The sequence below is a fragment of the Mustela lutreola genome, chromosome 9 (assembly GCF_030435805.1).
Source record: "Mustela lutreola isolate mMusLut2 chromosome 9, mMusLut2.pri, whole genome shotgun sequence".
Lineage (NCBI taxonomy): Eukaryota > Metazoa > Chordata > Mammalia > Carnivora > Mustelidae > Mustela > Mustela lutreola.
Genome location: NC_081298.1, coordinates 27,600,593 through 27,742,707, shown reverse-complemented (window position 1 = coordinate 27,742,707; position 142,115 = coordinate 27,600,593). Strand labels below are relative to the sequence as shown.

The window sequence follows — 142,115 nt, the reverse complement described above, 5'->3', positions numbered from 1 at the left end:
TGCATAAGACTCACAGCTCAGACATAAAAGAAATTTAGAAGTTTTCCCAAATTTGACAATATTCTGAAAACTTTACATGGCATTAAGCTTTACAACTTAAAGAAAATTGCTTAAACTAGCCACAAAAAATTTAATCTCGTAAAGGCCTAATTATCTTCCTTTTCTAGAAAGACAACAAAATCATTGTTTTATGACTAAATAATCAAAGAATACACAGCAAAAAATGCAGAGAAAAATTATTATAGAACTATACGATGGAGCTGATTATTAAAAATAATATTCAATGTCTCTAAAATGTATGATGTTTGTGATAGTGGTCAATTTTATAAGCTGTAATTTGTTATTTCTTCTTTTAAATATTCCCTTTCTAGCCTAGTTCTGTATTTAGGACTTGTATTCTGTTTCTTTAAGAAAAGAATACCCTAGATTTTAAAAGCTTCAGGCCTCCACAAAACCTGGTCCTGTCCCTGTTCAACATGCTTCCCCTTGCTTCCTGTCCTTGGCCATATTGGATTCCCTCTGCGCCCACCGCTTAGAAAAGTGTCTGACACATAGTAATATCAGAAAAATATCTGTAGATGAATGAATGACTCAGAAACTGGAATGCTAGAATGTTAAGTACGTGAAAATGTACATTTTGTCTGTTTGATTCATTACTACATTCCCACATCCAGAATATTGCCTGGCTTACAGCAAGTGCACAATTCAAATTTTAAAAACTGAATCCAGTCCTATTCAACTGCAGATAACGCTTATTTCCATTGCCTCCAATTATTCCCACTTTACAAAGCACTTTCTCAAGATCCTCTCCACAGCTTGGAGAGGTGTCATTTTCATTTTAGAGTTAAGGTTAAATGGGGGATCAGAGGAGAGATTACTTGCCCATGGTCACTCAGTCCGTGGCAGAGCTGAAATTCAAACCCAGAGCTCGAGGACCAGAAAACTTTATCCTCCGTGGTGCTACCAGTAAGATGTCCCACACCAGGAAAGCAAGTATTGAAGAAACCAGTCCTACACCCCAGACAGGCAGGTTCTGGAGGAATTACTCTGTATGGACAGCAGGTGGCGCCCGTGCACAGAGTAGTTACCCCAGTCTGCCAGTCTGGGAAGGAGTGCAAAACGTGTCAAAAATCAAACTTTGAACCGCTGGTTTAATTTGCTCTCGACTGTCCTGCATTTGCTTCCTTGGTTATTGCTCTTTGGTCCTTGGTAGAAAAACCTGATATTTTCCTCCTGAGTGGGGGAAACCTCAGTTCTCCACACCTCCTATATGTTTCTCCTTTATTTATACATAGAACACTTCTGGCATTTATGGTCACGAAAGCTGTGGTTCTCCGCCCACCCCTCTCCCTCCAGCTCCCAGCGATTCTCTGTGATACCAGTTGGATGCCCTAGAATTTAACTCAGTTTTGACACTATCTACCTGGAGATCCCACCGCTGAAGGGCTCAGACCCACAGACTTCTCCTCCCCATTTCAGATATCCTTAGAACTTCTGTCTGGTTTGGTTACAGATTGGAGAATCTCATGATCCCCTCCCTGGTTCAGTTAATTTCAAAGAATGGCTCACAGAAGTCAGGAAATGCTCACTTACCTTTACCAGCTAATTAAAGGATGCAGATGATGAGCCAGAGGAAGAGATACATAGGATGAGGTCTGGGAGGGTCCCCAGCACAGAAGCTTCTGTTCCTGTGGCACCGGAGTATGTCACACTCTGGTGCATGGATGTGTTCACCAATCTCGAAGTTCCCTCAACCCCCTAATATTGGGATTTCATGGAGGCTTCCTTACATAGGCACTATCAATTATAAGCTCCATTTCCAGTCCCCGTCCCCTCTGGAGGATGGGAGTGGGGCACTGAAAATTCCAAGCTTTGTATTCATGGCTTTGTCTTTTTGGTGACTGGCCCCCATCCAGGAGCCAGTCACCCAGGAGCCGACCAGAGTCGCCTCATTAGAGCCAAAGATGCCTCTAGTGCTCTTATCACATTGGAATTTATAAGGGATTTTAGATGCTCTGTGTCAGGGATGGGGTCAAAGACAAATATTGGAATAAGATGCTCCTAGAGCTCTTATCCCTTAAGAGATTACAAGGGACTGAGAAGCTCTCTACCAGGAACCAGGGGCACAGATCAATAAATATTTTCCATTATCTCACAGAGCCTCCGTTTTCTCCTCTGTCAAATGGGAATATTAATATGCGGTCCCTAGCCAGGTGATATGTTTTGGTGTCTGTGCATAGTAGATAGTAAGCATGTGTCCTCCTTCTGACAGGGCCCAAGGTACTCCCCAGCCATACAGAGTTCTTCTTAGCCCTACATATTGGCCAGAACATGATTTCCAGAAGGGATAGGAGGGAAATTCACTTTCGTTGATCACCTACAGTGGTAGCTGAAAAGTGACCCTCACACCTTCGTCCCTGGCATTTGTGAATGTTACTTTACATGGGTAAAAGAAGCGGGGAGTGGGAGACATATGTCTTCAGAGATGTGATAGAGTTAAGGATCTTGAGATAAGATTATCCTGGATTATTCTGGTGGGCTCTAGAGGCACTCATATATCCTCCTGTCAGAGGAAGGCAGAGGGAGAGTTCTCACACAGAGGAGAGGACCACGGGAAGACAGAGCAGAGATGGGAGTGATGTGGCTTCAAGCAGGTCACCAGGAGGGCTGGTGGCCACCAGAAGCTAAGAGGGGCCAGGAACACACTCTTTTCTAGGGTGTCTGGAGGGAATAGAGGTCTGGTTGACACCTTGATTCTGGCCCACTGACACTGAAGGGCTCAGTGACACAGGAGCAGCACTGGGGCCTGCGAGTCTGAGGCAGGACAGGCAGGGGAAGGGCAGGACTCCACCTAAGATCTGGGGCTCAAGAGATGCTGGGGACACAGAGCAGGTACCTGGCTGAGGACACCAGATTCTGGGTCAGCTTCCTAACTATGGTGATTCCACAGGGGTTGTCCTAGGTGTCTGAGTTCCCCTCCCACACACAGTCCCTCTTGTCCAAGGGCAGGAAGATGGAGTACCTGAGCCTGATGTTTCTGTCTCCTCTCTCCTAGGGCAGCCCTCCCTCAACTGTTGATCAGAAGAGCCCGTCACCCCATGCATAAAAGCTCTGCTCGGGCAAGAGATACATCCACCTAGACATGCTGACCTTGACTCATTGTGTTGTCCTGGTCAACTTAGCTCCACTAAACCTCAGTTCCTTCATCCATAAAATGGAGATGTAATATCACTCTTGCCAAGCCATCGAGTGGGTTGAGTGCAATAAGTTCTTTATAGTATTTCAGTATTAGGGGGAGTGAATACCAATGAAAATGAGTAGCTTACGTGGCATGTACACAGCCCTTATTAGATAGCAGGCACCATGGTAAAAGTTCGATTTTATCAACTCATTTGTTCCTCACTACAACCTCAGGAAGTAGGAAATACTATTATTCCCATTCTACAGATGGTGAAACTGAGGTACAGAGAGTCTAACAACTTGCCCAAGGGCACATAATTAGTGACTGGGATTTGAACAGAAGCAGTGAGGCTCCAGGCTCCAGACTCATTTAAAAATGGTAGCTGTTATTTTTTTTAAGGTTTATTTAATTATGAAAGAGAGTGTGTGTGTACATGGGGCAGGGAGAGAGGCCTAGGGAGAGAGAGAAATCTCAAGCAGGCTTCATGCCCAGCACAGAGCTTGAGGTGGGGCTTAATCTCACGACCCAGAGATCATGACCTGAGCTGAAATGAAGAGTTGAACGCTTAACTGATGGAGCCACCCGGCTGCTCCAAATGGTAGCTGTTATTAATTATAATAGCTGAAATTTATGTGCCAAGGTCATGTTAATGCATTTCATTTGCTCAGTAGCCCATCAGGTAAATGTTATTATCCCCACTTGATCGAGGAGTAAACTGAGGCAAGAAAAGTGATTTGCTTAAAGTCACAGACCTAGTAAGTAGCAGACCTGGGATTCAAAGCCAGGCAGCCTGGTATCAAAGCCCTCGCTCTTAATCCCTACATCATATCACTGTGTACAGATGATGAATGAGAAAGGTGGGTAGGGAAGAATAAACCTACCCTACACTAACAAACTACAATATGTCCAGGTGTCAAAATTTGAGCAGATCCATCAGATTCCCTCTGTAAGGACTTTGATGTAGAGATGTAGCAGGAGGGCAAATCTTTTTGCCGTCACAGTGGAGACTGAAATGATGCAGAAGGAAGACCAGAAAGTAAATCCCAGGAGGCATAGTCACGGGAAGCGGAAGGCACAGGGTAAAACCAGGATATAGCCTTGGTTCTCAGACTTGCGCTGGGTGGTGGAGCAGTAGGTAGGGGCATGCAGACTCCGTCCCCAGACCCCCACTCAGCAGCTCAGACTCAGCAGGCCAGGACGGCACCCAGGTGTCAACATTTCGAACCCATGCCCAAGGAGCTTCTGATGAGAGACCAATGAGGACTGGCTCTGACAGGGTGGACAGCTGATCTGTGGAGAGAGAATGGACGTGCGTCTGGGGTGGAGGGGTGAGGGGGCGATCCCCATCCACTCCCTACCAGTCCCAGCCTTTTGCTGGGACAGACCACATGACCAAGTCTAGCCACTGGGCTGTGGGCAGAAGGGACATCTATCCCTTCTTGGCTGATGCGTCAAAGAGCCAGTGACTGACTCTCTAGGTGTATCTCACCTGCTGTGACATCCCGTGACATCCTGGATGGTGGCTGGATCCCTGAGCCAGAGCACATTCCCCAACCCACCTGCACACGTGGTGTGAGCAAGAAGTGGACACTGAGATGCCAGGGTCTGTCATAGCAGCAGAGCTGAGCCCACCTGTCAATACCACGTTGTGGCACTGGAAAGCTGGGGACAACAGAGTGAACTCTTGTAGACCCAGGCATATCCTCCACTGCCAAGAGTTTCTGCTCCTGGACGGTAAGGACGTTCTCCCTCTCCTATCATGCTGCCTGTCTTTACCGCAAGCCCCGCCTCAGTTAGTGCCTGGTGCTTGCAGTCCGTGCCCCCCTAGCAAGATCTCTGGCCCTTCTGGTGTGCTGGTTTTAAATCATGACTGCCAACTCCTTTTGCCCTCCGCTCAAGAGGCGGAGTTGAATTCTCTTCCTCTTGAATATGAGCTAGTCTTAGTGTCTGACTTCTGCAAGGAAGGCAGAGTGGTGACACACGGTGTGACTTCTGAAGCTGTGTCATAAAGGCCATAGAGCTACCTCCTGACTGCTTGGATGCTTGCTCCTGGCACCAGCCACCACTCTGTGAGGCCACGTGGAGGCGGCCCATGTAGATGTTCCAGCTGACAGCCGCATGTGAGGTCCCCGGCAACAGCCAGTAGCCACTGCCAGGCACACGAATAAGGGACAGCCACCATCTGACTGTATCCACCTGGGGGACCTGCGGCAAGGGCCACCAGCCAAGCCCCGCCAATCCCCAGAAATGTGGGCAATATGATCTACTATAATAAGGACGGGTTTTTGCAATAGTAAAATGATTGTCATTGTTTTAAGCTTGGGGACAGTCTGTGGCCCACGAGAACACAGGGCCCTGCATGGTGTCACACCAAGCCCAGGACTGGAAGCTGGCACTACACAAAAAGTGAGCCTCTGATCATTTCTCCTCAGTCATGGTGGAAGTCCTGAGCCGTCTGTCCTAACCTGCCCTGGCTATCACATCCTGAATGGTTCTTCCTTTTGCTCCTCATTTTTTAGCTTCCAACCTTGTCTTTTTTTTTTTTTTTTTCCACATCTCTGTCCCATCCTCTCCTCACTCTTGGTGTATAGTCTTGTTCTGCTGCTTTAGCAGAGAAAATACTGGATTTCCCTTTCTGAAACCATGGCCCCAAGCTCCCTCTGGTGCTTACCGTCTGTTCTGAACATACGTGATTTCCAGCCCAGCCCTCTAAGAACCCATGCTGAAGGTGCCACTTCCACTCCAAGCCTCCATGCCCCACTAAGCTTGGGCTGAGTTTGCTCTGACTGAGCATCAGGAGCTGAACCTTGGTTCCAGATATGGGTTCTTGGAGAACAACAAATACCCTAGCAGAGGAGACAGGCTCAGGGGTCCCAGGTCTATCTTCCTAGATTGGTAGAGGGACACTTGGCAGGGGCTTTTGGTCTGGGGGCCCAGCTGTGGGAAGCTGGGAGGGGTGGTGGGTGCTGGTAGCTGACATTGGGCTTGGGCATGGCAGACCAGTATCCTTTGCTTTACATGGCCGGGCAGATATCTCACTCCACGATGGCTGCTAACAAGCTTGTCTGTCTGTAATAGTCACAGTTTTGCAAATCAGTACATAATCACACAACAGTAAGGACAAGTTACCATTTATTAGCCTTTCCAATGCCAAGTGCTGGGTCAAGTGATTTCTATGCATTTTTCATTTAATTTGTACAATCATCTCAGGAGGCAGATATTAGCTTCCCCCCCCCCCCAAAATGAGATAACTGAGGCTCAGAGAGTTTGAGGGACTAATTGAAAAAAATAAATCGGGATGCCTTGGTGGCTCAATCAGTGAAGCGTCTGCCTTTTGCTCAGGTTATGATCTTGGGGTTCTGGGATCAAGTCTTTAATGGGACTCCTTGCTCAATGGGGAGCCTCTTCCTCTGCCTGCCACTCCCCCTGCTTGTGCTCACTCTCTGTTGCTCTCTCAAAAATAAATCAATAAAATCTTAACAAAAATAAGGTAAATAAATGGTGGAGCTGGAATGAGAATTCAGGGTGACAACCACGTTTATAATCAGAAGCATGCACGTTAAGATCACACTGTGATACCATTTTACACCCACTCTCTTGGCAACAATGAAGATTGATAACGCCAAGTGTTGGTGAGAATGTGGAGCAACAGGGACTCTGAGACACTGCTTTTGAGAGTGGGAGTGTCCCACTCTGGACAACAGGTTTCTTGTAAACTTGAGCGTTCAACTACCTCCAGTTCAACCCTCCGTTACATGCCCTAGAGAAACTCGTGTTCCTGTGCACCAAGGGACATAGACATTAGTGATTCCAAAAACACTGGTAGGACTAGCCAGAGCTGTGTCAGTCAGAAACAGGCAGGAGACAGAAGCCACTTCAGTTATTTAAGGGAGAAAATTTAACGTAAAGAATTGTTGGGGCGCCTAGGTGGCTCAGTCGGTTAAGCATCCAACTCTTGGTTTTGGCTCAGGTCACGATCTCAGGGTGATGAGGTTGAGTCCTGTGTCGAGCTCCACACTCAGAGGGGTCTGCTTGAGATTGTCTGCATTCCCCCCAACCCCACCACACACAGCTCCGCTCTTGCTCATATGTGCGCTCACTCTCAATAAAATAAAATAAAATAAAATAAAATAAAATAAAAATTTAAAAAAATTGCTAACTAGGTATAAAGTTGTTAACTAGGTGACTGAAGGGTTATAAAAAGAACTCGAAGATAGAATGAAGGTAGCGCCAGGGCTGAGGAGAAAACGACTGAAGCTATTAACATTTAGAAACAGTGGAGGAGCCCTGGGAAGTAAACTTCAGATATCTGAGAAGGGCACTCTCCTCAGCTGGGGCTCATGTCTCACCCACCCGAGAAGGTCCAGATGTGGCAAAAACCAGGCTTTAAGGATGGAGGCTCAGGCCATATGGAGCTGGTGTCTCTGGCTTTGGAAGAAGGGCCCTTCGGGGCTGGGACCTAGAACCCTGAGAAGGGAAGAGCTGCTGTGAGAAGAAGACCTCCTGGCTGGTGCTCCCAGGACCTGGGGCCCGCGGCAGCAGCCAAGAACTGAGATGAAAAAGCAAGTTCTTTCTCTCTGCTCTAGCCCTGCGGTGTCCCTCTAGCCTCACCCTGCTTGTTGGCAAAGACTCACAAAGTCTAACCCAGAGCAGCTGGTTAACACAGAAATGTGGTTTTTGGGGTCCCAGTCCCAGCATCACAGAACAGGTATTTTTTTTTTAAGTATTTATTTTTAGCTGTGATAAAACATAGCATAAGGTCAATGTTACCTTTAGACACCAACTCCCCCATTGTCCCCTCCCTGAGCTCCTGGCCACCATGCTTCTACTCTCTGTTTCTATGGATTTGACTACTCCAGGTGCCTCATATAAATGGAATCGTACAATGTCCTTCCGTGACTGGCTCCTGGCACTTAGCATCATGTCTTCAAGGGTCACCCATGTTGTAGCACATGTCAGAATTTCCTTCCTTTTCAACAACAGACATTCCATTTCATGTATATACCATATTCTGTCTATCCACTCAGCTATTGATGGACAAATATTTTTTATATTATCAAATATTGTATTAAAATCCCAGGTTAATCTGACTATAAACATTGTACAGATAACACTCCTCCCCCCTCTTTGCCCCTGTATACAATGGGTTTACTTTTTCAAAGCCATAAAAATGATATTCTAACAACGTGCAAGTGGATTTTCCAAAAACAAAAGTCCTACCAATAACTGGACCATCTTAACATGAGGCTTTTTAAATTTTCGGCTGTCTTACTTAAAGTCTCTCTTAGGCAGATAGAGTCTGTCAAAGTGATGAGGCCAGCATCTCACACAACTGAGAACAGACTGGGTCTGCGGTCGCAGAGCTGTTGCTGTCAATCCTGAGTGAGCAAAATGCCCTTTTCTTCAGCATTTCTCTTTGCATCTTTGAACATCCGGATTGTGTTCCTCCCGGTTCTTTCGGTTGCACAGGAGGGAAACCCCTCTCAAGTCGGCTTAAGCAAAACCTAATGTGTGTGTGGCGGAGGACGGCGGTCGTGGGACTTACTGGTTTCTGTCACTGGAAAGAATACAGAAGTAACTCACAGAACTAGGGCCTGAAACCAGCACCTTCCTCTCTGCCCAGCTCTCCACAGCCCTCCCTCCACCTCTCTTTCCTTGCTACTGCGCTCAGGTCTTCTTCACCCAGCAAGTGCGTGTGGCCCTTGCAACTCCAGTGGCAAGAACATACAGAGCGGGATCCCAGAGAAGGATCCCAGAGAAGGGCTGTGATTGTCTCTGTTGAGTCGCATGGTCCCTGGTTGGGCCAATCATGTTGTTAGGGTGATCGCGAGTTATTATTGGCCAGGCCTGGTCACATGCCCATCTGTAGGGCCAGATTGGTAATGGGGTCTGTGGCTTTCAGACAGAGGAAAGGGGAGGCCTCTTGGGAAGACAGAAAGCAATTGCGGAGTCACTCTAATGAGGCGGGGGTCTGTTTTTCACCATAGTAACAGGAAACATCCTGGGCACATACTGAGTTCTTTCTTTGTTCTAATGATCACCTTGAGGGGATCGCTGTCCCGGTGCTGGCCAGAGGCCAGTGTTTGAGAAGCAAGTCAACATCTGATACCTTATTTGTGCCTCACCAAAAACCCGGAGGAGCAACAGAAGAGTTGAGTGACAGGTTTAGGAATACACCGTGGATTACCGCAGAGAAGAACCCAGAGCCCTGGCTCCCTGACTCCCACTGCAGTGCTCTCCCCCAGCAACATCACGAAGTTTGGACAAGTGGTGGGAAGGTTCAAGCCGGGGGGGTCAGGCCCGGCCAGTTAAGGGAGGGAGCTTCGTCTGCTCTCCACCCCTTGGAGGAGCTGGGCGAGCCTCTTGGTGGGGATGGGAGGATGACCCCTGGCTTCAGAGCCTGCTCGAGCTCTGACGGGGGACGTCCCTCCACTGGACCTGGAGTCCTCCCAGTGGGCACTCTCAGTGCGCAGCTCCTCCAGGACACTGTGAAGATGCCTCAGTGTGAGCAGGAGTCTCTGGTCTTGAACTTGCATCTCGGCCTAGGAGAGAGAATCAGCGTGAGGGGGCTGGGCGTTTCCCAGAAAGCTTATTCCCATCACTGTCTCATTGGAGACAGACCCACAGCCTCACAGAAGGCGTGTCCACCCAAGCCTCAGTTTCTTTATCTGCAAAGTGGAAAGCAAACTACTTACCTTTCAAGGCTCTTAGGAGGACTGAATGAGCCAGTCTATGTTTTAAAATATGAGATGCTCCAGGCGCCTGGGTGGCTCAGTACGCTGGGACTCAGACTCTTGATTTGGGTTCAGGTCATGATCTCAGGGTCATGGGATTGAGCCCTGTATCCTGCTCTATGCTCAGCATGCAGTCTGCTTGAGATTCTCTCTCTCCTTCCCTCTCCCTCTGCCCCCATACTCACACACTCTCTCTCAAATAAATAAATCTTTAAAATATGAGATGCTCAACTACAAGCCCTGTGATCATTTTCAGCATCATCAGCATCATCAAATGTTATTCTTATTTACACCCTCACTGTATGCTTTAATTCTCACTGCAACAGACAAATCGCTTTATAGGAATAAGGTGAAAGTGACTTCATATTAAAATAAAGTGGAGTGCACCCTACTGGCAGGCAGGAGCCCTTTGTAAATTATTAACGTATGTTAACATGTTATGTGAGCCTCAACATAAGGCCCAGGGAACCCTTGGATCCCAGAAAGATTTAGGGGTCCAGGGAGGTCAAAACGACTTTCATTACAATACTAAGATATTCTCTGCCCTTTTATACTTTTACGAGCCCTCAGTGGAATTTTCCAGAAGCTACATGATGTGTAATGTGGTATCTGATGGCATGCAGAAGCAGGTAGGAGAATCCAGCAGTTTTCTATCATAAAGAGTTTACCATTGTTCTTTTTAAGTGCATTAAGTAAACACTAAAAATGTGTCCTTCTGTCCACACTGGTCGATATAACTCACATCATATGATGTTAAATCTTTTTTTAAATTTTTTTCCAACTAAGTAATTCTCACACATGATCCAATATTGAGAAGCTACAAAAGGGCCTGTGAGGAAGTTTCCCCCACCTCATCCCACTCCCTCCAGCAACTCAGTCTGCTTCTCAGGGGCTCCTCTGGGAACAGTGTCCCTTCTGTCTGCCCGTCTTTCCAGAGGTAATTATTAACATTATTTTCCCACTAGAATAGCGTTTTATTTTCATGACAAACTAATTACTTCACAGGTGTGAAGATAAAGGCCATTTCCTACACGCCAGCAGAAGCTGGCCATCCAACAGAGTAGATGGAAGGAGGGAGAACCACCTCCCGAGAATGCTGGGGGCTCCCCAGGCTGCAATGAGTGTGGTAGCAGGGCCACCCCTTCCCAAATTCTTGGGAAAACATTAAGTCTGTGTTTTCTCACTTCTAGGGTTTTCCTCCCACACATTTTTATCTTTCAACCTTTAATGCCAGCTCTGGGTCCAGGCTCGTGAGAATGCACCCAGCAGGGAAGCAGTGGTAAGGGACGTGGGAGACTCCATGCCCTTGGAGTTGAAGGCCGTGAACCCTGAGCAAACTGGCTTCCCCAGGAGGCACGGTGTCCCATCTCACGGGGCGAGAGGGCTCTGGCTCAGTTTGCTCAAGTTCTGTACTGAAAGTTCTTTCCTTGCCTCTGAATGAGTGCCACTGAGTCCATCAGACTGGTTTGTCTTGTCACAAGATGGTGGCAGTTCTCTCCCCTCTTTTAGATCCCACCAGGTCTTTGGGCTTCTATGTTCCCCATCTTATAAGGGAGGGGAGAACATTGGATTTTGGTCCATGGTAGTTCAGTGTTACCGATTTGTCCCTTCTCCTGCATAAAGTCACTGCCCAATATTGATCCTTCCCTGTTATTCAAATGGAGCCTCTTGGCTGGGCTTAGGTGCCCTTATGGAGTCAAGTAAATCCCATGTGATCGAGGATAAAACAGGCTCTTCTGGGCAGTGTACAAGCTGGCATCCGTAAGTGGAAACTCAAGACTCCCATCTCTTGGCATCATGTGGAGGGAGGTGCTTGAGCCTGGGAGCCTATGCCCTATGTGGGCTTCCCCCAGCACTGCCTTGTTTTCCCTCTTCACGTGGTGAAAGAGAGAGAGACCTTATCAGGTGGATATTGGCCCTTTGGGTTCAGGCACCAAGCAGACTCAGCGTGGGAGCCCATTGTTTAGGGGAGCATGAGGGACACCCCTGTCCAGCCTCTGAATCCCTGTGGACTGTGAGAAGCTGTCCCACCTGCTGCGGGAGTCCCCTGGTCCCATGAGAAGCCCTACTGGGTCAGCCCTACCCACTAGGTTGAGGATAGGACTGGGTCCCAGCTGGGTCACCTGGCAACCGAGAAAGGTTGTCTTTGGATAATCCCATGGGTCTCTCCCCTGACTGAGAGGCTGGCCTATTGGGATCCAAACCCTGGGTGTTTTTTGAGGTTCCCTGAACCACTTCTTTCTCTCTTTTGGCTGCTATCCCCATGCACTTTGGGGGGCATCCCTCTATATTTGGACTTGGAGAAAATGGTACAAAGAGGGGCTTAAGGCTAGGCTTCTTGAGCTGAGCAGTCCCCAAGGGACCAAGTAGCATAACCCAGAAATTCAGGAAAGTTAAGGCCTATGGGGTGGGTCTCTACCACAGGGAACAGAAGACAGGAGTGATCTGGGCAGGCAGAGTTCCTCTTCTTCCCTCTCCCCAGGGTACAGCTCCCCTTCCATCCCTGCAGAGAAGCCTGTGGCCAGGAAAACCAGCTGCTGAAAGAGCGCCGGGTCTCTCGAGGCCCCTTGCAAAGTGGTGGCCTGCTTAGTGGCATGGTACGTGGCCTCACATGGCACCACCTTTTGCTGTCACTCCCTGTTTCCTCCCCTCTCACCATCTGGGCTGCCCCTCCAAATAAATCATTAGTACTCCAATCCTTGTGTGGGCATCTGCTTTCTAGAGGGTCTGGGCTAGGACAGTGGGTGTGCTCCATGTTGTCCTGGGCAATGGTGGTGATACCCCAAGTGGAAACGAACACGAAGTGAATTACACCTGCCTCCTTCCCATACTAGTAAAATAATGTCTGCAGTGTTGGTCCTGTTGTCATCCCCATTGTATGGTAAGGAAACTGAGGCTCACAGAGGTAAGATCACTGGCAGAGGCCACACAGCAGCAGAGCTGGGCGCACTCCCAGGACGTGGTGTGATTCCAAGGCCAGTCTGGCTGCTACAGCACCCAGAGCCGCCTCCTATGTAGGCCACGACCTACTTATCCCAGCCCCCAAGACAGCCATTGTGCGCCTTATGGCTGGTATCCCCGGGGTGGCAGGGTGGGGGCCGCAGGACCTACACCCTCGCTGCAGCCTCTGCCCCAGCGGGGGGGTCCGAAAAGGGAGGGTCCCAAGGAACCTGGGAAGATACGGGGTGGAGCGATCAGGTAAAAAGAAATGCAAAGCCTTACCAGCTCCTTTCTCAGCCACTCCAGGGTCTGCCCAAGACTTGCGGTTGGCTCTTCTGTTTTCATCTCAGTGTCCTTGGAGGAACTGTTGACGTTGACCTGCTGATGGGCCCGAGGGACCTTTGATTTATACAGTCTCCTACCTGCTTCCAGGAGGGAGCGGGGTCTGGCTAAGTCACTGAGGATGGAGTTAATGAGAGCAGGATGTGGCTTACGGTGGAAAAATGTGGGTTTTGTTTTTTTTTTTTTTTAAAGGGCTTCAGTGCTTTGAACAGAATAAGGAGAGAGGGAGGGAGACCATTGGGGTATGGGCACCTCAGTGCCCAGCGGCTCCAGAGTCCAAAGTCTGCTGCCAACAGGATCATAGTGATTGCAAAGCTTTCAGTGTTAATATTATTAATAAAATTAGTATATTAATAATAAAATTAATATAGTAATAATATAAATATTAATGGTGAATTAACAATTACAAGAATAGGTGTCCCTTTCTGAAGGCTTAGTTTTCTTCCAGTGCTTTACCTATACGGGACCCCAATTGGGGCAGATTCCACATCTGTGTCCCTAATCCCCTCCCTCCTCCTCACCTCACCATAGAGTCACTTTCCAGGTCCCCTAATTTCTGGGGTGTCCTTGCGACCCATTTCTAGACAAGGAGATCAAAGCAGAAATTAGTTGTTAGACTTCAGGGAAACCCACCTTCCTGAGAAAAGGAAAAACGTCAATGAAGCTCTTCCTAAACTCTAACTTCCTTCTCCTTCCCTCATCCTGGAATGTGAACATGATGCCTGGAGCTACAGTAATCATCTTGCAACCCTAAGACAAGGGCCAAAAAAACCCTGCAGAGACATTAGAACAACTGAGTCACAGAATCAAGAGCATCTGCCTGTTTTGTGAGACAATAAAACCTCATTTTTAATTGGGCAAACACAGGCCGACAGACACACCATTTATTCTTCATAACATACTATGAAGCGGGTATTATTTTAGTTGTCTCTTTCAATAAACCGTTATAGAGTATCTATTAGGTGCTAAGTTCTGCTCTAGGCACGGATATGGCCCCAAATCGGAGAGACACAGGTCCCGTTTTCCTGGAGGACATTGGAGTGGATGGAAACAAACAAACAATAATCAAATTAATATTATGATGGAAATAAATAGGATCTATTCCCACATAGGCTTTAAGATAATTTATTCTATCTACATGAGCTAGGAACTCCAAACTAAGAATTAACACGGTAATCCCAGACAGAGAGCTGAGGGGACCAGTAAAACCAACTCAACCCATTTTGGAGGGACCTGCCCTCAACCTAGGCTGCACAAGTGGTCCAGAGACAAAGCTCGTCTACAGAAGCATTCAGAATTCAGAATTACAAGGGAATCATGTACCATAAGTGAGAGTCAGCAGACACCATCAACAGCAGGGTTAGGCCCCTCTTTTCCCAACAACTTCAGCTGAAGATAACAACAAAGTGTTTTGGAAAGAATTTAGTTCATAAAAGAAAGAATTAAAAAACAGAAGAGAAAAGTTTACTAAAAAGGCAGATTCAAAAAAGAACTAAACAGAATTCACAGAAGTAAAAATGAAAACAAATGTTTATAAATTAAAGAAAAAAAGAGCGTACCTTTAGAGTAGTCCCAGAGCTAGGGCAGTGGGTACAGGACCTAGGGAGGCAGACTAGTACTCGGTGGGAGGAAAGTGCTGTACAGAATTCTACCCAGCAAGCACTCAGTGGAATGAGGAGGCACAGCCACCAGCTTGGAGACGGGAGCTGGGGCTCTTGGCAAGTCTGTGATCCACCAAGCAGGAAAAGGGGTCCTTACAGGAAGCCAGGACACCTGGGATCTAACTCCAGCTCTACCAACCTTTCTATGTGAACTTGGGCCTCATCCTTTCCATCTTAGGTAGGATGAGACTCAAAATAGTTACCAAACTGAGTTGTAAGAAATGTCACATTTCTTGAGCCCCTGGGGGGTTTACAGCCAGGGACGGATTCTGCCACATGCAGAGAAAATTTTGTGTGCAATTTCTCCTGGTTCCAAGGTCACTCTTTAGAATCAGAGAGGGTCCAAGAAACTCTCATCTGCCACCTGCATATGCCTCCTAACCAGAGGGGCCAGAAACCATTCCTTGCAGTCAAGTCACCAGGCTGTGTGTCACATGACCCTGTAATTATAGGACAATTGTCTGGGTCAGAGGTGGTGTCCCAGCCTGAGGCAACCATCTGACAGGACAGTTTGTGGGTATGAAACAGTGTGAAAGGACCTGTGTCCTGGGTGGTGACCAAATGACTCAATCAGATCTCCTCTCAGAGAAGGGGAATTTGCCAACAGATGAGGAGGTCAGACTGTCACAGAACACTGTGTGACAAAGCTCTCCAAAACTCCATACCTTCAAACAGCAAGTACTTCTTTTTGTGCTTGACTGAGATGGTCTGCAGATCAGCAGCTCTGAGCCTTCTCTGTGGGCCTCTGCTCCCCCTGGAATCACTGACCATGCTTTTCTCTTGGCAGTGACAAAGGATAAGAGAGCAGGTGGAATCATGCAACACTTAAGGCCTAGACTTAAGATGCCACACTGTCGCTTTGGTGTGCACCTCTGGACAGAGAATCACATGGCGCAGCCCAAAGTGAAAGGGCAGGGACCCACACTCCACCTGCAAAGAGATCCTGCCAAGCATGTGGAGTCAGGGAGGAGTGGAGAAGTGGGAGCCCCAATTCTAGACCAGGAAGGAAGGTAGGTAAGGAGGGGCCCTGGGCATGGAGGGACCCGGGGGAAGGTGGCAAGCAGAAATGAGGAGATGGCAGGAGCCCGAGGCAGAAAAAAATTGCTATGGCATTGCTGGGAGACAGAGAAAGAACAAGAGAGATGGTCATTTCAGAATGACAGTTGAAGGATGATTTAGGACCACCAGCATTCTTTGATCTACTCTAGACCAGGCATCAGGCTAAGCCCCTGATATGCATAACTCTGTTTTGTCCTCAAAACCGTATGGCTGCAGTTCCCAAACCATGTGCCCCAGCACCCTGAGACACTGCAGAAAACTCACAGAGACACCGCAAGATATTTTACAGTTCTGAGGGAGATACAATGACATCTGCCAGTTACTGGCTGAACTACTATTAATTAAGTTGTTTGAACCTAGCTGCTTAATAAACAAGCCTCTGGTATTTCTTTGAGCTTGGCACGCTGTGAAAAAATTATGGAGATGCTAAGGGTGCTGTGAGGTAGGTACCCTTGTTTTCCATGCTTGATAGTTGATAATAGGTAGCTTCTACTATTAACCTTTGAGGGGACTGAGGCTCAAAACATTGTGGATTTTCCTAGGATCCACCCAGCAGGTGAGCAGCAGGGCTGGAACTCGAACCTGTTCTCCCTGACCTGTCCCTGACGGGGACAGTCTTGCTCCATGTCTCCCAGGAGTGGAGGGTCATGGAAGGTCTCAAGCCGGGCCCAGTGGGTTCTCTGCCTGACACAGTAGTGGTGTTGATAAGACCATTTGGCAGTTAGAGTCTGACACTCTGTCCTTCGCCTCTAGCACTGATGCCCAATTACCCTGGAAAGCCATTTCTTGTGGTTAACTTGTTTTGATGCACTTTCATTTATTTTTAATCCCACTTTCAAGATCCTGGCTCACAGCACAGTTTACTTCGCAGGCTCAGCAAGGGTTGACACACAGGGACAAAGGGTGCTGGATCCAGGAGGCCTATAAAGGGAAAAACTTAAACCCTTGAGTGAGGAGAAATGTCCTCACCAAATACAAAAGCCAGAATGGCCACCCATTCATCATCCATGGGCTGCTAATAATACGGCTTCTGTGTCCTAGACTTTGCCCTGGATGCTGCAGGTACCTAATGGTGAGCAAGACAGACCTCACACCAGACCTCTGGGGTCAGTGGTCCAGCTAGTGAGAGGATCCATTAGCGATCAAGTGGTTCAAAAATCATTCTTCACACTACAAGTATGACACATATATGCAATATAATATATAATTGATATATATTATGTAATTGATTATATATTATATAATATACAATAGATATTTGATACATAATACACATGATATATAATATACATAATAGATCATATTATATAATATATATGCCAAAATATATTATATGATACATATAAAATAATACACAAAACAATATTATATTGTATTATGTTATGAATGAATTTGCAAACAAGGAAACTATGGCTCCACTGGACATGTAAATTGCCCCCACAAGTCAGCAACTATAGTAAAAATTGCAGGTGTCCCTCAATATCCCTTCTCCCTTTCACACATGGCAAAAGACTACATTTGCAGGCTCCCTCGCAGGTAGGTGTGGCCATGCAATTCCTGGCCAATGGGATATGAATGGAAGTGAGGTGTGCAATTTCTGGTTTGTGCCTTTAAAAGGAAGGAGGAGGCTTCCTGCCCCCTCCTCTTGTCCTCCTTCTGTTGACTGGAACGTAGACTGAAGGGCTGGAGGTGGGGCAGCCATCTTGGAACATAAGTGGTAAGAAGGCAGAGCAACAAGATAGAAGGAACCTGGGTCTCCTGAGATTGGTGAAGCCACATGCCAAGTATACATTAACATGAAGGAGAAATAAGTTGTTTTTTGAAAACACTATTGTTATGGGTCTTTACTACAGGGTTCCAGCTCCTAAAAAAATAGCAGCAGAGCCAGCTGCAGAAGCTGGGCTCCTTGATTTTCCCTGCTCAGGCCCTTTCCATAATCCACCCCCTTCCCCATATATTTTATTTTCTTTCACATGTTTTCTTGTTCATGACCTGATCTGTTCCTCACAGCAGTTCTGTAAAGTCCATAGCAGGGACAGGATGTCTGTGATGCTCACCCAAGAGGCAAGAATGGTAGGTGACCTGCCCTGAGGCACATGGATGGGGCAAGTGGGGTCAGAGATGTTATCTCATTTTGCCTCCATGTCTGACTCCTAGTCTAGGGTCCTACTCAGCCTTTGGTGATATCCCTCCTTGTACCCTGGGCACCTTTTGCCCTCACCCCCACTTCTCAAAATATGAACAAGATGGAAGGTGGGCAGAGAGATGTCTCTGCATTCTGAGAGCCTTGAGCCCTCCCAGTCTCCCACCAAGAAAGCACATGCTAACACACCAACAGGGGTGGGGGGTGGGGGCTAAGGATGGAGTCCAGCCAGCGTGGGGAGCCCAACACCACCTCTCTTCCTGTGGCTACTTATCCCTTCCAGCAGCCCCCACTTCAGCCCAGACCTACAAGGCCAGTAATCCAATCACTTGTCTGCTCCCCTGCCCTGTATCTATGTCTGTACCTGTAGGTCCTGAGCCAATGTCCCTCCCCTATCCATAGCCCCTCAACACCTACCTTCGCCATATACATCCAGGCCTCCTCCTGCAAAGCACATCTGACTCTCTACTTAGGAAACATGCTCAACCCATGCAAAGGACAGGCTGGGGGCACAGGAGCATCCCTCACCAATGACAAACAGGGGTCTATGGGTGAATACCTCCCTTCCCTCAGCTCTCAGGAATCCTTCAGGATGGGGCCCAGGTGCCTGTAGCAGTCACATGCCCACTGATGCACCGGCAGTGTATGGGAGGCCTTCCCTTCTCAGTCTCATTTTCCCACTTCTCTACTGTGCTTTCCGGGTCCACCTTCCAGAAAAGCCACTTGCCCTCACATTCTTGTCTCATGTCTACTTCTCGGGGGGAACCGAACCTACAACACGTCCTTCTCCTCATGTGCACCATACACAGGAATCCCAGGCACCTCTTTCTGAGCCCATCTGTGCTGTGTGTGAGTGTCCTTTATACAGCACACTAGCCCCGTGGTATGCAGGTGTCCTACGCACACTGTCCCACGGCCAGTATCCAGTACACAGTCCTACATCCTAGGACATGATGAGCATAGCCCCTGCCCCCAGTGAGGCGGTGGAGACTCTAGTGAAGCAGAAAGGGGCAGTGGGAAGAATATCCTGGACCCAGCTGACCTTGGGTGTGACTCTGAGGTGAGATGCCTGCCTGATCCGAGCTCCTGTTTCCTCCCCTAGTGGATGAGCTCCAAGTGACGAAGCTGTCATTGATGCAGGGGAGACAAGCCCTGTGAAGTACAACACGGGGACAGGGGGCACACAGGAGATGCTCCAGCAAGCCTCCTCCTTTCTTCCTGCACCCACAATCTCCCAGGGGGTGCTTTAAATCCAGGGAACCCCATGCCTCCAGAGCACTGACCCTGGGCTGGCCTGGGAAGAAGGCACGGGGATAAGAGGAGACAAGGACCCTGTCCTCATGGAGCTGCCAGGGAGAGGTGCTTGCTTTTGCAAAGCCTGGGGATGTAAGTCTTGATTCCCCTTCTTTCTCTCTCCAGGTTAGGGAGAAATCACAGCATCCAGGTTTTTCATTCTCCAAAGCTGGGAGCTTCTGACAGACTGTGTGGAGAGGAAGGAAATGGAGGCTGAGCTGGCTGAAGATGTGTGTGCATGGGGGCGGGGGTGTGGACACTCCCTCCAGGGCCTGAAGAATGCATGGCCACCAGTTCATTTCCTCTAAACCCCGAACCATGCCGCGTTATTGGGATATCAGAGGCACTCCATAAGAGCATCAGAGCACCAGGAAAACCAGATGAGCTGGGCAGGATGGGACCATAGATAGATAGATAGATAGATAGATACCACCAGCACTCAGCAGGATGCCCAGAGACAGATGAAAGTGAATGGGGTAGGGGACACTAGGCATGTGGCCAATCAGCGCTGGAACTTTAGGTCTGACATCCCTGAATCAACCTGGAAGTCAGAGCCCTTGGTTCTGCTTACACTTCTACTGACCTTCAGTGTGGCCAGAGATCAATCTCTTTTCTCTTTGGCACTCAAATTTTCCAAATGCAAAAAAAAAAAAAAATATGGGAATAATGTCAACAACTTGGAAGTTTTACATGTGCTTTGAAAATTATGATGGGACCTAGCATAGTGGTTATGGGCACCAAGTTGAGGTTTGGATTTTTTTTTTTAAAGAAAGAAAGAATGAATCAATGAATGAATTTATGTATGTATGTATGTATGAGAGGAGAGTGCACGCTTGTTCCAGAGTGGGAGTGGAGGGGCAAGAAGGGTAGGCAGGGAGAGAGAAGAGAATCTCAAGCAGATTCTGTGCTGAGCCTTGAGCCTGACACAGAATTTAATCTCAAGACCTTAAGATCATGACCCTGAGATCATGACCTGAGCCAAAACCAAGAGTTGGACACTTAACCAACTGAGCCACCCAGGCATTCCTGAGGTTTGGATTTGAGTCTGAGGTCTGTGGTATATTGATTGTGAGCAAGTAATTAACTTCTCTGTGCCCAGTTGCCTCAGCTTAAAATGAGGAGAATAGCACCTGTATGATAAGGTTGTTAAGGTGATTAAGTGGGCTAATATTTGTAAAGCACTTAGGATAGTGTTTGGTGGGATGCCTGGGTGGTTTAGTTGGTTGAGCATCTTCCTTCGGCTCAGGTTATGATCCCAGGGTCCTGGGATCGGGTCCTGCATTGGGCTTCTTGCTTGGCGGGGAGCCTGCTTCTCCCTCTGCCTGCTGCTCCCCCTGCATGTGTACTCACTTGCTCTTGCTCTTGCTCTCTCATAAATAAATAGATAAATATACATAAATAGAATCTTTTTTAAAAAAGGAAGAGTGTCTGGCATATGGGGAGGTTTATATAAATGTTTGTCAAATAAACACACAAGTAATTCGCTACTATCACTTCACCTCTGTTTAAGTGTTATTACCTCTTCCAGGAACACTCTTCTTTTCTTCCTTCTCCTTCATGCAGCAAAACCTCAATCTTACCTGGGTTATTCTTTCCTATCACCCTCCTGGACACACTGTTTCCTGATTTTTCTCACTTGGAACACAGGGGGGCTGACTGGATCTGTATTTTTCAAACTTCAGCCACTTTTGTACTACTTTCTCGGTTTTTGCCTACCCACTTCTACTTTGATTTACTTATATTTGTCTTTAAACTGACAAATATAGATTGGAATAGATCCTCTGAGTAACAGAAAATCCCAAGTAATAGTAGTTTATAGAACATAGGAGTTTATTTCTCTCACAAATAAAAGTATGGAAATTATCCTAAGTTGGTAGTCGCATTGGTCATCTGGTATCCAGATTCCTTCAATTTTGTTGCTCTTCCATCCTTACATGCTTCCATCTCATGGACCAAGATGGCTACACAAGTTCCAGCCATCAGGTCTGCATCCTGGCAGCTGGAACAACAAAAGAAGAAGGAAATCATGTCCCCTTCCTTTAAGAACACTCAATATATTTTGCCTACACACCACCTCCTCTGACAGTCTAAGGGCTTACCATTACACTTAGTCACACCTAAGTGCAAGGGAGGCTGGGAAATGGGATCCTTATTTAAAGGGCACTGTGCCAGGTACTACCCCAGTAGGAGAAAGGGAGAGTAAATATTAGAGGAAACCAGCAGATTATGTTACCCCAATTTTATAGACATTCATATTTTTTTCTCTCTCACTCTTAGCAATAGTATCCATAATATCTCTGGTTTCACGGGCTAGTTATATATTTTTCTAAAACATATTAAAATACATACCTAGCCATTAAAATGAATAGATATATACATATAGGGGTACATGTATAGGTACAGATATAGACATACTCTAGAGGGTGGGACACTGTTACCTTCCCCAGTGACCCAGGCCTCTCGGTACCTATGTAACACCTAAAATCACGTTATGCATCATTATTCTTTGAAAAACTCTAGATTAAGTGATGCTCTAATATTCTAGAAAAGTGTGCGCTCGCTCTCTCTCTCTCTCTCTCTCTCTCACACACACACACACACACAGAGAGAGAGAGAGACTCAGACATCACCAGATAGATACACAAGGAGGAAACTGATTGAAGACTTGTGGCACGCCAACATAACCACAATAACCTCCCCAAGGGTCTCTGTTTTTGATCTTTTCCCCTTTGCACATGGGAGCAGCCAAAGAGAGAATGTTTGCAAAATGGAAATCTGATCATATCATCCCCCTGCATATCACCTACTGCAGTGTGCATGAGGGGGTCTCCTCGGGTTCAACCATATACACTCAACAGATGACCATAAGCCACACTTGGTGTTGACCTACTCTGAAGGCTATAGGACAGGAACCTTAGCTTGCTAGCAGAGCACTCAATGAATGCTAGCAACAGGAGCTTCTCTCATTGGGGGTTCTTCCTGTCTGCCAGCACAGTAAAGCACAGGTACAAGGAAACGAGATCCCATCAGCGGGTGCTGGTGGACCTGCCTTGTTACATGAGTCACCATGTTCAGGAAGCCCAAAGTAGGATTTTCCACCAGGTATTTACTGTTCGTTCCAGTCCAAATGTAGTTACCAATCTCTTGATCCTTGTTTTTAAAAAAATTATATAGAACAATTTTAGATTTAAAGAAAAAATTGGGAAGGTAGTACAGGGTTCCCCTAGACCCAGTTTCCCCTATTATTAATTCTTAGGTTGGTACAGGACATTTGTTACAATTAATGAACCAAAATGGATACATTATTATTAGCTAAAGTCCACACTTACTCAGAGTTCCTTAGTATTTACCTAATGTCCTTTTTCTGTCCAGGATCCCACTGGGGATACCACGCTACATTTAGTTGTCACGTCCCTTCAGGCTCCTCTTGGCTGTGACAGTTTTTCAGACTTGCCCTCTTTTTGATGACCTTGACCATCCTGAGAACTGGTCAGGCATTTTGCATAATGTCCCTCAATTGGGATTTGTCTCATGTTTATCTCATAATTAGGCTGGAGGTTGTGTGTTTTGGGAGGAAGACCTCAGAGGTAAAGTGCCATTCTCAGGATAGCACATCAAGGGTACATACTATCAACATAAACTGACTGTTGATGTTGACCTTGATCATGTGGCTGAGGTAGGCAGGTTTGTCATGTATCTCTCTTATAAAGTTACCGCCTCCTCACAGTGTCCTCCCTGAAGGGCACTATGCTCAGCCCACCCTTAAGAACTGGGGAGTTATGTTCCCCCTCCTTGGGAATGGAGTATCTACATATTTGGAATTCTGTGTGGAAGATTTATCTTTTCTCCCCCTTCTTTTTCATTTGTCATACTTTAGGCTACAATCCATTATTATTTATTTGATCAAAATTGTCCAGCTTTGGAATGCTCTCAATGCCCTCCCAATGCCCTCTGAAACACCCCCATCATTGTGTGTGTATGTGTGTGTGCTGTGTGTGTACTGAAGGACCACCTCACTTCCCGCACTCTAACTTGTTCCACACTCATCTCCTATATGTCCTGCTCCAGTCCCACAATCAGCCCGTTTCTTCCTGGTTCCTTGTGTTGGTGGATGGTATTAGAAACCAAGTTTGGGCACCACGTGTGCTCTCTGCAATGTAGTATCATTGTCTAGGCTCTCTGAGCTGACAGAGGAAGGAAATGTACATGTGTATACTAACTAACCTGTGTGCACACACATAAGCCATGAATATTTCTGTATGTAATCTTCTGCAGCTAAATTAAGCTAAAGATGAGTTCATACTGATAGCTCCAGTTGTTGTTGGTTTTTTTTGAAGATTTCATTTATTTATTTCTGAGAGAGAAAGAGAGAGCGCAAGCAGGGGGAGGAGCCGAAGGGGAGGGAGAGGGACAAGCAGACTCCTTGCTGAGCAGGGAGCCCAGCGGAGGGCTAGATCCCTGGACCCTGAGATCTAGACCTGAGCTGAAGTCAGACACTTACCCACTTAACCATCTGAACCATCCAAGCACCCCTGATGTCTCCAATTCGAATCAATTACCACATGGCTCATTCCAGCCTCTTCCTCAGGGGTCATTTTTATCATAGCAATGTTGCCTAGTAACATAGTGGACATATGTTTATCTGTTTCCAAGGAAACAGAGCTAGATAGTTAACCAAAGGTCAAATTCTCCTGCAAAAGCAGAAGAGGTTTTGTTAACCCTTTACTCACGGGCATCAGTGGTTCCCACTGCTCTGTGGGTAAGAACAAACTCCGTGGCCTAGGAGTTCTGCAACCACCTGGCTTGCCGACGACAGTCCAGCCTCATCTCCTTCCATGTTTCTCCTTGGCAACCACCTCTGCCAAGCCTCAAGCCATCCTACTTCTCTCTCAGGGCCTTTGCGCATGCCAGACCCTCTGCTAGGCAGGCCTCTTTTCCCTGCCCTCTTTATCTGGCTGGCCCTCTTCATCCTTTGGACCTCAGCCCAATCCTTGCTTCTGCAGGGGATCCATCCCCATCTCTGGGACTAGGTCGGCACCCTGCCCCAGGCTTGGCACAGCACTGCCTGCTTTTGCTTTATGACATTTACGACGGAAGAGGTGTTACATTTTCTTGCCCTTTTCTCCCAGTAGAATATGAGCTTCTTGAGGGTACGGCTGAAGTTTCCTTAGTTAACCAGTATATAACAGGCACTCTAAGTAAATATGGGCTCACTTGCTTCATTCCTCATTTAATAAGTATTTATCAGGGACCTTCTATGAGTTGGCCTCTTTTCGAGTCTGCAGGATACAGGAGAGCGGGAAACAGGCAAAGCTTCTGCCTCCGGTACTTACTTTTTAGCGGAGGTGACAAAAAACAAACAAATAAGCTCTTGGCAGGCGTTGATCAATGCTACGGAGAAAAATTCAGACTTAAGGAGTAAGGGATGCTGGGGCAGTGCTGGTTTTAAAAGGATGGTCTGAGAGGGAGTCTCTGAGACGGGGGCATCCGACCAAGGACTTAAAGGGAGTTGGGGAGCAAGCTCTGGGGCTATCAGGCCATAGAATGTTCTGGGAACAGGCAACAGCAAAGATAAAAGCTCTGGGGCAGGACTGCGCATGACTATGGGAGGGGCCTGGGAGCGCTTTACGCTGAGGTCTCAACCAATCAGCAGAGTCCTTACTCCGTCCATTCCACAGATGAGACCACCCAGGGTTGTGGCAGTGCTGGGAGACACGCGGGAGTCTGGCCACACACCTAGCTTCCCCGCAGAGTCCGGAACAGGAGGCCAGACCTCCGAAGGCAGGGAGAGACTGAAGCCTCCCCATTCCCGAGGTCCCTCCCAAGTCTCCACCACCCCGGCCTCAAAGGCGCAGGCCCTCAGTCTCCAGGAAGGCCTCTGGCATCCTGCTTGGCAGGGACCGCACAGGCCTTCGGAGCAGGACGTGTCAGGCTCTCCCATGAGGTGGCTAAGGAGTCAGGACAGGACATCCTCTTCTGCCTTTCTTTCCAGGTGTCCGAACCCGTCCGATCTTCTGAAAGCCCCCCAAGCCCGCATTTTCATGATCCCACTGACAGAGGTGAGCCCCGAGGCTCACAGAGGTGAGATGACCTCGCTGAGGACATGCAGGTGAGCTGGCCTCCAAGTGTTCGTGGAAACTCCATGATCTCCGGACCAAACTTCCCTCGGGGCTTGTCCTGGGCCTTCAGAGGCGGAGTGTCACCTTCACTTTCGTGCTCTGGGTCCCTCTCTTCATGCCGCCTTAATCTAGGCCCTGTAGAGGAAAGAAACAGCTAGCGCCTACCCACCTTTCATCCACGCATACAGGTTCTAGGGGATCAGACAGGGGCCCTGTGCTCCAGGAGTGGCCAGTCGGATGAGGGAGGCTGACCCGCAGAGAAAATAACTTTCAGAGATCAGAGCGATAGTGCAGGCAAAGGACCGGCGCAGCCGACTCCCCTGAAGTCGGCTTCCCAGGGGAGAAGGCACTGCAGTTAGGCCCTGGAGGGCTACGGTGTGTGTAGCCATGGGCAGTTCCCCAAGAGAACGCCCACCTTGGACTGTGCACCTCACTGTCCCACAAAGAGCAAGGAAAGGGAGGGGGGTTCGTCAGAAGCTTCCTTTCAGCCTTCAGGTGGCGCCGTTGAGCCACGGAGCCGCACGCGCCTGGGAAGACTGTCCCGACCTCAGGACCTGGGAGAGGACCCAGGTCTCACCTGGGGGCTGTGCGCGTAGGAGCGAGTCGGGGCGGAGGGAGCGTCGCGACTTTGCACGGCGGGGGCGGCTTAACCGGGTTGCTGGGGGGGTGGGGAGGCAGACGGCGGGGGAGGGGTCTCCCTCAGCACCCACCCCCGCGCCCCGCCCCTGCACCCGGCCCCGCGGGCTCAGAGCTTCAATTCCCAGAGCCTGGGCGCGGGCGAAACAGATAAGCCCTCGGGGGACAGGGAGGGGCTGGAGCCCGATCCCCCGCGGGCCCGACACCCAGCCTGCTACCCGCCTCCCGGTCCCTCCCCGCGCTAACTCTCCCGGCGCCCTCGCCAGCCGCGGGCGGAGCTCGATCGGCGGCGCTCGGAGCTCCCGGGCCCCCGCCCCTGCCCCTCCTTCCCCGGAGCCCCCAGCGGCCGCCGCCGTAAAGCCCCGCGCGGCGCGAGCAGGTACGTGCGCCTTGGTGGCGGCTCCGGGCCGGGTCGGACCGGGTCGGGGAGGGGGCGGGAGCCGGGGAGGATGAGGCAGTGGCGGCCGGGCCCGCGCGCGCCCGGGCTGCGACGCAGCGGAGACACCGGCGGCCGGGCGCCAGTGCTGGGAGGCGGGCGGGCACCCGGGGAGGACTCGCCCCTGCCCTGGCCCGCGGGCCGCCGGTGCCCGCGTCTCCCGCGCGCGGAGAAGGGGAGGGAGGCCCGGCACAGGTACGCACGCAGACCGGGAACGGCGGGGGCCAGCAGGAGGCCGAGGGCCCCAGGCGTGGATGGCCGGCAGGGGAGAGCTAGCCTGACCTCGCGGCCCGGCCGAAGGACACGCGGCGAGGGGACCCGGGCGCACGCCGGTCCCCGAGGAGCCGGGCCTCCCCGGGCCGCCTGGCCGCTCTGCTACTGGCGCCGCCCGGCCCGGTCCGGCCTGGCCCAACCCCGCCGCGTTTGTGGTCAAGGGCAGGAGCAGGGGGTGTGAGCTGCGGGCAGGCGGGCGCGTGGTGCGGCTGGCAGCCGGGGTGCGGGGGTTTTCAGCGTGGAACTTTGGGTATAACAGCGTGGACCTGCGTGTGCGTATGTGAGCGCCCCGAGGCTTTGTGTACAACTCGTGCGTGTGTGTATCGATTGGGTTTTGTGAAGCTTCACCCACGGCCGCTGTGCGTCTGTCTCCCCGCGTGTTAGTGCGTGTGCGGTGAGGGGGTGGGGTGCTGGGCTCCCGGAGGGGCTCGGTGGGTGCCCTCTGGGGGGGGGTAGTTAACTGTGTGTGCGTAACAAGCTCTACCCCTTCCCTGGGTGTGAGTCCCAGTGTGGTCTGCGGATCTGTGGGTTGCACTGCGTGGCTTCCCAAGTCTCTGGGTGTTGCCTGTAGAAAAGGTCTTTGGGGGTGTGAATGTGGATCCGGGGTGTGTCTTTCGGTTCTGTTGGGCTGCAGATGAAATTGGAGTGATTGGAGTGGTACTGGTACTGTTGGCGGAAGGAGGGGTGTGCGGTGAGCAGTGGACACCAGCATCTTTGTCAATTTCTGCTTGTGTGTGTATGGGGGGGTGGTAATTGGGCATTCCCATGTATGACTGGTGGGGACTGGTTGGGATCTCTGAATCTCTGTGGGAGACATCACAACTCCGGGTGACAGGGAGCCTTTTTTTTTTTTTTTTTTTTCTCTGCCCTTTTCCTACCTCTGGCATCCTGAGAAAAAGTTTTGGATTCCTGCTAGCTGAAAGCCCTGCTCCCAGAATGTGGGTGCCCTTAGTTTCCTTGGGATACGGAGGTATTAGCATGGGTGCTGAATATCTGGGTGGAGGGGGGCACATCTGGACACCTAGTGGACAGGAATGGTCACAGCCCCTCCCTGTTTGTGGTGGCACTCAGGAAAATGATTTTGGTGCTAAGACTGGGGAAAAAAAAAAAAAAAAAAGGCCAGCCAGCACACCACACCACACCATACCTCTCCTCTCCGTTTACTGGAAAGTGGGGACAGCCTGGGCAGAGCCTGGCTCTGAGTAGATACCCTGCTTCCCTGGGGTGGGGGAGGGATTGTCTTCCCTGGGGCCACTTGCCAAGCCATTCCTGAGGGCTGGCTGTGTTCCAAGCCAGGGGGCTGGGACCTGGACAGGATTCAGACACATCCCTGCCCTCAAGCTGCTCTCTGTGGCCTTAAACAGTGGGACCAAGTAGAGTCTACGGGTGGGGGCTGGAAGAGCCAGTGAGGGAGGAATGATGCCACGGGTGCAGAGAATGCAGGTCTGCAGGTTTGTAAGAACTGTTCTTAGGGAAACCATGTTCATCTTCTGACCCCCGGGGGCATGCCAGGGGAGCTTGCTCCGGTTTGTAAAGTGGAGGTAGTAATTCCTGCTCGTGGGGCTGGTAAAGGTTACAGGAGAGACTCTGAGCTGAAGTGCCTACTGTCAGGCGGGCGCTCAGTAAACGTTTATTAAATTGGAACTCAGGCAAGAGGGCCGTGGTGCTAGGAATGGGTTGTAAGTGGAAACAGGCTTTGTACTCACATGAAAGGCCCCGTGTGTGCTAAGAGGAGGTGTCTGCTGCAAAGTCCACGTTGGAAGCAAGATCAGAAGGATTGAAAAACGTGCCTTCTTGCACTGAGGTTCCATGAGTTTCATTCATTCATTCGTTCCGTTCATTTGCACTTCATTTGCTCATATTCTCTCTCACACTCACACACACACGCATGCACGCATGCACGCACACACACAGAACCACAGGGCACAGGATAGTAGTCAGGTTTGGAAATGCAGAGAAATGTCTTGACTTGTGTGTATGTGTGTATAGACATACCATGGCATGTGAGCTGCTCTGTACCTGGGGGTCTTTGTATGTAGGGCACTGGGACTTGGGTCTGTGTGCCTGGGGCCCTGGGTGTGTATGCCCCAGGATGTCGGTGTGTGCAGGGAAGGCTAAGGTGGGGAAGGGGCCTGAGGTGGGAGCTGGGAGCTGGGGCAGCACTGGCTGTCCACTCCAGTGGAGGGCGGCTGTGAGGGAATGAGAGCCTACGTGGGCCAGAGTCTTCCATTTTACGAGAGAAGCCAGGAATCCAAAGTTTAAAATGTAAAATCTTTTGCTTTTTATATATTGGCAACCACTTCAAAAACAAGTGAACAGACCAGAAACAACAAAAAAGCAAAACTTCTGCCAGCCAAATATGGTCCGTTGGCTGAAGCTGGCATTCTCTGACAGGAATGGACATGTGCTGTCTGTGTGTGTGGGTGTGTGTTCGGATCCTTGGGTGGGGTGTCTCCTCTTTGAGCGGACACTGCCCCCTCCTACCCTCCCCCTCAGCTCCCTTCTTTGATCCCCATCCAGGCCCCTGCCAGCTTCTACATCCATAAAGGCATTGGGCTTTGACCTCAGTTATGGCTCTCAAATGGGCTCCTTCCTCTTCACCTTCTCAGCCACCACCTGTGCCGCCCCCGACCACAGAAGATTCCTTCCAGGACTCCTGATCTCCGCTCTTCTCCTGTCCTGTCTTCCACGTAGGAAGGAGCCAGAGGGAGCTTCCTGAAAACTAGGCAGATATCAGCACTCTCTGCCCACACCTCAACTCCCTGGCTCCTTGGTCTGGCCTCCAGAGTCCTTTGAGGGCTGGTGCCAGCTGCCCTCTGAGGCACCCCTCTTTAGAATGCCTTCACCACGCCCCCGAGCTGGGGGATTTCCACTCATCCTCTGAGGTCCAGTTCAAATGCGATCAACTTCTAGAAACTTCCCTGGCTTTCTTCTCTTTGTCCGCATACCATCGTCCTCATCTCTGCCCCTCTCCTCACCCGTAGTCACACTTGTTTCATTAATTGAACTGGCTGGGGCCTTACATTATTTTATGAACTCCCCACATCAACCCTAAGAGGGAGGCATTTCACTTATTCCCATTTAACAGATGAGAACATTGAGTCTGGAGGGGTCACATCACTTGCCCAAGTTGGAATGGTGAAGCTGGGCTTTGAACCTGAGACTCACTGTGTGAATGATAGCTTACTGAGCACCTACTGTTCTGAGTCCTTTGAATGGATGATGTCAATTGCTACGCCGGTCCCATTAAGTAGGAAGGAGTAGTGTTACTATCACTTAATAGTCCGGGAAACTGAGGCCAGAGAGGGTAAGTAGATTGTCCAAAGCCATGTGCCAGCCAGTGATGAAGCAGGGTCCTGGCCTGGATTGGATGACTCTGTCATTGTCTGAGTCCCCATCTCCACGTCTATCTGGCAGGCTTTCGCAGGTGGGAACTGTGCCCGGCCATCCTCACATCGCTCCCAGCCGAGCCTGAGGCCCGGCGCCAGCAGGCTCCTGGTAGAGGTTTGTTAAATTTGCCTTTCTCTCTTCTCTTCTAGCTGCCAAGGGCCAAGGGATGAGTGGGGGCCCACCTTCCCAATGGCATCTCCCCCCGGTCTGGAACTGAAGACACTGAGTAATGGCCCCCAGATCCCAAGGAGACCAGCTCCTCTGGGCCCAGCGGCTGCGTCCAGGGAGGGTGTGGAGAACATCTGTTTTTCCTCAGAGGAGCACGAGACCCATTTCCAGAACCCAAGGGACACCAGACTGGGTAGATCCCCCAGTCCCCCAGCGGGGGGCTCCTCACGGCCCCGATCCCAGCGATCCCAGCGGGACGATCTATCCCTGCGTTCTGAAGAGGGGCCGGGCCTGGAGCCTGTGAGCCGCCCAGTGGATTACGGCTTTGTTTCTGCTCTGGTTTTTCTGGTGAGTGGGATCCTCCTGGTGGTGACAGCGTACGCCATCCCCCGTGAGGCCCGCGTCAACCCTGACACAGTGACGGCGCGGGAGATGGAGCGACTAGAGATGTACTATGCCCGCTTGGGCTCCCACCTAGACAAGTGCATCATCGCGGGCCTGGGGCTGCTCACTGTGGGCGGCATGCTTTTGTCAGTGCTGCTGATGGTCTCCCTGTGCAAGGGGGAGCTGTACCGCCGGCCCACCTTCGTCCCTGGCAGGGGCTCCCGGAAGACCTATGGCTCCATTAACCTGCGCATGAGACAGCTCAATGGGGAAGGGGGCCAGGCGCTGGTGGAGAATGAGGTTGTCCAGGTCTCAGAAACCAGCCACACCCTCCAGGGCTCTTAAGTAAGAGCCCACCCTATCTGGCTGCTTTGGCTTCAGGGCTGCAAGGCCCCCTGAGAGCCTGGGGTTGCAGACTTAGCTCCACAGAGGGCCCTGCAGGAGGGGCCTTGAGTGCTGGAGGGGGAGTCCTGGGGCCAGATCCAGGTGGCAGGTGGGAGAGCGCCCCCCCATCTGTTGGCAGCTTGAGGTTTTGCATTATTTGGAGGATGGCTTCTGCTGCTAAAAATACAAAAGTTTGGAAACCACTGCCCATGGAGGATGAGGTTTCTTGGCGTTTCCAAGGATTGAGAGCCATCTGAAAGGCTGCCCCTCCTGTTCCCCATGCCTTGGGGAATTTCGGAATCTCTGTGGTCCTCATCAGCCAAGTGTGGGTTGTTGGGTGACCTTGGAGGGACCCCCTTTTAGCCCTGTCTCTTGGGAGGTGGCTTACCGACGAGAGGAGAAATCAGTACTGAGGTGACCGTCCTCTCTCCAGGTCTCAATCCCCAACCTGTGAAGTGAGAGGGCTGGGCTTAATGATCCCCAGGGCCCCTCCAGTTCTGCCCAAGGAATGGGAGCCCAGTAGATCTCTGCCTCTGGCCACCTCTACAGGAAAGAGGGTGTTCAGCAGCCACTCACCATTCTTTGTGCCATTTTCTGGTCTGGCTCCAGTGACCACCACTGTCACACATGCAGCAGCTCACATGATCCTGCCGGGGAGCCTCTTAAGTCCCCTGGTTAGGCAGGGTTCAAGTCCAAAATTGGCTACAGCCTGATTTGGATCTTGGGATTGAATTACCTACAGTGACCAGATCTTAGCACACGTCTAGCAAGGTCAAGTGCATAGTTTTCACCAACCCCCGCGATAGGAGGGCTTTGTTGTATTTCCGTGGACATGATGTGGGCTTCCAGGATCTCCCCCTTCTTAATATTATGTCTCCATGCCTCGCCTTCTCAATATTATGTCTCCATGCCTCACCTTATTCTGGTAGCAGAAAAAAAAAATTTTTTTTTAATGCCAAATTTGTAACCTCCCGATACTCCCCTTTAGCAGTAAAGTGAGTCCCAGTGTATGTAGGAGAAATCAGGTATGTTCTGGTGGCTTAGAAGCTCCCAATGACCACTGTGTGTCCCGTTTTTCCTGTGGCATGTTTACAGGCTCTGTCCAGACTCTTTAAACTACTGACCAGGAAAGAAGTGGGCCATGGTGGGGGGGAGCTCAAGGTGCTTGAGGACTGGAGGAGGCATTGCCCCATATGAACAACCCTAGGGGGCTTCGAGAGTACATGCCTTCTAGGCCCCCCTGGTGCGAAGACTCTGAAGCAGTCATTTCTGTGAGTCCCCTGACCCCACACAGATCATACTCCGTCTCTATTGGCCGTGTGAGTCCTGGATCCTGACTGTCTCTTGGGAGTGGGAGAGGCGGGGTGGGAATGGGGTCTGTGGGCTAGAGTAGCCCCGATTAGCTGTAACCTGAGCCTTCACTCTGGTGAGCTGAACATCTGGGCAATGTAACATCACAGCTTCTAGGACAGATCAGATATCTGCTCCTGCTGGCGGGTTTTGCCAGGAGCAGAGGGTTGGGGGAGGCCTGGAGGGGACAAGGGCTCTTCAGTGTGGCCTGCCGGGTTCCCTTCCTGGCGCTGAAGGGCTGTGGTTTGAAAAGAACAAAGCCTCAAGTGGGTAGAAGATGCCCAAGTCAGGGCTTCCCTGTTGTGTCGCTTCCCCCACCCGCACTACAGGGGAGGAGTGCAAGCAACAAAGCGGCAGGAGCCGTTCTAGGTAAACTACAGTTTGAGCTGAACATTCCAAATGATGGGCTGAGGCCTTTCCAGTCCCTACAGTGATGATAATACAAATACTGGTCCAAACCATGTGGATTACCATGGCGGCAGCAGGGGGCGCGGGGGGGGGGGGCTTGTTTCACTCAAACCTGTTGAGTGGATGCATCTGGGACCATTAGTGCCTACCAGTTTAAAGGCAGTGAATTGTATTTAGAGGCTAAGTGTGTTGGAAGATGGAATCCCGGGAATCTCAGGTTCTCTCCAAGTCAGAGAAGCCTGCTTTGCATCCTAATGCAGAACCTCCTTTAGAAAATGTGTATAATGGATCGAGGCAGTCATTACCTTGTCAGTAAATTAAGAAAACTTGAGAGATGCCAAAAACATTTCCTCAAGACTGCAGCTGAGCTCTCCCAGTCAGTGGGGCAGAAGTAGGTTTAGGAAAGAATCAGAGAAGAGCACAGCACAGGGTGCCGAGAACTTTCTTTTTAGGTTTTCTTGGGGGTAGGTGTGACGTCTCAGGGGACCTTCTGGTCACTGGAACGTGCTTTGCTTGCAGGAACTGCCTCTCCTACCTGACATGCTACTGGGGTCCCCCCCCCCCAAACTTGTTTCCCGTGTTAGATATCTGCTTGAGTTGGTAAACCTGGCTTTAATCCAGGCTCTGCCATTTCCTGGCTGTGTGACCTTGGGCAAGCTACTCAACCTCTCTGAGTGTTGTGTTCTTTATCCCACTTTATGAAGTGGGAGATTTATGAGGTCCAGTCACTAAGGTCACTCCTTTCCCTCTTCAGTTTGGGATAACTGTCTTAGGCCTAAAATCTGCCTTTTCTCCTACATCTCCTTCCTACCCAGGAGCACATCTGCTTGGTTCTACATTAGGAATCTGCCCCCTGACCACCCATCAGCCACAATTACCGGCTCCACGCTGCACATCACTATTCTAATTTCGCTCCTGTCCATGCTCTGGGCCCAGTTCATCTTTGCTCTGCAGCCAGACAGATTTAATTGGGTCAGGTCCCTCCTCTGCTCAAAACCCTCCTCTAGCTCCCTATCACTCTGGGCAAAGGCCAAAATTCTCCCGCTGACCAGAGGTGGATGTACTGTTCAGGCCCCTCACTTGCCCCAGGCACCCTGAGTCCAAATTTTATTTGTAATTTTGATCTTTTAAAAGGATGGTCTCTTAAATTGCATATATTCAGGTCCCCCTAGATGTGGGTCCATCCCCCACGGCGGCCCATGAAACCCTACACGATCCGGTCCCTGTGGCTCTCTGACCTTATTTCTCACCCCTTGCCTTCTTGCTCAGCCCAGCCACACTTTCCTTGCTGTTCCTCAGCCCTGCCAGGCACACTCCCACCTCAGGGCCTTTACATATGCTACCAGGGAGGCATTTCCCCTTGATAGGTGCAAGGCCCACTTGCTCACCTCCTCAGGGGCTTTATTCAAATATTACCTTTTTCAATGAGTCCTCTGCTGACTGCTTAATTAAAATAGCACCCTCCCCCCCAACTCAACCTCATTCTCTCTTTTCATTCCCTGCTTTAATTTTCTTTAGAGCACTAATCGCCACTCCGCCAGCTGTGTTTTATGCTTCTTGTTTCTCTAACCCACCAGCTCCCCCATTGGATTGCAAGCAGAATGAGGGCCCAGGGCTAGAACAGTGCCAGATACCTGGTGGATGCTCAGTGTTGAATGAGTGAATGAATGAATGAATGAATGAAACCCATGTTTCCTCCACCTGCTGTGTGGCAGCCAGGCCCTGGGCAGGGCCCCAGAGACCCACAGGCCCTACCTCACTCCCTGGAACTCCCTTTAGGGCAGAATATCCTGTGGCTGGAAGGAGGGACAGTTTGTCCCTGGGACCTGAAGTTGGAGCTTCGGAACCCATTTGCCTTCCTCTCTCAGGCCCTTGGTACTGCTTTATGTGGGAGAGGTAGAGGGCTTTCTCCTCTGATGGAACAAGACTGTTCTTCCCCAGCCTTATTGGAGATGGGTTCCAACTAGTCTTGGGGGACATTTACTGGCTACCTAGGAGCCTGTGAGATTCACCAGCCTGATTATCTCTTACTCAAGAAACTTGAATGCCCAGGCCTGGGCCTTTGAAACAGTAATCCGTCTTCACCTCTGCTCACTGACACCAGGCATCCTGAGTCTTCAGGCTGAAAACATCTGCTGTCTGAGATCCCACCGTTATTGCTCCCTTCCTTGAGAATAAGCTTTACCTTCTCTGGGATGCTCTTCAAAATGCCTCCCTAGGTACATGCACACACCCACACGTGTGCAGGACACATACTTGTGCATGCACCTGTGTGTGTGTGCATGCACAGGTACCCCCGACTTTCTCTTATTTCACCTAGCTCAGAAGCCAGGACACATACTCTTCTGAAACAGCTCCAAGCCAAAGCAACCTCTGGATTACTGAGAACGTATTCTTTCTCCAGAAGCCACAGGCCTTGCGGTTCCCAGGCTGCTAACCTCATAGCAACAGTCAAGTTTCCCCTGTCCGGGTAATGCTGGTGTCTCTATCCTTCCTGCTTCCCTGTGGGGCACAGGGGAAGAGATGTCCACAGAATGTTTCCACCAGGCATTTGGGGAGGGGACTGTATGGTCTTGGCTGGGAACCAGAGGAGCCGGGTCCTGCAAGTCACCCTTCCCTGGGGACCTCTGGGCCAATCACCTCCTCTTTGGTCCTCCAGAATGAAATTGGAAACCTTTCCACTCTGCCTTGTCTGGGGACTGAGGAGATAGGGAAACACAAGCAAAGGCATTGCAAAGTTAAGAGCATGTGACCCCATGTCTGGAGAGCTTTGTAGGGGCAGGAGGAGGGAGGGGGAAGGGAGGCATTATGAAGCCATACGAGCTGGAACTCTGTCTTCGAGGGAAATAGGGTGTTGGTGGCACTGATGAAGTCGGGCCTGTTGGTTTCCCTGGGAGAGAGTAGACTCCCCTTGATGTCCCCAGGGAGGTAGATATTGGCTAAGGGAGGGAAAAGCTTGCTGAGACCTTGCCCTGGTTGGAGTGGCCAGGAGCTCCTTGTTAGTGCAGTTATGTTAGATTACTGGTCAGGTATTGAGTATCTTTAGGGATGGAACATAGTAGAGTTGGAGAGGATTTAATCAAGAGGCTCCCCCTGCTTCCAACCCCTATTCTTTAAGATGAGCCAATGTCCCAGTGGCCCTCTGTATATTCTCTTTGGCCTGAATACCCTCTTCCCCAGATCATTCCTCTTCCTGGGTTAGGTCATCCAGGAGCCAATGAGAAGTAGGCCTAGGATATCTGAATTGTGATGCAGGTGGCGGGATTATTGCCATCTTTCTCCCAGGAGGCCTTGCACTTCTGAGCTTTGTCCCTACTCAAATTTCAGAGGTTTGGGGGCATGGCCCCTCATGGAGTAGGTCCACTGAGATGGCCCAACTCCGGATATGGGAACTGGCTCTGGATTCTGATCACCTGGATGCTTGGTGGATGTCTAATGTCCCCAAGCCTTTGTTTTCTCATCCTATAATGGGCTGCTAATAACAGCACCTTTCCTAGAAGGCATGGGGAGCAGTAAATGAGTAAAGTCAATACAATTAGCTATTCACATTCATTCATTCGCATCTAACCAGCATTCTTCCCTGGGCAAGGCACTGTGGGGACACACTGCCCCTGCCCCTAAGTTAATCACAGACTGCCTGGGGAAACCGGACAGTGCACACCAGGCTGTGTGTGTGCATGCGTGCACACCCAGAGGAAGTATCTGATTAAGTTGGGGTCAGAAAAGGCTTTCCTGGAAGGGATAATGAATAATAGGAATCTTAAATAGGGAGGCAGTGTCTGATATGAAGAGAGTGTCTGATAGTGGGGAACAGGAAGGGTGTACTGGGCAGGGAAACAGCATGAGCAGAGGCTCGGCGGCACACAAAGCCTGGGGTTTACCGGGGAGGGAGGTCTATAGGTTCTGTGCTGGAATGCAGTGAGGCATGCTGAAGGGCAGGCATGTCATCATGGGGTGACCATAGCCCTCTCCTCACAGAGGTGTTATGAGGACTGTGTTTGCACAGGTGCAGGGCAGGGCATGGGGCCTGGTACATGGTGAGAGCTCACTGCTGACCATCATGACTGCCTGCAGATGCATGTGGCAGGAAGACACTTATGATGGCAGATGTACTGTGGGGTGACACTGGCACTGGGGAGGCCAGTCGGTGGGACTGTGGTCTCCAGCTGCAGCCAGAGGACATGACCTGAATCTCCAGGCTCCGTCTTGGGAACCCATTCCTTCTGTGCCTTCAGACTGCCCAGGTTGAGGTGCTGGCTCACCTGGGCCTAGGGGGAAGTTAGTGAGTGGAAGCATCTTCTGACAGGGAAGCTGGCCCCAGGGGAGTAGGGAGGGCAGGGGAAGAAGGTGCTGCCAGCAGACCTCTTCCCAGGGGGTGGGGCACCTGGGCCAATACTGACTTAGCATCAAGGGCATTCAGCAAAGGCCACGTCCCTCCCTCTCCCAACTCTACTTCTCCAGTCTCCCTAACCTCCTCCTCTTTGGGTCCTTTCTTTGTGTCCCCATAGGTGACACATATGTGGCTCATAGGTGAGTTGTCACTATCTGCTGACTCCCTTTTATCCCCCTGACTCCCCTCCTAAGAGTCCCCACCCTCTCCCATCACAGAGGAAAGCAGAGCCCACATGCCCTTGCCTGCAGGGCTCAGCAGGTGACATTCACGAATGTTGCAGGTGGCCCTGGACAGTGGGGTCAGGATTAAAGGGGTGCTCCCTTCAGTTCTGGCTGGCTGGTGCCCTGTGGTGGATGGGCTTGGGCTTCCCAGAGCTCTGGATCAGTCAAGAGCAACTTGGGCATCTGGACATTGTGGGTAAAAGGAACCTCATAGGGATTATCCCATGGCCTGAGAATTGTAAGGCAAAACTGAGGACACAGGAGTGTCTGATGAGATGCTGCCTGCTGGGCTCAAATATTCACCCCCTGTCCCCTGTCCAGGGCTTACTAAGTCACTCTGAAAGATAGGTACACCCTCATCAAGTGGACTGACCTCTGTCTCTTGTCTGGAGGCTGGAAGTACAAGGCCTGCAGACCACCCGAGTGCTGGCCATCCGAGGATCCTTCTTCGTTCATTCTTTTAACAAAGACTTGAGCATCAATTCTTTGCTAGGTTTGGAGATTAAAGTACTGAACAGATGAAAAACGTAGAGAGTACTCTGGAGAGGGTTGGAGATATATCTTTTGCAACTCAGGAGGTGTTCGTGAACAAGGAGATGAGGTCTGTCTTTGCCCTGGAGAACTTCGGACGTGAGAGTCCATAGAAATGGCCAGTGCTGGCTTTGAGGGAGAGTGTGTTGGGAAGGAAGGGCAAGCCTGCCTTCCCTCCTGGTGTTCTGAGGTCCAGAAAGGTAGGCAAATGGAGGACCCTGTGACTGGAAGGGACCCAACTGTTGGTGCAAGGAGGGGAGGGGAGGCTCGAGCTGTGGAGGGCACGGTGCCTGTGCAGCTGGCACATGAATTCAAGAAGCAGATGGGCTGTGAGCCTCTGGTGGACTGGACAGAAGCCCCCATCCTCTCTGAGGGTCCAGGACAAAGCTCTCATCAGCCCCCCCTCAAAATTATGCCTGCTGTTTACTAGGGACCCAGCATCAAAAAACCCACCCAAATCACCCTGTATGAACTAGAGCAAGAGCATCTCCCCCTACCCCCACATCATGCCAGGGAAGAGATACTTTGCTTTTGTTTTCCTTCTCCTCACCCTACCACAGAGGAAAAGCTAAGGTCTAAAAGGTCAGGGGAGACCTCTTGCAACTCCAGTTTTAACAGGACGAGACCGAGTCTGTGAGTCAAAAGAGATCAGTTTGTTATTGCCTGAGCTGTAGATGTGGAGATGAGAAAGGGGGCACTGGCAGAGGTCAGCTGGATGAAAGAAAACTTTGTGTTTCATTTCATTGAACTGGCTATGCATTACACGACGTCAGTTATCCCATTCTTAAGTGAAATACCATGTTCTCTTTCTGCGAGGCCCTCTTCTAAGCATTTGCCTCTAACAGCTCATTTAAACTTCACAACCATCTTGCAGAGTAGGCGCTGTCATTCCTTCCATTGTGCAGATGAAGAAGCTGAGGTTAAGTGACTTGCCCAGGGTCGCACAGGGTGGTACCCTTCAGAGTCAAGACTCAAATTTAATAATATGCTATCATGCCTCTTACTACATTTAATAACATGCAGGCAAGGGCATGTTGGTAGGTGGATCTGGGCTGTGGGCTGCCACCTTGAGGCCTGTAATTTCAATGTGTTGGGAGCTCTGTGGGGGAGAGGATGAGGGAGTACTGGAGTACTGGCATGCACGGGAGTACTAAATTGGGCCAGGCCCGTGGCCCACTTGGAATCGTGGATTCTCACAGATGGGCAGGATCTTAGAGACAGTCAGGTTGACTTTTAATTCCATTTTACCTATGGGGAAAGACATAGAGGGGCAGAACTTGTCCAGGATCACCATGGCTCAGGCCCTTTACCTGTCCCTCTCTTCATAGGCTTCTTATTGAATTTATGTCCTGGGAACCAAGAAGGCTACAGGATGAAACTGCGATCCCATGATTTTAGTCTGAAGGAGGGGAGGGCAGGACTGTCTAGAAGGGAGAACACCTAGCTCCAGGTCCCTTTCTCCTAGGGATGTCTGCCTGCCTGCCCCAGGAGTCTGCCATCCCAGGTTGGAGAGCCGCTGCCAGACTGGCTTACCCTGGCCCAAAGGCAGCTGTGCAGGATGGTGCTGACCAGGGTGCTGAAGCTGGATAGGCCCCTTCCTCAAACACTCAGTCTAGCTAAGGGGAGAGGGAGGTTGAAGGTAAGAGACTTATTCTTTTTCCCTCAAGGATAAAAATTACTGCTTTGGGCAGTTTAGTGGAGCTACAGTTTCTGTAGGTCTGAGGCTGTGGGAAGGGCACTCAACTGCTCTGGACATGCTTTTTCATCCGTTCAATGGGGAGAGCAGCTCCTATCCTACTAAACTTAGAAGGCAGAGGTGATCATCTCTTGGGGACAGGTGACAGAGCCCTGCACAAACCCCAAGCCTATCTCTGGGGCCTGGTGACGGCTCTCAGGAGCTCACCCTCACAGAGGGGCTTCATAGGCCAGTTTCTTCTTCTGAAATGGGGGTTGTGCTGGGTAACTTCAGATGCTTCCAGTCTGGGTGCTCTGGGTGCTGTGACTGTAGGTGGAAGTGGTCAGGAGCATGATACACATCGCAGACCTGGGAGTCTTAGCCCATCCCGGGGCTTATGTTGCATTGTTCCCTTTTCACACAAGTCCCTGACAATTTTCCAGCTTCAGGAGTGAGTTTTGCACAGGGATCCATGCTCCTCCCCTGGAGAGGTTGGGGGGCTCTGAGTATAGCAGTTCTTCAAAAAGAGCACTGGCTTTAGAACCAGGCTGACCCAGGTTCCCATCTTGGTTCCACCATCCCTAGTGGGGAAGCCGAGCACATCAGCCACTGCTGCTAACAGTTTTCACCCTGCAGGGCTAGAGTCCTACATGAGGCTAGGAAAAACCAAGTACCCCGTGGGCACCAGATAAATATTGTTTCTTGCATTGGAGGGCAGCCTTATCCTAAGCCCTCAGCCTGATCCATCCATATGGCCTCAGTAATAACTACTGGTCCCCACTGAGCTCCAGGTATCTGTTTATAAGACACAAAGTTTGGTAGGACCCTGCAACAATCCTGAAGATAGAAATACAACTGACTTTGCATAAAGCCATGTACCAGCGAAGGGAAGTCTGTGAGTCATACCCACGCTTGCCTGATTTCTCAGACTCCTGCTTGGCTTTGAGCATGGTGAGCCTATTAGACCTTTTCAAACCCTCTTTTTCTCATCTAGAGAGTGAGGACACTACCTCATTATGGTTGTTATGTTCTGAAGATATAGTGTATGCTATTTTAAAAGGGTACATGCATATTTAGATGCATACATGAAACACATATGAGTGACCCATAGAGGCAAGGGAATGGAGTGGGTACAGGGAGCAAAACTTGAAAAACAAAATGAGGGAGTTCTTGCGTGCATGAGTCATTGTGTGTCATGAACCAAGAAGACTGGCTGAATTCTTTGCACCTGACAGCCAGGTGAAAGGAAGCAATGCAGGTATTACACCAGTGCATCTCAAACTTTGCATGTGCATGTGCATCACCTAGTGAACTTGATTCTCATTTATTATGTCTGGGGTGGACCCTGGAATTCTGCATTTCTACCAAGTTCCCAGGTGAAGCTGCTGGGTGCAGCCAGTTTGAGCAGCAAGGATATAGAGGGTCTTCCCTTTCCTTCTTGGGAATTCTTAAACTTGTCTGATCATACACATCTGAGGAACTCATAAAACAAAACAAAACAAAAAACAGATTTAAAAGCCTGACTGAAGAGATCTGGATCCATGTGTTGGTTGGGGCAGGATGTACTGTGTACTTGGAGCAAGCACCACAGGAGACTGTTAAGTTCCTGTTCAGCCATGGTACTCCTCTCTACCCTGGCCCCTGGTACAGCTGGACCCAGGACACAGAGTAGACAGAAGCAAAAAGAAACATGTCCAGCTCTAGAAGTGGGAAGGAAACAAGGCAAAGGAACAGAAGATGGGGATGTGGGGGCTGCCAGAGGTAGGACAAGTGATCTATGGCATGTCACCGTTAACATAAAGATCTGGAATCAAACATTTCTTTTCCTTGTAAGCCACTGGGTAAACACAGAAAGTTCAAACCATGCAAAAGTAGTGCCGTGAACTACACTAGACCTGGAAAGGTCATGAGAATTTCCCTATAGCTCATCCTGACCAGAACCTTCCCAAATCAAACCCAACCCCTCTGTGGCATTCCAGCCACAGTACACCAAGGTGGCTACTACCAAAGCCATGCCCTGCTCCCTAGGGGTGACTGATTCTGGTCCCCATCTTGCTCAGCCTAGGTCAAATTCTTTTTTTAAAAAACAAACAGAAGACAAAACCACAATGAGATACCACTTCGCACCTACTAGGATGATTCTATGCAAGAACAACAAGTACTGGAGAGGATGTTGAAAAACTAGAACCTTCCTACCCTGATGGTGGGCATGTAAAATGGTGCAGCCAGTTTGGAAAAGTCTAATATTTCTTCAAAAAGTTAAACTGAATTGCCACACAATCGAGCAATTCCACTCCTAGGTATGTACCCAAGAGAAATGAAAATGTAGGTCTACACAAAGATCTGTACACAAATGTCCACAGCAGCATTGTTCACAAAGATGAAAAGTGGAAACAAACCAACAATTGTCCCTTAACTGCTGTGGCTAAAGAAAATGTGGTATATATTCACACAATGGAATATTATTTAGCCATCAAAAGGAATGCAGTGCGGACAACCTGCTACAGCATGGGTATGAATCTTGAAAATGCGAAGTGGAAGAAGCCAGGCACAAAACGCCACACATTGTGTGATTCTACTGAGAACTGTCCAGAACAGGCAAATCCTTAGAGAGAAAACAGACTATTGGCTGCCCGGGGCTGGAAAGCGGAGCTGTGGGGATGACCCTTAATAGGTACCAGGGGGTTTCTTTTTGAGGTGGTGAAATGTTTGGGAATTGATGTGGTGATAAATGCACAACATTGTGAATACACTAAAAACCACTGAATCGCACACTTTAAAAAGGTAAACTTTATGGGTATGTGAAGTGTATCTCAATAAAGCTGTTATATATAAAAAAAAGGAACAGGTTATTAAGTGCTGATTTTATTGTTAAGGCTCCCACCTTTCAAATTCCACAAGACATACCCGCAACCACTCCTGTTGGCTGCCTGGCGATTGCTGGCAGTTGGGAGGAGTGAAGTGGCCCAGACCACGAGCACAGACAGCATGACCTGAAAGTTCCTGAAGGCCCCGTTCACTACCCCCGGCACAACTAAGACATTGTCTGTGTTCCTCAGTGTCCTTGATACAAGGAGATCCATGCAAAAAATGGATGGCTGATTCTGCAGATGACAGTCACTGAAGTTTCTGTTTTCAGAAAAGAGAATTATGTATAAGACCATCCTTTTGACCTTTGCTACTAGAAAACCTAAGTGGCAAATTCATTGTTCCAATCTTCTTTTCCTCGAATCATGGTTCTAAAGTGATCTACTTTCCCTGCTTGTCTGATGGTTTCTAGTGTGATGTTTCTTTAGATGCTTCCTTTCATGATAAAGGATGCCTGTGTGACCAAAGTGCCCCACGTCCTTTCCACAACGGGAAAAATCCAGTTCCAAAACAAAAACGTTCCACCCATGTGCAGGCCTGAGGAAGACTATGACTGATGGCTGCATCTGTAGCTCTGCCAAACCTCTGCATCTCTCTCCAGAGTAGAAACGTTCTAAAGCTGCCGAGGTGGTCTTTTAATAACTCGGTGCTTGAGATGGGGTCTGCCAGAAATGCTCACACTAGCCTCCCCACAGGCCCCAGCTCAGTTTATCCCTGACCCACACTCGGACAGGCATTCCCCAGCTACAGCATATTAGCAGACACCTCAGGAAGTCTCTGGTAGCCTACCCTCTGCCCATAGATAAACAGTATGCCCTAATATCAGGGAAAGAACCCAAGGAGCTGAGAAGTAAAAGGACCCACCCATGGATGAAATGCTAGTTGTGGAGGGAAAGTGCCTAATGCCTTGATCTCTTGCCTATGAGCCTGGTGCTCCATGGTGTTCTTTCCACTCCAGCACAGGGGTTCATCACTGACCACGTCTGTCAGGTCTCGGGCTGAAAAGGATCCGGAGAACACCAGAGGTCAGGCGGGCCTGGACAAAGGACACCGGCTTCCAGAGGCTGGGCTCCCTGCTCTTGCCAGAGTTCAATACCATACTCAGACAGAGCCCATGCTCCTTGGCTCTTCTTGGCCGGGCCCTGAGGGGCACAGAATTACTCTGTAGGTAAGTACCACACAGAGCCTCGAAATTTCATTCCTTCCTTTGCCCCCATTCCTAGAGGTGGCCACACACAGAAGCAGACACCAGAATGTTTTAGAGTACGAAGGGTCCCCTCACATTTCATAGACAACAAGAAGGCCCCGCAAGGGGAAAGCCCTTAGGGTCAACTCAGTAAGTTAGCGGCAGAAATGAGATCAGCCTTCAGGTCTGTTTATTCTGCTTCAAGGCTTCCACTGTCTTAGGTACAGATGGACTGAGGACGCACACAGGCGGAACTAGGTCCCTTCTCGGAATGACGCAGGCTTTTTGCAATATGCCTGCCCTTGTGAAAGTCATCCTTGTGGCCCTACGGGGTTTTCAATCCCTCATTTTCGGCCTTGCAGCCACACTGGGACCCACCTGAGTGATGTCAGGAACCAGAAAGCAATTTATGAAGGGATGGGGCCTAAGAAACAAGAACAGGCCCTGGGTAGGAGAAGTCATTTAGCCCCACAAAGATTTAAACTCTAAAGTCTCAGAAATGGAAAGAGCTGGGCAGTAAAGAACAGTGGGAGACTGGCAACATGATTTTTGTATTGACATTTGGTTCTTATAATAACATCCAAAATGTGTTCTGTTCTTATAGCGCTACAGCTGGGACTGCATCGGGCTGAGGGCAGATGTTGCCGGAGTCTCTCTTGAGAAGTGTGGGGGAGCTGGTGGGGAGAGAGACGCACACATTGGTTTCTCTTTGGGACCTATATGCAGCTTGGTGGAGAGCTGCAGCAGGTGCCTTGGTTCTGACAGGGGGTGGGGAGGCAATCCCAGCCGGCCCGCAAACACATGGGCAGAGTCCCTCGCCCCCAGCCCTCAAGAACACAATTGCTGATGGGGCGGCGGTGGCAGCTCCAGGACAGTGGAGGGAAGGCTGGGATGTTACATTCTTGAGGCCTTCACAGGTACATGTCATCGAAGCCCGGCGGGGGGAGATGGTCTGGGTTGGGTCTGGAATGGAAAGAGGGGCTGGTGAGTTGGGAGTGATAGAGGGGCTGGGGCACACGGGCAGATGGGCCCTAAGAGCAGAGGGAGCCTGTCCTCCAGAATGAAGTGCTCTGTGGGCCGGAAGAGCATGTGCTCTACAGTCATGGCTTGAATCCTGACTCTCCCACCTGGGAGAAGTTAATTCATTTTTCAGGGCCTTGATTTCTACAGGATGTGAATGGAGTGTTGCTATCAGGATCCAACGAGTTCCCGACACAGACTAAACTTCAGGAAGCGTGAGGAGCTCTTCCTCCTGAGTGCTCTCTGAAGGGGGCTGGAGGCAGGGAGGCACTGAGGGATGGGGAGCTCCAGGGAAGCATCAGGCAGGGGCCTGGATGAGGCCCCACTCCCTTGGATGGAAGGGGGATGGAGCCAGGGGCACCTCTGCGCCTGCAGTCAGACCCCTCATTCCTGCAAAGCTGAGCGGAGCTGCCATCAGGCCCTGCTTCGCAGCAGGCCCGAGTACCTACCCAGATGGACTGGTCCCAATGGGTCCAAAGGGGTCAAAGCGTGCTCCTGGGGGCACAGCGCCTGGAGGAAGACGGTTTGGGAGGCCCGAGGATGGGTCAATGAGTGCTCTTGGGAAGCCAGTTCTCAGGGGATCCACAATCATGCCACCTCTCCGACACCTGAGGCAAGAAGAAAAGACAGGTGAGCAGGTGTGGCAAGAAGCTGCTGAAGAAGAGGCGAAGGAGGTGAGAGTGGACGAAGAATGCCCCGATAGCTCCTCTGGACAGCTCAAGCAGACAGAGGTGGCTGGTTACCTGAGTGCCAGCAGGAAGCGGGCAAGAACAAGAGCACACCAAGAGCACACTTTTCCTGGAGCATGCGGCCTGTCCTTTGAGATCTCCAGGCTCCCTGAACCCACAAAACAGAGATTGCTGCCACATCTTACATCTAAGGGGGACAATTTGAACAAGAACAGGTGCCAAAACTTGCCAAGGTCAATGCAGAACCATCTCAAGGCTCTGCAGGGCACTACTTTAGGTCTACAGACTAGTAGTAGCAGTGAGACGATTCATGACGCTGGCTTTCCTGTGGTTTCCTTAGAGGGCCTCGGGGTGATCTATGACTCCACCACTAGGGCCAGTGGGGCCAGCGGGTGACAGAAGAGCTTGCCTGCCCAGCTTGCTCGGCCCTGCCCGGCAGCAGAGATCTCCACAAAGCTCCAGGCACGGCAGAGCCGAAACAGGAGCAGGGACTTCACAGCAGCTCAGCAACAGTGGCCTCCTTCACCCCAAAGGAAGACTGACACAAAGCTCTAAGATTAGAAGATGAGCCGGGGCTGAAAAGTCACAAAAGAAGTAGGGTGTGTTGCTGCCCCCTCCCCAGCAGCACTCACCCGAAGGGGTCCAGATCCTCTCCCCCGACAGCAAACGGGCCCAGGGGATCACACCTGAAACAAACAAGGGGCAATTACCACAAGTCCCAAAGCAGTCAGGCGCCTGGGTTCCCAGGGGCTTAAAGCCAACGCCTGTGGGGTCACAACGACACTCCCAGGTATGAGGACAGGGGACACCCCTACCTGAGACCATTAAACAAGGGACACTTCAAAGTGGTCTTCCACACAGACTAACGCTGATAATGAACACAAAGCGAGGAGGATCCACTTATAAATATATTAAATAAATAAAAATATTAACCGTGGTATCCTCCAGATAAATTTTGTTTACACTTTTCTCAAGTTCCTAAACTTTATGTAAAGAACCAAGAACTTTTAGCTCAGAATATACTCGAACACTAAAACCAGAGCTCCAAGACTAAGATTTGAGAGCTTTCAGGATGGAGTGAGATGGGTGACCACAAAGCCAGAACAGGGCTCCGCAGCCTTTTTCCTTGATGGCCTCTGTGTGACACTTCAATCCCACAGACCCCGTGTGTCTGCTTATGCATTGCAGTCCATGGAGGGCCAAAAACCACTGCCCCCCCAAAGAGTTTTTCACCCCCATATCAAAAGCCCATTTTTGCTCTCACTGGGAATGCACAGGCTAGGATCATTAAGCGAGGGCGTGCTTTCTGGAGGCAATTCTATACTGGCTAACATATAAATCATAATAAGCATCTTTCAAAAGTCTTAGGTATCTTCACACTTTTTGACACAACAGTTTCATATCTAAGTCTCCATCTCAAAGAACACATCATTCAAATTAAAGTATCACCACAGACTTTAATCAAGGGAACTGGAATTGGCCTAAATAGGGACCAGTTAGGCACATTAGTTTATCGCTGAATGCAATTATGGGGACAATGTTCTTAGTTTTAAACTGATATGAAAAAAATATTTATGCTCTAGTGTTAACTGTGTGGGGGAAACGGACAGTCTAGGAGTAGCCTAGGAAATCAACCATGAGAAATGTGTGTGTGGGTGTGTATGTATAAATAAAACTAGAAAGAAGCACATAGAAAATATAAACAGCGATACTTACTCCTGGAATGATTATCTTTACTCTTTCCTGTTTTTTTCTATAAAGGATATGGATATAATAAAACAAAAAAGATTTAGAATTTGCAGAATTGTGCTTTGGAGTCTGATGGAGTCCTAGAGAGTGATATGAGCCAGGCAGTTCTGAGGTTGGTGGGGGGTAGGGGTGTTTCTGCCAGACCTTTGGAGCTAAACAGCAGCTAATATATGCTTACAGGTAAGGGACCATTATTAAAGAACTGGGGGAAAAAATCCAAAAGGAGGTGTTTCTTCAGTTGGTTTTGCCTAATACGCTGGAAGGGATACTGTGATTTAGGTAGACATGGCTAGGTTTCCAAGGGAAGTAATTCTTCCTGACCTAGATGACTGTTCCCAAGTCATGGTTCATGGAGCTGATGGTGAAGTTTCTGGTGACCTCTGTTACCTGCCACCCTGGATACACCAGGTGTGCTGGAGAGCTGTGAGCATCTTACCTACTATTCCCATGCCCTGCCCTGCTACAGAACAGCAAACAGAAGGAGCCTCTAATGACCACAAAAATGCCTGGGAGAACACAGCCATATTGTTCTCATACTTCAGACTTCTCTCTTTCTGTCTCCTGGGCCACAGAGCGTGGGGCAGGGAGAACAATGGAGGCTGGAAAGGCAGCTGCTGGGCCCAATCTGATCACTGGGTACTTGAAATTGTCACAACACTCATGCCTCACTTCAGGTCAGGTTTTGCTAAGGAACAAGGTTTGGCACCAGTCTCATGGGAAAAAAAACAAAAAAACAAAACACAACTTTGGTTTTCAGAGCTCTTTTGATATCAGAATTGTACATAAAAGATTGTAGGCCCACAGAAGTAAAAATTCTCCTTCTCATCCCTGTTCCCCAGGCTCCTAGGTCTTCTACAGATGACTAAGGTATCAGTTTCTTGTATGTTCTTCCAAAGACACTCTGCATACAGAGTGAGCAAATATGTATCTCTCCTACTTTTTTAACAAATGGATGTACTGAGCTCCTTACATACATTATCTTATTTCGTCTTTGCATCAGGCCTCTGAGTACACATATTTTTATTCTTATTTTACAGATGAGGAAACAGGCTCAGAGAAGCAAGGCTTCTTATACAAGGCCACAAAGGTAGTAAGGGCCAACACGATATTCATGCCAGGTCTGCCTAACTTCAAAACCCATGCTTTTTAAACTAATGTGTTGAGACCATTTACATTTAATGTGATTTTATGTGAGATGTTTAGATTTATATCTACCATATATTGTTTTCCAATCTTCTGTTTTTCTCTCTTTTTATTCAATTTGAGTGTTTCTGACTAGATCTCTCTGTAGACTTTTTTCCCAAATAGTTGCTCCAAGGATTGAATACACATACTTAACTTCTTCAGCCTACTTAGAAATAGTATTTTACCATTTCAAGTAGAAGGCTGAGACCATACCAGCATATATAGGTCCATTTATCCTCCTCCCTTTATGCTACAGTTGATCCATATTACACAACATACATTGAGATGCCACGATTTTTGCTTTCAACTTTAACACATTTTGGAGAATTGAAGAGGAGAGCAGTCAATTACATTTACCCAGACATTTACCATTTTTGGTAAATTGCTTTTCCTTCATTCCTGATGTTCCACGTCTCCATCTGGTATCATTTCCCTTCTATCTGAAGAACTTCCTTTGGCAATTCCTTTTGCGAAGAGTTGTTGACTATGAATTCTCTTAGTTTCCTTTCACTGAGAATATTTTAATATCCTTCAGAAATAAAGCAAAATATTTGCTGGATACAGAATTCTGGGTTAACAATTCTTTTTTCTCCACACTTTAAGAACATTGATCTACTTCTTCCTGGTGTCCATGATTTCTGATGAGAAATCGATATTCAAGTCCTTGTTCTTCTATAAGCAAGTCATTGTTTTTCCTTAGATACTTTCATTTTTTCTTGGTTTTTAGTTTTCAGGAGTTTGATTACATTTCCATGCATGGAATTCCTTGGGTTTATCCTATTTAGGGTTTGCAGAGTTTTTTGAATTTGTGGGCTTGTGTCTTTTGCCAAATCTGGGAAGTGTTCAGGCATCATTTTCTTCAAGTAATTTTTCTCTACTGTACTCTTTCTCTTTTTCTTAGACTCAAATCACCCCAATGTTAGACCTTTCATAATTCACTCACAAATCCCTGAAACCTCATTTTTAAATCTTTTTTTTTTCCCCTCTGTGTTCAGACGGGATAATTTCTAGTGCTCTGTTTTCAAGTTCACTCTTTCTTCTATTATTTAACCATTCATTCAGTGAGGTTATTTTGATTATTTTATTTTTCAATTCTAAAACTTCCATTTGGTTCTTCATCGTATCTTATTTCTTCGCTGAGACCAATTATTCCACTTATTTCGAGATTGTTTGCCCTCACTTGGAACATTTTTATAATAGCTGCTTTGTATCTTTGCCAAATAATCCCAACATCTGTGTCATTTCAGAGCTGGCATCTGTTGTCTTTTTGGGAGTTGAAGTTTTCTTGGTTCTCTGTATGCCCAATAATTCAGGATTGTATCCTGCATAGTCTGAACATTTGTTATGAGGCTCTGGAGGCATCCTGCTATTTTTATTTTAGCAGGCAACCAACATAGCTGGGTTCAGGATCCAAATTCTCATTTTAATGTCAGTTGTTTTCAGAGCCTTTTGCTGTGCCCTTTAGTTCTATAACACGTATGTGCTACACTGTCTGAACCACCTTGGCAGTTCTACTCGAACTTTAATGTGCAGATGAATCAGTGTGGGATCTTGCTAAAGTGCAGGTTTTAATGCAGAAGACCAAGAATGGGACTTGAGATTCTGCATTTTTCACAAGTTCTCAAGTGACCCGATTTTGTTACTCTGGGGAACACAAATGTCTAGGCCCATCGGGGTACAAGTTCAGCTAGGAAATTTTGGTGTGTTATATGTATTCTGTTCTGCTAAGTGTGGAAACCTAGGACTGGGGACATGGGGATGCTGAGAAGTGTAGACAAAAGTGCATATACATGCTCATGTGGAGCACAGTTAGAGCACTCTAAGCAAATGGGACACTAACCCTTTCCTTTTCCCCACCTTGAGGAAATCCTGTGAGTTTAAGGGTGAACTGGGAACTGATACTGCATTTAGGCTAGGTGAACAAAGATTTAAAAAAAAAAAAAAATGCACAAATTATACTAACAAACTGTTAGAAAAATGTTACCATAATCTAACGCAATGATTCTTACTGCTGTTTTTCTAGTCTTCTTCCATAAATATGCTTTTATGAAATTATAATTTTAGACCCTACTGTTTTCCTCCACTTAGGTCCTGTATTTCCCAAGTTGTCTGTCTTTGCTATTGACATTTTATTGACCAAGTAATAATCATTCAAGTGAAGCAAATTTTTAAAAATTTATGCTTCTACTGTAGGTACTGGTATTGCTTCTGGTCTGTGTAACTATAAATAATGGTGTGAGTAATAATTTTCCTGTACATGTTTTTTTCCTGTCAGAAATCAGTAACTGTTATCCTCTGCCTGTCCCACCACTGTGTGGTGGGGGCAAATCTGTTTCTCTGCTCAAAAGATAGAGGAGCTGTATTTAGGAGCCTCAGCTGCATCTGACTTAGACAATTTAGAAGGTGAGATTTGGGTCCTGCAAGCTGAGGAGATTCAAGTAAGATCTGACATTGAGCTGATGCAGGAATGGGGAACTCTTAAGAATCCTAGGGAAGGGAAGATGTATACTGCATTTGGGAGGCCAGAAGGTAGGCTGTGGTAGTAACATTTCTAGAAATGGCCCCTTTCAGTATTCCACACTGCCTAATCCCCAGAACCCGTGTTATGAGATGAGGAATCAATCTTGTGATTGTGTTATGTAAAATGGCACAGCTGACTTCAAAATAGGGATGATCTGAATGGGCTAATGTACTCATATGAGCCCTTAAAAAGTAGAAAACTCTCTCTAGCTGGCAGCAAAGGAGAAGTTGGAGGGGGAGAGTCAAAGCATGAGAAGGGCTTGACAAATTATTGCTGGCTTTGAAGATGGAGGAGGCCATGTGAGAAGAGATGTCGGAAGTCTTCAGGAGCTGAGAGAGAGGCTCTCAGCCAACAGCCAATGTTGGGGTTGGAATGGGGACCTCAAGTCATACAAAAACAAGGAACTGAATTTGAGTTCAGTCAGCTTACAAATGTTATTGGGATCATGCATTTCTAATTAATTTGAAAGAAAATGGAGACTAATTCCAGCAATATGGCAAGGATAGGGAAACATCAAAATATAGTGGAAATGCCAAGTAGTTACAACTGTTTAGGAGGGCAACTGGGCAACATAAAAATCTTGAAAAACAGGCTTAGTCCTTAATGGAGTAATTCTACTTACAGCAATATATGCTATGGAAATAATTCACAGATGTGCTCCAAGTCTGGAAGTATGTTCACTGAGGTATTAGCTGTGGTAACCCCAAATCAGAAGTGACTTTGGCAAAAATACCCCAGATGCATCATCCTTGATTTGTCTCCCCTTTGTTAAGCCAACCCATCAGCAAATCCTGTCAGGTGTAGCTCCAAATATACCCAAGATCATCTGCCTTGTCTGCCATTTACTACCTACCACCACAGTTTCTTGCCTGAGTGCCTGTGTCAGCTCCTGACCTCATCTTCCTGTTTCTACTCTTGACCCTTTGTGATCCATTCTCTACAAAGGAGCCAGAGAGATTAAAAAATAAAATGTAAACAGTATGAAGCCTCTCTATTGTTAAACATACCTAGGGGTTCCTACTACTTCTGATCTTGCCCCCAAGGCTCTGCATGCCCTGGTCCGTGCTTACCCCTACAGGGTCATCACCTCTCTCTCTACCCCACCAATTTACTGAGCTCCAGCCACACTATTTTCTCTTTGTTCTCAGAACAGTCTAAGACAAGACTGTTTCTTTTGAAATGACTGCCGACATGCATGTTGCAAGGAGGAAATACTAGGGCTGAATCCTGCTCCAATGTCTGTGCTGTGTTGGTTTGGGTAAGTTAATTAACCTCTCTGTGCCTCAGTTTTCTCCGTAAAATGGAGGAATTTCATTATGAGGAATTAGGAGTTTCATTAGGAAGAAGAAGACAGATTACAAATTAAACTTAATGTAACCACTTGGCACATAGTAAGGGCTTATTAAATATTAATAGTTGTCAGAACCTAACTTCTTCCTCAAAAGAAAAGTCAGTGGTTCAAGGGGTCCCAATCAGAATGCTTTCCAACCCAAATGTTCTGACAGTTCCCATTACCCAGGATCAAATCTAGCTCCTTAGCCCACAGGGGCCCTCGTAATGTGTTCCTTACATTCCCCTATTCCTTCCACATGCCATTACAGGTAAATATAATGGCCCTATTCCCTCCCTTGCTGCCCCCCAACACACACACACACACACACACACACACACACACACACACATACACACATAGCCTCATTTATACCCACTGTCCCCACAACAATGCATGCCAATTACTCCCAATACCACAAAATTTGTATTAGTCCTTAAAATTTAACCCATCAAGCATTATCTCTGTGAAACCTTTACTTCTATCTTGTACCAATCAGTCCTTCAGAATAATCACCTTTCTCTGTGCTTCAGCAGACCTCAGAAATATGTCACTGTTTTTAAAAGACTTATGATCTGGAATGAACAGGGCCATCAGCCCAGATTGACTGTGAACTCCTTGAAGGCTGGGTCCATACCTCGTCATGTAATTCCAGTGCCCGGTACAGTGCTCGACACACAAGCAACATTTAAACAGACCTACTCGGAAATGAGAAACTGTGAGGTCAAAGCAAAGGTTTTAGAGTTAGACCCAAGTTCAAATTCTGGCTTCACCACCTAACAGCTGTTTGATTTAGGGAAGGAAATGAAATTTCTAAGCCTTTAGCTTTCTCTCCTGCGAAATTTGACAACACTATTTCTCAAGGTTGTTTTAAGTATTAAATGAGAATGTTTACAAAAGTGTAACACCTGGTACATAACGAAGAGTTTAATTAAGTGGTATCCAATATTCTATTATTATATCACAACTTCTGCTTTATACTGGTTATGATCAAGTTACTTATTATACATGAACATCAGTTTCCGTACTTGTAAAATAGGGACAGCCCTTATCAATCTCTCGGGATTAAGAGGATTAAATAAGAGCATATGGATGTTTCATATGGACAAAGGCCCAGCTTATTGCTTGCAATAGCTGACACTCAACTAGTAGAGGCTGTATAATTATTATTGAGCTAACCTGACCATCCATGGGAAAAACTGAAGAGATCAAGTTTATTTGGCTCTAAGAGGAAAAGCAAAGAAGGCAAATTTTAAGAACAGGAAATAATAGCTTCATGAGTAGTGAAAAATGAAAATTTAATTATTAAGGTGGCATAGGTAGAGGATAATTCTTTTCAAAATATGGTGCTGGATCAACTGGATAGCAATACAGTAAAATATCAACCTATCTTGTTCCACACATAAAAATTAATTTCAAATGGATTATAAATCTAAATACAAAAGGTAAAACAAAGCATCCAGAAAATATGAGAAATACTTCATGACCTTAGGGTAGGGCAAAGATTTCTCAACAATAAAAAAAATTACCACCAAACTTTAAAGGAAAACATTGATAATCTAGATTACATAGAAATGAAAAACATTTTAATTTAAAAAACCACTGACAGGGTGAAAAGGCAAGCTACACAGGGAGGATATTTGTAATACATTTATCTGACAAAAGACCTAAAATCCAGAATATATAACCAATGCCTACAAATCACAGAAAGACCAAACAACAAAAGAGAAAAATGAGCAAGAGATGTGAAAGACTCCTCAGCAAAAGGGGATGGCTAAAAGAGCTTATAAACATTTTTTTAACAAGAAAAAGAAAGGATGCAAAACGTCCTCCATAGAATCCTGGGGGAGTGGTCCCTGAAACTCACTCACTTCGGGGGGTCCATGAGATCAAAGCTATTTCATCTTAGAAGCTATGTACTTTTGTCCACTGTGTTGAATCTGCACTGATGGTACAAAAGTGGTGGTGAGGAAAATCACTGAGGCCTTAGCATAAATCCCAGCAGTAGCTCCAAACTAGCTGTGAGTGTGCCCTCCCTGGTCAGCCATCAACGATGCACTATGCACATCCAGTGTCACTTTAGAATGTTCTCGATGAGGTAGTAAAAAATTACCAAGTGTTCTAAAACTGCCATCTTTGAACACACCTCTTTTTCCTATTCTATGTAATGCGATGGGAAACAGGCATAAAGCACTTCTGCGGCATAGAGAAGTGCAATTGTACTTATCAATACTTTTGCATTTAGGCTGCCAGCTCAACTGGCCATTTTTTTTCACGGAAAACCACTCTTACTTGAAAGAATGACTAACAGAAAAACCATGGCTATTCAGACTTTTTTTGTTGTTTTTTTTAATTTAAGACATTTCTCAAAACAATGTGAGACTGTTACCGCAAGGAAAGCAACTGACATTATTACTAATGATAAAACGAAGCTTTCAAGTGAAAATCAGCAATTTGGAAGTTTGTATTAAAATCTGATGGCCTCCCAGTACTGATGGTGATGAGACGGGTAATATTAATAAATGTGATTGATATTGGATAATGGTCAGCCTTTAGCAGATCTATATAACTCAGTGAACCAATATTTCCCAAATGATCAATATATCATCTTCCAATATCATACCTGGGTTAAAGATCCACTCAAAGGACACGACAGAGCAGTGGATTTAATTTTTTATTTTTTAAGATTTCATTTATTTATTTACTTATAGTGTGAGTGAGCAGGGGGAGGGGCAGAGGGAGAAACAGAGAGTGAATCTCAAGCAGTCTCTGCACTGAGCACAGAGCCTGACATGGGGCTCGATCCCATGATCCTGAGATCATAACCTTAAGCCAAAATCCAGAGTCGGATGCCCAACTGACTGAGCCACCCAGGCACCCCTGAAAACATTATTAAACCACTCTTTTATCTAATAACTATCTTGATAAGGCTTCAACAAAAACGTCACTGCCTGCAGACTAAATGCAGAAGCAGAAACGAGAATCTTGTCTTCCATGCCTGATGATAAAAAGGTCTACAACAACGTGAAAGTCATTCTCGCCAAATTTTTATGTTTGAGGAAAAAAATAGGTATTTTTGTGAAAACTTCTTAGTTGTGTTTACATGTAATGGGTTCATTATTGTTACTTTTAAGTGAATGAATAAATGTGTATTTTTAACATTTTAGCTATAATATCAAATATGTTGACTGATAGAACCCAAACAAGAACTCTTTTTTAAAAGATTTTATTTATTTGAGAGACAGCAAGAGAGAGGGAGAGAGAGAGCATGAATGGGGACGGGGTAGAAAGAGAAGGAGAAGCAGACTCCTCACTGAGCATGGAGCCCAATGTAAGACTCGATCCCCAGACCCCAGGATCATGACCTGAGCTGAAGGCAGAAGACACTAAACCAACTGAGCCACTCAGGTGCCCCAAGAACTCTTTAATAATTCAAAATTTAATAATTCTTCCTCAATAATTCAGAGTTTAAGAGGGTTTTCTGAGACCAAAAATGTTGAGATCTGCCACTATGGAAAATATAACTCAAATGAAGCAGAAGAAGAAACTATATACAGATGCATATAGCTTTACTATTTAAAATGAAAAATTGAACATGCTTAAAATATCCCATGGAAGTTAGGCAAACTATAGCATATCAGCAAAATAAAATATCAGATACTAAAAAAGATAGATTCAGCACTTTAGTAAACAGGTTATGAAATTTTAAAAAGAAAATGCAGAACACAAAATACTGGAAACATCAAAAGTATGTAAAGACAGGCTGATTGGTACTGAAAATGAATCTTGAATGACAAGAGCTCTGTATCTAAGGATTTATTTTTAGTGAAGCCTGTTAAGCGTAGGAAAAGCTGGTTTTTCAAAAGAGCGAATAGGATTTGGGGCATACAGTCTGCCTGAGGACAGATGGAGCAAAGGGAAATGGGTTAGAATCGCAAGACAACAACAAAAGTTAGGCTTAGATTAAAAAAAAAAAAACAACAACAACCAAAAAAACCTTCCCTTATAGATGGGCTGTTTTCAGTAATTCTTCCCCCTAGAGATCTCAGGAGTAGGACAGTCCTACTTTTCACTATCAACTCTCCACCACAATGGAATGTCCTCTCCACCTGTACTGCGGGCTGAGAAGCAGCCTGCGTCACGCCCAGTATCCTCTGACAAACTCCGGGTACACATCTCCACACACTTAGGGAAGCAGATCTCTTTCTGTCCCAAGACGGACACCCTATGTGTTTGCTTTTGGAGATTTCCAGGGGTGGGCTACACAAGATGGGGTGTGGAAAGCAAGCAGGGTGACATGGAACCGTGTCCTCTGTGAAGGAGGCAGAGGCTGACTATTTCCCACTCCGAGTACAAGCCTCGGCTGTTCCCGTGATGGGCTAATTAACACCCTGCCGCAGCCAGATGGGCCGGCTCCTGTGCCGCTCCTTCCCTCCTTCCTGCCCTACAGCGCCCCCCCCCCCAATCCTGCATTTGAGGAAAAAACAAAAAGGTGAAAGTGTGAGTGCTGGTTGCCCAGCAACCTGGTGGGGGGGGCTCTAATAAAGGAATCGGTGTCATCACAGACATCTGTGCCAACAGAGGAGGAAGGGGGCTGGCAAGGAGGGCGGGCGGAGGGGGGTGAGCGGCTGACAAAAAGCCTCCTAAACATTCTGCCTCTTCTCTGACCATCTCTCACGTAATGCAGTGTCCTAGTCCTGGGAGAAAGACTAGCTTGAGAAAGACCTAACTGAGGGATGGCAAGGGGATGGATTTCTCTCCACACTGTGCACTCACTATACTGGATTTGTACATAAATTGATTATCGCATAAACTAAAACTGAAGGGTACAGTGGGGAAAGCATGGGCAGAGTTAGACCCACAGAAGGCGCAGACTGGGCCCAGCCTTCCCCCTTCCAGTTAGGTAAGGCTGGGAAGCCACGCTACTTTCTTATCTACCGACCCCTCCCGTGTAGTGCACGGATGCTACGGACCTTCTCAGGGGCCTGTCTGGAAGATGAGTCACCATAAATGAAAGCACCTGGTTCGGCGGTCAACACGGCCGACAACCAAGAAATGGCAATTACCACTCTCCTTGATAAATGCAGCCAATGTTGATGATAAAGAGACCATGTCTGTTAAGGGGCTGGGCCTAAACGCAGTCATCCCACACAACCCCAGGTCCATACTCTCACAGCTTAAGTGGCTCCACAGCATCAAATCCTTTTGTGGGGGTAAGATGCTAGGTATTTGGGAGGACCGTCCACTCATTACACCTTCAGTCTGGTTTTGATCTCCACTTGCTATCTGAATGGGGTCCACTGAGTATTTAGCTAACCTTTACTATATTCTGAGCAATGAATTCAACACATGATATCCATTACATATCAATCCTAAGAGACCCTGCAGACCGGCATAACAATTCTCAAGGCGCAGATGAGGAGACCAAGGTGCTCCCAGAGGCTACATGTGCTCACCAAGGGAGAGGTCAAGCTACAAGGTCAGGGTTTGAATCTAGCTGATCGACCTCCAAAGCCTGTGCTCCAGACTGCCATATAATATTCTCTCGTTGATATGGGGGAGGTGGGTGGGGTGGCAGGAAAAAAGGGACCAAGTCCCACGTGCTAAGAGTGGCATGTGGAAACAAGGAGTCTCAGCTTTCTGTCTTACTGCTGCCCCCCTCCCCACCCCCACCATTCCATTTGGCTCTACTCACTTCTTATCTTTCCAGGGCTCTGCACAGGCCAGGCCTTCATGCTGGGACACCCTCCCTATCCCACTCTGAACTGGCTAACGCATCCTCCTCATTCTTTAGGAGCCTGCCGAGAGGTCAGCCCCTCCTTGGGGAAGCCTTCCCTGAACACCAAGTGTGGTTCAGGTTCCTCTTCTACATGCTCCCTAGTACGCTGTCCCTCCTTGATGAGAGGACAGCAGGAGCAGATGGCATCACGGGTCTTCACGAAGCACCTATGGCTGGATCTAGTGTCACACACCTAGTGAGCTCAAGAAATACTCTGGACTTAAGAACCTAAGTGGTTCCTTAGCATCTACATTTTCAAATACCTTTCATTTTAAAATAAAGAGTCATGAGAAGTTGGAAAAAGAGTGCAGAGAAATCCTGCGCACCTTCACCCAGTTTTCTCCAAGTGATACCACCGCAAAGCTCCCCTCATGCTACCTCGCCCACCTTCATAGTCGCACCTACAGCCTGCCCCCATCCCTAGCCTCCTGCAAACACGGATCTATGTAGCACATCTACTAATAGTGTCATTCTGAAAGTTTTGTGAAGGTGGAATCATACAGTTTGTAACCTTTTGGAATTGGCTTTTTCTTACTCCTTTACCTTGTGGAGTATTCCTCAGGCAGCACCACAGCGTGCGTAACCTCTCACCAACTCAGGGACATCTGAATTGCTTCCAGTTTTTGACTATTACAAATAAAGCTGCTATGAACATCTGTCTATAGGCTTCTGCGTGGGCATAATTTTTGTTTCTTGACGATAAATGCCTAGGAGTGCAATTCCTAGATCTTCATAGGAAGTGTTTGCTTAAGAAACAGCCAATGTTCTTAAGTGGCCATACCATTTTACATTCCCACCACCAACAGGTAAGAGACTGAGATTCTCTGCACTGTCTCCAGCATTTGGTATCATTTTTATTTTTAATTTTAGCCAGTCTAGTAGGTGTGAAGGATTTCACTGCTTAATTTCCATTTCCCTAATGGCTAATGGTGCTGAATACCTTTTCATGCTTCACATGCTATGTGCCATCTGTGTATCCTTTCAGTGTGCCATCTCTTCACATCCTTGTCCCATTTTCTGATTGGATTTTTTTTTTAACCCGTGGAGTTTTGAATGTTCTGTATCTTCCTAGACACAACTGCTCTGTCAGATGCGTGGTTTGCAAACATTTCTCCCAGCCTGTAGTTTATGTTCTCATTCTCTAACAGGGTCTTTCATAGAGCAAAAACATTTTTAATTTTGATGAAGTACAATTTAACCATGTCTACTACAGATTGTGCTTTTAGTGTCTTACAAATGCTTCAGCAAGCCCTATATCCAAAAGAGTTTCTCCTGTGAGTTCTAAAATGTTGTAGCATGAAGTTTCACATTTAGATCTGTGATCCTATTTGAGTTACCAGCTCAAATTCATTCTGAGCTCTGGGCTGGTAACCCTTGCTGAACTCGTGATTATTACTGTTGCTACTGCTATTATTTGGTAGATTCCCTGAGATTTTCTATGTAGACCACGGTCATCTGCAAACACGAACCGTTTTATTTCTTCCTCTCTTATTTGTATCCTTTTATTTAATTTTATTTCTCATCTTAATGTAGTAGCAAAACTTTCAGTACTATGATGAGTAAGACTGGTAAGAGTGGATACCTATGCCTTGTTTCTAAGGGGGGGAAGTATTCAGCAGTTTATTTTAAATAAATCACTTCTGCTGGTATGATGATGAACCCATAAAATACAACTTAGGTACTAACAAACTACTCTCTAGTTGAAGGTAAGACACAAAAGTCTCAATCATGAGCAATTATCAATTTTCTTGTAGTCTGAACCCAGAGACCTCATTTCTGTTGTTATATGTTCACATTTCCAATAAAGCCAAGGCAAGGCTAGGACTTTTTTTTTTTTTAACAGTTTACTGAGATAATATTTCACATATAACAAAATTCACCCAGTTATATTATACAGGGAAATGGCCTTTAGATGTTCACAGAGTGTGCAAATATTCTTATTAGGATATTTTCTTCACCTGGGCGCCTGGGTGGCTCAGTTGCTTAAGCGACTGCCTTCCGCCCAGGTCACGATCCTGGAATCCCGGGATCGAGTCCCACATTGGGCTCTCTCCTTAGCAGGGAGGCTGCTTCTCCCTCTGATCTCTGCCCTCTCATGGTCTCTCTCTCAAATAAATAAACATAATCTTTAAAAAAAAAAAAAAAAAGAATATTTTCTGCACCCAAAAGGAAACTCTGTACCAATTAGCAGTCATTCCCTATTCATGCCCACCAATCCCTCCACCTCGGTTCCTGGCAATGATTTATCTTCTTTCTGTGTGTATGGATTTGCCTATTCTGAACAATTCACATAAAATCATACAATATGTAGATCCTCTCACTCAGCAAAATGTTTTCAAGGTTCAGCAAAATGTTTTCAAGGTTCACACGGGTTGTGACATCCATCAGTAGTTCATCCTTTTTTTACTGGTGAATAACTTTCACTGTACACACTTGTCACTTTGTAGATCTGATCATCAGCTGATGGGTATTTAGGCTGTTTCCACTTTTTGGCCTATATGAATATACTATGGACATTCACATACAGAAGTCGTACATGCTATTTCACTGTGGTGTGGAGTTCCATTTCCCTGATGATTAATGATTTTGAGCATCTTTCACATGCTCATGGGTTACTTTAACTATTCTGAACCACTTTTAAACTGGGCTTTTTTATTACTGAGTTGTAAGGCTTATGTATTTTCGATACAAGCCTACAGTCAACTATGATTCATAAATGCTATCTCCCATTCTGTGGGTTATCTGTTCACTTTTATTTATTTATTTATTTATTTTCAGCATAACAGTATTCATTATTTTTTCACCACTCCCAGTGCTCCATGCAATCCGTGCCCTCTATAATACCCACCACCGGGTACCCCGACCTCCCACTCCCCCACCACTTCAAACCCCTCAGATTGTTTTTCAGAGTCCACAGTCTCTCATGGTTCACCTCCCCTTCCAATTTCCCCCAACTCCCTTCTCCTCTCTATCTCCCTATGTCCTCCATGCTATTTGTTATGCTCCACAAATAAGTGAAACCATATGATAATTGGCTCTCTCTGCTTGACTTATTTCACTCAGCAGCATAATCTCTTCCAGTCCCGTCCATGTTGCTACAAAAGTTGGGTATTCGTCCTTTCTGATGGAGACATAATACTCCATAGTGTATATGGACCAAATCTTCCTTATCCATTCGTCCGTTGAAGGGCATCTTAGTTCTTTCCACAGTTTGGCGACCGTGGCCATTGCTGCTATAAACATTGGAGTACAGATGGCCCTTCTTTTCACGACATCTGTATCTTTGGGGTAAATACCCAGGAGTGCAATGGCAGGGTCATAGGGAAGTTCTATTTTCAATTTCTTGAGGAATCTCCACACTGTTCTCCAAAGAGGCTGCACCAACTTGCGTTCCCACCAACAGTGTAAGAGGGTTCCCCTTTCTCCACATCCTCTCCAACACATGTTGTTTCCTGTCTGTTAAATGTGGCCATTCTAACTGGTGTAAGGTGATATCTCAATGTGGTTTTTATTTGAATCTCCCTGATGGCTAGTGATGATGAACATTTCTTCATGTGTCTGATAGCCATTTGTATGTCTTCATTGGAGAAGTGTCTGTCCATATCTTCTGCCCATTTTGTGATATGATTGTCTATTTTGTGTGTGTTGAGTTTGAGGAGCTCATTATAGATCCTGGATATCAACCTTTTGTCTGTACTGTGATTTGCAAATATCTTCTCCCATTCCGTGGGTTGCCTCTTTGTTTTTTTGACTCTTTCCTTTGCTGTGCAGAAGCTTTTGATTTTGATGAAGTCCCAAAAGTTTACTTTCGCTTTTGTTTCCTTTGCCTTTGGAGACATATCTTGAAAGAAGTTGCTGTGGCTGATATCAAAGAGATTACCGCCTATGTTCTCCTCTAGGATTCTGATGGATGCCTGTCTCACGTTGAGGTCTTTTATCCATTTTGAGTTTATCTTTGTGTACAGTGTTAAGAGAATGGTCGAGTTCCATTCTTCTACATACAGCTGCCCAGTTTTCCCAGCACCATTTATTGAAGAGACTGTCTTTTTTTCCACTGTATATTTTTTCCTGTTTTATCGAAGATTAATTGACCATAGAGCTGAGGGTCCATATCTGGGCTCTCTACTCTGTTGCACTGGTCTATGTGTCTGTTTTTATGCCAGTACCATGCTGTCTTGGTGATCACAGCTTTGTAATAAAGCTTGAAATCAGGTAACGTGATGCCCCCAGTTTTATTTTTGTTTTTCAACATTTCCTTAGCGATCCATACAAATTGGAACCAGCGATTCTGGTTCCAATTTGTATGGAACCAGAAGATTGCCTCTTCTGGTTCCATACAAGTTTTTGGATTATTTGCTCGAGCTCTTTGAAGAATACCGGTGGAATTTTGATCGGAATGGCATTAGAAGTATAGATTACTCTAGGCAATATAGACATTTTAACAATGTTTATTCTTCCAATCCAAGAGCATGGAATGGTCTTCCATCTTTTTGTGTCTTCTTCAATTTCTTTCATGAGTGTTCTGTAGTTCCTCGAATACAGATCCTTTACCTCTTTGGTTAGGTTTATTCCCAGGTATTTTATGGTTCTTGGTGCTATAGTAAATGGAATCAATTCTCTAATTTCCCTTTCTGTATTTTCATTGTTAGTGTATAAGAAAGCCACTGATTTCTGTACATTGACTTTGTATCCTGCCACGTTGCTGAATTGCTGTATGAGTTCTAATAGTTTGGGAGTGGAGTCTTTGGGGTTTTCCATATAAAGAATCATGTCATCTGCGAAGAGAGAGAGTTTGACTTCTTCATTGACCATTTGGACACCTTTTATTTCTCTTTGTTACTGCTGTTGCTAGGACTTCTAATACTATGTTGAACAAGAGTGGTGAAAGTGGGCATCTTTGTTTTGTTCCTGATCTCAACGGGAAGGCTGTGAGCTTTTTCCCATTGAGGATGATATTTGCTGTGGGTCTTTCATAGACAGATTTTATGAAGTTCAGGAATGTTCCCTCTATCCCTATACTCTGAAGCGTTTTAATCAGGAACGGATGCCGGATTTTGTCAAATGCTTTTTCTGCATCTGTTCACTTTCTTGACTATCCTTTGATGCACAAAAGGTTCTAATTTTGACAAAGTCCAATTTGTGCTTTTGGTGTTGTATCTAAGAAACTACTGTCGAGGTCATAAAGATTTATTCCTGCCTTCTAGGAGTATTACAGTTCTCTTATGCCTAGGTCTATGATCCATTTTAAGTCAATTTCTGTGTAAGGAAGGGGTCCAACTGCATCCTTTTGCCTGTGGACATAGAGTTGTTTCAGCACCATTTGAAAAGACTATTATTCCCTCACTAAACTGTTTTGGCGCACTTGCTGAAATCAATTGCCCATGGATATATGGGTTTATCTCTATTTTTTTAAAGATTTTATTTATTTATTTGACAGAAAGAGAGAGATCACAAGGAGGCAGAGAGGCAGGCAGTGGGGGTGGGGGGAAGCAGGCTCCCTGCTGAGCAGAGAGCCCCATACAGGCCTCCATCCCAGGACCCTGAGATCACGACCTGAGCCAAAGGCAGAGGCTCAACCCACTGAGCCATCTAGACACCCCTAGTTTATTTCTAGATCTCAATTCTATTCCTTTGGCTTTACATTTCTATCCTTATTTCAGTACCACACTGTCTTGACTACTTGTAGCTTTGTAATAAGTTTTAAAATTGGAAAGTGTGAGTCTTTTTTCTTTTTCAAAATTGCTTTGGTTATTCTGGTTCTCTTTGATTTTCCATATGAATTTTAGGATCAGCTTGACAATTTCTGAAAACAAAAACAAAAACAAAAACCCCAGAAAACAAAAAACCTACAAACAAGAAACTCTGGGATTGGGATTGCACTAAATACGTATATCAATTTGGAGAATATTGCCTATATTAATTCTTCTTATCTATGAACACAGATGTGTTTCCATTATTTAATCTTAATTTCTTTCAAAAATGCTTTGTAATTCTCAGTGTACAAGTTAATTTTTGTTAAATTTATTAAGTATTTTTTTTCTTTTGGGGGTTATTATAAATGGGATCATTTCCTTAATTTTCATATTATTCCTTACTCATGTACAGAAATACAACTGATTTTTGTTTTTTGATCATGTATCCTGTCACATTGCTGACATTGTTTATTTTAAAAGTTTATTTAGAAGATTCCTTCGGATGTCCTATATATGAGATTTCAGGTAAAAGAGTTTGTTTACATCTTCCTTTTTAATCTAGATACTTCTCCTTTTTCTCAAGTGATTGTCTTGACTAGAATCTCAAGTATGATGTTGCATAAAAGTAACAAGAGCAGACATTCTTGTCTTACTCCTGATCTTTGGGGTAAAGCATTTAGTCTTTCTTCCTTAACTAGGATATTAGCTGTGGGTTTTCTGCAGATGCTATTTATTGAGTAAGAAAACTCCTTCTATTGCTAAATGCTTTTATTCTGAAAAAGTGTTGGATTTTGTCAAACGCTTTTTCTCTACTGAAATGAACATGTGGTTTTGTCCTTTGTTCCATTAATGTGGTATGTTACACTGACTTATTTTCAGATGTTAAACCAACCATTTCTGGGATAAATTTCTTTTGGTCATGGTATATAATCCTTTTTCTACGTTGCCGGATTTATTTTGCCAGTATTTTGTTGAGGATTTTAAAATCTATATTCAAAAGGGATACTGGTTTGTAGCTTTCTTCTGAGGTCTCTGGTTTTGGTATCAGGGCCCCACAGATCCAGACAGACAAGGTCAAACACTGTATTTAGTTGATATAACTCTTTTAATAACAGCCCCGCTCTCCCTTTTTTCCTCATGCCATTCATGTGACAATGAAAACAAGGTTAATTTATCCTGTAAAAAATGTTCAGTTTTTTAAAATGTTCCAGTTTTGGCTGCAACACATGTATCCTCAGGTGTTTATTTAACTCATTCTTCTATCTCTCATGCTTCTTTTCATGTGAGAGTTAGATCTAAACCCAGGTTGCTGTGTACTTACTGCTGCATCATATCAGAAAGCACTTAATGTCTGGCTACACCATTTTTAGTGTTAAGATTGATCTATGGGCTCAGGTGCTATCAGCCTGGATCTATTCTTTATAAAGTTCTCCATCAGCCTGCTACCTAAGGGTTTCAGCAAACGCTGATGATTTGTGCCTAGGTACGTTCTTTCAGGAGATGTTGCAAAATGGTTATTTTTGATTCTTTCAATTCTTCCAAGGTTAGGAAGTTTTATCTTCACAATTAAAAACTCCAGGTCTGATTCCTAGTTAGGGTGGCAGAGCCTCGAGGTGCTGCTGTGGAAGCCCTGGGGGGATTCTTGCTTGCCTCTGTGGTTGGAGGATCCTCACAGCACTTGAGGCGGACGCCAGAGACAAGGCACATTCTACATAATGAGTTCTACATTAGAAAAATGACCCGCATCCCACACAACTTTCCAAAGTCTTGTTAGGTGTTCAGGGAGGTATAAAGCCTTCATAAAGTATCCAAGTCTAATGAGACACTCTCCATCTAATATTTTGTTTGCCATTCTCCTAAGAACTATTCATCATTTCAGAAGAGTCATGTTAGTAATAGCAATGCAGTTTATAGTATTTGAATTTGGCTTGAATACATGTGTATATGCCAGCTTTTGTTGCTGTCAAATTCTACATAATTCCATATACAAGTGCAAATGTCTGACTTTATTTTCCAGTGTAACTCTGCTTAAGCATCTACATGATCAAACAGACATTATCTTATTAATTACTCTCTATTTCTCATTTATATTATAGTTAGGACTTTATACTGATTCCTTTTGAAGTGTACATTCAGTTAGATTATCTATGAATATCATTTCAAGAAAAGTAAAGGAGATTTCACGAAGTATTTGTTTTGACATGGGCAGTGAGTCTGAGAGAGCTGAGAATTACTATCTACTTAAGGTGTAAAAATCCACCCCAACCTCTTGATTGCCATCCAGGGCTTGTTCTTAAATCTTGCCACCATATTTGGCCACATCGTAGCCACAGCACTACACTGGGATTTGACAAGTGAACTGCAGCCCTGGCCCTGTCTCTTTATTAGTGGCTGGTGACCTTAGGCAGGTCATCTTACCTGTGGTCCTATCTATAAAATAAGGAGGTTAGATTAGACAAGCTGTTCCCAATCCTTCAACTACTTTTTAGTATTCACCCTCCCCACAGGATTTCTGAAGAGTGCCAAAGAGACTTACCAATTATTATTCATTGTAATAAATTAATTTCCCATTTTTTAACTAAACAAGGATACGTTAATTGCAAAACAGGATAAAATAACAATGGCAGTGAACACTTACTGAGTGCTTATTATGGCCCCACGGTGAAGCCCCAGGCCCCCATTACTGCTACACTGGGGATTCCAAATTGGGAAAAGTGCGGTCTCAACCAGACACTAAGGTCTCCCACTGGTTCTCGTCTCCATCCTCAGAGCATGAGTCTCCTGTCATAGATGCTCCCACCCTAATCTGGTAAGATCTTGGATGAGACATACTCATACCTCATGTTGCTTTGGAAAAGTTCTGAAGCTGTCAAAGAGGTTAGGTGGCTGCCATGAATGAAATGGAACGGGAAAGACAGTTGGCCTCCAACCCTCTGGGAAGGTACTTCTGCATCTCCGTGTTTCCCTGAAATGCACAGCCCCAGTCCCTGCAACCCAAATAAGCTGGGTAGTAAGGGTGACTAGGAGCCGTATCAGAACTCAATGCTCCACTTCTGTCTCCATCCACCAAGACTCAGACAATCTGTTGCAGACACATGGAGACCAGAGAGGGGGCCACGTGGCAGGATGGTTATGGCTAGAACCCTGCAGAAGCACGGGATGGCTGCCTGCTGGGGGCTCTGTACTCACCAGGGAGGCTGCCGGCTCGTGTGTGGGTGCTGTGGGTGAATCCGGAGCGGGTCCACCTCTCTGGCAGTGGCAGGCGGAAACTCCCGGGGGAGACTGCTGACACTAGCCTTGTCCCAGCGCTCATGGATAGGTGTGATGATTCCAGACACAATGCGAGACCGAAGTTCCTCACTGTTCTTGTAGGTCCTGTAGGAAGGAGACGAGGTGTCAACTGCTTGCACCTGGCTGGCAACCCCGTATACACTATTCTGGCAGCGGCGGCGGCGGCGGCGGCAGTGGCGGCCCTGATAGCTCTTTGCTTTGCGCTTGGACTGTTTGCAAGGGTGGGGACAGGCCGCCCGGCGGACCTGTGTGAGGGGGGCAACAGCCCGGTGTCGTCTCCGAGATTTGGGCCTAAGCTTCTTAGGCATCTGAGTTGCCCCTCCTCGCTTACCACCCCATTAGAAAGAGGTGACAGTGCAGGGGCACAGGGCCTGGACTGGCTACTCCTCTGTACCTGCCCAACCCTCTCCTCAGCCTCATTGTGTGTTCATCAAGGGTCATGGGAAGGGTCATGGACAGCCAAGGCTCTTGGGGAGGATGAACCAGGTTCCTGGTCCAGGTAGGCGGGGCTCTGGGGGCTCAAGGTCAGTTTTGTCACCAACTCAGAGCCCTTGGAAGGCTACGCTGGGCCTCTTTTCTCTGCCTGTGACAGCCAAGCATGGTGGGCTGTAGCTGAGTGTTGAGGCAGGCTGAGGTAGCAATGAGTGGGTAGTGCTCCAGAATTCCTAAAAATCTGAAATTTAAAATGAGACATATTCTGGGCCAAAAAGCAAATCTTACAAATTTTAAAAAACTGAAACTATATAGAGTATGTTCTCTGACCATATGGAATGATACCAAACATCAAAATAGAAGGAAGTCTCTAAATAATGGAAATTAACCCAATTCTAGAAAACCCTCAGGTCACAGAGGAAGACATGAAGAAAATACAAAGCACTGAATAAAAATAAATATATAACATATTATATGGGGTAGGTGTGCCTGGTGTGTCAGTCAGCTGTGCGGCTGACTCTTAATTTTGGCTCAGGTCACAATCAGGGTTGAGAGATCGAGTCCTATGATGGGGCTCCCTCTCAGCAGGGCATCTGCTTGGTATTCTCTCCCTCCCCTTCTGACCCTCCCCCTACTTGCATACTCTCTCTTAAAATAAATTTTAAAATCTTAGGAAAAAATAGGCAGAGATATGGCTAAAAGAGTGTTGAGAAGAAACTTCATTGCACTAAATGCTCACATTGGAAAAGAGGAAGGAAATCGATAATCAAAATTCTGACCTCAAGAACCTAGAAAAAGAGCAAATAAAACCCTAAACAAGGCGGCACCTGGGTGGTTCAGTGGGTTAAAGCCTCTGCCTTCAGCTCAGGTTGTGATCTTGGGGTCCTGGGATGGAGCCCCACATCGGGTTCTCTGCTCAGTAGGGGGAGCCCGCTTTCCCCCACCCTCTGCCTGCCTCTCTGCCTACTTGTGACCTCTGTCAAATAAATAAATATATTTTTTTAAAACAAAAGCCCTAAGCAAGGCTGAAGTAAGGAAATAATAAAGAATGAAAATCAATAAAAGAGAAAACAGGAAAATGAGAGAGAAAATTAATTAAAAAAAAAGTTCTTCCAAAAAATGAATAAAATCAACAAACTTTTAGCAAGATTGGCAAACACAAAAAGAGAGAAGACACAAATCACCAATAGCAAGAATGACATGGGATATTACAACACATGTATTGTCACTGGAAGGATAATAAGAGAATACTAACAACTTCAACTACTTAGAATACACCAATTCTTCAAAAACCACAAACTAACACTCAGCCAAAATAAAATAATTTGAAGAGTTCTATTACAGTAAAAAAATTCATACTTAAGCACCCAAAACAAGAAATCTCTAGAGCCAGATGATTTCAGTGGAGAATGCTACCAAACACTTAAAGAAGAATTAAGACTAATTTACAGCTATTTCCAGATAATAGGAGAGGAAGAAACATTTCCCAACTCATTTTATGAAGCCAGGATTGCCTCACATCAAAGCCAGACAAAAGAGCACAAAAAACAAAACTACAGACCTGCATTTCCCATGAACTTGGATGCACAAATGTTCAACAAAGTACTAACAAGCAGAATTAAAAAATATATTAAAAGAATCATACACCCCCAGGATTCACTGTTGGCATGCAAAGCTGGATCAGTATTCACAAATCCCTACGATATCAATGAGCAAAGAAAAGATATATGATCCTATCGACTGACGCAGAAAATGCATTTGACCAAATCCAACATGGAAATCCATTCATTATAAAAACTCAACAAACCAGGAACAGAAGGGAACCTCTTGAGCTTCATAAAGAATACCAACAAAAATCCACAGTTAACAAAATACTTAATAGGGGCTCCTGGGTGGCTTGGTAGGTTAAGTGTCTGCCTTCAGACAGATCATGCTCAGGTCATGATCTCCAGTTCCTGGGATCAAGCCTTTCATACTGGGGCTCTCTGCACAGTAGGGAGCCTGTTTTTCCCTCTCCCTCTACCTGCTGCACTCCCTGCTTGTGCTCTCTCTGTTAGATAAATAAATAAAAACCTTAAAAAACAAACAAACCCACAATAACAATCATTTTAATAATGAAAGCCCTGAGCTGACTGCAGGATATTTCTGAAGCTAAGTGGGAGGGAAAGACTGGGGAGTAGGGAAGGAGGGAACAAAAGCTGAGCTATGACTTTTTTCCCCCTCTTAAGATTTACTAGAATGGAAAGAGAGGTAGAAGTCTTACAAATTAAGTTTATTTCCCTTAATCTGAGAAGCCACTGAACAGGTAAAAGTGGGAAATATGGATTGTATTCCCATATGATTTAGGTCATATGTTCTTGGGACCTTAAATATGGAGTTTTAGAAAAAGGCTGCTCATATACATGGAGCAATAATGATACAACAACTAATATTTACTGAGCACTTACTATGTGACAGGCACTGTTCTAAGTCCTTTACATACATTACCTAAGTAAGTTAACAGAACAACTATTAGTTACAAATCCAGTAAATAAAGTCAGAATTTGAATGAAAATTATAATAAAATAACAAAAGATTCAATGCTTTGCTTCAGACTGGGAATATGGCAAGGATGTTCTCTTTTACCACTCTTAAATAACATAACACTGAAGTTCTAGCCATTGCAATAAAGCAAGTAAATAAGAAAAAAGAAAAAAATATAGATTAGAAGGGGAATAAAACTTCCCTTTTTTGCAGATGACATGACGGTCACCCTTGAAATTCCCAAGAAATCTACCAAAAAACCTTCCAAGAACAATGAGTTCAGCAAGGTGACTGCATAGAAGATCAACACGCATTTCTATATACTAACAGTAAATACCTGCGAATCGAAACTAAGAGCCTAATATAATTCATAATCACCCCCCTCCTCCAGAAAAGAAACAACAAAAACATGTTCAGGAGCTACTTGCTGAAAATTACAAAATGATGATGAAATAATTCAAATAAGACTTAATAAATGGAGATATACCATGTTCATAGTGAAAATGTCAATTTTCCCCATAATAGGTTTAATGATCTACAGGCTTAATGCAACTCCCAGCAAGGTCTTTATTGACACAGACAAGCTTATTCTAAAGTTAGTACGGAAAGGCAAGGACCCTAGAATAGCTCGGACTCTTCTGACAAGATAAGTGGGAGGAATCATTCTACTCAATTTTAAGGTCTACTATGCAGCTACATTAATCAAAACTGTGTGATACTGGCAGAGGGACACACAGAAAGATCAATGAGAAAAAAAAGAAAACCTAAAAACAGGCACACATTAAGTACAGACAACTGCTTTTTGAAAAAGCTGCAAAAGCAGTTGAAAGAAAGAAGAACAAATGGTTTGGAGCAATTGGACATCCACAGGCAAGAAAATGAACCCCTATCCAAACCTCACATTTTACCTAAAAATTAACTTAAAATAGACCACAGACTTAAATGTAAAATGCAAAACTATAAAAAGCTTAGGATAAAACATAAGAGAAGATCTTGGGGCTCTAAAGCTAGGCAAAGCATTCTTGACACCAAAAGCATGATCCATAAAGTTGATAAAATAAGTATTATCAAAATAAAAAACTTTGTGAAAGACGTTTTTGAGAGAATTAAAAAACAAACTATAGGCTGGGAGAAAACATTTATAAGCCATCATCTAAGAAAGGACTTGCATCTAAAGTATATAAAGAACTCTTATAAATACAGCAGTAAAAAAACTCAAACAATCCAATTAGAAAAGGGGAAGGGGCGCCTGGGTGGCTCAGTGGGTTAAAGCCTCTGTCTTCGGCTCAGGTCATGATCCCAGGGTCCTGGGATCGAGCCCTGCATCAGGCTCTCTGCTCAGCGGGGAGCCTGCTTACCACCCCCCCCTAGCCTGCCTCTCTGCCTACTTGTGATCTCTGTCTGTCAAATAAATAAATAAAATCTTTAAAAAAAAAAAAAAAGAAAAGAAAGAAAATGGGCAAAAGATGCGAACAGACACTTTGCCAAAGAAGATACACAGATACACAGATGGCAAATACATACATGGAAAGATGCTCAACATCATTAGCCATTAGGGAAATACAAATTAAAACCATGAGATAATACTACATACCTATCAGAAAAACTAAAATGAAAAAGAGTAACACCACTAAATGCTGGTGAAGATGCAGAGAAATGGTATCACTCATTCACTGGTGGTGCACACGTAACACAGCACAGACACTCTAGAAAATCAGTTGGAAGTTTCTTAAAAAACTAAACATGCAACTGTCATTGTGCTCTTGGGCATTTATCACAGAGAAAGAGAATTACGTCCACACTAAAGCCTGTACCTGAATGTCTCAGCATTCAGGTATGCATATGCCTATAGTGTTCATAGTGCATATGGCATTATGCAGAGTGAGAAAAGCCAATCCCATAAGCCTAAGCTTACATACTGTAAGATTCCATTTACTTAACATTTTTTTTTTAAGGCAAAGGTATTTTTTAGAAGATTTTATTTCGGGGTACCTGGGTGGCTCTGAGGGTTAAGCCTCTGCCTTCAGCTCAGGTCATGGTCTTAGGGTTCTGGGATCGAGCCCTGCATCAGGCTCTCTGCTCAGCAGGGAGTCTGCTTTCCCCTCTCTCTGCCTACTTGTGATCTCATTCTGTCTCAAATAAATAAATAAAATCTTAAAAAAATACATTTTATTTATTTGTCAGCAAGAGCGAAGAGAGTGCACAAACAGGGGGTGTGGCAGGCAGAGGGAGTAGCAGGATCCCCACGGAGCAAGAAGCCCGATGCAGGACTCAATCCTAGGGCCCTGGGATCATGACCTGAGCTGAAGGCAGACCCTTAACCAAATGAGCCACCTAGGTAGGTGTTCCTTAACATTTTTGAAATAAAATGTTAGAGATGGAGAAGAAGTGGTTGTTGGGGTTAGGGATGGGGAGGGACAGTGGGTGTGGCTATAAAAGGGCACCAGGAAGGATCCTTATGGGGGCAGCTGGGTGTCTCCATCAGGTTAAGCATCTGACTCTAGATTTTGGCTCAGGTCATGATCATTGGGTTGAGATAGAGCCTCATGTCAGTCTCCATGCTGGAGCCTGCTTGAGATTCTCTCTCTCTCTCCCTCTTTGTCCCTTCTACTCCTCTCAAAAAAAGAAAAAAAAAAAAAGAAGAAGAAGAAGAAGATGAGGAGGGATCCTTACAGTGTTAAAAAGACTTATATCAATGTCAATATCCTAGCTGTACAGTTTTGTACAATGTGATCACTGAGGTAAAATGTATAAAGGATACAAAGAATCTCTGTATTATTTCTTTTTCCCCCTCTGTATTATTTCTTACAACTGCATTTAAGACTACAATTATCACAAAATAAAATTTTTTGATTTTTTAAATTTTTAAGTAAGTTCCATGCCCAGCATAGAGCAAAACACGGGGCTTGAACTCATGACCCTGAGATCAAGATCTGAACTGAGCTCAAGAGTTGGGCCCTTAACCAACTAAGCCACCCAGGTGCCCCTCAAAATAAAACGTTTAATTAAAAAATACATTTTTATTATATAACCATGAGAGGACTGAGAGATTTAGAGTAGATCAGTGATTTCAAATTTTCTCTTTCACAGAAGGGGGCCCACGGAGGATAAAAGAGAAAGCCCAGGGACCTCTATTTCCTGCCCTTACCCTTTCCACGAGAACAATTTTACTTTTACCACTTTAATGTGTCAATCCTAAAGAACACTGTGAAGAAAGAGTTGGTGGTTCAAAAGTGTAACACGTGAAATGGCTTGGAAGATCTAAGGGCCTGTGGGTTCTACATCCCTACAACAATCAGGTTCTTGCTCAGAACACAGAACTTTGGGGACCTTGCTGCTTCCCTGACCAAGCTGGGTGGAAGGGGAAAATCTAAATCCTCTTTTCCTTTCAATCAGATGAGCTGTGTGTGATACAGCTAGAAGGCCTCTGATCCCTCTATGTAGGATGTGTGTTTACCTGCAGAATTCCAGTCTGAAATTCTTGCACAATTTCTAAGCCTTTGTAGCACTGCCATTTTGGTAGCAGCAAAGACAGCCTATAGGCTACCATCCTGCAAGGGCAGAAATAGAAGGGGCACGGCAGAGAGGAACTGGTTTCCTGCTCCTTAGGAAATCAGGGTTTGCTCAGCAGGGGCACAAATTTCCCCTGTAGTGTGTACAAGACAAGCCATGAGCACCTACCAAGGAGGGCTGGATCGGGGAAGGTGACTAGAGACAGGCAGTTCAGTGTCGCTGACAATAGGACAGAGCAGGGAGGGTGCGCCTAACGATCAGGAGGCAGATCCATACCCCAGCTCTCAGAGCCTCAGTTTCCATGGAGATGATTCCTAGTGATGAGATATTTTTCCCTTTGTATGTTTACTACAAGCTGCTACACCCAGCCCTGAGCACTCAGTGCTGACATCTCGTTTTGTTCTCACAACACTCCAAGGTAGCATTGTTGGTTCCGCACTTCACAGTCATCAAAAACCAAAACAAAACACTCCCCCAGCACATAACCCCAACATATGTATTAAAACAAATAAATAAATAAATAAATGGAGACACTGTCATCGTTTCTCGCAGTACTGCTAAGGGGACTAAATGCTGGAATGGGCATGTAGAGCCTAGCACGGGACCTGGGTTCCTGCACAGATTTCATCATCTTCTCCTGCAATACAATTCCAGAATGAAGAAGTCAAGAGAAAGGCTCCACGTCCTTTCCTTACCCACCTTAGGGGTGCGGGGCTCACACAATGTGCAGCGCCCACTCTGGCTGCGGCTCTGGGCTGGCCTCACTTCACTCATTCCACTGGCCACTATATGCAGAACAGACCCAGGCCCTGCCCTCAAGGACATCACAGGCCAGGGTGGGGGTGACCAACTCTAACCATAAAACACCGACATATCAAATGCTTAAAAGGGTGTTATGAAACCTCAGATCTGGTGGGCGGGCAGGAAAGGCTTCTCTGAGGAACTCAAGTTTCAATGGGAACTGAAGGAAGACCGGGAGCTGGCTGCGTGAGGCAGTCAGAGAGAGTGCTCTACGCACAGGGGAGAGCTCAGAAGCAGGGGAGAGGTGTGTGTGGCACACTGGCCAAGGCACAGCCACTGGGGGGGGGGGACGTGGTACAGGATAAGGTTGCCAGGGTTAGGCTTGAGGCCTCATCGAGGATTTTGTTTTTATCCTAAGAGCAAACAACATTCACTGGAGGGTTCTGAGTATTTTTCAGAGTAAAAAAAATGTTTTTAATTGTGGGAAAATACATATAAAATTTAGCAGCGTAACCATCTGTAAGCATAGAGCTCAGCGGTGTGAGGTGCAGATTACAGTCACCACCACTAGCCATCTTCTGAGCTCCCCATCTTGTAAAACTAAAACTCTGTATCCAGGAAATAGTAACTCCCTATTCACCCATTTTCCCAGCCCCAGCATCCACTGTTTTACTTTCTGTCTCTAGGAATCTGACTACTATAGATATCTCATCTAAGCAGAATCCTAACATGTTTGCTTCTGAGTGGTTTATTTTGCTTAGCATAATGTCCTCAAGGTTATTCCATGTGGAAGCCTGTGTCCAGCTCTTCCTCCCTTCTTAAAGCTGAGTAACTGTAGGTACAGACCACACTGCATGTATGCCACTGTGCATCTATACTACGTTCTGTTTATGCATTCATCTGTTCTAGGTATTCATGGATACCTACGTGGCTTCCACCTTCTGGCTACTGTGAATAATGCTTCTATAAACGTGAGTATACAAGTATGCATTCTGGACCCTTTCAATGCTACTGGGTATATGCCCAGAAGAAGAATTCTTGGATTCTATGGTAATGTAATTTTGTGAGGAACCACAACACTGTTTTCCACAGTGGCTGCACCATTTTAAATTTCCACCAACCATGCACAAGGATTCCAATCTGCCCACATCCTGGACAATACTTGTTATTTTGTTTTGTTTTGTTTTGTGATAGTAGCCCTCCTAATGTATGGGAGGTTGTATCACTGAAGGATTTCAAGCCAGGGTTTTAACCATGACCATGTTTTAAAAAGGCTGGTCCGACTTCTGTGTGGGGAATCAACTGAAGGGTGGTAAGCCGAGCAGAAGTCGGGAGCTCCTCACACAAAAGCTGCTTGGAAGAGGGGCAGAGATGAAGGGGTGGCCTCAATCATGGAGGCAGATGGTGTGCAAGTTTGAGAGGAGTGGGGTGGGTTCAAAACAGTTATTCCTGATTAGATATAATAAAATGCAATAGGGTTTCTAGGCTGTTCTGATGACTGTGAATTTATACTCATTCCAGGTTTCCTCTAAAATCAAGAAGGTCAAGGAGGATGGCAAAAAAGTCCCTACGATGCAAGAAAGTGGAAATAGCTGGGCCTAACCATGTAACAATTTCATCATACTTACGGAAAAGGAGTAAGTACCCTCTGAACATAATACTCTGACTATGTACATCCTCAGCGGGACACAGCTGAATAAAAAGAACCAGAAAGAAACTGTACTTGAAACTTTATTTGGTTGATTTGTTCTTCATTGATACTGATGTAGCAGTCAGAGACTGTGTATTTTAGGATTAAACAAATGAGTACATACGTTGATGCTGTTGGAAACTGGAATTCTCACCACAGAAGAGAGCTAAAGTACAAAATAAAAGAGTAAGAATCCCATGGTGTTAGATTAAAAATGAAGGCATCACTTTAGAATAAGAAAAGACTTTAAGAAAAAAGATTCTAGGCTCTATTCACTCACTGAAAGGACCTGGAAGCAATGGCATCCTTAGTATTAAAGAGCATATTCAGGGCTCAGATTCTGATTTTTAAATATGATTCCCCACTAACAGAAATCATGGCTCCTTAGAAAATCAACTGATTTCAAGGCAGGGGCAAGAAAATTACAGGGTAAGGCTAGGACATCTTTACTGTGTCAGAAAGTATGAAGCACTCTATGAATGATGGGTACATGTCAAAAGGACAAAGAAGGCAGTCTAAAAGGTTTCCCACTGGGCATCCAAAGAATGACAGAAATGGATCATAACTTAGAATAAAAAAGAAGCTTTAAGTCTACATGGGTATTTAAAAAAAATAAAAATAAAGGAGACAGGAAAAAACTTTTTTAAAAAAATGATGATAAATGTAAAAAGAATGATTAAGACAGAAAATTACTGTCTTACATTTATCTCTGTAATAACGGACTCAGGGGAGAATCATGGATAGATGCCAAGACTGCTAGATGGAAGACTGCTAGGAAGCACAGTACTCACGGTCTGCTGGTATAATCCTGCAGATGACTTATTAAACATAAAGGAAAACAGACGCCCTTACCAGGGAAAAAGCTGGCAGACACCAAGTGATCGCCAAGTGATCAAACTGATCAGAGTCAACAAGACAGACATCTGCACCTGAAGTGAGACACTGAGGAGAACACAGTGTCATCTATGCAATGCTCTTGTCAAAAATGATCAGTCTGAATCAAATGATGAGCAAATAACCTAATAAATCTGATCGCTAGGAAACAATCTGAACATTCTACATGATAATGGATCTGGAGTCTTTGAAAATACCAAGGCCGTGGAAAACAAACATTTAAGAAACTGTTCTGGATTCAAGGGAATTAAAGGGCCATGCGATCTTTGGTTGGGTAAGAAAGAACCCTCAAAACCAAAAAACCCAAACACTAGCTAAAAAGGACACTCCAGGATGACGGCAGAAATATCAGCATGGACTGTGTATTCAGTGATACTCGTGTATCCGCGCTACACTTCCCCAGTGTGACCACTGTGCTAATGTCATACAGGGGGACGCCCTCATCCGAACAAGGAGATAAAGATGTTGCTGGAGTATTTAGGGGTGAAGGTTCACAAAGTCTGGAGATAATTCTCAGCTGCTTCAAGAACAGAAGAGCACACAGAAAAATTAAACAAATGTGGTAAAACATTAAACACTGGTAAATCTAGGTGACAGGCATATGGGCGTTCACCATATTTTTGCAAACCATCTTTTCTGTGGAGTAGCAAATTTCAAAATAAAGTCAAAGGAATGAGAAAATAAGCCAGACAGGGAAAAAATCTTTGCAAAACATCTATGATAAAATACCATTACCCAAAATACACAAAGAACTCTTAAAACTTAACAGCAAGAGAATAAACAACTCAATTAAAAAATGGACCAGAGATCTAGACAAACACCTCACCAAAGAAGATATGCAGATGGAAAACAAGCATATGAAAAGACGCTCCAAGTCGTGTGTCATTTGGGAACTGTAAATTAAAACCAGATACTACTACACGCTTATTAGAATGGCCAAATCTGAAAAACTAACACCACCAAATGCTGACAAGGATGTGGAGCAACAGGAACACTCACACATTGTTGGTGGGAATGTGAAATGGTACTGCCACAATGGAAAACAGCAGGGCAGGTTCCTACAAACAGAAACATGTTCGGGGCTCCCGGGTGGCTCAGTTGGTTACATGTCTGCCTTCAGCTCAGGTCACGATCCCAGGGTCCTAGGATTAAGCCCCACATCATGTCGGGCTTCCTACTCAGTGGGGAGCCTGTTTCTTCCTCTCCCTCTGCCCCGCCTTCTTGTTCACTTGCTCTATCTTAAATAAATAAATAAAATCTTAAAAAAGAAAAAAAAAAAGTAAACACTCCTTCACACACTGCCAACAATGAACCTGAATGTAAACCATGGAATGTGGGTGAGAATGTGTACTGATGCAGACACTTCCATTATAACTATACAGAATGCTGATGGCGGAGGTGGGAGTGGAGAGGGAGGTGTTCATGGGAACTCTGCACTGGCTGTTCGATTTTGCTGTTAACCTAAAGCTGCTCTAAAAAATAAAGCTCATTTAAAAGAAAAAGTTAGAGGTGGAGGTAGGCACACCTTTTCTCCAGGAGCCCACTGTAACTGACCCCATTGGCCTGACTCTACTTCTCCCCTGAAGCCACTGCAGCACATGTGGATCCTCGCTTCTATCATTGTACTTCACGTAGCATTTCCCACGTGAATCTTCTCTTAAAAATTAAAAATAGAAAAGAGAATTTAGACCTTGTAGATAATCTAATCCCATTTTCTCATTTCACAGATGGGGACACGGAGGTCAAGAGAAATAAAATGTCCAAGTTAGAGGTCTGAGACCTAGTCTCCAGACTCCTGCTCTGCTGCTTCCTGCCTTGTAGCTGACTGCCTTCATGACCTAGTACTGGAAGTATCTGTGCCCAGAAGACATAGATCATTTTATTAACCTTTCTTGACTCTCTGGACTTCTCCACCCCATTCCATTGTTTCTCTCTTCGTTTTCCCAAGGAAAAGCCATCACTTAGAAGTACCTGTGGAAGTCAGCCAGGTGTTCTGAATCGATATAATCATCCAAATTCAGGGTCAAATCTGATACCTGCTGTGACCCACTTTCCTAGAAAAATGAAAACAGAAAACGAGAGACTGGGGATATTTCTGGGCTAATGGGAGAATAGTTAAATATTCAGGTTAAAGAAATATACATACACAAAGAAACATATCAGGAATGTCTGTAATATGTGGAATACTCTTCCGGTGCTTGGGGTCTGCTCTGATTTAGATTTAGAAAGACTGCCTTTCTGAGGCTGGGCCCAGTAAACCTACCTGACAGGCTCTTTTGCAGCCTGGGCACAGGCATGTCACTGGTGTGTCAAATGGATGCACATCTTTGACTTGGAGGTGGGCAACATGGAAAAGAAAAGCAGGCCCAACAAAGGGTAGATGTCTTGCTCACAAGGTTGGTAGTAAAGGCAGCAGCAGCTCATGGGAAGGGGCTCCAGGGCCCACAACCCAAGCCAGCACCTCATGTCTGGGGCAGTGGCAGCAGCAGTGGTTTTCATGGTGTGCATCTGAGCACTGACTTGAAAGCCCAGCCTTGAACCTGTTTCTCCAGCCCTCCCAACAATTCAGTGGCTATCCCAGTTCTTTTAATAAACCAAATCTGTTTGAGTAACTTGAGGGAATTTTGTTATTTATAACTAAGAACTCTGTCTGATACACGATCTAAGTCTTTGTCAAAACAGAAAGGGTAAGATGAACATAGGGGAAGGGAAAAAAAAATAAGATAAAAACAGAGAGAGAGGCAAACCATAAGAACTCTTAATTCCAGGGAACAAACTGAGGGTTGCTGGAGGGGAAGTCAGTGGGGGGATGGGGTAACTGGGAGACAGATATTAAGGAGGGCATGTGATGTAATGAGCACTGGGTGTTATACACAACTGATAAATCACTGAATTATACCCCTGAAATAATAATACAGCATATGTTAATAATACAGCATATGTTAACTAAACTGAATTTAAATAAGGGGGAAAAAAACCGGAAAGGGATAAATTATGGTACAATAAAATACTACATACTAGTTAAAATGAATAAGGTATATCTACATGCATTCCCATGTAAAGACCCCCAAAATATACTGAGTGAAAAAGCCAGGTACAGTGCAATACAGACTGCATGCTACTTTCTGATGAACACACAGAGACAACAAAGACTAACTTAACAGGAGAGTCACTGCCCTTGGGGGGCTTAGAGTCCAGCAGCAGAAGATAAACATCAAATCAAAGGACAACTAAGTACATAATTACAAACTGTGGTCAGGACCAGCAAGGAAATAAAATGATGAAGTAGAGAGGCATAATTTAGATTTTTCTGGCAGGTGAAGACTAGGTAGGCAGAACTACACGTTTTGAGGAAGTGAAAAATGAGAAGGGATCCACAGGAGCTGAAGGGAGGAGGGTGTGTGTGAGGCAGCCCACGGTGGTGGGGAGAGTTTTCCATCCCTGGAAATAAGACATGTAAGGGCACTAGGATAGCAGAGGGCTAGGTTTATCTAAAAAACTAAAAGTAGTCCCCGCTAGGGCCTACAGTAAACTTTTTTCCTTCCCTGTTGTCATTGAAAGGATGATTTGCATAATCATTTACATAATCATTCCCCTGTGATGAAGTACCCCCCTTGGTAATACCAGAAGCTGAACATCTTTGAGCACAAAGCTTTTCTATATGGAGGATTCCTGTCTTAGTTCCAGAAGTAGGGTCACTGGGTAAAGTCCTCACGAACATTTAAGGCTCTTGATCTGTACTGTTAAATGGGCTGCAGAAAGGGGATCCCAACGTCCGCTCCCACCAGCAGGTGCCAACATGTCCCTGAGACTCACCAGCACATTGATGATCATGCTGTTCTCCACAGTGACAGCCTTCACAAGGAGCTGTCTGGACCCATCCTTAGACTCATACCGGAGGACATACAGGTCTTTACTGCTATTCCATTCGGCCGGCAGCAGTTCTGACTTCTTATCATTGGGACCTGGCTGAGAAGACACCGAGGTTGAGAGGAAGATCACAACCTCAGAACACAGAGGTATGAAGGACCTTGAAGACAACCTAATCCCATTTACTCATTTCACAAATGAGGATATGGAGGTCAAGAGAAATAAAATGTCCAAGGTAGGTCTGGGACTCCTGCTCCAGTGGTCCCTCTGTTGTAGCTGACTGCCTTCATGACCCAGTGAGGGAACCTGTCCAGAATCTGCAGCCTTGGTTTGGTAAGAATCTCCTCTCCACCCCCCTGCCAAGAATAAAGCCAATCGCCTGAAGGGTTGCTGTGAAATTCCAAGACTGTTTTTCTAAGTTCAGGACCTGAACTAAGTTCAGGACCATCAGCGAGAGAAGCACTGAAGCGTTGACAAAAAATAAAAGATCCTAGTGTGCTCCCCTCCAGACTACTGCAGTGGGTTCCCACAAATGACTGAGTTTTCACACACACACACACACACACACACACACACAAATGGAGCACATGTACAAGAGAAAACATCACTGCACACCTCTGTGCCTCCTGCTTCAGAAACAGACCACCACCACTGCCAACGCCTTAAGTAGGGTAACTCCTAATGAATCTCTTACTCCTCTCACAGATAATCGCCACTCTGTTATTTTTTAAAACGTCTTTACTTTTCCTTATAGCTGTATTACTACATACACAACCCTAAAAGATGTATTGCTTCAGGTCTGTTTGAATTTATAGAAATGGGATCACCTTTATCGCTTCCTTTTTCATTCGAGATTGTGAAGTTTCGCTGTGTTGACACATTTAACCACACACGGTCCATTACCTAGCGCTCCGCGGCAGCACAGCTCACAGCTACGCGATGTGGTGCTGTACAAGCTGCCAGGTACACACTCACTTGTTGAAGCCTATGTGAATGGTGTAGAGGTTCACTATGACAAATGCTGCTGCTAGGAACACTTGTGTACACACCTGCTGGTACACAGGTGGATAAACTTCTGCAGAGTATGTGTGGGGAAAGAACTTTCAATCTGTAAGATAAAATCAAACCGTCTTCAGAAGAGGTACTGATTTACACTTCCACCAACGTGGTAGGGGTCTCCTCATAGTTCCGTGTGGCCAGCAACATTGTCACTGCCCAACTTTAAAATTTGTGCTCACCTGGTGGGTGTAAAAATGCATCCCTGTTGAGTTGTGAGGTCTTATTTTTCCTTTTAAACCATCCTAGGACTTCCCTTTTACACACTATAAAGTTTGCAAAATCATCTTTAAATTACTTCTATAGGAAAAGGTAACAGAGTAATTTCCAGGTGGGGAAGGATCTCTTAAGATCCATGAGAGAAAAATAATACTGTCTTTGAGACTGTTCCCCAAACTGAAAGCTTCTGTTTAACAACAGACACTGCAACATTAACATGCAGCTGCAGGCCAGGACGAGATGTCTGCCATGGCCACAGATGAAAAAGAATGGATAACTAGCACATTAAGGGAATGCCTGGAAAATGAACAATAAAAATTGGGAACCCATTTGAAAAACTAGCAAAAGATATGAACGAGCAAAAGAGCGAGTAGATAATGGTATACAGAGGGCTGTTCAACTTCACCAGCACTCAGACAAGTGCAGGCTGAAACCACAAGGTTCCACGTCACACCCATCTCACTGGTATCATCCATTTCTCTATTCCTCTTTCATGTGGGTGTGGGGACAATGGGGACACTCAGACACTGCAGGTGGCCACTTACACTGCTGCAAACCCTCTGGAAAGGAGTCTGGCAGCATATGGTACACTCAGGTAAGCAGACACCCAGGGACCCCAAACTTCCATTCCTGGAGGAGACCCTGTGCACAAAGACACAGGAGACATCACAATCTTGCCATGAATACCAAAGTGGAGGTGAAATGAAAAAATATGCTCATGCTGGAATACTATATAGAAGTGAGAAGGAACAAATTAGATCAAAGTGTAGCATCACAGATAGGGTAAAAAATATAACTTAAAATGCAACTTAAAAACTGTAACTTAAGGGGCACCTGGATGGCACAGTCTATTGGGAGCCTGACTCCTGATTTCGGCTCAGGTCTTGATCTCTTGATCTCAGGGTCATGAGTACAAGCCTCACACTGGGATCCAAACTGGGCTAGGAGCCTACTTAAAAAAAAAATGTGTGTGTGTGTGTGTTTCTGTGTATATATATTTGCATTTATATGCGTATATATATACGTATACACACACACACACACACGTATAGAACTTAAATTTTTCTTAGAAGTTAAGAAAAAATGTAATTTACAGCCTGGTACCATTTATGTAAAAAATTTTTAAAACACATGAAAATAATCCGTATATTTTTTTCATGGATATCTACTTATATGGCTGAACACAAAGCAAAATGGACTGGGAAGCTTCATACTCAGGAGACTATGCTGGGAGGAACTGGACTAAAGATGAAGAACCAGGACACCCAGGTGGCTCAGTCAGTTAAGCCACCGCCTTCGGCTCAGGTCATGATCCCAAGGTCCTGGGATCGAGTCTTGCATGGGGCTCCTTGCTCAGTGGGGCGCCTGCTTCTTCTCTCTCTGCCTGATTGTGTGTGCTCTCGCTCGCTCTCTGACAAATAAATAAATAAGTATCTTTAAAATAAAAAGATGAGGAACAACAGCAAAAGACAAAGGTCCAGCACCGCAGCCCTTACACACAACAAGGACAATGGGAGGCCAAGAGTGGAGAATGAGGGGCCTCTCCTCTTTGGTCACCCTTGGTGCCCAGAAATCCAATGGGGGAAGTGGTCCCAAATGCAATTCAAGATGTTGCAACTGGCATGGTTTAAAAGCTGGCAGAATGACAAGGAAATTCACAAGCCTGAAGCAAAGAAATGAGAGTGAGGAAAAACAAAAGTGAAAGGACTCAAACTAGTCTGCCAAGAGAAACAATCCCTCACCACCAACTTCGTACATTTCCTGTAACAGGTTTAGTGGATTCAAGGTTTCCTTTGGAAGTTTAGATTTTGATAATGTGCCTTGTCTTTTCTCTGTCGGAGGCCTTTGAATTTCTATGTATATCCTCTGCATATAGCATTTGACCCACCAGAATTTTCCTTGGAATATAGATAATTTGGTCTCCTCACTCTTTCACAGACTCTGGCTTCTAGGGCAAGAGAGCACTCTGGGGTCAGGTGAAGCTGATACCTCTTGCTGCAGGCGAATTGATGGTCCCAGCCCAAGGGCTGCCCTGATATGGGGAAAACCAGTGGGACTAAGAGGGACTGGTCCTGGTGATATCAGGCCAAATTTGGCATTTCAACTGTGTTCTGGGCCCTGACATCAAATATCAGGCCCCCCAGAAAGCTGCAACTGGAAAGCAGCCAAAGCATATGGTTGGGTGGTTTAATACTCTCAGATGAAAAATTTAAGGGCTCAGAGGAGCTGAGAACTGCTTAAGGTCACAGTAAGTCAGAAGCAGAGCTGGGTTTGGCACTCAGAGCTCCTGGCTGCTTGGTATATGGCTGGAGATTTTTCCCAGCCAGATCCACTACTCTTTTTTACCCCAAAAGAGTAAAGATAGTTGTCCACTTAGTCCACCCCAGTCCTAGGGCTGACAGCATTCTTCAGTGGCCATGAGTTCATCCCCGAGTCTCTGGGCTAAAAAGCACTCAAAGAAACACAAAAAGATCATTTTGGGCATTCCCTCTCTTTTGTCATAACCTTTAGATTCCTACAACAGAAAACAAAATTCTCAACCTTACATCTATAGCCATCTATAACCCCTTGTCACCTAACCCCCTTGCCACCTCTGTAAAGCTCTTAGGAGGAGTGGTACTGACTCCAAAAAGGTAATCCAAATTCAGATACTGGATTTTTATTGAAGCCAGTGGCCTCACTGCTCTTCTAACCAAGTTTTACATACACAACTGCTCTGTGTGCACGGGACAACATAAAATCAAAGAGAAAAACAGCCAATTCAACTTTCTATTTAACAGTCAATATATTATATGATGAAGCACATACTTCTGGGAACTTCCTCTCTCCTTATCACCCCTACAAGGATGGGGCGCAGGAGGAGGATGGAGAGGCAACATAAATATTCTCTAAGCATGGTAAATACTCTTGGTCTCAGCAGAGTTTGCTGGTCCCAGGCCAGAAAATTAAACCCTCTCTTAAATAAACTAATAGATGCCTCTCTAAAAGGCTTTTATTTCCACAGAAGCTGACTCAGCAGAAGTCAGAGGAGGACAAGTGCAACTCAAGCCTGAGCAGCTCTTCAGGGAAAGGGCACAGAAGCAAAAAGACACACCAAGGAGCAATACGAACACCCAGCCCCGGAAGGCGTGCATGATTTAGCGCTGGGGTGGACGCATGGACAGTGGACAGTGCCTTTCAAAACCCTCCTCCCCACCCTCTCTGGCCTCCTGCCATACATCTGGGGTCTGCATTTTTTTCTGGCCGGCATGAATTCAGTAAGTGGCACCATAAACAGAGTGGAATTAGATGGACCTTTAGGAATCAGTCAAGCATCTTTTATGTCTTTTTAATCAGTATTAAAATGAGATTGTATTCTTTTTGCACATTTCACCTGAAAAATTGGGACCCTGAGTATCTGGCAAGGGGATGATGCCAAAGGAGGCAATGACCTATATGAACTGATGTCCCTAAGCTGTCAGAACAACTCAGAGACAGGAGTGTGAAGGACGGGTGGTGGGAGCAGGTCTGCAGTACTGATATGTCCCTGTGAAATGGGGAGAAGAGAAGGAGTCGCACAGGCCCTCGTGAACAAGTTCCTGTTTGAGGGGAGAGATTCCAACTATATCAGAGCAGTAGCTAGCTGGGAGTAAACAAGGTGAGGTCCATGAGAGGCAGAGAGCAGGGCAGACCTGTTAGGTCTGAAGGACAGTGTAAAGGGTGGGGGAAACTGAGGGCCCATGGATGAACCCCAAGGGCAAGAACAAATAAGTCTTCCTCCCCTTTCCAATCCCACTGCACACCATGCCATTCTATACGTCCGCTTTCTGGACTTCCCGGGCAAAGTTGAAATGAAATGACTGGGGCAAGTGATAGAGTCATTCAGGATTGGAAAGGTGAATTGAGGCAAGTGGGAAACAAAGTTTCTGTTGGGGACACTATACACTGAGCAGGAGCCCAACACTCATGAGTGGAGATCCCATCTCTACCGGGTCCCAAGGCCTGAGATGTTGAAAGGCAGGGTAAGTGGAATGCAGAGCAGGATGGGCAGAAAGGCCAAGAACAGAGCTATCTGGGAGGAAAACTCGGTTCCTGCTTCCAGGTGTGTGTGTGAGGCCCCTTCTTTTCCAGCCTTATATTCAGTCCTAGATTCTACAAGAAGGAACAAGGATGTGTAAGCCTGGAGAGGGGTGGGGATGGGGGATACTAAGTGTGTATCTGGGGTCCTTGTGAGATACTTGAGGTCTGGGATCGGGCCGGGGGGGAGGGGAAGCCAAATATCCATGACAGTTCTTATCCTCCTCATGTGACTCCTGTTGATGGGCGTTAAGTATGAGAGGGGGTGGTTGTTTTGCTCACTGCTCTGAAGGACAGAGGAATGGGGCCGCAGGGAGTGGAAGGAAGTGCCTGGCTCTCGGGGCTCAGGATGTGTAAACTGTTTGAGGAGGGATCCTTAAAGCTCCGTGTCAGGAGAGGAAAACTTAAGACACTGGGTGTACATCTGAGAAACTAAGAAAGGACTGGGGAGTTTGAGAACTGAAGCAGTTAGAAATGAGAGTAAGGTTAAAATCTCACCATAAGAGATGCAAGGGGTGAGATGAGATGCCCTATTCCCTAGAGCTAATACTGGTTTTGAGGGTGAGAAGAACGTGACAGCGAGGGGCAGGCTAGGAATCCCGTGTGTATGTGGCGTGTGTGGCTGGGAGGGTATTTTCCCTGATGAAGTAGAAGAGAACTGAAGGGGCAGAAAGGGGGCCAGGCCCAGTTCTCACAGGAAGCTAATGTGCAGGATGCTGTGGAGGGTGAAAGTCACGGGAAAGGGAAAGGGAAGATGAACAGTTTCCCCCCAAAGAATTACACAGTAGGCAGGGCCCAGCAGTCCTGGGAGATCTGTGGGTGTGACACGCCCCCCAGCTCCGAGGGGCAGAGCCTGAGGATGGGAGAGTGGGAGGGGGGCTGACCCTGTAGGGTCAGCTCTTGGGGAGGAAACCTTACCTGGTTCTCACATTCAGGGTGCAAGGATGTACTTGTGGGGCGGTGCGAGGCGGGGGGGGGGGGGCGGTGCGAGGCGGGGGGGAGGGGGCGGGGGGCGGTTTCCCAGAACCTGAGCTGGGGATGGCAGCGGTTGAGTGGGCTGCACTGGGCCCTTCAGTACAAGGTGAAAGGTGTGTGTGCTCTCTGGGCCCGTGCTGAGGAGTGACGGAAGGGTCCCTGAGCGGGGCGGAGTAGACCGAAGCTCGCGGGTATACGCGCGCCTGGATTCAGATGATCCGGTGGAAGCCCAAGTGAGTACCACCTCCCCCCGCCCCCGCCGCCGTGTGGGGAGGAGCTTGGCGGAGTTCCGGCAGGTAAGCCGCGCTCAGGGGAGCTAAGCCCCGTCTCAGTGTCGGTCCACACGATCCTGGCCTGGGAGACTGACAGGCTGTGCCGAAGCGAGCTTCTCTGAGTTTCCAAATCTAGTTGCCCCAGCTGCGTTGTGAGGGGCGCTGGGCCGGGCCAGCAGAGCAGCTCCCCGACCCGCACACCAAACCGAAGGTGCCAGGAGCCCCAGCGCCGGGACTCGGGCGGGGGAGCGGCAGGCGCTCTGGCCCAGAGCTCCGGGCCTTGGATCCGGGCAGAAGACACCTCGCCCCCACCACCCTGGCTCCGGGCCCGCTCTTTGGAGTACCTGGTCGCCGACACCCAAGGCGTAGTAGCCGTGCGTCACCACCTCCCAGTGCAGAAAGCAGATGAGCGCGTCCTGCGCGCAGGTGATGGCCGGCGCCGCCGACGCGTACAGTACCTCCAAGCCCGCCATGGGCACCCCAGGCTCCTGCGGGCGGAGGAAGGAAGGGATACAGTGCGGTGAGCCAACTCGGCCCTGCGACTGCTGAAGACTCCCTCCGCTACTCCGCCAGGCCCACCGGCGGCCAAAATGGAGACGCCCGGGGGCGGAGTGCGGCCGCCGGAAGTAACTCCAATTCGGCTCAGTAGCGCGAATGCGCCGGCTGGAAACTAGAGCTGGGCACTTAAGGGTTCCGCAAGACAACCTGCGGGCGGGACGGGGCGGGGCTGTTCCAAGCGGGAATCCTGCTTTTCCAGGTAGCTGCAGCGACTGCCACAAGCGGGACGTTAAATAAGGTCGCCAGGAGAGGCCACCTTGCTCTGAGCCACAGACTTCCCACCCGCACAATGGGGTGGGCATATGTTGTGGCGAGAGAGTTTATGAGATACGGCTAAAATATATTCATAATAGTTGGCACTATGCAGTTGGCACGTAATTCTAAATGCGTTACTTGAACTCATTAATTTAATCCTCACAACCCGACTCTATAAAGTTGGTATTAATGCTAGCCCCATTTTCTAGAGGGGTGAATTTGACCGCCATGACACAGCCAGCCAGTGAGTGGCTGAGACGGTGGCCAGAACCTAGCAGTCTGGCTCCCAGGACAACGTTTGTGTGCTAGATCCCGTGCCCAAACCTTTACACCACCCTATCCACAGCTCCGTGAGGTGTGTTCCATTATCATCCCCATTTTGCAGATGACAAAACCAGCTCAGAGAACTGAAGCCCCTTCCTCCAAAAAGACAAAGCTGCTGTGGAGCTCCTAATCCACTACCAAATTTCAATCATTTATTTGCCTGTCTCTGTGATTTTTACTACCTATTATTCCTTCCACACATTTTTTCAAATCCACTTTTTGTTTTTGCTCAAATTAATTTAGTTTTCCCATCCCAGTCAGCACCCTGTGGCAAGCCACCATCATGTCTCAATTGGATGACTGCACCAACTTCTGAACCACCCCAGTTCATCTCTGTCTCTCAAAAGTCTGTTCTACAATTTGCATCTAGAGATTCTGTTAGGACACAAGCCAAATGACATCCTTCCTCTGCTTAAAATCCTCCTGGGGCTCCCATCAGGGAAAGTAAAGTCCTCCCCGTGGTCTGCAGAAACCTGCATATGGTCTGTGCCCTCTCCCCACTCTCCTCTCCGACATCATCTCCTCTAACTTTTCCCTCATCCCCTGCACTCTTGGCTGCAATAACCTGGACCACCATCCTCTTGTGCCCACATGGGACCTACAAGCAAAGCCAGTCAACTTTATCCTCAAAATGTATTCTGAATCTGACCACTTCCTACTGCCTTCACTGCCTCCACCCTGGTCTGAGCCTCTGGCGTCTTATACTTGGACTAATGCAGTAGCTTCCTAACCAGGTTTCCTCTTCCACATGTTTGGTTCTGCAGGTCTCTGAATGTACTGCTGTCTCTGCCTGGAATGCTCTCTCCCCAGACACCCGCATGGTTTGCTCCTTCAATTTTAAGTGACTCCTTCTCTCATCTCCTACTGGCCTCAGCAGACACCTTCCCTGACTCTCAGGCAAAATAACCTCATCTACCCTTTAATCCCTCCCTCACACTGCTTTCTTTCCTGCAAAGCATTAATCATAACCTGACCTTCTAGCAGGTATCTCTTTGCTTGTTTATTTAACGACTGTCTCCTCACTAGACTGTGAGAAGGGAGCAGAGGCCACATCTGTCTTGTGCACAGGTATACACCTGAGGGTCTTCCTGGCTCAGGGTATACTTGTTGAATGCTGACTGAATGAATTTTTGGTGTGGGCTCAACTTCATGGGGCCAGTCTCATCCCTTTTGCAGTTCCCCACTTACTTTGTTACCTGGCCCCGTATCACTCCACATTTTGTATTCCTGGGACTTTTCTAGGACACCCAGATTCCTGAATCCCATCTGCAGAAGTTGTAGCTGAGTGCCTGTGGTAGAGTGCAGGCATGCTGACCATACTCTCGGTTGTGTTAATGCTGGTGGACTCCTAAGACACTTTAAATGTCCCTCCCCAGTTATTGAAAAATTGACCCATCGTTCCCTCATTCCTTCATTTATTCATCCACTAAACCTCTCTAGGGTGTGTTGCCAGGGATGGCCATGCTGGCTGCCCAGGGGCGGTCCTGTTCCTAAGTACCTACTGTGAGCCAGGCCCAGGTGAACAAGCTGTAGTTAGTTCCTTCCACTCTGGAGCCCACTGTCTAGAAATAAAAGAATTACAGACAAAGGTAACCCAGTGTGAAGACCATCATGACATAGGGGTACTTGGAGGTCTGTGCAAGCCCAGAAGAGGCATCTAATTCAGGCTAGAGGTCAGGGCGGGCTTCTTGGAGGAAGAGATGCCCAACGTGAAAGCCTTTCATGCCCAACATGAAAAGCCCTCAGGTAGGGAATTGCGCAGTTTAGAGGAAGTGGCTCTTGGTGCTTAGAGATGCCTGCTAAGGAGTGAATTGGACACCATGGCATCTGCTATTCCCCAGCCATGCCCCCCCACCCTGTTCCCAAGGGTGAGCCATGCCTTCACCAGTCTGTGGCCCAGCAGGCAACACGGAGTAGTTCCTAGCATCTGTGTGCCACAGCAATGAGGTAAGCTTTATCTCTTGCACTGGGCTGTGTGTCCTTTGGGCCAGTACTGTGTTCTATTCACCCCTGATCCTCAGGGTCCTCCATGGATGAGAGCCCACGAGAGGATCCTCTGGGACAAGAGGTTTGTGTATATCCTGCCCCTGGTCCATCCAGCACTTTCTGGGCACTTACCACCATTGACAAGGGTCTCAGTTGTCCCTGTGAGGCCTGTGATGGACTTAGAAGGGAAGCAGGTGGAAGATGCCTCCCCAGCTGGGCCCTCGCTACCTGGGCAGGGCAGAGCCCATGCCAGATATGAGGGCGAGGGCCCAAGATGATGAAAGGAACATGGGCAGTGGCTGCAGCCACCAGTTCCTGGTTGCCAAGTGACAGCAATGTGAGGATTCTAAGCTCCCTGGAAACTGTATCCCTGGAAACCATGAAGAGGTGAGCTGAGGTGCAGGGCCCAAATGGGCACTGAGATGGAATTATTCCACACTGGAAGCCTTCTGCTTTTTTGGCTTAGCATCATTCTAACAAACTCACCTCCTCCAGGAAGCCCTCCATGATTAGTAGTGTTCAGTACAGGAACCCACTGGATGAGTTGGGATGTAGAAATGGGGAAACCTGCCTCTAGATTTCAGGGGGGTCTGAAAGTTGTAGGAAGCTTTCAGGGGGTCTGAAGGTTATAGGAGAACACCAGCAATGATCACAGCTGCCTCGTGTCCTAAGGCAGCATTCAGGGGGAAGATCTGCAGAGGCGGCTCCAAACCTGAATGGAAACTCTGGACCCACTGTTATTGGAGAAGCAATAAGGTGCTTCTGCTGCCTCACATTGCCTGGATCTAACCCAGAGTCCCACCAACAAGTCCTTCTGAAAAAGGGTGGGCTGGACGGGGATGGTATTGAGACTCTCACAGACAAATTGGTCAATATTCTCTTACTTAATTTCCGTAATTCTTTAAGGTAGAAACTAATATCACCCTCATTTTTAAAGTGAAAAGAGTAAGGCACAGGAAGGTTGTACCATGGCTCCTCAGTGACACAGGATCTGAACCAGATGGTATCTCTATACATCACCACGTGACTTTGCCCCATGACAGCGTCCAAGGGGCTTGCAGGCCTGCAAGCTCTGTCCGAGGTCTGCATAGGAGATGGTGAGAGAGCTGTGACCGAGTTTTTCAGACTTTGGCTAGTGGCTGGTAAGGCTGGGAACACGGAAAACGGTATAGGCTGGGGACTGAGAAATTGTCCCCAGAAATGGTCTAACCATGGAAAGTCTCTCCACCCACAGCGACCCAGGAGGGCCCATGCAGAGACAAGAGAAGCCACAAGAGGGCGCCTGGCCCCACCCAAATGCCCACCGAGGGCAGCCACGCGCTGTGAGCTGTGAGGTGCCTATTTCCTTTCCCTTCTCCTCTTTCTAAGGCTTCTTCAGGGGAGCCCTAGACTGGGGACAGCAGTGCGGACAGATTTTTTCACAAATGGAAATGCCTACTTGTAGAGCTCTGCGCACTGCTGACCCCAAGGGGAAACCGTCCTCGGGGGACCCCAGTCCCAGCGGTCAAAGGGCCTGCTCTCCTCATTTTATTTTATTTTATTTTATTTTATTTTATTTTATTTTGTTTTGTTTTATTTTATTTAATTTTATTTTATTTATTTGACAGACAGCACAAGCAAGGGGAATGGCAGAGGGAGAGGGAGAAGCAGGCTCCCCGCTGAGAAAGGAGCTGGATGTGGGGCTCCACCCCAGGATCCTAGGATCATGACCTGAGCGGAAGGCAGACACTTAACCGACTGAGCCAACCAGGTGCCCCTGCTCTGCTCCTTTCTGAGGCCATTCTTCTTCTCAAATACCCCACTTCCTTCAGCAGACATCTTTGTATCCATCCTTTCACAGACTTGGCCCTAACCTCTCCCTTTCCCCACAACCTCAGCCCCTTCCATCTCCAGCCCTGAAGTCCCATCAGGTGTGGGACTTGCCCCACCTGGTGTGGCAGCTGGCATGGGTGATCAGCCTCATTGAGAGGCCAGTTGCTCCCCTAACTAGAGCATCAGCTTCATGAGTACAAGAATGGCATCTGTTTGGTTTACTGCCCTCCCTCCAGCTCCTAGAACAGTGCCTGGCATACATAGTGGGTCCCAATAAATATTTGTTGAATTAACAAATAAAAGAACAAATGCATAGATTCGAAAAAGTGTCTAGATCTTGGAGTCAGGCAGCCTGGTTTACATCTCAGTCTCAGTGCTTACTCTCTGTGCAACTTGAGGGAGATGACTTATCAAATTATCAAACAGGGATTATAATTGTGTCTCCAGTGGGGTTGTCAGAGAGGATTCCTGGAGATGATGTCACTAAAGTGCCTCCCATGGTGCCTGGCCCATGGCAGGGGCTCCTAAGTGGTGCCTCATTATTTGAGCTAATGAACCCTTGGAAAGCAGCTGCTATTTATTGAGAATTTACCATGTGTCTGGCACTCTTCTCACATTCTCCAATTCCATTTTTGTAACTACTTGGTGAGAGGTTGAAGAGCTCAGAGGGGTTCAATAATGTGCCCAAGGTCACACAGCTGAGAAGAACAAACTTGGGTTTCTCTCCGGAAGTTGAAGACTGTAGCTTGCAAGGCCAGACTTCTTGGGTTCAAGTCCTGGCTCTATCACTTTCAAGTGGTTTGACTTTGGGCACGTTTCTTAGTAGGGAGATGTCAGAAGGGACAGTAGGGGGCTGCTGCATAGGCCTGGGTCCTTCTTTCAGATTTGGAGGAGTCAAAGACACCTACTGTAACGTTGCAGTTTTGTTCCCTTGAGACTGAGGCACCAGCCAAGGCCTCTGGAGCCCTTTTTAGCTCCAGCCCCACCCGGACCCCCATTATATACTGGGCCATTTCTTTGGATTCCACCTAGAGCTGGAGTCACCATGTAGTCAAGTAGGCAGGACACACACATAATCTCTCTCTCTCTCTCTCTCTCACACACACACACACACACACACACGTAGCTTTAGAGGAAGAAAGTGTTGGCTTTAGCTGTGTAACCTGGGCTCCATTGCTCTGCCTCTCTGAGCCCTAATTTCCTCATTATTTCATTGTAAAGTGAAGGGCAAAGGGTAGTGTCATATAGGAGCATCATCTAGAAAATACCCGAGACAGGGCTGAGACCTGAGCACTGGAGGGAAGCAAGGAGCCATAGGAAGGTTGATCTATAGGACTATTGCCGGAGGATCTGGCACTGATTTCTACAGCTCTATTAGAGGCCATTTTCAGAAAAAGGTAAAATCCTGATTTTTGTATGTATCTGGAAGGAGCACGTATTAAAGACTTAATTTTACTTGTTAAACAGTGAAGGAATCAGACAGATGTTAGAACCGGTTCAAAGAAAAAATAAAAAATGCATGAGTTCGTATGGACAAAAAGAACTGAACAAGAAATGGAAGCAAAGCTAGTTTTCCCACAAAAGGGAGGGAAGTGAATTCTACCAGTCAAGACAGAGTTTGCATGCTAATGAGTTAGTCACCGAAGAGGAGCAAAATAGCTCAAAGACAGTGAACAGGGTGAGAATCAGACCGCGGGAGGGGGTTCTACCCTTTTCTCTGTGGCCCATTTTGGCCCAGAAATTTCAGGTCCAGAGTCTCATGCTGGCAAGCGCAGGGCTTCTCAGCCCTTCTGGGATCAGTGTTCTTATCTGTGAAATGGGGTCACTAACCATCTGGCCTCCCAGGGTTGTCACGTAGGTGACACAAGCTGGTGGAGTTGAGTATCCAGATGGGACCTCGTGCCACGGGGTGGATCGCACCCTCGGTTCATCCTCCTCACATTTCGATCTAAGACAGACCGTTACAGCCTCTGACGAGGGGACCAAGGCTCACAAAGGTAGTCGTGCTTGCCCCGTGAATGAAAACTGGCCTCACAACCCTGGGATGCTGTTGAACACCAGTGTGACCTGAGGCAGGTCACTGCCCCTCTCGGGCCTGTCTGCGCATCTCCCCAGGAGGTTTCGATCCACTGAATTCTGAATGCCACCTCCCAATCCCTGCGCTCTGTGGGAGTGCTCCAAGGCTGCCAAGCTGACCAGGCCAGAGCAACTGTGGGAATGGCCTGGTGAGCAGGTGGTGTGAGTAGGGCAGTCAGGGACACTGATGGCCAGGGACATGGCGGGGATGAAGTCCAGCCTCCGGCATGCAAACTTCAGACAGGCCAGAACCACCATAGTTTCCACCTTGCTCACCAGCCTGGTAGAAAGGGCCTGTCCTGGCTGGACTCTAACAAGGGGGAAAAAAAAAAAAGATGTTTCCCAATTGCTGGTTCAAACTCCAGGTTGGCGAGAATGAGAAGGATGAGACCCAGGCCAGCTCATCAGAATCAATGTTTTCCCTCTGCCTACCCGTGGCCTAGCTGTCATCCCACACACAGCTGTCCTCTGGGAGCGTCTCTGTGGCAGCTGCAAGGCAGGCTGTCCTCCTTTGGGTCAGGGCCTCCCATACACCCAGCTCTCTGCTAAGTCCTTTGGTGGAGTTAAGGGAGGGGCCCCTGTCTTCGGAGGGTTTCATTGTCAAGTTCTCCATCAGGGATGCGGTGCTTAGGATGCTTCGTGTGCAAAGGAAGGAAAATCCAGTGCAAACAGGTTTGGGCAAAAACCCCTCCAATTTATAGGCTTATGTAAACAAATGAAATGAGGAGAAAAGGAGGTAGGGGTGAGGCAGGCATATTCTGCCTTGGGAGGACACAGAAGATCTCCCAGACAAGAGACATTTGAGCAAAGACCTGGAAGAGGTGAGGAAGTGAGCCAGGTGGAAGTCCCAGACAGCCAAACGGCAAGTGCAAAGGCCTTGAGGTGCAAGTGTACCCAGCATGTATGTCCAGAGCCTAGGAAGGGAGGGGGGAGGGGAGAGTTGAGGTCTAAAGGGTCACCTAAAACCAAATATTGGGAAAAGACTTGAACAAACAAACGAAAATGTTTTTAAAGAAAGCTCTTTATCCCGTGGCCTGAAACTCAGAGTCTGGTTCCTGCAGGCTTTGGTGGGGATGAGGGTTGAGGTGGGGGAATCAGGTGGGATAGGAGGATGAGGCAAGGACCACCCCTTTCAAGCTCAGCCCTCTTTGACCTTGGGAGACTCAGACTAGGAGCTAGAAGAATTCATGGCTTCGCTCCACAGCACAGCTAATTAACAGGTCCTATCATTAGTGAAAACTTCAGCAAACAAAGCCTACTCTGGAGTTGCCTAAAGCCACTCCACCCCTGCAACTGGGCTGGGCCAGAGCTGTGTGTGATAGGGGCTGGCCCACCACGGATGGGCTCTGGTGCACAGAGCACTCTCTGTAGTGGAAGTGTCCAGACCTGGCCCCCATCCAGGGGTCATAACTTCATGGGAGAGTAAATGATGGGCATTCCAGGCTCTGAAGACACTCAAAATCTTGGGAGAGAACAGGAGATATCAGCCAACTACTTCGTTTTATGTATGGGGAAACTGAGGCAGAGGGCGAGGAGTTGGTGCACCCAGGGTCAAACAAGGGGATAACCACAAAGCTAGGACTTGAATTCAGACTTCCTGATTCCAGTACTCCTTTCTTCAAACAGGGAAGACTGAAGAGCCTAGACTAGGGCATGCCAGCCCCACAGTTAACCGAGTGAATCCTCGCTTCACCAGTTGTTGGCTGCGTGCCCTTGAGCCTGTCACTTCACCTCTCTGTGCTTCAGCTGCCTCATCTGTAAAATAAAAGTGATGCTAATAACAACACTTAACCTCATAGTTGTGGCCTAAAGGAAATTAGGTGCTATCTGCAAAAGGGTTAGAAAAGTAAAAATGGTAGTGTTGGACTTCTGAAAATTCTCTCTGCTATAAAAGCACTGAAAACATGGGCAAAAATGGTCAGAATCAACATTTTCAGAATTGTTGAATTAATCAAAGGCTCACAGCAATCAAGGAAACAGTTATTCAAGGCAAATGGTTAAATATTATTAAGACATGACCCTTCTGCAGCCCGCCCCCAACTCCCACCATGGTAGACCTAGAATCCAGCAGCCTGGTGGCCACCAGACATGACAAAATTCAGTTGCATCTCTTTCAAAGCCTTGTTCCCAGAGTATTGTCATTATTTGGCCTGTCTGATGGTTCCCTGGAAGACCCCTCTTGCAAGGTGGACTCTATTTGACCTGACCAGGAGCTCGCCATGAAAAGCAAAAAGCTCCCCACCCCCCGGGGTGGGGGCATTTTACAAAAACCGTTTAGAGGCAATTGTTTAACTTTGGGGCAGCCTGAGGCGGTGGCTAATGGTTGGCAGAAAACAACAGGCTTACCTGGGCTAACCAAAAAGCTTAATGGGAAAAGCTGAGGAATGGCATGTCCACAGGAGGCTGTGAAATGCTCTGACATATTCCTGGGAATCTGAAAGGCTGTGTGCATGTATGTGGAGGGCTCCGTGCACCCAGGGCTGTGCAGATGTGTAGGAAAGATCTGAGAAGGTCCTAAGCTCTCCCCCCTGGTTATGCTTAGGGCCATGCTCAAGCTGGAAGAGAAGGCAGAGGCAGAGTTATCCAGCCCTTGGCCTGAGTCCTGGGAGCATGCCCAGACGTGCACAGATGGCCCCTCAGCAAGGACTGGGAGACTCACCCATTCCCAGTGCTTAAGAACATCTCTGCTCAACCATTGGCTGACCACCACAGTAACTGAACGGAGACATTTCAGTCCTGCAAGAGAAAGAATACAGACTTTAGAGAATTCACTCAGAAGTCACTAGAACAAACAGCAGCAACAAAAACCTGTGGGGATGGAGAGAATCTGGCTTCCAGATTCTATTCTATTCCATACTATTACATGTTATAGTATGTAAAATGTCCCACTTTTCACCAAAAAAAAAAAAAAAAAAAAAAAGAGACCTGAAAATAAATAAGAAGCCATGACCCCTACCCAGGAGGAAAACAATCAATGGAAACTGTCCCCAACAAAGCCCAGACATCAGGCTTGAAGCCCAGACAAAGACTTTGAATACTCTATTTTAAATACATTTGAAGAGCCAAAGGAAACCATGTGGAAAGAAGTAAAGGAAAGTAAGAATGATGTCTCGCCAAATAGAGAATTCTCAGAGAGATAGAAATTATATAAATAGAGCCAAATGGAAGGTTTGGTGTTGAAAAGCACAAAAATGGAAATGAAAAATTCACAAGAGGGGCTCAGCAAATGACTGCTGGTAGGAAAAGGATCACTGAACTTGGAGTTAGGTCAACTGATGATCCAGCCTAAAGAATGGAGAAAAAGGAAAAGAGCTGCAGAGATTTATGGCATAACATCAAGCATAACATTGTGTGCATGACAAGCATCCAAGAAGGAAAGGAGAGAGAGAGTCAGAATATTTGAAGAGATAATTTGATGAAAAACATGAATCTACACATCCAAGGGGCTCAACAAATTCCAAGTAGGATGAACTCAGAGATCCATGCCTAGACACATCATAATCAAACCAGTGTACATCAGAGACAGAGCAAGAATCTTGAAAACAGCTAGAGAGAAGAAACTCATGAGCTGGAAAGACCTTCAACAAGTTCACAGCTGATTTCTCCTTAGAAACCACTAAGCTCAGAAGGCAGTGAGATGTAATAAGCGCTGAAAAAAAAAAAAAGATTGTCAATCAAGCATTCTACATCCAGCAAAACTATCTGTTAAAAAATGAAAGAGGGAGGTGCCTGGGTGGCTCAGTGGGTTAAGCCTCTGCCTTCGGTTCAGGTCATGATCCCAGAATCCCACATCGGGCTCTCTTCTCCACAGGGAGCCTGCTTCCCCCTCTCTCTCTTCCTCTCTGCCTACTTGTGATCTCTCTATCTGTGTCAAATAAATAAAGTCTTAAAAAAAATGAAAGAGGGGTGCCTGGGTGACTCAGTCGGTTGAGCATCCAACTCTTGATTTTTGGCTCAGGTCATGATCTCAGGTTCCCTGCTTCTAGTTCTACAATCAACACGGAGTCTGCTTGAGATTCTCTCTCTCCCTCTGGCCCTCCCCACTCTCACTTTCTCTCTCTCTCTCTCTCAAATAAATAAAATCTTTTTTAAAAAATGAAAGAGAAATTAAGACATTCCCAGATAAACAAAACCTAAAGGAATTTGTTGTTAACAAACCCACCCTTCGAGAAATACTTGTAGAGTAAAAATGAGAAGATGTCATTGAATGAAATTAAAGATCAAAATAAATGGAAAGACATCATGTGTTCATATATTAGAAGATATAATATTGGCAATACTCTCCCAATTGAGCTACAGGTTGATTGCATCCCTATCAAAATCCCAGTTGATGATTGTGAAGATACTGGTAAGCTGATTCTGAAATTATATGGGAATGCAAGGGACCCAGAATAGTGAAAATAATCTCAAAAATAAGGACAATGTTAGAAGGTCCACACTTCCCTATTTCAAAATCTACTACAATGTTATAAAAATTGTGTGGTACTGGTATGAGGACAGGCATATGGCTCACTGGAATAAAACTGAGAGCCCAGAAATAAAGCCATATGTTTATGGGCAACTGATTTTTGACAAAGTTGAAGATAACTCGATCGGGGGAAAGAAGAATTTTTTCAACAAATGGTACCAGGACAACAGAATATCCAGGTAGAATGGAGGTGGATCTCTATCTTGATCCATATATATAAATGAACTAAAAACAGATCAAAGGCTTAAATCTAAGAACTTGCACTAGAAAAGTCTTAGAAAAAAATTTAGGGGTCAGTTGATTACTTAGATGTGACATCTAAAGCATAAGTAATGGAAGCAAAAATTTAAAACTTTTGTAACTCAAAGAACATGACCAAAAAAGTGAAAAGACCACTAACGAAATGGGAGAAAATATTTGCAAATCATTTATCTGGTATGGTTACAGTATCCAGAACATACATAGGACTTTTATAACTGAATTTAAAAATCCCCCAATGGCTCGATTTAAAAATGGGCAAAGAGGGGCACCTGGGTTGCTCAGTCAGTTAAGCATCTGCCTTTGGCTCAGGTCATGATCCAGGGTCCTAGGATCGAGCCCCGCATTGTGTTCCTTGCTCAGCAGGGAGTCTGCTTCTCCCTCTCCCCCCTGTTTGTGTTCCCTCTCTCACTGCATCTTTTTCTGTCAAATAAATAAAACCTTTAAAAAAATTTTTTTAAAACGGGTGAAGGACTTGCGTAGACATTTTCCCAAAGAACATATACAAATAAGCACATGAAAAGATGCTCAACATCCATTACTCATTAGGGCAATGCAAATCAAAACCACAATGAGATAGCCCTTCATACCCATTAGGATGAGTCAAATAAAAAAGGGGACAGTAACAACTGGTGGCAAAAAAACACCAAGAAATTGAAACTCTCATACATCACTAGTGGGAACGTAAAATGATGTCACCCCTTTACAAAATCATTTGGCAGTTAAATGCAGAGTTACCATATAATCCATGAATTCCAGTCCTAGGTGTATATTCAAAGGAACCAAAAACCTATTCACACTCAAACTTGGACATAAGTGTCCACAGTGGTGGTAGTCATAATAGCCCCAAAGTGGAAAAAAAAATCCAAATGTCTATCAACTGATAAATGGATAAACAAAATGTGTTCTATCCATCCAACAGAATGTTATTCAGCCACCAAAAAAGAATGAAGTACTAATCCACTAGATCACACAGATGAACCTTGAAAATGCTAAGTGAAAAAAGCCAGACTGAAAAGGCACATATTGTATTCTGTTTCTAGGAATTGTCCAGAATAGTCAGAAACAGAATAGTCCTCAGAAGCAGAGAGCAGAGGAGTAGTTCCCAGAGGCTGAGAACAGGGGCAATAGGGAGTGAGGGAGTGATGCTAATGGGGATGAGGTTTCTTTTTTCCCCTTTTAAAAAACAGACTTTATTTTTTAGGGTGGTTTTAGGCTCACAGTAAAACTGTGCAAAAGGTACAGAGATTTCCCATACACCCCACACTCCCACATCAACACAGCCTCCTCCTCTTTCAAAACCCCACACCAAAGTGGTACATTTGCTACAATCAGTGAACCTACATTGACCCAACGTTATCACACAAAGACCGGAGCTCACATGAGAGTTCACTCAAAATAATGGTTTTTTTTAGAGTGATCAATATGTGCTGGAATCAGATTGTGGCAATGGTTGCATAAACCACAGAATTGTACACTTTTCAAAAAGGTGAATTATGTGAGTATCTTTTAATGTGCATCTTTTCTTTAAAAAAGAACGGTGCCAGACACAGGGTAAGCTCATTAAACATTAGCAGTTTTTATCTTAATTTTTTTCTTTACTAATTGCTGGGTTGGAGGAATAAATTAACTATAATTTGTCTTATTTTGACCTCTACTTATTAGAGAAGAAAAAATGGGAGGCACAATAAGAATGATTCTCAAGTGTGTGCCGCCCACATATAGAGCATTCTCGAGTCTTTTTCTAAAGCTGCTGCTCCACTTACCACAAGACAACTATAAACCTTGATCATGACTGTGATTATTTTTATATCACCTCATTATTTTGTCTCTTTCCCCCTCTAGGCGAGCAATTTGTCTAATTCCTTTGGCACTTCTAATGTACAGTTAGAATACAATATACCCATTTGTTGGGTGAGTGGACAAATGAATGAATGAACACCCCCACGATCTCGCTTGAACTGCAAACCAACACTGTAAGGTTAGACAAGTTTCATTATCTCCACAAAGTTAGGACTGAGCCTTACCGAGGGCAGGTGGTGAGCCTAAGGCTCTCCTTTCTGCTCTTTGGAGACACTGGGACCTGGTAAGTCCATCTTCCTCTGCCCTTCCTCTGTTCCTTCCTCTGGCCAGTGGTGTTTTTGTTCCCAAACTGACTGAGTGTAGGACTACTCTGGCCAAGTTTCCAGCCCTCCCAGTGACCTCTGAGGAGTTATGCCTAACAATATGTCCCCTTGGGTTCTTGTGATCACCCTTATTTCAGAAATGCCTGGGTCACAATTCTCCATTACTAAATAGAAATTCAATTTTCTCACTCCTAAAATGGGTAAAATCCATGTTCATGTGTGTTCAGCATGATCTACAAATTCAATGCAATCTCAATCAAAATTCTAAGAAATCATTCTTTCTTTCTTTCCTTTATTACTATGTGTTTTTTGTGTGAAAAATATCAAGCTCATACTAAAATTTACATGAAAATCCAAACAAATGAGAGTAACCAATAAAGTCTTGAAGAAGAAAGAAAAAATTACTCTAGCAGGTATCAGGATGTATTATGTTAATATATTAGGAAACAAGTAATTAGAACAATATAGTTTTTGTAGAAAGAGACCAATGGAATGAGTAGAGGCTGGAAAGAGATTATATGTGATACTTGATTGTATGTGATATGTATGTGATACGTATTGATACATATGTGATACTTGATTCAGGACAAAAGTGACAATGGAATACAGGCTATACTGGAAATACATGTACTTTTCAATAAATGGTGGTAAGTCAACTGAATATCGAGCTGGGGAAAAATGAAATATTGATTCTTAGTATCATACAAAGAAATTCCAAGTGGTTTGTGAAATTAAATCTGAAAAATAAAAGGATAAGTAAAACAAATAAGCTTAGGTTAGGCTAGGTTCCCTCAAATACTTCAGAAAAATACTAGCCATAAAAAAATAGTGATAAATTGGACCTTATAAAATTATGAATGTCTTTCATCCAAAGATACTAACTACTAAGAAAGTGAAAAGGTAAGCCACAGAGCAAAAGAAGCTATATTTGCTTTATGAACAACCAACAAAAGACTTGTTCACCAGAACATATAAGTGCTTTCATTTGTGAAGAAAAAGATGAACCAATTTCAAAAAGGACAACACACACACAAGCAGTTCACGGAATAGGGGAGCAGGAAGAGCCTAGTGACCATCTCAAGGCTATTACTACTCTCCCTCCAAGCCTTCTAGTTAATAGTTGGCAGAAGTAGCTCTTCTTAGAACTTGCTTCCTCTGATTTCTAACATAGCAACATCCACAATTTATTTGGGAGGAAGGATGGGAAACACAGTAACAATAGTATCTTCTAGTATGGTAGGGGCTCCTCTCACAGGTGATGGGGGAAGGTTGGGGTTGGGGTGGAGTGGGTATCAGCACCATCCTGCCTTGCTGCTAAGGAAACTGGGGGAACTCCAACCACTTGCCAGATCAGTAAGAAGGTTTGTGATAGAGTCCCTGCTCCACCCTGGGCTCAGTGTCCTCATCTGTAAAATGGGTTGGGAAGTTTCTAAACTCACAGGCCTGGTTTGAAGCTCTGGCCTGGGAGAGAAAGAGAGCAAGAGAGGAGGATGAAGAAGGGGAGAGGATGAAAGGAAGATGAGATACAGAGTGTCAAAGTGGTGGCTAGATTTCAGCTTTTTTTTTTTTTTTTTTTTTTTTTTAGGTTGTAATGAGAAGAGATTCAAACCAGATGTGGTCCTGGTGGCTTGCAGTAGCTGAGGGTGGAACCGTGTTGTGATAATGCCGTATTAGCTGAAAGCAGTATATCTATCAACAGCCTCAGCCAGCGCGAAGCAGTTGGCATTTGCAGGAACTGTGTCCCCGTGCTGGAGTTCAGCGTTTCAAAGGACCTCAGAACCCGACTGACCTTCTAAGCTCTTCCGGGAAGGGCTCGTTCTTCGGAGGTCATCCAGCCCCCCGACTCCCACGCACACCCCTGGGGAGAACCTCACTCACAGAGTGAGGCCAGCACCCCAGTCTTGGCGACACTGTCGAGGCCGAATGGGAGGCGGGCGCAGCCCAGAAGAGCCAGGCTCAGTGGGGGCCGATGGAGCACGGCCCAAACAGCCCACGGGATCATAGGCCACATTGTTATTACTTTTTAATTAAAATGGCGTCTTTTCCCCTTATTACAAAAGCCATGTCTGTTTATTTTAGCAAAATTAGACAGGCCAGACCAGGAAAAAGGAAAAATTAAAAATGACCCACGACCCAGAAAGAGCCATTGTTAGTTAGCACCCTGGTGTGTTGGAGGCGGGGTGGGGGGGTTACATACCGAATGCACAGGGTCCCAGACGGTGAATGTAGATGTGAATTGGATGGCATTAAAATTAATAAAAATGTGTGACTCGAGTGACATTAAAATTAATATAAATGTGTGAGGAGGGTGAATTAATTTATATGAAAATTAATATAAATATGGGAATTATGATATTAAAAAAATGTCAGGAAATGTTTGAATCTGTAGGGTAATGCAGAGTATGCAGCCAGGGTAAAAACATTCAAAAGTCAAAAAGATTTTAAACACTGACTTGGGCTCCAGTGGTCACCAGTCTGCCACCTCTGGCCCTCTTAAGATCATACACTTGCTATGTATCTTTCTATATCTATCAACTAATCAACCTTAATACTTAAAAATGTATATATAAAAATTAACACACATTTTACATATACACGCATATATACAGATAAACACATGAAGACACATGTACATCAAGTGGAAATTTAAGTGGATGCTCAGTATAATACTCAGGTAAAAATGGCAGCTCTTGGGTTGAAGGAAGGTTGGGAGCCACTTTGACCCCTTCTTGCTATGTTCTCGCCCTAACAGCAGCCCCTAAGGAACTCCGGGCCACAGAGGGTCTGGTTTGAAAACCAGTCTTTTGTTCCAGGGGTTCCCCGTGTTTAGCACTTCAAGGACCAGTAATTTCCGCTTTCCAAAAATGAGGAGGCACTGATCTAGGGCTGCCATATCTCTTCCCATCAAATGTGGCAGGCATGGGTCGCTGCCCTCCAATTATTTCTAAGCTATCCCTCTACCCCCTTCTTTCTTGGTTTTGTTTGAGGGTCTTGTATTTTCTGTTCCAGGCAATTCTTCATTGAATAAACTCAACATGGTAACCCCATTTCCTTTTGGCAGATTTCATATTTCTTGGACTCCCTTACAGCTAAGAGCGGTCCCATGACCTAGTTTAGCCAATAAGACAGAAGAGGTCCTCAGGAAATTTCTAGGTTTTTGCTTTTGCTTTCCTGTAAAAGGGAAAAGGTCATTGGTGATATTTGATCCCCACTCTTCCTACCAAGACCAGGGGCAGCTCTCTTGGGACCATGAAGCAACGGGCAAGAGAACAGAGAGATTCCTCCCTGCCATGCATTGTGAGAAAAGACACTTCCCCGTGGCCTCTACCTCCAGACTTCTTTCAGTGTGAAAAAATAAGCCCTCTTTTGTTTATACCACTGTTAGACTTTCTCTGACGTTTAAAAAAAAGAAAAAGTGAACATTCATTACATGCATCAAACCAAAGAGGTAGAAAGGAGACAACGTTACAGGAAAAAAAAGTTACATGGACATCTTGCTGTTGTCTCCGTGTTTCTGATTTTGCCATCTGCCAGCAGCCACTTCTCATAGAGCCGCCTTGGCCCAGGGACAGGCGTCTGGAAGTTGTCGATTCTGACCACAGCAGCAGAGTGAATGACTAACGAACAGCCCATCATCAGACTTCCAGTCATTCGATAGGGCATCTCTTGGTGTTGGACATTCAGATCATTTCCAGTTACTTCCTTATAAACAGTGTTGCAATGAACATCCTCGAAGCTAAGACTTTACCCTCATCTTTACAGATTTTCTTAGGGAAAATTCCCAGAAGTGGAATTTCTAGGTTTTAGGCTTTAGTTCATATTGCCCAACTGTCTTCCAGAAAGAAAAAGCCAAGTTACAATGGTCCCCTCCCCACAGATGTTTCACACAATTTGGATTGATAGCGTGAGTTGCTCCAAGATTCCTTCCAAACAGCACTTTGGACTAAGATGTTTTGAGTCAAGTGGCTTCTGCCCCTCTCACCACAAGCCTTCATTTATACACCTGTGCCACCCTCCCAAGATCAAGGCCACATGCGTGTTTACAAATGGCCACTGCCCATCTTACAATCCTCCCTTACCCTTCTCTGTCCCCCCCTACCCTCGAGTAAAGGAATAATGCTGGGGCTCTGGTCAACGTCTGAGCCTGCTGGTGTCCCAGCTTCAGCACCTACCTCTCTCTGCACATCTAGCTATTTCTGTTCTATGACCGTATCACAAGCTATTGTGCTTCTGTGTTTTTGTCCATGATGATTTCATCACCGCAAAGGCCTTTTCTCTCTTCCTAGCTCAACTTTCAAAATTCATCTTCAACAGCACTGCCACCAGGAAGCCTCCTCCAGCTCCCCGCGCCGGGCAGGAGGTGTGTTGGGACCCCCACCCTCTCCTACAGTGCTTTCTCCTATGACGTCTTGATCACACTCCGTGGCCACTGCCATCCACCTGTCTTATTCCCCAACCTGACTTGAGTCCTCAAAGGGAGAGAGAGCTGTTCCCTGTCCTCCTCTCCCTTCTCCTCCATGAAACTCTGCCCATGCTTCGAGCCCTTGCTCAAAGACCTCCACAGTCCTGCCCCCGCCCCCGCCCAGGAAATCTTCCCTGGTGGCCTCAGAACCTCATCAATTCCCTTGAGGTCTGGCTTCTCCAGCGTTGCCCTTCAGGAGGCGGTGGCCAGAGGGTAAGTCCTAGAACAATGTGTGGACTTTGTCTCAGTCTGCTTGGGCTGCTGTCACAAAACAAATACCCTAGAGCAGGGGTCTGTAATAACAAAGACTTATTTCTCACAGTTCTGGATGCTGAAAATCCAAGGTCAAGGTGCTAGCAGAGCCAGTGTCTGGGGAGGACTCGCTTCTGTGTCCTCCCATGGCAGAGACAGGACTCCGTGCTCCTCTTCTTGCCAGGACACTGGACCCATCACTGTGGCTTCCTCCTTATGACTTCATCTGAACCTAATTACCGCCCACAAAGCCCCGTTCCTAATACCATCACTTTAGGGGGTAGGGCTTCACATATGGATTTGGGGGGGGGGCACAAACATTCAGTCCACAGTACCCATGACAAACTGTACAATTACAGGCACATTGTTACCCTCTCAGGCTGAGCTTCCCTCTTGCACAAGGAAGGGATCAGAAAGTTTTAACCAGTCAGCAGACTAAGGGAGCTTTTATCTTCCCAGCCACCCCCCTTTCTTCTGGCAAACACCCTGATTTCTTTCACTCCAGGAGGGTGGGGTGTGGTGCTCTGGACCTTCTTAGGCAGGGCAACCTGACTCAGGGCCCCAGTGGCTGGTTGGGGCACATAGGCATGTGACCTGAGCGCCAATCCGAGTGAGTTTGCTGGCAACTGCAAGGGTGGTTGCTGGAGACTGTCCCTGCTTTGTGTGGCTCTGGAACCCAAAAGCTACCTAGGTGGCTAGAGAGGGGGATCCACATGGATGGGTCAAGAGAGACCAGATTCTGATGCCATTGTTTGACCTCTGTATCTAGCCTTTCCTAGATTTGAGTCTTTCTTCCTTCCCCTTGCCTTCTTTTTCATTTCTCTGTCCCTGGTCCCCCCCCCCCCCGACTGCACCAGGTCTTGAGCATCTAACCCCCTGTTGCCCTATCCCACTCAGGTCAGGTCTCTCCCAGGTGGTGCCTGGCCCACCTGCAAACTTAGAGCCCAGCAGGGCAGGAATTGCGTCTTAAGGGGGCTGTGAGGAGCAGTGTGCAGAGGGCACATGGAAGGGGTGGAGAGACTGGGTAACACATAGCATTCCTTGTCTTCCAGAGAGAGCTTCTTTCTTGGGGGCACCCTTGGCACCAGCAGCTTTGCTACCAGCTTAGGAGCTTGCCCCGGGGCTGGCTCTGAATGTTCTGCATAGCACTGGGCAGGAGGAAGTCTTCACCCTTATCTGACCCATTTGCTCATTACTGAGATAGTTCAAGGTCTGCCCTAAACAGTGCAGGAAGAATGAAAGGGAATGGTCTGCATAATGGCTTTAACATCTTGCAATACTGATTGGCAGGAAGAACAAAAGACATCTTCGTGATCACCTGGGTGCATACGTCTTCTCACCCAAGCCTGAAATCATTATCTCTTCCTGGGACCATTTCTCCTCTGCCAGGAGCTTCCAATCCAGCCTTCAAATCACCAACAGTGTGCTTTGTCTAAAATGTGAGGTATTCAGGTAATTCACAAATTCAGGGAATGGGTTAATTACACATTGCAGCACAACAAATCACAAAACAAAGTGGCTTAAGGCAGAGGTGTGCAAACGAGAGTCAGATCAAATCTGGCCTATTGCTTGTTTTGGTAAATAAAGTTTTATTGGAACACAGCCACACTCATTCATTCACATATGCTCTATGGCTGCTTTTGCAGAGTTGAATAGTTTACACAGAGACCATATGGACCACACAGACTAATACTTACTATCTGGCTTTTTACAGAAAAAGCTTGTCAATCCCTGGATTAAAACTACAGTAATCTTTTATTATCTCTTGTGGTTTCTCTGGATCAGGAATCTGGGAGCAGCCTGGCCACATGGTTCTGGCTCAGGGTCTTTCTGGAGGTTTCAGTTAAGTATTAGATAGGGCTGCATTCATCTGAAGGCTTGACTGGGGCTGAAGAATTCTCATCCAAGAAGGTTCACTTGTGTGACTGGCCAGTTGGTGCTGGTTATACACTGGAGGACTCAGTTCTGCTTTATGAGGGCAACCCAGGATAGCTGAGTGTTCTCGTGCATGGTGACTGCTGTCCCCAAAGGGGAGAACAAGATCGAAAGAACAAGGTAGAATCTTAATGCCTTTAGGGACCAGATTCAGAAACCATTCCTCTGACCTCTGCCATATTCTACTGATAACACAGACCAGCCCTGGTTCAATGTAGGAAAAGAAGACAAAGAGAATACATACCAGGAAGTGGGATCCCTAGAGCCATCTTGGAGGCTGGCTACCATATGGAAGATGCAAACTCATGCTCTCATGAGCATACTAATCTATACATGTATTTTCTTAGGCTTGCACCATGCTTTATGTTGATATTTTTAAATTTGGAGATTTCACAAAATATCTAAAATATCTAAATTGTCCCCCACATGTGTAACAACAGGATGGTGCTGAATAAACAGTTACCTTCTTTGCATGGGGCATTATTCTTTCTACTTTACCACATTTCTCACCATTCTTTATTGATCCCTGACAGAGAAACTGGATTTTAGTGATCATTAATACCAATCCTTGACCCAGGATGGCTGGGTGGCTCAGTCGGTTAAGTATGTGGCTCTTGATTTTGGCTCAGGTCATGATCTCAGAGTTGTGAGATCAAGCCCCTCATCGGCTCTGCACTCAGCAGGGAATCTGCTTGAGATTCTTTCTCCCCTTCTGATCACACTTTCTTTCACTCTTTCTCTCAAAAATAAATAAATAGGGGCACCTAGGTGGCTCAGTCATTAAGCATCTGTCTTCGGCTCAGGTTGTGATCCCAGGGTTCTGGGATCAAACTCCAGATTGGGCTCTCTGCTTGGTGGGAAGCCTGCTTCTCTCTCTCCCACTCCTCCTGCTTGTGTTCCCTCTCTCACTCTCTCTCTCTCTCTCAAATAAATAAATAAAAATCTTTATTAAAAAATTAAATACATACATATATAAATCTTTAAAAAATAATAGTCTTCGGCCTGTTTTCTTACTGTAGAGAAATACTTCACTGCGACCTCATCTACATTAAAAAAGGACAAAGAACACATATTTTATGAGAGTCTCTCATTTTAAGAAGAATCAAGAGGACCACATTTCTTATTAGGAGAGAAGACTATTTCTGTGTATTTAATATGAAAGTAACATATATGTACTTTATTTTACTGTATTTTGGGGGGAGAGAGAGTGTGTGTGCACATGAGTGGGAGGGAGCAAAAAGAGAGAAAGAGAGAGAATCTTAAGTGGCCTCCATGCCCAGCACAGACCCCTAAAGGGGGCTCGATCTGACGACCCTGAGGTCTTGACCTGAGCTGAAATCAGGAATCAGACACTCAACTAACTAAGCCACCCAGGCCCCCCACATATATGTGTTTTAAACAACTACACAATCACCACAACGTGTAAATGTTACTGCCTTGCCTGTGGAGACAAATTTCCTTGGTTTATGATTGAAGATCTTTTGTAATCTGGCATTGCCTACCTTAAAGACAAGATGGTATAGAGATCCCAGGGTCTGGGATCAGCCCAGCTGATTTAATTTTTAAAAAAAATTTTTTTAAATTTTGTGTGAGAGAGAGCACAAGACAGAGAGAGAAAGAGAAAGCGAGAGAGAGAGAGCAAGCAGGGGGAGAAGCAGAGGGAGAGGGATAAGCAGACTCTCAGCTGAGCACAGAGCCCAATGTTAGGCTCAGTCCCAGAACTCTGAGATCATGACCTGAGCCCTAACCGAGAGTCAGACGCTTAACTCACTGAGCCACCCATGTGCCCTGGACCAGCTGGTTTTACCTGCTAGCCCCACCATTCACCTGCTGTGTCCTTAATTCTCTCATCTCAAAACTGGAGACAATAAAAATATTCATCATAGGGTTTTGTGACCACCTTCCCTGCTCTGTCTCCAGGCCTGCCAGAGCCCCAGCTACCTGAACACTCCAGAGTATTTTAGGCCCCTGTGCCATTACACTCTCTGTTCCCTCTGTTTGCAGTTCACACATCCTGTTTCTCTGTCACAAGACTCAGTCCACAGCTACCCACTGAGGTTGTCCCTAACACTACTCACCAGATCTGTTTGGTTGCCCTGGACACGATGTGGGATGGTACTTCTTGGCCACCTTGAGATTGGGTTGGAGTCACATGACAAGATCTGGTCAGTGAGTTGTGGGTACAAATAACACGTGTCTTTTCCAGGCTGGAGCATTTAACAGCAGGTTCAAGACTTTCCAGAGCTGTCTCCCCTCTGCCACTGCTGCTAGACCCTGGAGTGAGGACAGTGGTATGAGCAGAGCCTACCAGGCATACCATTTTTTAGATGTGCTGAGCAAAAAAATCCTTCTTGTGGTTTAAGCCTCCAGAGTTGAGATAACAGTACTACCTAGCCTGCATTGACTTCTTTCGTTAAGAAAGCTTCCTTAAACTTTCCTCAAACAGAACTGATCACAGCCCATGGGTTGCCATGGCAACCAGCACACAGCTCTATCAATACACTATACCCTACAGTTCCATATTTACAACTAGCTCACAGGGGTCATGGTACCCACTGGTCCTGTTTTCTCCCCAGTGTGGCCTGCCCTAACTACCCATCCTTAAGGTCCTCCCTCTGTTCCTCTCTCAGTGAACACTCAGCTTATTTAGTTCTTGGTACTTTATTCTCAAAGGCAATTACATTTTTTTACTGACTTGTTCATGGTCTGTTTCTCCCATTGGACAATAAGCACATAGCCCTGGGCTGGAGCTCAGTGTCCGCCCCGGAGATGTTCGTAAATGAACGAAGGAAGGGAAACTGTACATCCCATGTTTGGCATGATGCCTGGCACAGTGTGTGAGCCCGAATGAATGAATGAATGAATGAGTGAGTGGCCCTTGGTATAACTCAGCAGCTCTGCCACCCTCAAGCGTCCTCTTTCAGACCGCTGGCGGGATGGGGACTCCAGAGAGAGCAGAAGATCGGGCATCAAGGGTCTCTTGATGCTGCCTTTTTGTTTTCCCCCACACTGCAAAATCTCCTGTGACCGTTTAAAGCCAGGAAGCAAAATCAAAGGGCCCTGGATTCAAAGGACACTAATTACCTTTCAAAGAGTTCCCCTTGGCTTTAGCCACACGATTCCCGTCAGAGGCTGTGGGAGTTTGTGGTTCCTGTGCCGGGGCTTTGAAACTGGGAGGGATTAATGGGGCTTGATTAAACCACAAATGTCAGGAAGTGCGGAGGGCAGCTCGGAATGCTGGCCACCTCCGTCCTGAAAGGGAGGACAGCCATTGACCTCCCCTCCCCCATTAGGCTTGAGCTTCTGATAAAGGTGGGGGAGGCATTTCTCTGCCACCCCCCAAGGGTATTACTTCCAGGCTTCTAGGATGCTCCCTGATGTGCAAATGACTGACATGCTAATGAGAATTTAGTTTGGCACTTTGTCTACAGAGGAGTAATAAGAAAACTGTCCACTAATTTCCCATGCTGATGTCTCAACAGCAACCTCCTCTACTCCATAACAGGCATGTGCTAGAATAATGACTACTATAACAGGTCATTATTGGTAGTCATTGATAGTCACTGATAATGATCATAACAGGTATCAGTTCACCAAGCACCTACCTTAGGACTAAGCACTGAGCTTGTTGCTTTATGTACTTGATCTCATTTCATCTCATAACCTCCATAGGGAGAGGCAAGGGCTTTCACTAGCTCCATTTCACAGATATGGAAACTGAGGTTCAGAGAGGTGGAACGATGTGTCCAAGGTCCCACAGCATGGAAATGGCAGCATGGAAGTGACAGACCAGTCTCCCTCTCTGAAACTAAATGGCTCTACCCTTTCTCATCTTTTGGAACATTCTAAAGGCCTCTCCCTCAGTTATTCCAGTGGGAATGATTCTATAAAAAGCAAGAAGACAGCAAAGTTAAGAGAAGGGGAAAGGCATGTTGGAAAAACGCATACCAACTGTGGGGGAGCCTCACTTCATTTGTGAGCTGACCCTGAACCATTTTATTCATCCCCCAACTACTGAGAAAGAAGCTGGTAACGCTTCCTATCAGGAAGCTAGAACTCCTGAGAACTCAGTGAGAAGACAACGTGGATTTGCTCGTCCCCAACAAGACTTCATTATAGAGCTTGGAAATATCAAACACCTACTCTCCCAGCCTCCCTTACTGCCAGAGGGATCCATGTGGCCAGTTCTAGCCAATGAGACAAACATGGAAGCTTCCACTTTCCTGATAAGAGGGACATCTATTGCTTCAACGGCTTTCCCCACTTCTTCCTTCTGTGTGAATGCGATATGATGCTTGCTCTGTGGCAGCCATTCTGTGTTCAGAGGGAAACGCCAAGAGAATAACACACATTGCTGAGCCATCAAACCAAGGTGGGCTAGCCCCCACCTACCTCTAGAACTTTTGAAAGTGGGAAGAATAAAACTTTCATTTAAGCCCCTTTAACTGAATTTTCTATTGCTTAAAATCGAAAGCATGTTAATGGGTAAAATCTTTCATCCTATGTTTCTTATTAAGAATGAGGGTAGTTCCTAGAAATCCCATCCCTATAGATTCCCTCACAGCTCTGTCCAGAATTTTTTCCAGTGTCTTTTTCTTAGTTAATTATCTGTCAGAAAGGAAAAAACCCAATGTGGTCGGCTTAGACCAGTGATTCTCAAACTTTGAAGTGAATCAGCAATCTTACTAGGATGGCCAGATAGCTGGGTCTTATCCCCAAATTTTTGATTCAGTAGGTCTGAGGGGGTGGCTGAGAAGTTCCATCCCAAAGAAATGTTCTGCTTCATCACTTATTCATATAAAGTCAGAGAGAATTCATCATGGAGAGAAGTAGTCAAGGAAGGCTTCTTGGAGGAAGGGTCATGAGCTAAACCTTAAAGACAGCTTAAGAATGGAGAAAACACGTAAGGATGGTAGCAGGAAGGAAGACCCTGCGTGAGAAAGGAATAGTCAGGAAGGAGGTACATAGAGCAAGAGGAGGTGTGGTCAGGAGTAAAATGAAGAATTGAATTGGATTGGGTAGGTATCAAAGCTGATAATGGCCTTTCAGCTTTAGCTTCAGAAGCTAGGAGGTGATTCTGGAGGCAAGAGAAGATCGGGTGGGTTGAGAGCTCAGTCTTGTTGCCAGACTTGAATTCAAACCTTGGCTTCCCTATTATTTTTACTGTGTTTTCTCTGAACAAGTCAGTTTATCTCTTCAAGCCTTTGTTTTGTCAGCCATAAAATGGGAATAATGGTGTCTCTCTCACAGAGGTTAAGAGATGTATAATGCATACAATATATATATATATATATATATATATATATATATATATATATAATGCATACAAAGCACCTCGTGTTAAATACATAACAGCAAAGAGAGAAAATTGTTTTGAGAAAAACCTTATCCCAAACTCTCATGATACATTAATAGTCAGACTAAGAGTTCTATCACCAAAGGATTTGGGGAAACACTGGGTTAGGAGAGTTTTCTTTCCTGCAGGATTTTCCAGTCTTTAATATGCTAATATGAAGGATGGCTCTCTTCTGGGAAGACAGTTGGCCTGCAGCATTTCCCCAAACTTGTTTTTAAAAATACTTTTCAATATATACCTTTTTGTGAATAATTTGAGGAATGCTCCTGTTTAGCAGAACACTGAGAAACCAATGTAAAGCATCAGTGTCCTAATTACAAAAATTGGCCATTTATACTCTGACAATGGATAAAAATTGCAGTATTTTGTCAACCCACTAGGTTATATTCCTGTATTAGTCAGCATCTCTACATTATGCTGCGATAACAACCAACCACAAATCTCTCTGACTTACGACAATAAAAGTCTCTTTCTCCCCCATCCTACATCCAGGATTGGCTGCAGCTCTGGCCACATGTCTTCCTTCTGGGACCCAGTGACCCTATTTGGGTTATGCCGCTTTGGTGTAAGGGGGAAATATCCACATTGGAAATATGGGATGGCTTTCAAAGCTTCTACTCAGAAGTGGCATGACGGCATTCAAGATCACATCGTATTGGCCAAGGGAAGTCATGTGGCTAGGCCTGATGTCAATGGCACAGGAAGTATAATCATCTTGTAGGGAGAGAGAGCTTTGGGAACAACAACAAAAGAAACACTGTTCAATCTGTCATTTTGGAATTAGCCTCCGTATCTTAAAATACTGTCCAATTTGGATTGTTTGCTAATTCAGAAAGACATTCAACGACTCTGTATTTTATGTTTTATGGTTTCATTACTAGAACCTTAGAGTGAGTGGGTCTTGATGTCTTATAGGACAAGTTCTTCTTTTTTAGGCTTATTATTTCTGGTCTTTTATTCTCCAACATGGATTTTGCCACCAAATTGTCAAGTTTAGGGAAAAACCCTGTTGGGATTTTAACTAAAATTGCATTACACTTATAAATTAAATTGGGGAAAGAATTGCCATATTCATTCCTCTGAGCTTCCCATCCCTGAATCTGGTACATGTCAGCATGTATATAGGCCATCATGTATGTCCTTCACTACAGATTTTCAAGTTTCTCCATAGAGTTTTTGTACATCTCCTGTTAGATTTATTCCTGATAATCTTAGAGATTTTGTGGCTAGAGTGAATGAGGTCTTTTAAAATATATATATTTTAAAATTTGTCATTGGTACACCTGGATGGCTGTTAGTTAAGCATCTGCCTTCGGCTCAGGTGATGATACCAGGGTCCTGGGATCTAGCCCTGCATTGTTGGGGGGGAAGGGTTCCTGCTCAGCAGGGAACCTGCTTCTCCCTCTGTCTGCCACTTCCCCTGCTTGTGTGCTCTCTCTCTGATAAATAAATAAATAAAATCTTTTAAAAAATAAATAAAATTTGTCACTGATGGTATATTGAGGCCCTATGGATTTGTGAATCTTGATCATCTATCCAGCAACTTCACTGAACTGTCTTAGGATTCTCTTATGTCCAGAGTTTGAAATTTCTAAGAGGAGAAGTAACATCATTTACAGATGGCAGGAATTTGTATTCCTTTTCTTCATAACTTTACCTTGTCCTCTTGTCTCTTCTTTTCTTTTCTTTTTTTGTTTTTTGTTCTCTTGCAGTTTATGAAGTATATTTAACTCTCCAGAAATTGTAAATTTGGTATTTTTTTTAAAGATTTTATTTGTTTATTTGACAGACAGAGATCACAACTAGACAGAGAGGCAGGCAGAGAGAGAGAGAGGGAAGCAGTCCCGATTCGGGACTCAATCCCAGGACCCTGAGATCATGACCTGAGCCGAAGGCAGCAGCTTAACCCACTGAGCCACCCAGGTGCCCTAAATTTGGTATTTTGATTATTCCCATTTTACAGGTGAAGAAACAGAAAAAGAGAACCCAAGTCTTTCTTACCCCTAAATTTGTGTGTCAGAGCCCCTTCGGGTGCAAGTGACAGAAGAGAAAATCAGAGTGGTTCTCCCAATTGGGGGTTGAGGCATCACTGGATCTGGGGGCTCTCACTGGTGCCCCAGGAGCAGCCTCTCTCCCTCTGCCTCTTAGCCCCGCTGTCTTCTCTGCTGGCTTCATTCTCCCATTCTCAAGTGGGAATTCCCCATGTACCAGTAAAGCCGGTTGCCAGAGGCTCTGGGCTTACATGAGCCCCACCATTGGCAACCTTTGAGAAAACACAGACTGTCTTTCCATGTTAATCCCTGAGAAGTACTCTGGCCATCCTGGACTTTTTCTCACCCCCAGAGGACCATGTAACTGACAGCCCATTAGAATCTCTTGGAATCAGAGGCAAGTGGGAGAGAACCCATAAAGAAAAGATGGATAAGTTGGAGTGAGGCCAGAGGGCCAGAATGGCAACTGTTCACTGTATCAGGCAGTCCCTCACTACCTCACTGACTGGGGTGGCCTGCATTCCAGTTTGGCTTTGCTGCTGGTACTTTTGGCATATTGTAATTTCAGAAATTCTTACTTTGCTTATTTGGCAAAAAGAGAGACTAACCACGTGGGTGGGAATCAAATGAGGAAATTCATGGAAAAGAAGATCTGCAAAATAAAAGACTCTGTAAGGAATTACAGACAGGACAGTGCGTCATCACTGGCCTTAATTACTATAGTCACTCCTCAACTCAAGAACCCTCAATGGCTCCCTACTGCCCAACTCATCAAGTTGAGATTTCTTGGTGGGGCTCCCAAGGCTTTCCAAAGTCTGGTCCTACCTGTACCCCTTTGTCTCTAACCCACCTCCTCCACTCTAAGAAGTCTGGTCTTCTCTTGCCCCACACTCCTTTGCTTCCAAGTCAATCCCATGGCTCCACCTGGTGTGAACCCACCGCCTTGCGTAAGTGACTCTGGGCAAATTGTGTAGTCTCTATGAAACTCAGTTTGCTCATCTCTTAAATGGGAGCAGTGGCTTTGCAAGGTCATTTTGAGTATTACATGAAATAATATATGTAAAGAAGGGGTGACTGGGTGGCTCAGTTAGTTAAGCACCCAATTCTTGATTTCATCTCAGGTCATCAGGGTTGTGAGATGGAGCCCAGCATCAGGCTCCATGCTCAGCAGGAAATCTGAGATTTCCTCTCTCTCTCTCTGTGCCCCTTCTCTTAAATAAATAAAAGCAATGTCTGTGAAGAGGCCAAGTGTATGGTGCTTGGCAACAAGTCCATGTTTGCTTCTCCACAGCACACCCATTTCTGTGCAGTTCCCCAGGGATGACTTTTCAGAGGGTGACCAGAAAGGAAGATATTTCCCCCTTGGAGCATTTGGGCCCAGCAGAGGCCCTTATGTCATACTGCCTAGAAAAAGTGTAGGATCAGCCTTCTGGGTCCAAGGACTTAAAGAAAGACCTTCTAGAAAGGAAGAGGAAGGGCAAATGGTTGAGGCCTGGGGTCAGTGAGGAAGCAGATGCCTTGACCATGCTGAGGATGTGTTCTACGTCAGCCTGTAGCTTGGGATGGGCCTGACCCTGTAGACAAGGAAGAGGATGGCCATGAACAGGCTCTGTGATGGTGCATGAATTGGGACCTGGATCAGCAGTCCCATGAGACTGTGTGCTCCAAGGAAAGCCCATCCAGGCAAATGTCCTTCTGCTCTTGGCTCTATGCTCTGAGCACGTCACTTCTAGTCTTTACCTTACTATGTGAGCTGGATCTTCATCTATGTCTTCCTTTGAAGACGCTGCTAGCAATGTGCTGGTCAGATCCAGCCTGCAGACCCATCTGGCATGGCCACACAGTGTGTAGTGCTTTTACAAATTGCTGAAAACTCTTTGACTCTCCTCCCATGTAAAGGTAGGGTCTGTGTATCCTACTCTTAGAATCTGGGTGGGTCTGTGGCTGCTTTGCCCCTTAGAGTATGGTAGAAGTGACATTATGGAACTAGAGGCTGGATCCCTTCTGCCTGGTTCTGCAGTAGTGCTCCCTGTCTGGATTTGCAGTGCTCCCTCTCTGGATACTCAGAACCAGCCACTCAATGGGAGAAGCCCAGGCCACATGGAGAAGACATGTGTAGGCACTCCAGTGGACAATACCAGCTGAGCCCAGCCTCTGAATCATCCCAGCCCAAGCACCAGATATGTGAGTGGAGAAGCCACCAGATGAGTCTAGCCCCAGCCATGTGAGTCTTCCCAGATGAAGCCCTGGACTCTGTGGAACAGAGTAAGCTATCCCCACTATGCTCTGTCCAGATGTCTGACACAAAGAATCTACAGACATAATAAAATGGTTGCTTTACATCACGAAATTTGGAGTGGCTTGTTACGTGGAAATATTAACTAGGAAAAAGTGCTTTAAAATTTTTTGATTCTGTTGCTAACATGTAAAATTAGGAGATTTCCAATACAAATTTGGATTTCTGGCTTTTAATGAGAAATCAGAAAATCTGGCTACACTAGCATGCCTGTTGGACAAAAACTGGTCAGGGTTGCCCTTTTGAGAAGGGATATGGAGGTCCTGTCTGTTTAGGCCCCCATCTGGCTGTCTTTGCTTATTTAGGTTACCTGTCTGATCCCTGTGAGCATATGGGTGTGCTAATCCTGCAACAGAACCATCCAACTGCTTTGTAGGCCACCCAATGTCTCAGCCCCTTTTCCCCTCCTGTGATGGCCTAGTTATCCTTGACCTCTGTGGGTGCCCCTTTCTTGTCCCTGGAGCTACATAAACCCACCAAACTAGGCAGGATTCTACCCTTTTCTCTGCTCAGAAAACCACTTATGTGAAATAAAAACCAGCAGGAGCTGGGGGTGGTGATGGCTGTGTCTGGAGCTTGCTTGTCCTGTAAACAATTTCCTGGTGATAATCTATCCAATTATCCCTCCAAGCTGGAGCTGCTGTGTGAAATCAGGCTGCGTGCCCTCAGCTTATCCTGTGCATCTTGCAGTCATTAAGATCTGGCTTTATATTTCAGGGTGAGCTGTCCAGAGCCACCAAGGCCAGGATTTCCAGGATCCTTGATGTAGACACAGAGAATCAGAGTATTATAGAAATTTATAAACAAATACAGGTCAGATTATAGAATCTTACACACAGCAAGACTCTTAAAAAGCCAGACTATCTTAGCACTAAACATAGATGAGCCAGGTATGAATTCCAGTAAATATAACTTTATATATATATATATATATATATATATATATATATATATATAACATATATTTAAAATATATTTATATATTATAAATACATTTTAAATATATGTTATATTTATATAAATATATATAAAAATATAAACATAAGTTATATTTATATAAATATAACTTAATATAACTTTCCTCACACAAACTTAAATTTATCAACTTCCATTCCTACAACTAGCAGACACTTAATTGATTAGTTAATTCATTCAATAAATGTATATCAAGAGCCTCTATGTATCAAGTATTTTCTCTTCTTTCTTTTTCTTTTTTTTTTTTAGGTGGTAGGAATATAACCATGACATTTCAGATAAAAGTCTCTGCTACTATGGAGGTTAATTTGTATTCTAATGGAAGACACAGATGAAAAACAAATTAACAAATAAATATATGATAGAATGTCCAAAGTGGTGGTAAGTGCTCTGAAGAAAAATCAAGTAGGGGTAAGGGATAGGTAGTAATGGAGAAGGAGTGTTATTTTATACCACTTGTTCAGAGAACATGTTCTGACAAGGCAGACTTTATGCAGAGACCTGAAAGACATGAGGAAGTGAGGGAAGAAGAGTCCTTCTTGGTGAGGGAATGGGAAGTGCAAAGGCCCTGGGGCCAGGCTGGGGTGTGCTTGGCCTGTCATGGGACAAATAGCAGGAAGACTTAGATGGCTGGGCAAACGTGAGAGAGGAGGAAAAGGAAGAGACTGAGATTGAAATCTAAGTTTAATGTTCTTCCCTGTTGGGTTTGTCTAAATCCTGGAGGGGCTTCTGTAATCCCAGCATGGGAGGGAGCACCTAGTACTACAGCCATGCTCTCTGCCTCTGCTATGCCCTCTTTATTCTCATTTTTAGCCAGGACTGTTGGCTTTTGATGCTTCACTTGTGCCATCTTCAGGTATCTGATTCAGCTCGATTCTCTGACCTGTGGGAATCGATGAGAGGTAACCCATCTCTCTAAGCACCTGCTGAAGAATTTTCCTGTACTGTGATAAGAAGGAGAGATCTGCCCAAGACCCAGCCAACTCCTGCCTTGTTTTGACCCTGACACATCCTTGAAGGGATGAAGGGTGCAGGAGTGTGGAAGCAGGGTTCAATCCAGTTTAGGTGAGATCTAAAACGTATACCATTTTGGGTGACCCTTCTTAAGAAAAAGAAGGTAAGGGGCACCTGGGTGGCTCAGTGGATTAAAGCCTCCGCCTTTGGCTCAGGTCATGGTCCCAGGGTCCTGGGATCAAGCCCCGCATCGGGCTATCTGCTCAGCAGGAAGCCTGCTTCCCTTCCTCTCTCTGCCTGCCTCTCTGCCTACTTGTGATCTCTGTCTGTCAAATAAATAAATAAAATCTTAAATTAAAAAAAAAAGAAAAAGAAGAGAAAATTATGAATGTACATTTAGGTAGGATTGTGTATATTTCTTTAGAATGAGAGAAAAAAATGAAAACAAGTCACAAATTTTAAAAGATGATAAATGCCACAAGCAATGCAAAATCCAGAAAAATAACACACTATTTTTCTTAAATGATACTCCTTATAATACTTCTTCCCCACAATCTGACTACAGATTTTACAACAGAAGCCATGGGGTGAGAAGGAAATGGAACAATATAGTTAAGGTATTGATAGAAAAGAACTGTCAGTGCAGACTTCTATACCCAGTGAAAATATCCTTCAGGAATGGAAGTGAAATAAAGACATTCTTAGGTGAAAACAACAACAACAACAACAGAGAATTCATAGCCATAAAACTGCTCTAAGAGAATTGCTAAAGGAAGTTCTTCAAACAGAAGGCAATTTAAAAGATCAGGAACAAAGAGCAACATAAATGGTAATAATGGGTCATAAATGGTAAATATCTGGGTAAAAATAATGAAGTAGTTCTTTTTCTCTTAAGCTCTTTAAAATATACAGACATGTAATAGTGAAAATTTGCCAATCATTGTCTGTTAGAAATTTCAGTGTATGTAGATGAGAAGTACAACTCAACTGTAACATAAAAGAAGGAGGGTAAACAGACATAAAAATGGAAAACTATCTATTTTCCACTTGACGTGATAAAATATTGGCTCTAAATAGATGGTGACAAGTCAAGTAGGTATGTTGCAATCAATAAAAGAACCACTAAAAATCACCAAAGAGACATAAAAGAAACATAATAGATAAGTTAAAATGGCATACTGAAAACATTCAAATAACCAAAAAATTGAAAAGGAAGAAATCGAATGAAAAATAGAGGAAACAAAGAAAACAAACAATAAAATGGTAGATGTGAGTCCAAAAACTTATCAATAAGTACACTAAATGTAAATGGTCTAAACATACCAATAAAAAATCAGAGATGGCCAGAATAGATAAAAACCCAAACATGACCCAATTATATGACGTCTACAAGTAACTCAGTTTATTTTTTTTTCAAAGAACTCATTTATTTATTTGACAGAAAGAGAGAGAGAGAGATCACAAGTAGGCAGAGCAGAAGGCAGGCAGAGAGAGGGGGAAGCAGGCTTCCTGCTGAGCAGAGAGCCCCCACCTGAGCCGAAGGCAGAGGCTTTAAGCCACTGAGCCACCCAGGTGCCCCAGTAACTCACTTTAAATATGGTGAGAGGGTCCAGTTAAATTTGAAAGGATGAAAAATGATATACCATGCCAACAATAATCACAAGAAAGCTGGAGTGACTATGTATTATATCAAGGTGAACTTCAGAATAAAGCAAATCACTAGGGAGAAAGAGAAACATTAAATAATAATAAATAGGCCTATTTACTAAGAAAACAAAACAATCCTAATGTGTATGCATTGAGAAGGAAGAACTTTATAATATAGGAAGTGAGAAGCACCCGGGTGGTGCAGTCTGTTAAGCATCCAACTCATGGTTTTGGTTCAGGTTGTGATCTCAGGGTCTTGAGATCAGGAGTCTGGAGCCTGATGTCTGGCTTCATGCTCAGCACACTCTGCTTGAGATTCTCTATCCCTTTCCCTGCCCCTCCCATTTGTGCTCTCTCAAATAAATAAATAAATCTCTAAAATATATACATATATATAGGAAGTGAAAATTGACAGAACTGAAAGGTGAAATAGAGAAATTCACAATTATTGTTGAATACTCCTCTCTCATGAATCAATAGAATAAGCAGACAAAGTTAGCAAGAAGACAGAACTAAACAGCACCATCAAACAACTGCATTTAATTGACATTTACAGAATACTCTACCCAACAACAGCATAATACACATTCTTTTTAAGTGCACCAGAACATTCACTAAAACACTCTATCCTATATGAGGAAATAGGACAGTGAGTATGATAATGCAGGGGAAAATCCTTCAGTTAATATCCCAAGATGTATTAGCATATATAGTCTTTGGATCCTGGAAGCAAATCCAGAGAATAATAATAGAAGAATAGAAGAATAAACACAGATTCTTTAAAAATGTAGTTTCTTTGGCCAGTTGCCGAATCCTAGAAGTATACAACAAAAAATACTAACATCTTGACTATTTTAAAAGCATAGACTCTTAGAATAACTGTTCAATAAATTTATAGACTCTTGAATATGTGGAATGTTAATACTTAAAGGGTATTTAATCCAGTGTTTTCAAAATTGATGTCCCAGATGTCCACAGTACTATATCAAAAAGCCTAAAAGAAATTATACCTTAATAAATGCAGTTTACTACAGACATAAAAATCTTTCACAATTTAGACCTTGTAGAAGTAAAATAAAGAGGGGCAAAAGAGCTGAAAAGCTAATATAGTCCAATGTCATTGTCTTTCAAATGGAGAAATTTGTAAAATAATGCAAGCAATTGCTTTACTGTGGGAGAGTACATTGCTGGTCCCAGTTCTTTATCTCTCTCTGCATCTGTGTCCTTTGCAGTTACTCCCACAAAAGAGGTAATGCTGCACTCAGCCAGGTGACTTGTTTTGGTTAATGAAATGAGGCAGAAATGACAGTATACCTCGGCTTTATGAAGCCTCTTGTGCTTCCATCTGCTGCCTTATCCTTTTGCTGTCATGATGAGAATGTTTCTGGGCTCCCACAGGGGGAAAGTGGGAAACGGGGGGCTGCGCTGCCCCAGCTAATGTGCCCAGGCCAGGCCCAGCCTTGAGCAAAGTCCCAACCAGCCCACAGCCACATGGTCAAGCCCAGCCCAAACAAGCAGAGTCCCAGCTGAACCACAGACACATGAGCTACAATAAGGAATGTTTCAAGCCACTGAGCTTTGGGTTGGCTGTTATGCACCAACTGCTGACCAGTACAGGACAACCAATAATTCTTCTAAGTCTTTCCCCATGGTGTCAGTGTTTCCTCAAGTGTGGATGGAGCACCATGGGTGGACCCAAGGTGCTCTAGGCAGGACTCAGACAGGACTCTGAAAAGCACTGAATCACTCAGGGAGAGTGCTATTCCCCTTCTAATTCTTCATCAATACCAATAACTTTGAGGAGAAATTCTCAGTTAGGCACCAATACTCTTCAACGCCTCTCCAACACTTGCTAATCTTCTTTTAACAAAGAACAAACTCGGGTCTGAGTGTTTCAGGTAGGCAAGAGTTTAATAATGTTATTTAGTTTTTAGAGCATTTATTCTTACAGGTCTCTGTTAGTCATAACAAGAGATAGATACTGTCTTTCTGACTTAGAGTTATGGTCTGACTTTTTATTATTTTGTGTTTTATTTTTAATTCTATTTCCTTAAGCAAATACATTTTAAGGTATTTGTTTGTATAAAGAAAAAAAAAGAAATCTAAAGAAAAATATGGACTCAATAAAAGTGCAGATGTTGGTGGATCTGGCCCAAACCATACCATGGTGATACAGTACCTTGGCATTGGATCCCACTGCGGTCAAGGGCATGTCTAGGCAGTTCAGCTGGGTACACAACTTGGGAGAGAGGGAATTGTTTGAAACAAACCTCGCCAAGGTCATGCGTCCATCTAGGAATGTGCCTGCCACAGCTCCCATCTAGAATTCATACTTTGAAGCTGATTCAAATTATGTGATGTCTCTGGACTGCGAATTGGATCCAGGAGGGTCCAGCTTTCCCCATCTCTCTGTGGGACCTTGACTGGATCCCATCCCTTTCTGGGTTTGACTCAAGGGGCCAGTGTCTGTATTTAAGGAAATTAAGTAAAGTGAGATTAATTTGCTTTGTGGGCTGGTGTGGGCTCAGATTTCTTTGGGAAAGGGGGCTGCTCACGTCTGCCTGCTCTTCCTCCCTTACCAGTCTCATTTGGAGATTTCTCTCCATGTGGTTTAGCAACAGGCTGATGAAGGACTCTAAAACTGCCTTGAAGAAATTCAATGTTACCACCATGGGAATGTGTTTCTTCTGCAGATACTTGGAGAGGTAGGGGCTTGGGTTTGAGTTTTTTCCTAGGGCCTCAAAGGACGGATTCTCTCCAAACAAAAAAGTGGAAAAACCCAGTGTTGTGGCTTGAATTGTATCTCCACCTCAATCCCCTACTATCTCCCACCCACCCTGCGAAATCCTATGTTGAAGTATAATCCTAAGTATTTCAGAAGGTGATCTTATCTGCAAATAGGATTGTTGTGGGTATAGTCAGGTTAGGATGAGTTGGTACTGGAGAAGGGTGGGCCCTAATGCAATGTGACCATGTAAGGGGACAATTTGGACCTGGACATGCACATGGGCAGAATACTGTGTGAAGACTAGAATTTGCTACCACAAGCCAGGTAACTACCATAATCCAAAAGAGAAGATGGGAACAGATCTTTCCCCGACAACTTCAGAGGGAGCATGACCCTCCTGATGCCTTGCTTTTCAGAACTTTGAGGCCACAAATATCTATTGTTCTAAGCTGGCCACCCAGTTTGTGGTACTTTGTTGTTAGGGAGTTGATATACCCATATACCCAGAGTCCCCATAAGTTCAGGGGTTGCAAACTCAAAAGATTATAGGGCAAAGCAGATAATGTAAAGCAAAGCTGAATGGAATGGGTCTGTGGCCCACTAGAGACCACATACACCCTCTGAATGGGGTCCCCACTCTGTGGTCCAGCCCAGCATCACCATGTTGAAATGTAGGCCCATTGTATCCAGAACTTCCAGGTTTTTTTTTTTTTTTAATTTGTATTTATTTTAATTTTATTTTATTTTAGAGAAAGAGAGCACAAGCAGGCAGAGGGAGAGGAAGTAGCAGGCTCCCCACTGAACAGGGAGCCTGATGTGGGGCTCAATCCCAGGACCCTGGGATCATGACCTGAGTAGAAGGCAGGAGTTTAACCAACTGAACCACCCAGGTGCCCCTCAAACTTCCAGGTTTTCCAGAGAAGCCAGAAATCTGGTCTTATATTTAAAATCTTAACTATTGTTAAATGTTGACAGCTACTTGAAAATACTTAAAATTCTGTGTTCAAAAACATTAACCCCACCACAAAGAGTAGTAATCTACTAGTACTGACCTCTGTTTCTGATGTCTACCTTATAGCCTCACATTAAAAACTCAGGTTGAATTTGATCTACATTAAAAATTAAATTAAAAATCTAAATTTAAAATGTCCCAGAAAATTCTGGAAAGATGGAAACAATGATAGATGCCTAGTGTTTGGATCTTCCTAGCCAAAAACAGAACAGATAGGTGGATAGCAAATCAAAATCCATAGATAACATTTGTAACAAAACCAAGTAACAAAGTTCCCTTCAACTTCAAGTATAAGCATACTGTGAGGAAACCATCACCACCACAAAACCTGTGGACTATCAAGACTGTGCTGGAGTAAGCTGAGGAAAGCAACCTGTGTCTGGCAGACTTGAAAGTAGGAGAAACCCCAAAGTAAACAGGTATTGAAAACTGAGCAGGATTGAGGGATACAGATGAGGAGAATGACCTTGACTCGAGTGGGGGAGGGGATGAGAACCTTAGTATGTCAGAAAGCAAACCCTGTATTTTGGGACATTGCATAAAAATAGCAAAAAAGGAAGCTCTAAGAACTTAGAAAAGCTCCCCCAAACAGTGCGAGCATTCTAAGGCCCCACTTTAAACTAACTTAACATAAAATTGAGACTCAGAGAAATATTAAAGTCAAATACCATACTAAGTTATTGGAAAAACAAAAGAATATGGACAATAATATCCCTACAGATACTGAAAGCCTTCATAAAGTAGACTAGAACTACAATGTACTCTTTCTAACTGAGCTAAAAGACTTGAAGAAAAACTAGGAAATTATATTTAGAAATAAAAAGAATACCATTAAAATAAACAAGGGCAGAGTAAATAAACACAATAAATAGTACTTTAAGAGAAAGGGAAAGTGTAATTGGAGAAAGTTCTTAAACAATCAAATAGAATTGAAGACAAACATTAAAAAAAAAGTGGGGGGCGCCTGGGTGGCTTAGTGGGTTAAGCTTCTGCCTTCGGCTCAGGTAATGATCTCAGTGTCCTGGGATTGAGCCCTACATAGGGCTCTCTGCTTGCCAGGGAGCCTGCTTCCCCCCTTTCTCTCTGCCTACCTCTCTGCCTGTTGTGATCTCTGTCTCTCTGTCAAATAAACGAATAAAATCTTTTTTTAAAAAATAAACTAAATAAATAAATTAATTAAAACCACCTCAAAAGAAAGTGACAGATATTGGTTGGTAGGCCAAGAAGATACATGCCATGGATAACAGGAATACCTAAAAGAGAAAAATGAAAGGAAAAAAACCAAACAGAATAAACACTAAAAACCACAACTCAAGAAATCCTTCTTGAAGCAAAAAACAAATTTGAAATTATGTATTGAAAGCGAACACCACATGCCTGACAATATTGACCTTGACCGACCAAGACAAATCCCAATAAAATTACTTTAAATAAAGGGTATCTAGGCAAAAAGAGCCTTTACATAAAGGAAGAACATTGTATTGTCATCAGATTTTTTTTTTTGAATGCACTACTATACAGTAGAATTTAGGATACTGGAGGCAAGAAAATGACCAAAGTTTTTGTATCTATCAAAACCAACTTTCAAATACAAACATGTAGGAACTCTGACAACATTGTTTCCATGAGCCTTTCCTGAAGAATCTATTAGAAAATAAGTTTGGGACAACAAAAATGAATAGAGAGATGTAAAAAAAAAAAGACTATTGGTGAGCATTAATGATATTTGCAGAAATAAAGCCGGATGTGTCTTGAAAGAAAGGAATATAGTATTGGCTTTAGTATCTGGTTTTTGTATCTGATAATGTCAACTTCAAAATGGGGAAGGGAATGTGAGTGCTTATGTAAAAAATTGTAAATCTACTCAGTGATTCTAGTTAATGATGACAGTGTTAACATTATTTACCTAAGACTGCTGTATGTGTAGCATAGGATCAAGCAAATGGCTAGTTGTGGGCTACTGCTATTATTCCCCTAGGCACTGAGAACTAGAATTTTGTGGGTGACAGCAAAGATACACATATGTTGGAAAGAAGATAACCTCGGTTCTGAGTTCAAATCAAAAGTACTCATGCATTATTTTGCATACTATGTTCTAGGTCTGTCCACTAACAAGGCCTAGAAATAAAGACCAGCTCACTAACAATGAGCATCCTTAGCATCCAGATCATGCTATTAAAAGAATCCAGGACTCTTTGGAGAAAGAGTTTGGAATCTAGGGTAAGAAAAACCTGGAATACTTTGTCATACTACATAGAAATGTTACTAGATATAAAGACTAGTGCAGAGATGTCCAAAGGACTCCAGAGCCAATTTAAAGTGTTTCTTAGTGGCCAAAGATGAGACAATTCGAGTGTCAGGATAAAAATGCAATGGATTAAAGGCCATAATCTTTAAGTATACATTATAAGTGCAAGGGCCCTGTGGCAGGAACATTGTTTAGTGTGTTTCAAATAATCCTCATAAATTTCTTAGAACTGCCCAGCAGCCCTCATTGAATGTTGTATCTTGAGCCCCAGTGACTCATTTGGTTCCAATTTTGATGATTTGTAGCACCTGATGTTAGAGCAGGGCTGTCCCTGGAATTGTTAACACCTTGTAAATCTGTCCCTTTTAAGTGGCACCATGTGCATACGCGTTGGCACAGTTAGAATTTCAGTTTTGGTTTTAATTAGAGGAAGCCCCCTGGGGGATTAGCTACGTGCTAGCAAAGGCAATTCGTTAGACATCCTCCTGCAGAGTGCTTATAACTGAGCATATGCTCCGGTTGCTGGGACAGGCTGGTCCACTGGGGTCGCCTGGGAAACTGAGGGCTGTGGATGCGGCAAGGGCAGCTGGTAACCCCCATCAAGCTGAGATGGCTGCCAGCCTTCTCTTCTAGGAAGGAGTCTGTAGGTTGGCAGCAGCTCCACAGAAGGAGGCATTGAAAATGCTTGTCCCCTTTAATGGGGAAACTGAGACAAGACTATCTTAGAATTCCTTTGGGTAAATGCCATTCAAATCATTCACGAAACATTTACGGACATCCACTTGGGGTTTGGGTCTGTGCGCACGCCAATGCTAAAGGAGTAACCAAACTACGATTACCAAGAAACTTAACATTTTTGCATTTGCTTCTGCTGCTTGGATACCCTGTCTCTCTCACAGAAGCAGTTCTGAACTTCCACACTGGAGACTTGAGATGTAATATGTGAGCAGAACCATCTCTTTGGGCAGAAGCAAGACCAGTGTGGTGGGTAGTTCATGGGCTTTGAGTATCCCCAGACCTTTTTCTTCCTTCTCCCATTTCTCTCTCGCCTCCCTCCTCAACTATGTCTTAGACACCCACCATGTCTCATTCCCTCTTCTGGGCACTGAGGCCCCAGCCGTGAACAAGGCAGACACAGTTCTGGCCCTCAAAAATCTCACAGTCTGGTGGGAAATTCACTGAAGCAGTAAATACAGAAATCTAATAATCACAGACTCATAAGTGCTGAGAAGGGAATGGAGTGTGATAAAGAATAACGGGGGGGGGGCAGGGTTATTATTTGGGGGGAGGTGACACTTAGGAAGGTGAGAATCGCTGGCCACACTGAGACCCAGGAACACAGATATCCGCATGAGTAGAAGAGCAAATGCAAGCAAGAACTGGGTGTGTTTAAGGGAGAGAAGGCAGGCTGGTATGGTTGGAGCCCCTAAGCCAGGGAGACAGTAGAATAGATCAGGTTGAGAAGGAAGCAGGAGTTGAGATTTCATGCCAGGGTGAGGAGACGTTTTGCTGGACCTTAAACAGAGGTGTACTATGATCTGGTTTATGATTTGCCGAGATAATTCTGGCCTTTCTGTGAAGAGTGCTTTGGCAGGGGAGCTCAGAGTGGAAGCACAGGGAAGGTCAGGATGAAACGGGGGCCACCCAGGGAGGATGGAGTCCTGCGCCAGGTATGAGCAGTGCAGGTGGAGAGGAGAATTAGGGGCTGTGTTGTAGAAGTGGCCCCAGCAGGTTATGCTGAAGGATTATACATGGGAGCAGACAGGAAGAGAGAAGTCAAGGAAAAACTCCGTAGACTAAGCAACTAGAGGGTATAGTTGCTGTCTGTTGAGAGGGGGCAAGATAAGAGAAGAAGCATATTTGGAAGCAAGTTTGGAAGATCCAGACTTCCAACTTTTGATGTGTTGAGGCTTGAGATGCTTGAGATGCTATGTGTCCACCAGGTGGAGATTCTGAGTGACTAATTGGACAGGAACTCGAGGACAAGTCCAGGAAAGGGAGAAGGATTTAGGAGTGGTCAGTATGCCGGGAGTAACCAAATCAGTAGATCACAACTTCGGGTGCACCGGCAGCACCTGTGAAGGTTTATAAACTGCCCAGGATGTAATGCAGACTGTTCAGTTCAGTCTCTGGGGAATGTGATCCAGGCATCAGCATTTTCAGGCTTCCTTGGTGATTCCAACATGCAGCCAACACTGACAGCCAGGACCCTGAACACTGGTGAAAGGTTCTCCAGGTGCGATCCCATCACATTACCTGAAACTTGTTAGAAATACATATATTTAGCACTGGGTATGCTACACAACTATGAATCGTTGGACACTACATCAAAAGCTAATGATGTATTATATGTTGGCTAATTGAACATTATAATAATAAAAACAGAAATACAGATATTCAGTTTTCATCTCAGACTGCAGTATCACAGACCATGGGGGTGAGACCCGGCCCTCTGGGCATCAACAAGTGCTCCCAGGGATGCCGATGCACCCAAAGATTTGAGAACCCTGGGGATAGGAGAGCAGGGGAGAAAGAGAAGAATGCAGGCATGAGCGCCGAGTCAGTCCGCCAAGTTCAGGAGCAGCCAGTATCCTCTGGAGGAGGGAGTGGACAACTAGTCAACTTAAATATCACGGATGCTGCAGGGGATTCATATAAATATAAGGCCAGGAAAAGGAGCTAAAGGTCTGGCTGCGGAGATCCTGGGCGATTTGGCGAGGCTGTTTCAGCCGGGGAGGATTGAAGAGGTGCCAGGGAGGAGATGGGCTTGCAGGTGAGGCATCGCCATGGTCCTGGGACCTGAGTGATGCTTAGTATTTGCTTTTCTCTTCCCCTTCGAGAAATCTGTGGTTAAACAAATGCAAAGTATTATTGATCTCTTCCAATATCGATTTCTCTTAACAGGTCATGAATAATAAAGATAGATTGTTGTCTGACATGCCGTGGCCTTCAGAGTGCTCCAAGCAAAGTCAAGTTTTCACAAACATTCTATGAGGTAGAAAGGGAGACACTGCGGGCTGATTATCCAGGAGACAATTATTTTATTTTATTTAAAAAATTTTTATTTATTTATTTGACAGACAGAGGTCACAAGTAGGCAGAAAGGCAGCGGGGGGCGGGGGGAGGGGGAAGCAGGTTCCCGGCTGAGCAGAAAGCCAGATGCCATGCGGGGCTAGATCGCAGGACCCCGGGATCATGACCTGAGCCAAAGGCAGAAGCTTTAACCCACTGAGCCATCCAGGCGCCCCTAGGAGCCCATTCTTATTCCTTCTCCTTGGCTTCCTCCCATTAGGGAGGTTGAAGATTGATGCCTCCTACAGGTATTCCCACTTTTCTTGCCAGCTGGGGTGGCAAGATAGCCCTTAACTGCCCAGTGGGATGTAAGGGGAAGCTGATGGGAGGGTTCTCATGAAGACATTGTTTCCAGATAAAAGAGATAGGCACGTGAGCAGGGTCCATGCAGGGCGTCTTGCCTTTCAAAGCTTTCTTTTAGCTTTGAACATGAATGTGATGCTCCGAGCTCCACAGATCACAAGGCAACAGGTTTTTGGACAAAAGGCAAATGGTTAATTAACGGCACAGTGGATATGGGGGGAGGAGCGGGCAGAGAAGGAGGTGGGGAGAGAGAAGGAAAGGAGGGGAGAGAGAGAGAATGTGGGAGCAATTAGGTCCTTTGTCACATGACTGTGCCAGGAAGCCTACCCTGGTGCTTCCTGCTTTCAGGCTTTTTGTTTGCGAGATATTGTCTAAGTAACTGTTGGTTGGGGCTTCTGCTATTTGCAGCTGCAAGCATTCCTAATGGATCCAGGAGGGAGTTCGTATTGACTTTTGGCAGAGGGGAAAAAGGAGGAATGAGGAGATCAGACTTTCCTAGGGTCTCACAGCAGTGAAAGGCAGGGCTGGGATTAGATTGGGTTCACGGGCTCACCCATCCATGCTTGTTTCTGGAATCACTACCTCCTGGAGGCAGAGCCCATGTCCATGCAAATGTGTTTGCAGAGACCCAGGGCTCTATGAGGAAGCAACATGTCAGCTAAGATTGAAGTCGGGGTAGGGAAGGAGTATTTCAGGCAAGAGGGTCCGTGTGTTCCAAAGACTGAAAGGAGCATGGGTCTTGAGCATGGTGGGCCAGCGAGGAAGGGTCATGGCTGAAGTTGGAGGGGTCAGCATGTACCAGAAAGCATCTGTCATGGCAATGACACTGTTGTCCCTAATTTCTCACCTTTTCCAGGATCCATGCCTTTGCCATAAGACAAAAAATGGTGGAGTCTTCCACGTGAATACAAGAAGTTCTGCCCATCCTTAGTGACCTTGGCAGCGGATGAGCAAGAATCCCACCCACCCTGCTTTCCTTGTTCATTGCGGTTTTCTATCAGAGGTTTCTCAGGCCATCTCAAACTTAAAGATTTAGCTTCACATTAAAAAATAATAATAATAAAAAAGAAACATGCAAAACCACTTGCCTGTTCTGGGGGTTTCTCTAGACCTTAGCTTGGGCCACACTGAGCCCCCAAAACAGGTCTCCCTAAATGTACTGGTTAGTGTGGTGTGTCCCCGGAACTCCTCTCGCAGAAGGGGCCCCGAGAATGGTGGCTCTCAGAACTGAGGCTCAGCCTGAGGCACAAGGAGACTTCAGAGTCAGCCCCTTTAAGGTCAGAGGTTTTGACAGAGGTCATGCCTCCCTGGGGCAGCCTGCACCTGCTGGATGAGCAGCGTAGGATTAAAGACCTAGACACTTAGGCCCCTTTTGGGGCACACTGAAGGGCAATTCTTGCTCCCGACTTCCTCGCCAGATTGGCCAAGGCTGCATTGGGCCTGCTGCTTGGTGCTTCTCCTCCCTTTCTTCCACAGATGTTGGTTCTTAATAAACTCCTCCGCCCTAACCTCCTAGCATTTGCCTGCACAGATCCCCGCCACAGTCAGGTGTTGGCTCCTCCCACTCTCCTTCCCAGAAGATCCAGGTTTCCTTATTTAAGCAGGACCCCAGGCAGGAGCTCTGCAAACCGAGAGTGAGGTGAGGGGGGCCTCAATCAGGCCACAAAGGCATCCACTGCACCTGCCCTGCCCCCCACCCCAGAAATGGTGTCATGTTTCCTTGAATCTACACAGCGGGTGCACCCCTTGGGGCCAAGACTGTCTAAGGCATCTTGTCATTTCTTCCTAATCAGAGCAATCAGTGGGGATGGCTTCTGCATGCACCTCATTACACATTTTTCTTATTTGCTCTTTCTTTCTCTGTATCCCCAGCGGGGGATCTCCCTCTTTCTTTGAGAAGGAATATCTTACTCATCTCCTGTACATTGAAAACTGGCATGGAGAAGGTCCTAATAAACGTGTATTGAATGAATGCCTGTGAGTCTTGCTTCCTCTCCCGGACTGCGACATCCTTGAGGACGAGAATCTTGTCTTCTTCCTTTGCATCCCAAGGCCTGTGGATGGCCATAGAAAGTGCAAGTTAATGATGGCTGGGTGGTTAGGCAGATGGATGGTTGCGTGCCGTGAAGACTGGGTGAGACTCAGAGCAAGGGAAGACTACAAATGCACCATGAGGCACCACTAGAGGAGAAGGGATAACTGCAACTGGACCTTGGGGAGATCTTCCAGTGGAAACAGCTGTGAGCTACATTAAGATGAATATGGCATCTGGGGGATGGGAGTGTGGGGGGGGCAACAGGAGGGACTTTATGAAGAAGGGGCAGTGTAGGTGTGGAACCTTCTCAGCATTCATGGACCCTTCGGGAAACACCTTCCTGAAAGGTGTTCCTGATCTCTGTCTGGGGAACATTCCTCACTCTAGGTCCAGGTGTGGTTAACCCCTTCCTACCCCTAAGGCCCAAGGGTGTGTAGGCAAGGGATTCAAGCCTGCTACATGGTGAGTTTGGGGATGGATTCTTGGCCCATCACTCCTCAGGATAGTCATTAGAATTTATGGGAAAGAGAACAGAATCTGTTAGGATGCCTTCAGGTGCAATTACGAGACAAAGCAAAACTAATAACAAAAGCAACAACAAAACAGCTGGGCAAGCTTGAACAACAAGAGAAAATATATTACTTCACATAACAGGGAGTTCATGGATAGGGCACCTTCAGGGATAGTTCCTTTGTTCAACGATATGATTGATGGAATAGGTTCTGGTGTCTTATTTGGCCACCTGAAGCACATCAACCTTGTCCTCACAGTCCCAAGATAGTTGCTGCAGATCCAGGCATCACACCCAGACATGATAAGACCAAAGGTGGAAAAGGAACTGTTTCCTCTATTGTGGATCTCACAACTATTGTCTACACTGACCTCACCTGCCCATGCTCTAGCCAGTTACTGGCCAGGAAAATTGCCCTAGCTGATGCATTCCCCATCAGGGCAATATATCCCCCAAGGGGGTAAAAATTTGGTTGGTGGAGGTGATTAAAAAAAAATCATAGATGCTACAGTGGTTTGTGGTCCTCTAAAGGGCACAAACATATACATGGTATATTTCTTGTATTAAAACATCATGGAGTGCAATTAGGAAGAAAAATGTCTAAAAAGCCTCCCAAGGAGGACAATAATAAAAAAGAAAAAAAGATTGAGAAACACTTCCTTAGACCAATGTCTACTTCCTGAGCTTGGAGCCCACAGTTTCTGAACAGGTGCATCTGGGGAGGGAGCTGAAGACAGGACCAAACCAGCACCCCCTGACCCCATCAAGGAAGTAGGCAAAGACTGTGCTGACAGCCAGCCCTGAATGCTGTAGGCATTCTTTCCCTGGAGCTGCTACAGGTGGGAGGCTGGGCCTTGGAGTTGTTAAGATGGACAGAGAGTTGCATTTAATTAACAACAGCTGCTAACAAACATCTACATGTATGCTCTTTGTCCTTAGTGTTTAAACAGCTTGAGTCAGGCACCTGTCTCTTGTCACTAAACAATGACTTGCTTACATGATCAGCAGAAGCTATTAAATTCTCTGGCACAACAAGTGCTCCAGAGTTTTATTTCCCGGGGTTAGAGTTAAGGAGTTAGAGGTAACGCACGCCTCCAACCCCAGGCAGGTCTAGCTTGGGGGACGCTCACTGTGGCAGACTATTCACGAGTTAGAAGCACCATACATGGAGGCTAGATCTTAAAACAGATTGAGAGAAAAAGAAGAAACAATGATATTAATAGCATCTATGTAAATGAGAAACATACACACACAACACGACATCGCATCTTCTCCAAGGACACGTGTATATTTACAGACATTCACCACGTGTGTTAGAGGGGGTGCCCAGGTGCGGGAAGATGACAGCAGGAATGCGGCATGAAAGGGACAAATAATAAAACAAAGGAGGCTCTCACTCTGACCAGTCACAAAAGTGCACCTGAAGCTAAGGCTGATAATTACCCCCAACTCCACACCTGACTCCCACCCGGGGGGAAGAAAGGTGGGGCTCTGTCTGGGGCTGACGGGCAGCTCTGTGTGGCGGGAGAGCAGAGGACGGGAGGAAGGTAAAGGAAGGTAAAACTTGACATTTGAAACCTTTCATGGTACGGGGGAGGGCTCTCTCAGGCTCTGCGGCTGAGGGTCTTAGCTTTGTTTTGTCGACAGTGAGGAGTATTGGAAAGTTCTGGAGCTGGAGGAACATAGGGTCTGTGTCAGGCTTTTGGAAGGTCACTCAGATGTGAACGTTGACATCTTTTTTTTTTTTTTTTAAAGCATGTCTTTTTTTTTTTTTTTAAGATTTTATTTATTTATTTGACAGAGAGAAATCACAAGTAGACAGAAAGGCAGACAGAGAGAGAGAGGGAAGCAGGCTCCCCGCTGAGCAGAGAACCCGATGCGGGACTCGATCCCAGGACCCTGAGATCATGACCTGAACCGAAGGCAGCGGCTTAACCCACTGAGCCACCCAGGCGCCCCGAACGTTGACATCTTGATAGCATGTTTTTAAAACGGCTCTTAATTGGGAAATATCAATTTAAATAGATATAAGTGTAAGCCACTCTAGACTGAAGGATACAATCACATAGACATCAGCAGGCAAGGTCCTTCTCTGAATACATTCAGACCTTAATTGTGTATGTAAATTTGGGGTTCTGACACCAATATCACATTTTCTAAGCTCCTTCCCACCAGAATGAAAATCAAGAGGACTCTACATAATGATGGGCAAATGTCCAGTGGAGGATTTGGGGTCCCTTGATGTTTTCTTCACATGATTATCTCAAAGTCCAAAAAGCAAGCAACTGATAAACCTGGTGAGTAACTACAGATGAGGACGAACACAGATGCTCTGGGCAGAGCGTGTTGCGTGCATTTCTCATCTGGTCCGCCCTGCACCCGGGAGGTGGGTGCTATGATCCCATTTCAGAGATGTGGGAAAGAAGGCTCAAGGCCCACCCTCTTCATCAAGGGAGCAGGCAGACTCACTCCTTTCCTATTTATTTTCTGTTTTCCAGTTTAATTTTGGGCATGTTTTTTCTATTTAAAGTTATTTGCTGGCAATAGAATACTGTACTCAAAGAGACAAAAATACCCAGAGTCTCCTAATGAAGAACAGGGGACACTCCCTTAGGGAGAAAGGGAAGAAACAGCTCAAGGCAGACAGAGCAATGGTGGTGGGTGGGGGAGAGGAAAGACTGGGGCTGGGGGTGAGAAAGACCCATTGGGGTGAGGGGCCATTGGTTGCTTATACTATTCACACAAGAGGGTCCTAATGACGCCTATCAGGGACCTCAGATTTCTCATCTATAAGATGGAGACAGAAAGTGAAGGAGGGGAAGATCTGTTTCCAACATGGTTCGCATAGATCTGCCCTGGTAGCACAAAACACAGACCCCCAGGTCCCAGCCCAGAGATGCCGGGTTAGTAGGACTGGAATGGGGCTCAGGTGAGTCAGGTGTATGCTGGAAGGATTAAGCTGATGTTCCAGGGTTCTGGAAAGAGATGTATTCTCTTCTTTTAAAAATAAATTTTGTCCTCCCACACAGACCACCCCCATTTTGATTACTTGGTTACTCATGAATTTCCTTGATTCTAGAACACCTTCCTCCACAGACTTGAACTTTTCTAAAATTGGAAGAAGTTTTATAATTCCATATGGTCACATTTCCTTCTTTCCTCTGAAAAAATGCTGTTCGATTGACCATGTATCTCATAGCTCATGAGGTCACAGTGTGAGGGAAACCATATAATATTCTTGCAGTCTGAGAGCCTGGGCAGGGGGGAAATCACTAAGAAGACAGAAAAAATCACCCATTACCACATCCCCAGAGGGATCTATTGCCCACGTTTTGTCATATTTCTTTCCAGTCTCTTACTTTCGTTGTTCCAAGTCTCCTTTTTACCATTAATGAGTAATTTTTGAGTACCTACTTTATGCTCCCCATGTAGGGACTTAGAAGTAAAACAGTTCTAGCCACTCTGTGCTCACACTCTAGGTGCAGGATGGGTTCATTCCAACCTGTCCTAAAAGGTGGGAGATGGTATTTCTACTGAATGAATGGGGAAGCAGAAGCTGAGGAGGCGCATGACTTGTCCAAGATGTCATGGTGAGTGAATGGCTGGGCCCAGATCTGAACCCAGGCAGCTGGGCGTGATGCTGCCTCTCCAGGTGGAGGCTAGCTGGCTCAAGGAGGGAGAGTTCACACAATAACGGTTAAGACCTTGGGACAAGGTTATTTCTTGGTTTGGACCAGGGACCTCCTGGAGAACCATGCAAAGGCTGTGTTAGCAAAAATGTGGCTCTGCAGGTCTGTGACTTGGGTTCAAATCCAGATATGACTCTTACAGATCATTTCTTTAACCACCTCGAATCTTGATTTCCTCATCTGAAAGATAGCAATAAATGATACCTCCCTCACAGCGCTGTAGAAAGGATGAGGAATTGTATATGCAGAGCACCTGGCTCAGAAAGAATTCTTCACATGGAGAAACTAGAACCATGGGGGTGTGGATCAAGGATGTAGAAGAAATATTGGAAGTCTTCCCAACATGTCAATATCAATATGACTATTCTGATATTTTAGCCACGCTCGGTCTGGGCTATTTTGGATAAATTCTGGGAGCTATATTGGGTGCTTCTATTATGAACTGATTCGTCATATTTATTGTCAAACAAAAAAGCAGTTTGGCTCACCATAAGCAAAAACAAAAGTAGATTTCAAGCTTGAGGTGGGAAAGGCAACTGTATCCCCTTCTGTCTTATGACTTCTCTTTCAGGGCAAGTTCAACCCAGAATGTCTAGCTCTTCAACCCCAGGGATGGGGCATGGGTGTCCATGCTTTTAAACGCTCCCAGGGAATGCTGATGAGTGGCCTGAGTGGAGATGTGCTTCCTGAGTCAGCTGTACATGGGCCCTGAGCCCCTACCCACCCTCCTGATGCCCACAGCCTAATAGTGGGGCGGGGCGGTGGGGAAGAGTGGAGACAAGATTCAGCAGAACAGCCAATCCCTGGTGCTCAGGTTGAAGGCTGAGAGAGAGAAGGGCAAGGTGAAGCTGGGTGGGAGTGGGACAAGGAGTCAAGGAGTATCTACATTGGGCCATCCCTGGGAGAGGACCAGAAGATATAGGGGCTGGAGTCAGCATGCCTGCTTCAGAAGCCAGCTCTTCCACTTCCCCGCTGCTTGTTCTCAGGGGGAGATTTGCACGCTCTCGACCTCTCTCTCTGTTCCCTGTCTGTAGGCAGGTTGTTGTGTAGATCGCATGTGGGGATGCTGGTAGGGGCCCAGCTCAGTGACTGGTATATGGCAGGAGATGTATGGCTAATAACTATTAGTAATTGTTGTCATCATAGCCGTCTCAACCCATCATCACAACACTGAGAAAGTGATGCTATCGATCTTGCCATTTTACTGAAGAAGAAACTGAGGCTCAGAGAGGTTAAGTGGGTTCCCTGAGGTTGCACAGTTGGCAAACGGCAGAGCTGGACTTGGAACTCCAATCTGTCTGTTCCAGAATTCATACACTTTCCTCTTCTGGGCTAAACAAAACAGACAACGTGAAAATGGAGGTCTCCAGCTTGTGAGTGATCATGCCGACTTGAACCCTGAGCAGCCCAGCCCTGAGGTCTGCTTGGTGGGGGCATGAGAGAACCTCCATCCTTCGCTTCTGACTCAGGCCACACCAGCCAGACAGGACCCGAGGACACAGAGCTGTGGAGTCTCCAACACGGAGGGTTTTGGACAACTGGGCCTTGTTTGGGGTTAGTTATTTTGGAAAAGCCGAGGGGGGCACAGGAGAAATGGTCTCATTCCCAGGCATATGGGAGCCGGCTGTCAGCTAATATGGAAAATGATTAAGACAGCTTAATTTTTTTATTTTTTATATATACTAATAATGAAGCAGGAGGAATTTGGAGGAGGAGGTCCACAGGAGAGGGGAAAGTATTACAGATGTTGGAATCACGCATGGGGGATGGCTCTGGCCCTGGTGGGATGGCAGGCCCTGCAGCTGGGAGTTGGAGGAGGCGGGGAGGGTCCAGCAGCAGCATCTGGGCTCAGTCACGTGGAAAATCCCCACAGTCTGTCCAGGGGCAAGAGTGTGCCTTGCCTGGGGTATAGGGATGGGCAGGGAGGCTGGGGTTTCTCTCTGGGCTGGTTCTAGTCCCCACATTTGGGCATGCCACATACTGGCCAGAGGGGCTAGGAAGAAGGAGAGCATTTACGCAACAGATTCAGCGAAGTACGTGAGAAGTGGGCTGAGGAGGCCAGTGGAGAACTTTGCTGTGGGCAGCTGAGACCCTAGGACCACAGGGACATCATGGGTGCTGTGAGGCCCTGGGGGGCTTCCTGGAGCAGGTGGAAATGGGGCTGGTAGGATGGAGAGACTGGCAGGGGTGAGGAGGATGAGCTTTTTTTGAATGCTGGCTTGGAACCAAGCACAGAACTAAAAATTAGATTAGGAATGCATTCATCCAACAAATATTCACTGAGCACTTATTGTGTGCTGGGCTCTGGGGATAAAGCAGGGAAGAAAACAGACAGAATCCCTGTCCTTATGCTGCTCACCTTGTGGTGGAGGAAGGGGACAATAATCACATAAGCAGATGAATTCCATGTTGGGTGATGATACATGTTGCAGAGTAAGACATAGAGAGATCCTGACCATTTACTAAGTACCAGCTGGGTGCCAAGTACATGCACTGGTGAAGGGCTCTGTAGTTGTTGCTCCTACTTTAAAATCAGTTCACATTTATCACATGTCCAACACTGTTCTAAGTGCTTAGGTGGATTAACTCACGTGATCTGGACAGAACAATAGGAGGGAGGTACTATTCCTGTCATCCTCATGTTATAGATGAAGAAACCAAGGGAGAAAGAACCCACATAGGCTCTAGGACCTGCACACTGACCCACGGAGAGGCCAGATAGACTCCACCCCTTGGTGATGGAGAGTGGCAGAGTTCTTGAAGAGCATGTGGGAAAAGGAAATATTGTGGCCGTTTCTGGAAAATACAAGCTACCATAGAAAGCCACTTGACAAACAGGGGAAACAGAAGCTCCATCCTCCTTCCTAGGGGGATGACGGGCCTCTGTTCACACACAGACGGAACCCAATGGTTATGCCTTCCAGCCTGGGGTCCAGAAGTCTGGCCTGCCCCACCCATCCTCTGCCCTGGGAGACCCATTCCTGCACTGCCAGGCGAAGGCTCTGCAAGGGGTAGCTGGTTTGTGCTTGGCTGGTGGCAATTCCAGCTGGGGTGGAGGGAGTGTTGACTCCATTTGCAGCTATATGCTTCCTTTCCTCTGGGATGGGTGGATGGGAGAGCATTCATGCTCAGCTCCTAGACACATCTCTCCAGGGTCTCTCTCAAGGACAGAGCCCTGGGATCTGATTGGCTGAGCCCCAATTATGAGCTCATCTCTGATCTATTCAGCAACAGGGGGAGGAGCCCCCTTATAGACTAAGCAGAGTTCCCATGGGTGGGAGGTTCTCAGGAGAGGAGGTTGGGAGCTGGAAAAATACCCTCCAAGTGCCTATTAATACATATTGGCTTCGTTAGATTTGTTTACCGGCTTGAGGATTACTAAATTTCTTTTGCCCTCCACAACAAATCCATCAGCCAGTCCTCCAAAAAGTACCCTAAATCCATTCCCTTGACTCCCTCTCTCTTGCCCCCAGCTACATCCAGGCCCACATCATCTGCCATGACTGCTTCAGCCCCTCTCTGCTCCCAGGTCCACTCCTGCCTCCCTCCGGCTCATCTCTGCACAGCAGGCCAGGGATATCCAAAATACACACCGAGTTGTATCTCTCCCCTGCTTATTGCCGTGCCCATAGTGGCCTCCCCTAAAATCTGGACTCCTGACTGAGGCTTGTAACTTTCACCTCTTCATTCACTCTGGCCTCATTGATATCAGTTCTGTTTCTCCAATATGCTAAGCCCAGTCCTGCCTTGAGACTTTTCCACCTGCCATTTTCCCTGACTGTGATACCCTAACCCATTTTACCATGTGGTCTTTTGAGTCTCAGTTCAAACTTCACAGTATGGCCTCAGTTAAGCTAAAGTGCTTCAACAAAAAGACCCTGAAGTGGCAATGGCTTAAGCACACTAAAAGTGTAGTGGTAGTGCCAGTGCACTGTGGTTTTCTTCCATGTGGTAATGCAGGGATCCAGGCTCTTCCGTCCTGGAGCCTTTTTGTCCCTTGCTACCAGCCAGGGGGAAAGGAAAGCATGGGGGAAGCTCAACCATATCTAAAAGCCTGGGTTTGGAAAGAGCACTTACTACTTCTGCTCCCATCCCACTGGCAGGGAACAACTGGGTCACGTGGCCACCCCTGGATGCAAAGAGGGCTGGGAAATGTTGCTCCAGCCTGGCCAGCTCCAACTGTACACCAGCAAAGGGGAACATGGATTTTATAGACACCTGACTACCTTGGCCATGGGTACCTTCTCAGAAAGGTCCTGCTTCCCCAACCATCCCATCCAAAAAAAAATGTTCCTCCCATTACTCTACATCTCATATCCCTATTTTTTTTTTTCAGATAGGGAGTTGAGGGAGGGGGAGAGGGAGAGAGAATTTTAAGCAGGCTCCACAATCAGTGCAGAGTCCCATGCCAGGCTTGATCCCACAGCCCTGAAATTATGATCTGAGCTGAAATTAAGAGTCAGTTTTTAACCAGTTGAGCCACCCAGTGGACCCCCATATCCCTATTTGGTTGTCTTCATAGTACATTGTATTTATCTTCTTGTTTAATATCTTCATCCCCTTCTAGAAGGTAAGCTCTGTGAGTGTGGAAACATTTTTTAGCTAGTTAACACCATATTCCTGGCACCTACATCAGTGTTTTGTCCGAGAAGATATTTAATGAGTGCTTGTTGAATCAACAAAAGGACAAGTAGTTTCCATGTTACCAGCAGGGGCACAGAGGAGACCAAGGGCTTCGTGAACAGGAAATGCTTGGTCCAGGATATGTAGGAGCTCTGCTCATGCCAATTCCTTTTTATCTCCAATGTCAATCTTAATGCTGTAGTTTTCAGGGAGAGGCTAGGCTGCAGTCTGTGAACTGGGAGACCTGAGTTTGAGTGTGACCCTGTCCTGACTTCTGGGCATGTCCCTCTACTCTTCTGTGTGGGCCTTAGTTTCCCAGCCTGCAAAATGGAGGTGGAGCAGGTTGGCCCAAGGAAACGTCCACATTCCTCATGGCTCAAGAGTAGACGACCACCCCAGAGTACATTTGTACCTTCTTTTTCCAACTGCTGACCTTTGGAAGAAAGGTCCCCTCCCCTTCTTCCTCCTACTCTGAGGGCTTAATAGGGCTTAATGAGGGGCCTGGGTGGGCCCAGCTCCTCAGTGGCCACCAGCCCATACTTCCACCCAAGGGCCAGGGTAGGGGAGCATGGCTAATAACAGGGTCCTGGTAGGGGGTGAGCTTTCAGCCTTGGCTGGCCTTTCTGGGCCTCTATTAACAGACCACACAGGGAAATGTCTTCCCAGGGCCCATGATTTTCAATTTTCCACTGGAAAAGGCAACTCAGGGGAGGTAGCCAAAAGGCCAGAGATATTTGCCGCCTGTGCTTCTCTCAGCATATTCTAGTGTCTGCCCTTCTAGCTACCTACCCATTCTTCCACCTGTCCTTCCACTGACCAATTCATTTACCTACCCAAGCATTCAAGTGTCTGCCCAATTGTCCACACGCCCATCCTTCCATCTAACCATC

At 45.9% G+C, this 142,115-nt stretch overlaps 3 protein-coding genes and 1 long non-coding RNA gene across 11 annotated transcripts; 1 reads left to right on the top strand and 3 right to left on the bottom strand.

Annotated features, from left to right (window-relative positions):
• Positions 1-7,432: 7,432 nt before the first annotated feature.
• Positions 7,433-13,363, bottom strand: C9H20orf202 (chromosome 9 C20orf202 homolog). Its single transcript, XM_059133022.1, has 2 exons — positions 13,138-13,363; positions 7,433-9,723 (listed from the first exon to the last, which is right to left on the bottom strand). Exons 1-2 carry the CDS (start codon positions 13,198-13,200, stop codon positions 9,490-9,492), a joined length of 297 nt encoding a protein of 98 aa, XP_058989005.1. The 5' UTR covers positions 13,201-13,363; the 3' UTR covers positions 7,433-9,489.
• A 7,799-nt stretch (positions 13,364-21,162) lies between these two features.
• LOC131807921 (uncharacterized) lies at positions 21,163-26,108 on the bottom strand. The gene is made up of 3 exons (XR_009344620.1): positions 25,888-26,108; positions 24,084-25,607; positions 21,163-21,352 (listed from the first exon to the last, which is right to left on the bottom strand). It is a non-coding gene; the product is annotated as an uncharacterized LOC131807921 (long non-coding RNA).
• On the top strand, positions 24,951-47,279 carry TMEM74B (transmembrane protein 74B). Of its 5 annotated transcripts, XM_059133681.1 has the most exons (3): positions 24,951-25,462; positions 30,357-30,723; positions 43,548-47,279. In XM_059133681.1, exons 1-3 carry the CDS (start codon positions 24,951-24,953, stop codon positions 43,755-43,757), a joined length of 1,089 nt encoding a protein of 362 aa, XP_058989664.1. In that variant the 3' UTR covers positions 43,758-47,279. The 5 variants fall into 5 exon arrangements, with proteins under 5 accessions (XP_058989664.1, XP_058989663.1, XP_058989668.1 ...); XM_059133680.1 differs by lacking the exon at positions 43,548-47,279 and having other exon boundaries at positions 30,357-32,153; XM_059133685.1 differs by lacking the exons at positions 24,951-25,462; positions 43,548-47,279 and adding an exon at positions 25,971-26,042 and having other exon boundaries at positions 30,357-32,153.
• PSMF1 (proteasome inhibitor subunit 1) lies at positions 42,492-90,676 on the bottom strand. 4 transcript variants are annotated; one of them, XR_009344618.1, is made up of 9 exons: positions 90,529-90,676; positions 87,618-87,761; positions 80,642-80,794; positions 78,797-78,879; positions 66,931-67,116; positions 46,117-46,170; positions 45,245-45,403; positions 43,454-43,587; positions 42,492-42,850 (listed from the first exon to the last, which is right to left on the bottom strand). XR_009344618.1 is itself a non-coding variant. In XM_059133687.1 (8 exons), the coding sequence occupies exons 1-8, from the start codon at positions 90,532-90,534 to the stop codon at positions 43,560-43,562; spliced, it is 813 nt and encodes a 270-aa protein (XP_058989670.1). In that variant the 5' UTR covers positions 90,535-90,676; the 3' UTR covers positions 42,492-43,559. The 4 variants fall into 4 exon arrangements, 2 of the variants coding, with proteins under 2 accessions (XP_058989670.1, XP_058989669.1); XR_009344619.1 differs by having other exon boundaries at positions 43,509-43,587; XM_059133687.1 differs by having other exon boundaries at positions 42,492-43,587.
• Positions 90,677-142,115: the final 51,439 nt, after the last annotated feature.

Excerpts from the sequence above, each read along its gene's own strand:
- C9H20orf202 (XM_059133022.1), bottom strand. The coding sequence starts at position 13,200 with ATGAAAACAGAAGAGCCAACCGCAAGTCTTGGGCAGACCCTGGAGTGG. Across the intron at positions 9,724-13,137 it reads AGTGGCTGAGAAAGGAGCTG|GCCGAGATGCAAGTTCAAGA; the intron begins GTAAGGCTTTGC and ends TCTCTCTCCTAG.
- PSMF1 (XM_059133686.1), bottom strand. Across the intron at positions 67,117-78,796 it reads CACCTGGCTGACTTCCACAG|GACCTACAAGAACAGTGAGG; the intron begins GTACTTCTAAGT and ends TCCTTCCTACAG. Across the intron at positions 45,404-46,116 it reads GAGGATCTGGACCCCTTCGG|GTGTCGGAGAGGTGGCATGA; the intron begins GTGAGTGCTGCT and ends TTCTTGCCTCAG.
- TMEM74B (XM_059133680.1), top strand. The coding sequence starts at position 24,951 with ATGACTATGGGAGGGGCCTGGGAGCGCTTTACGCTGAGGTCTCAACCA. Across the intron at positions 25,463-30,356 it reads ACCTCGCTGAGGACATGCAG|CTGCCAAGGGCCAAGGGATG; the intron begins GTGAGCTGGCCT and ends CTTCTCTTCTAG.